The sequence below is a fragment of the Thunnus maccoyii genome, chromosome 4, assembly GCF_910596095.1.
Source record: "Thunnus maccoyii chromosome 4, fThuMac1.1, whole genome shotgun sequence".
NCBI lineage: Eukaryota > Metazoa > Chordata > Actinopteri > Scombriformes > Scombridae > Thunnus > Thunnus maccoyii.
The window spans coordinates 8,594,195-8,716,844 of NC_056536.1; the positions used below are offsets into that span (position 1 = coordinate 8,594,195).

General features: G+C 39.9%; 2 protein-coding genes across 5 annotated transcripts; one reads left to right on the top strand and one right to left on the bottom strand.

Annotated features, from left to right (window-relative positions):
* Nucleotides 1-253: 253 nt before the first annotated feature.
* Nucleotides 254-89,848, top strand: mtor (mechanistic target of rapamycin kinase). Of its 4 annotated transcripts, none has more exons than XM_042408413.1 (59): nucleotides 254-436; nucleotides 878-1,020; nucleotides 1,318-1,426; nucleotides 1,597-1,829; nucleotides 2,478-2,678; nucleotides 2,818-2,952; nucleotides 3,031-3,306; nucleotides 4,166-4,274; nucleotides 4,578-4,761; nucleotides 5,125-5,253; nucleotides 5,493-5,737; nucleotides 7,439-7,648; nucleotides 7,786-7,991; nucleotides 8,818-8,940; nucleotides 9,176-9,259; nucleotides 9,414-9,641; nucleotides 10,088-10,180; nucleotides 10,712-10,846; nucleotides 11,777-11,906; nucleotides 17,779-18,029; nucleotides 18,163-18,249; nucleotides 20,474-20,641; nucleotides 24,494-24,606; nucleotides 24,994-25,156; nucleotides 25,634-25,726; nucleotides 26,216-26,359; nucleotides 26,931-27,073; nucleotides 27,510-27,672; nucleotides 29,236-29,381; nucleotides 51,833-51,908; nucleotides 55,898-56,037; nucleotides 59,277-59,377; nucleotides 60,120-60,235; nucleotides 63,056-63,133; nucleotides 63,717-63,824; nucleotides 67,908-68,033; nucleotides 69,121-69,252; nucleotides 70,924-71,039; nucleotides 74,178-74,295; nucleotides 74,861-75,058; nucleotides 75,574-75,674; nucleotides 75,882-75,978; nucleotides 76,278-76,376; nucleotides 76,500-76,622; nucleotides 76,844-77,026; nucleotides 77,649-77,783; nucleotides 80,050-80,224; nucleotides 82,119-82,254; nucleotides 82,452-82,599; nucleotides 85,042-85,164; nucleotides 85,723-85,805; nucleotides 85,908-85,980; nucleotides 86,069-86,143; nucleotides 86,771-86,906; nucleotides 87,938-88,003; nucleotides 88,099-88,179; nucleotides 88,449-88,529; nucleotides 88,864-88,969; nucleotides 89,284-89,848. In XM_042408413.1, exons 2-59 carry the CDS (start codon nucleotides 892-894, stop codon nucleotides 89,297-89,299), a joined length of 7,776 nt encoding a protein of 2,591 aa, XP_042264347.1. In that variant the 5' UTR covers nucleotides 254-436; nucleotides 878-891; the 3' UTR covers nucleotides 89,300-89,848. The 4 variants fall into 4 exon arrangements, with proteins under 4 accessions (XP_042264347.1, XP_042264349.1, XP_042264350.1 ...); XM_042408415.1 differs by having other exon boundaries at nucleotides 9,465-9,641; XM_042408414.1 differs by lacking the exon at nucleotides 254-436 and adding an exon at nucleotides 505-749.
* On the bottom strand, nucleotides 33,122-36,687 carry angptl7 (angiopoietin-like 7). Its single transcript, XM_042408417.1, has 5 exons — nucleotides 36,167-36,687; nucleotides 34,751-34,851; nucleotides 34,439-34,633; nucleotides 33,990-34,185; nucleotides 33,122-33,882 (listed from the first exon to the last, which is right to left on the bottom strand). The coding sequence occupies exons 1-5, from the start codon at nucleotides 36,525-36,527 to the stop codon at nucleotides 33,713-33,715; spliced, it is 1,023 nt and encodes a 340-aa protein (XP_042264351.1). The 5' UTR covers nucleotides 36,528-36,687; the 3' UTR covers nucleotides 33,122-33,712.
* Nucleotides 89,849-122,650: the final 32,802 nt, after the last annotated feature.

Genomic DNA, 122,650 nt, shown 5'->3' on the forward strand with positions numbered 1-122,650 from the left:
ACTTGAATACTTTATATGCAGTCGATAGTAATGACCATTGACTGTATATAAATATACAGTCTATGGTAATGACACGTTCAGATGGTGTGGTAACTCATTTATATACACTACAACCTCCAGGAAAATGTAGTGGAATAAAAAGAACCATATTTCTGTGAATATGTGAATAAAAGTATAAAGTCATACAAGTACAAGTCATACAAATATTCAAGTAAAGTGTCACCACAATTGAATCTGTTCTCAGCTGCTCTGCGCAGGCTGCGCAACTTCACGCTTGTGAAGTTTGTTGTCGTGCTGGAGTCGGTCCAACTCATCAGAAGAGATACATACATACAGCTAGCTCACCTTGCCCTGTACTGGCCGTGTAGTCGTACAATGAGAGATATTCCGCAAGAGTCGAATAGCAAATAAGTGGCCGGCATATTACTGTGAACACGTAAGTGATACAAAATGGTTACACGACTTTACCACGTAGCTAACGGTTTGCTATATCAGGTAGCTTAACGTCAGTGCTAGCTAACGTTAGCTAAACAAAACCAGCATGATACACTCACCAGGCTCTGAAATAGCCTGCGCCAAACCTGTACTCCTTGGACGTGCTAGGGTGTGGAGGATGCTATCTTTCCAGTTTAGCGTAATGTCTCTGTTTGGTGTAAATTATGTGTTACCTTACAAGCTTGATAATATGTTTTACTAGCTAACCAGACTTGCTAGCTAACGTTAGCTGTAGCGTCTACAACATTGACCTGGTATGTTACCAACTCAGGACATATATTCTGTCTCTCTCAAGTGTAGCAAATTTATACTTGTCATTCCTTGTTTTGGCAGCCTAGCACGTTGTAGTGAAAGCATATCCATTTTATTTGTCTTCTTGCAGATAAAGTCGTCCAAATGGTGATCATGTCAGGCACAGCCACTGTGCTGCAACAGTTTGTCAGTGGCCTGAAGAGTCGAAATGAAGACACCAGAGCAAAATCTGCCAAAGATCTGCAGCACTATGTGACTACAGAGCTCAGAGAGGTATGAGCAAAAACATACGTGGACATAACATAAATCTGTCGTGAAGTATCATTTCAGTAGGACTGCACTTCCCCACTGGAGCTGGACAATGATCAGCTGTTTACACTGTGTTTCAGGAGTGGATGTGACTCCAGCTTTCCTTTTGTTATAAATATTACATAAAGTGCAGGGATAATAAGACATGTTTTTCCTTTCCCAGATATTCTAGACTTTTTAGATATCCTTTTGTTGCAATCAACAATTTTGGTTTCCTCTTTACTGGTTTTTGTAACACTGGTTTGTTTGTGCCATCCACAGTTAAGCCAAGATGAAGCCACTACATTCTATGATGAGTTAAACCACCACATATTTGAGCTGGTATCCAGCTCTGATGTGAATGAGAAGAAAGGAGGGATTCTCGCCATAGGTAAGCCTAGAATAAGTAAATAAGTTTTCTTTTATCTTTTATGAGCTTGAGATAAATTACTGCACTTTGGGAACTGTTTAGCTTTTAAGCATTAAATGGTATATAACAATATACACACAATGAACCTATTACAGTATATACAGTAACAGTGAATTGATTATTTCTTCCAGTGAGTCTGATAGGAGTTGAGGGAGGCAATGCCACCAGGATCAGCCGCTTTGCCAACTACCTGCGCAACCTGCTCCCCTCCAGTGACCCTGTGGTGATGGAGATGGCCTCTAAAGCCATGGGCCACCTGTCTATGGCAGGGGACACCTTCACTGCTGAGTATGTAGAGTTTGAGGTGAAGAGGGCTCTGGAGTGGCTGGGAGCAGACAGGAATGAAGGCAGACGCCACGCTGCAGTAAGTGACTAGCAGAAAGCGAGGACTGTGTTGTTTGTTGTTGAAATACCACCACTTCTCAGTGGTGTTTATGTGTGGTGGAGATGAGGGTAGAGGACAGCCTTACTCAGGACTGTCCCTTTGCATTGTTGCTTTTTTTCTCTTTTTTTCACTTTATAAAGCTGCACTAGGCATGTGACTCATGGCGGATTTAATTTTCCCTGGATGGAGAACTCATTGCCATTCAGGAGACAGTGTTGGATTTTCCTTGTAATACCAGTGTCGTTTGGAGTTAAGGCACTATTACTACTCCCTGTTATTCTCTTTCCTTAAGTATTTGTAAATGCATGATTTTTGTAGAAAGATTTTGTCATACAAACCTTAAAGTTTATAAAAACTTGCTTGAAATGAGCTACTATTCCAGCTAACAAACTCACACTTTTTTCTTTGTTGTAAAAATAGTCTCTATTACTTAAAGGTGAAGCAGTGAACACCTGTTGTACAGTTGTACACTTTATAAAGGGTTGAACTTAAGAACACTCTTATGATATGATTACTATACAGAGAGGTCTGAAAAGCACAATGTTAGCATTTATTTACACTGTAAAAGAGTAAACCTAAGAAATGCAATTAATGACCAGTTACAAAACGATATTCTGTCTGTTCCAGGTGTTGGTGTTGAGGGAGCTGGCTGTGAGTGCGCCCACCTTCTTCTTTCAGCAAGTGCAACCCTTCTTCGACAACATCTTCTATGCAGTATGGGACCCCAAGCAGGCTATCCGAGAGGGGGCTGTGTCTGCCCTGCGAGCCTGTCTCATCCTCACTACACAGAGGGAGACCAAGGAAATGCAGAAACCACAGTGGTACAAAGTATGGCATTCCACTGTATCCCGTCAAATCACATTTTTTGTCCTCGATGAAGTATTTTTCATCAGTATATGTTGTATTTGCCAGGGGGAAACCAATGTCCTTGTAATAGGTGACATGGGTGTTTATTTTTCTGTGACAGCAAACCTTTGAGGAGGCAGAAAAGGGATTTGATGAGACTTTGGCCAAAGAGAAAGGGATGAACCGCGATGACAGGGTCCACGGTGCTCTTCTTATCCTGAACGAGTTGGTTCGCATCAGCAGCATGGAAGGAGAGGTGAGGGTTGACCTCACTGTAGAAACACTCTCACATCCAAAAGCAAAACATCACACTCACTGTCTTGTCTCTCACTAGCGCATGCGTGAAGAGATGGAGGAGATCACACAGCAGCAGCTCGTCCACGATAAGTACTGCAAGGAGCTGATGGGATTTGGAACCAAGCCCCGCCACATCACACCGTTCACCAGCTTCCAGTCAGTGCAGCCACCGCAGTCCAATGCTCTTCTGGGCCTGCTGGGCTACAGCACACCTCAGGGCTTCCTCAGCTTCGGGGCCACACCAGTGCCTGCCAAGAGCTCGCTGGTGGAGAGCAGATACTGCCGAGAGCTGATGGAGGAGCGATTTGACCAGGTAGATTATACAGCATGGGTCTGGCTTCAATAACTGGTCAATCTGACAGTTATTGTGTTCAGATTTGATTATTTCGCTCAAGAAAAATGCATATCTTGTGATAGAAACTGAAAGTCTTGTTATTGTTGTGTTACTTCAGTGATAAAGTTAACTCTATACTACTATACTGCAGTGTTCTTTGAATAATGCAGCAATAGTTTAGTTTATAGTGTTCAATTTTTTTGTACTGCAAGGGAGTAAATTGAATTGAACTTGGGTTTCAAGGGTGTAGTTTGTGGTGGTGTCAGACTGGAACGTGTTACTTCGTAAGGTGGTGATTTGTCCACTTCTTGTTTGCGTGGGGGTTGATTGCTGAATGTTTGCTTCAACAGGTGTGGAACGGGCTTTCAAAACTCTCTCTGGCTTTTATTTTTATCGGAAACAGTGCTCTATTTTTGAGTTGCCAATACAGGCTACAAAGTTGTTTATTACCCACTTAATGCAAAAATGATGTGCAGTCTCCTGCACAAGATGTTTTTATATACAAGATACTTGCAATAATCCTCAAATTTTTTCATCCCAAATTGGTTCAAGACTTCAGTTCACCCAATAGCCGATGAAGATGGCCAAGAACAAACTAGGTCATGGGACAAACTATAAGTTATTGTACAATTAAGTAGCACGTTTTGAATATAAATATAATTTTCGACTGTCAAGGACTGTCAAGAAATAGAAACTTATATTCAATATCATAAATTAGGCAGAGTAGCTCTCATAGTATAACAGGGACCATGAAGAGATTTAAGACACAAGGTCAGATCTGTTTTGAGCACCTAATAAATCATAGTTGACATAATCTTTCATGCTGTGATTTGTTTAGGTGTGTCGGTGGGTGCTGAAATACAAAACCAGTAAGAACCCTCTGATCCAGATGACCATCCTCAACCTGCTCCCACGCCTTGCTGCCTTCCAGCCACATACCTTTACAGGTGGGACTAGTAAATGTTTGGACGTAATCCAAGATCTAGTTGAATCCATCTTTGATAGAGTAACTTGCAGTCATGCATTCTTTCCAATCATTATATCAACTGGGCTATTTTGGTAGTAATGGACAAGAAATGTAAAGAGATCATGAACACTTTTTGGTCTTGTCTGTCCAAATGTCTGTGGGCTTTGCCATAATAAATTGCATATAATATCTCCTAGTCAGTTGATTTATGTGTTGCAGCATGTATGAACCCCTACATATGTGTCTAATCATTTGCACTGTGGTTCTTCCATCCACTGTGCAGACCAATACCTGTCAGACACTATGGGCTACCTGCTGGGCTGTCTGAAGAAGGAGAAGGAGAGGACTGCAGCTTTCCAGGCTCTGGGGCTGCTGGTAGTGGCTGTCAGGGCAGAAATCCAGCCGTACCTCTCCAAGATCCTTGAGATCATCAAGGCTGCCCTGCCACCCAAAGACTTTGCACACAAGTCAGTAATTACAAACATGAAATTGGTTCTAGCTATATGTTGTATCTATATATACTATACATTGTATTTCTTCAGATTCAGACATACTGAGATATGTTTTGATTTGCTTCATATGTTTTAAGAGTTATTTTAGTTTTGTAGGTTTTGGTTGTGTTACTTTTGAGATCATCCTCAATCTAATTTCAAATCTGTTTATAAAAAATCTTGAGTCCAATTTTGTATCCAGTTTTGGCCATATTTTGGGAAGTTCTGTTTTATGTATCTACTTGTAAAAATAATTTTGGGATACAGTCTATTCTATGAAAGGAAATTTAAAATTGCCTAATGCATGATTTTTCACCTTCCTGTCTTCCATGTGAACAGGAGGCAGAAGACCATGCAGGTAGACGCCACAGTGTTCACCTGTATCAGCATGCTTTCCAGAGCCATGGGTCCCAGCATCCAACCAGACATCAAGGAGCTGCTGGAGCCCATGCTCGCTGTGGGCCTCAGGTAGGACACCATAACTCAGTCTAATGTATTTTTTTAACTTCTGTCAATTTAAACAAGTAGCAGTATCTAAATATAGAGTTTGATCTACACTATATCGCCTTTAAAGTTATGTCTTCGTTTGTAGATTTAAAAAAAAAAAAAAAGACTTCACACTTGTATGTCATTATCTAAAGATGATGATATTGTGTCTATCCATTGTGTCGGGCCAACATTTTCTAAATGTGTCCCTGTCTGCTCAGTCCTGCATTGACAGCGGTGCTGTACGACCTGAGCCGTCAGATCCCCCAGCTGAAGAAGGACATCCAGGACGGTCTGCTGAAGATGCTTTCCCTGGTGTTGATGCACAAGCCACTGCGTCACCCCGGCATGCCTAAAGGCCTGGCTCACCAGCTGGCCTCACCAAGCCTCACCAACATTCCAGAAGCCAGCGACGTAGGAAGCATCACACTGGCCCTACGCACGTTGGGAAGCTTTGAATTTGAGGGTAAGAATGTTGAAATACAGCTGAAGAAAATAAAAAATATTGCAGGACTTTCTCTTAATTTATTTCGTAGGAAACACAGGAAGAGAAAACCGACAGAATGAAAAACATGCACAGACCCCATGCACCAAACTCCACTCATTAATTTTACCTTAAAAAGGCCATATTATACCCCTTTTCCACAAGTTAACACAGTTCCCTGGCATTATAATAAAATGTATCTGACATGCTTTGGTCAAAATACGCGAAGGATCAATTATCACAGCAGCCCTCTCATCCTGTCTGACCAGCCCCCTTCAGAACGGCCAGTTTGAGTGTAAATAAACTTAGATTTTGCTGTGATTTCATTGCAATAAAAGGACGCCAAAGTAACTACATGATGATGTCAATTTGTAAAAAGCCTGAATTCATCCGTTGTCAGGTCTGTCCGCATGACAACAAGCAAACAACTGTTAAAATGCTTGTTCTCTGAATGGTGTTTGGATCGATCAGAGCTATGCTAACATTGTAGTTGCTTCATCTGCACTCAAAATAACGTAATCTAAAGGCATAAATACGGCAGCAACGTTATTGTTTATACATATAGATATCTACATACTGTGTAACTTTAAATTATATAAACTCACTGGCATTAAGATGTTTATTACTGATGACAGCAGTGGAAAATTATAATTTTCAGGTATGGGTAGTGGCACAACAGCCCTAGAAAATCATAAAACATGAAAAGACATAACTGATATAGGTAATGTGTTGGTGTCTGAATGAAATGTTGTGGTTTTAAATTAAAGGCATAAACCATCAGGCATAAGATTGGAGCCATAGAAGGTGAAGAGAACACGTCCATAATACATGATTAAGTAACTAACAAGAACGGCAGAAGTGTTTGAAGAGGTTGTGGTCATGTGTTCTCTGGACTGGACCTATAGAGTTTTAAACAGCATGCCATTGAATCACAATAATAGATAGCTCAGATACTTGGAGTGAAATGTAGACTTTTGTGCACTCCATGTTACCTTTTCAAATGTTATCAATATTTTCCTTATAATTTAGGAGAGGAATGTTCTTGAAGAAGTAATGGTCAAAGGAAATTAAATCATCAGTTCAGTTCTGTCGAACAGAATCTGGGCACAGTGGTTTTAGTATTTCTGTCCACTACAGTGGTTGTCCATATGTAATACGTTAGCAATAATAAGGACAGCAGTGCATCGGGAATTGGGCAGTCCACATTGGAAGAAAAATGTGGAAAAATTAACATCCACTTCTTTGATGTTTTCCAACTGTTGGCTGTAAACAGCAGACCATGGTAAAGTAATTACATCTCAAAGTCTGTTGTCTTCCTGTAGGTGATGGAACGGCTGGCTTTTGTTTTGGGTTATTGGTAATGGCTTATTTATAGTCTTTTAAATATGACTCATTCCTAATTGACTTATAAGTCAAATTGTAGTACAACACTAGACTTATTCAGAATTTAGTTGTGAAATCCAAAAATTGTGTGAAATAAACCAGATGGTCCTCTCTGGATCAAGAGAAAAAAATACAGGAAGAGTCATGAGTCAAGTTCTGCTGGCAGCACAGAGTCCAAAAATGTCCAGACACCTATAAAAGATTATGTGTGCCCTCATTTACCATAAACCACACCTATCTAAACAATTATTTGCCAAATAGTTCAGGAATTATTCTTTTAACTCTCTGTTCTTTCATCAGGACACTCCCTCACCCAGTTTGTGCGCCATTGTGCTGACCACTTCTTGAACAGTGAGCACAAGGAGATCCGGATGGAGGCAGCTCGGACCTGCTCACGCCTCCTCACCCCCTCCATCCACCTGATCAGTGGCCATGTTGTCAGTCAGACAGCAGTGCAGGTTGTTGCGGATGTGCTAAGCAAGCTGCTGGTTGTTGGCATCACTGACCCAGGTAACGCATGAAAGAAGAAGAAAAGGAGGAGGAGAGGGAACACAACTGTTGACAGCTGTGATGACCATGATGATGAGGGTTATACGTGTGATAAGAGTTTTAATGTCTGACTCCTCCTTGTCCCTGTTGTCCTGTAGATCCAGACATTCGATACTGTGTGCTGGCGTCTCTTGATGAACGCTTTGATGCTCACCTTGCCCAGGCTGAGAATTTGCAGGCGCTGTTTGTGGCACTGAATGATGAGGTGTTTGAGATCAGAGAGCTAGCCATCTGCACAATCGGACGCCTCAGCAGCATGAACCCCGCCTTTGTCATGCCCTTCCTACGCAAGATGCTCATTCAGGTAGGAGAGGCACACAGATCATCAACATCAGTAGTTTAATGAGTTCTTTAATTGTAGCTTTTTTCCCTTTTTAAAGGGGAGTTTGTTGAATTGTTGAATGAAAAAAATTAAACAATCTGAGCTTAATTCTTTTAAACATTCAATTTGGCACACTGACATAGCTGGAAAGGGCAACGACAAATGTTTACCAGCTGCAGAAAGAGTGATGTATTGTCAGTATTAAGGGTCATGTCGGGATTACAGTCCATCTAGTCAGGTTAGTTGCAGGCATGATGATGTACCAACATGGGCATGAAGAATAAGGCTGTCTTGGCTAAAATCGGCCAAAATGTTACCAAATTATTATGTAGGATATTTTGAAAGATGCTGTACTAATAAAATATCTTCACACAAGGCCTTAAATGAAACTATAAATATAGCACTTGTGTTTCTGATGATGCTACTTTTTAGCCTGCCTTGGAAATTAAATTGAAGAACAAATTTCAAACACATTAGTTACATTTTTAAATTCATAAATTAACATGGTTTTGAGTGTGTATTTTAGATAATTATTGATTATATTCCCTGAGTGGATAATGTCATCATGCACATTTATCGTTACATATATAAGATCACTTGTTGTCTGCTATTTCCATTGGATGCCTTTAGAGGGCAGCAAAGGCCACAATATCCTGCACAGCTTAAGACTCCAAAGTATACTATAACACCTAGTAAATGTTTCCTTTTATGAGACCCTGCTCCCATAACACCACGATGTACATTATAAATTAATCTCATTAAGTTGTCTACTTTGTTATGCTTAACTCTGTTTTGAATTTTGTTGCAGATCTTAACAGAGTTGGAGCACAGTGGTGTTGGCAGGAACAAAGAGCAGAGCGCCCGTATGCTTGGTCATCTGGTCTCCAATGCCCCCCGCCTCATACGGCCATATATGGAGCCCATCCTTAAGGTACAACTCTGCTAATTGTCCATTGCGAAGGTGTATAAGTTTATGAATGTAACCAGAGTTTTACCTGAGAGGAGCATGTGTACTCTCTGAAGAAAAAAAGTTCATGTCCATTCCAACCTCATTTCCTGAAGCTCTTCAAATATTTTTTTTTCCTGACTGTGAAACTAAAGCCAAGACTAATGGAAGCGCTTTGATTCACTGGGTTAAGTAACCTCTTTACCTTTTACTTTTGCAGGCTCTCATACTCAAGCTAAAAGACCCAGACCCCAACCCTGGAGTAGTCATCAGTGTCCTTGCAACCATCGGCGAGTTGGCTCAGGTAAGGGCAGACTTAATGTTTCACTTCCTTAATGTTTTGTGGGACAGTATTAGCCTGTGTTTTCCATGTTGATTCATTATTACATTATTTTAACATTTATCAACAATTTTAATGCAAGCATTCTGAGCTTGTCCTTTTCTAAGGTCAAATGTAGAGGGTAGAGCACCACCCATGGATGTGTGCCTTGCTCCAACCTGTTGTCCAGGTGGTTCGATGGTCCCCACTGAAGAGTCAGGGAAGCAGATTTAGAAGCAGGCAGACCCTGCAGTGCAGACAGAGTGCAGGAGATGCGCAGGTAGATCAAGTGTTCTTGGTTGAATCAGTGCAGGAAGAGGCAGAAGCCCAGCTGTTCAGGAACCAACTCAGGAAGATGCAAGAAAACGTAGGGAATAAATTAAATACATTTAAAATGCCATTAAATGCCATGTCGACTTGCATGTTCTGTAAAAAAAATATGTTTACAAGCTAAAAGCCCCTATGTGTAGTGAAGATTTCTAATTTTGGTCACTCGCAGTATCAAAAAAAGACACTATAGTAAACATTGCAAGCAGCAAAGCATCCCCCCTTATTTTTCCTCAAACAAACAAAAAAAAAAGACATCAGAAAAATATGGAAAATGCTTAAAAACAAATGTTCTTCACATAAGGGCTGTGGTTTGATCTTGTCAGTTTGAAACTGATGTGGGATCACCAGTCGTTTTAATGTCAAACTGTGTACCAAGTAATAATTCAGTCCTTTGTAGATTTCAGAACATCCTATTCACAGAACGTTGGACAGATTATAAGGATTCTTCTGTTTTGATTGTTTCTCCTGTGCCTGTCCTGTCAGGTGAGTGGCCTGGAGATGAGGAAGTGGATGGATGAGCTTTTTCCAATCATTATGGACATGCTGCAGGACTCCTCCTCATTGGCCAAGCGACAGGTATGTGAAGAAAATTAGTGTCTACTTCATCTGGTTCTAATCTTCTTGTCACATCTCTTCCCAGCACTACTTCAAGCTCTGAAAAATATTTGTTTCTCGGGTACAGTAAATACACATCACTTTCAGTAAACATAACAGGACATCAGATCTGGAAACATTTAAAGCCACTCAGAAAGCATTTTGAGACGATTGTGTTTCTGGTATTTCCTGTTTAAACAGGATTTTGTGCCAGGAACTAACACAGGGAGGGTTTATTGAAAAGCATTAACCAATGATGCATCAATATGGAACTGAAAAGCTGTTTGAATCGATGGCAGGGGCAGGCAGGCAGGCAGGATTACTGGTTGGGATTTATATTTAAGACTTTTTAATACGGTAGATGAATAACACAATTTACTAACTTTTTAGCGTTGTTTGTTGAATAGGTATTACATGGATGGTTAGCTAACATTGTAAAGAAAAGTGCATCCTAAACATGCTTAATGCTCCAACGGCATTGTTCATGAGAATCTGCCTCTGACTTTCCACCAGGTGGCGTTGTGGACCTTGGGCCAACAGGTGGCCAGTACAGGCTATGTGGTAGAGCCCTACCGCAAGTATCCTTCCCTTCTGGAGGTGCTGCTCAACTTCCTGAAGACAGAGCAAAACCAGGGCATCAGGAGAGAGGTATGCATGGTTGCCTCCATCTCGGGTCCTTACCTTTTGTTTCCCCCACAGTTTTCTTGACAGCAACGTGAACACAACTCTATGGCTCAGCGAGTCATAATGAAGCCAGAAACCCTGCCTGTCAACATATACTAAACAACCGAAGGTTTGTTTAGATGTATGGACTTTGACTAGTGAATTATAATCACATGAATACATACAGTACAACTCTATGCACATTTTCCACAATTATGTGGAATTTTTTCCTAAGTCATTTGCTGTGATGTAATTCATATTTTTTTCTTTCCTAGCCTATTACATTATGTGAGGCTCAGAGAGCACATTGTCGCTGTGTATGGTCTGTGGCACAAATCCTGGCAGGCCAATTATCCAATGACAGTTGTGTACTTTGTGTTGTTTGACTATTTACTCTATTCTGCAGCATCTATGCTTCTTGAGGGAACTAACTACAAACTTTTTACAGCAACTATTCATATCTAGAAGGGCTGAGTGTTTGGTACTAAAAAGATTTATTAGGAGTGTACGTTGTAAATTTTTATTAAAGGCATACTTCACCAAAATCAATTCACCAAATCTGTTTTTTTGAGTATCAAATACTCACCGTCTGTAGTCTTGAAAGGTGGCTCTGCATCCTTTTTTACGGAGAGCAGCAGCTGCAGTCAGCTTGGATTTACAGCACTTTCATTGATTCCACCGGGGACCCAGAGTCATGGAAAAAAGTATCAAAACATAGAAACTGCTCAAACTACTGATGCAGTGTACTCCACTTCTCTGTTGTTGATGACCATACTTATGTTTCAAACAATCACTTTGCTCAATATTTTGAAAAAGTCGAAATTTTCTAACTATTCATAAATAGTGGAGTGACAAATTGTTTCCACTTCTTCCACTGAAAGATTGCTAACTGTCCTTGTTGTGTATCTCCAACAGGCCATCCGTGTACTGGGTCTTCTCGGAGCTCTTGACCCCTACAAGCACAAGGTGAACATTGGCATGATTGACCAGTCACGAGACGCCTCCGCCGTCAGCCTCTCTGAATCCAAGTCGAGTCAGGACTCAGGTACGCCTGTGATCACTATTACTAATCCCAGTTTTGGGAGCAATTTTAGTTGTACATTTTCACAAAGAGTCAGCGTACCAATTAGTTAAACTTTTTATTTGTGTTCCTCAAAGTAATAGCAGTATTGAATTCTCAGTACAACAGCTGGAAAGTCTCTAAATCAACATGGACCCCTCTTGAAATCTCACTGTGTGGTCTTCACACACTCTTACACTGGGTCTATCCACTGGGAACCTTGTTGTTGCTGTGATTTCAGTGTGTCTGTGTGAACCTGATGGATAGTATTGTAAAGAGGTAGTATTTGTGGTGTTTCTTAAATCAGATTGATTTTAAGGGGCAAGCAAACCACAAGGCAGAATTTGCAGTGTATTATATTTTCACATTTTTAGCCATTGTAGTTTGTGTTTTGATAGTAATTAAAAATATATATATTTCCACTAAGGCATGGAGGATATACTGTATTAGCAGATCTGAAACCCTTTCAGCATATGGTCAGATGCATCTGGAAACATTTATAGGATGTCTCTATATAAATATAAACACCCAGATCCAACCAGGACGTGCAGAAATCTGGCAGCAGGCAGCCTGGACAGTAGAACACTAAGTAAAGGTTGACAAAAGTAACTTATGGAAAAAATAATGTTGGTTTTAAAGGTTGCAAAACTTATGAAGGTGCAGTTTGCATTTTAGGAGATGCATGTAAATGTCATTCTGAAAAGGCATCTGAGGTGTAAAATAAAGCATTTTGAGTTGATCAGGAATGGTTTCATCAGTTCATCTGCAGTGTTTGGATTGATTAAATGTCAGCTTAAGATTGAGTTTCATGCATTTTTTTGTCACACTCATGAATGATTTAATGATGCAAAATAGCTGATGTGAATAGAAAAGGGGGTGATAGTTAATAAAATTTCATGAGGTACCTGTTCACAGGGATTTGATACATTTTCTGCTTCCCTGAATTGAACAATATTTAATTGTGAAAATAATTGGGAAATTGAATTGAGATATTAAACCATTTGTGCAGGTGTGTTCTTTACACATGGTTGCATGTTGAAACATGAATACGCTAACAGAATCTTCTCAGTTAATCAGTGCTATGGAAAGAGCTGTAAGTAAAACACACCTTTCCAGTTTTGTAGCACAGTTTTTCTGGGTCAGAATATAATCACTCTAGAGAGGAACTGATTTCATCTTCAATTATCTGAATTGCTGAATGTGTCTCACATAACTCATTGAAATCCTGTCTGGCCAAAAACATTTAGGATTATCCTTTACAGCTTGGCTGTCTTATATTTCATAAATCTACAGTTCATTAGAAGGAGAACACAGTGAAGTGATATGTCTACACAGTCAAGACAAAACACAATTTTTAGAGGTCTTGCCCCTGAATTTGAAAAGTCAACATCAAATGTGGCTTTGGTTTGCGATTTGCGTGAGCCTTCGATCTTCGGGATCTAATTCCTGGGTTCTGTCTGATCAGGGGGAAATTTGACCGGCACAGCTGCAGTGGGATCTTTTTAGAGTGGACATATTTCATTTAAGGTGACCCACTTTGGGCAGATGTCTCTTCAAGCGTCTGTTTAAATGACTAAGAAGTGTAAATGATTTACATTACTATTTTTATGAGAGAGAATTGATTACTGATATGGTCCATAATGTTTAAATGTATTACTGTATCAGCTGAATCATTCATTGTCCTAACACACATTGAAGAGCATTTTTCTATTTCTGTCTTAGTGTATTTTTAGCCATGCTAGTGTATGGCCATAGAGATGGAATGTCGGTCCGTCGGTCTACCACTGTGGTCCAGACTGAAATATCTCAACAGCTATTAGATGGATTGCCATGAAATCTTGTACAGACGTTCATGGTCCCCAGAGGATGAGATCTACTGACTTTGGTGTTGCCTCTAGCAACATCAGGAGGTTGACATTTTGGGATTGAAATATCTCAACAACAGTTGGATGGATTGCCATTAAATGTGGTACACTCAATCATGGTACCCAGAGGATGAACTTTTGGTGATTCCCTGACTTTTCATCTAGTGGCATCATCAGGTTCAAATTGTTATTGTCCAGTACTTTGGTTAATGACCATATATTTGTGAAACTAATGACATTCCCAGCAGCCTTTGCTCTGTGTTAAGGGCTAATTACCAAATGTTAGCGTGCTAACATGCTAAACTAAGATGGTGAACATGGTAAACACTATACATGCTTAACATCAACATGTTAGTGTTGTCATTGTGAGCATGTCAGCATACTGTACTACTGTATAAAACATTAGCATTTAGCTCAAAGCACCGCTGCACCTAAGTACAACCTCTTTTAGCTACTTGCATGACTATAGACTCAGTTTTGTTTCAGTATGTTTGTCATCACAAACTTAGAGAAGCATTTTCATGCCTTGGCAATGTCTGTATATAAAGATAAATATGTGTCAAAATCATACCAGGTTTCACATCTGGGTCATATTATTTTCCACCAATCTCCTTCTCTCCCCGCTGTGCTGACTTTCACCCCCTTGAATTACTGTTAGACAGTAATGGATAAAAACACTGAGGTCAGGTAGTCTTGACTCTTAATGTAAGCAAAGGTATCCATAAGAAGTAGTAACAGTCTTAAACTCATCTAAGAGAAATAACCTGATACTGATGACGTGTTTGTCATGAGAATGACACTAGAGGAAAGAATACTGTGTCACCAAAACATTAGAATTCATTCTCTGTTGACCATGAAAATTCTCTTTGTAATCTGGTTTTTGACCAGATCTAGATGAGATCAAGCTGTCCCTAAAAAGACACCATCTCCTGGAGATTTTGAAAATTCACAACAATGACAATAAAACTGCACATCTGTATTGAGTCATGTACATTGCATATGGAGAATGTAGGTCTCCACTTGTCTGCTCCAGTCATATGTCTCAGAATATGACCTTGTACAATACTGTAATAGTTTTACCAGTTTGTTCCCCAGCTAAATGGACTGCAACGAGAATTGGAGGCTGTATATCTGTTGGCAGATTTGTCAGGGTCATTGTCTGGCATTGTCTAGCCTTTCTGATGACATTTATTTTGTAATGTGGGAGGTCACTGGTGAGGCCCATCTCCTCACCTGACTTCAAACTAGACCAATCACAGAACTTCAGGGTCATAAAACTGATGAAATAATGCATATTCCTTATTGGTTAGTTGCTTTATTTGCATCTGTTATTATGGCTAGGAAAGTTTTTTTTTCCTGCACAGCTGAAACCTGAATTACTACAGCACTGCTGCCTCACTTAGCTACACTGATGCCTGTTTGTGGGCTGTAAAGATACAGATGTGTAGCCATCTATCACCGTCATTAATCTGGACTTGGTGAAGGCCAGAATACTAAAAGATCCAACAGCAGAGCTACCCTCTTTAGCCTACAGGCTCTGTGCCAGTCTGTTATGTCTACAGTCCAGTCTGAAGGGAGACAACTGGAGCAGCTGAAACTGTACTCCTGCAGAAGGCCAGTGAAACGCTGAATACCAGACGTCTGTATTCTCAGCTCGCCTTTAAAACTCAATAGCTCTTCACAGATATATGGACAGACTGACCCCATATGCATTGCCTGTCACAAAAACATTAATAAAACTACTTGTTTAAAAATAAATATAGCCGCAAGCGGCAATAAACAGGGTCTAGGCTCAAATGGCAGTCTTTGACTTAATATGACCTTCAGAAGAATTTGAAAACATGCCACATGCATAAATTTCCACATGGTTGGCAAGTTTGAATTGGCCGCCTGGAGATTCAAACCCTGGACCTTTGTATACCCAGAAAAGGCGACTTACTGACTGTGCCACTGGGGAGACATGGTTTCCACACACCTTCTTACAACTTGAGCCAATGACATCACATGTGCCAGACGGGTATTTTTGTCTATTTTGGTAGCATATGAATGAAGACCTGTGGAGATATAGATGTTAATTGACTTTTCATATTTTGGAAAATATAGAGTGCTGCACTTTGGAATTGACCATAGGTTGCAGTGAGGCAAACTTTTGTCACAGTTCAGTGAATGTGCTGAAAAAAAAATCAGATCTGTAGGGTGATTTATTTTAACTTTTTTAAGTTTGGAATGTGAAATGTCTAGAAATGTAGATTTGTTGTAATAAGCCACGCCCACTTTAAATTGATCATCACCAGATTTTATGCATTGCCTGAGTCATCACTCTAGACTGTGCAAACCAAATTTTGTACGAATCTCTGCAGCCAATTATGAGGTATAAACTTCTCCCATTTGTGGTGCCCCCAAGTGACAGAATATTGCAGGATCATTTTCAGAGATCTTTTTTTTTTGTCTGAGTAGTGGGTGAGATTTCCAACCTATCTGCCAAGTTTGGGAAATGTAATTTTTATGGTTTCGAGACCCCGATACTTTTAGGGCACAAGGACAAGAAGAAAAATAAATAAATAAATAATCCTAACAAATACAGTTGGGTTCCAGCAGCTTTGCTTGGACCCCTAAATATGGATTATAAATGTTAAAAAGGCCACCACTGTTGCTTGGTTTATTTTAAGGAATACACAAAATTATGTTGTCTAACTCTGGGCATGAATGCTGAAACCCTTCTCAGATTTTTCTCTACTTTTTCTGTACCCACTAAGGTGATTCTGAAAGAGCTTATTACAGATGGCAGCAATTTCTTAAATTTGAGGGTAAAGGTAAGAATTACCAGACATTCAGAGCAAAAATAGCACTGTTTAGAAAAAATACAATGAGTTTGAAGGCTTATCAAACACAAAACACACCATAGCAAGTGTAGACTCTTCATGTTCCAACCTTAATCTATCAGGAATGTAAGCGTGGATGTATTTGATTGGCCAAGGGTGACACTTTGGATTGTGCTTTGGCAAAAGTTCAGCTTCTGCTTTTTAGCTGGATGGCCAGTTTTTTTCCTAGAGCCATTAACATCAGATTGCTGACTGTCCCAATGCAGAGGTCTCATTGAATTGAATGAGGGGGGTTTGATTTTTTTTTTCATGCAGTGTTATTGTTGGACTGAACTCAGCCTCAGCCCTGCAATTGATTGTAAATTTCGTGTAACATAGAACATGTTTGATCATGTGTTACCTCATTTGTAAACATGCAACGCCCATTATATGTACTATAGAATATTATTATTATTATAATTTGTGCTCTGCTGTGTGTCTGCCTGAAACTTGTATAACTGTGTGAACCCATATCAACGTGCATTACCTCATAGTGCTAGAACAAGAATGAAAAGTAGCCCAGAAGAGAAACAGTACTGTGTTGATGCTGGCAAACAGAGTTATTTTTCCATGGTTGTTCTTGGGGTCTGAACAAGACTAAACACACAGGACAAAGCCATCAACTACTGCAATCAAATTTAATCTCATTAGAAAAAAAGAAAAATCCCCATTTGATTTGTTGTGTAACACTATAATATAACACAGATTGGTGCCAGAACTGACAGACAGCCAGCAGCAACAGGCCAACAACATCAGCTCTCCCATCAGCCTCTTAATGTTGTCAATGACATACTCAAACTTGGACACTGGATAATTGTTGCCTGACTAAGGGTCTTTGAGAGTCATGACAGAAGAGCCCTCTATCATAATCACGAGGTTTGGACTGATGAAGTTATGGTAGGAATTCACTTAATAGTTGTTAAATAAGCTCCAATTTTTTCTATGCAGTGATTAAATTTGGAAAATCCAGAAATAGTTTAAACATTTCCAAATTGCTGGATATTACAGAAAACTGATTCATGTTTTTTATGTTTAGGTTTGTGACCCAAACAAGAATTTACTGAGGGTAAAACGGTTCAAGGTAAATATAGTCACAACTAAGTGAACCCCTCTATTTTTTCTTCCTCTCAGCGGACTACAGCACCAGTGAAATGCTAGTGAACATGGGCAACCTGCCCCTGGATGAGTTTTACCCTGCGGTGGCAATCGTCACTCTGATGCGCATCCTGAGGGACCCTTCACTCTCCAACCACCATACTATGGTGGTCCAGGCTGTCACCTTCATCTTTAAGTCTCTGGGCCTCAAGTGTGTCCAATTCCTGCCCCAGGTCATGCCCACTTTTCTCAACGTCATCCGTGTCTGTGATGCTAGTATCCGAGAGGTAGGTAGCACCACAGAATAAGAGGAAAGAGGCTGTCTGTCAGATTTGTTTGCTTTTATCCTCTGGTTAATAATGTGAGTTACTCACAAAGCAGGTGTAACTGTGTTTCCTGTCTTTCCTCTCTGTGTTCCAGTTCCTCTTCCAGCAGATGGGAATGGTTGTGTGCTTTGTCAAGATCCACATCCGCCCCTACATGGATGACATCTTCACCCTCATCAGAGTGAGTAATCGTGGGTGCTCTCCATTCTGCTAATTATGTTTCCTCCCATCCTCGCTCCTCTGTCCTCCAACCCGTGATTTGGACATTGATCATTGTCTGCCATCATCGAGGATGTTTCAAGTCCTTAAATGTGTCTTGGAGGAGATGTGGAGCAAGGAGAGAGGAATCAAAGTTGTATCCCATATGGAAGTTTCTTTACCGGATGGCAACACCCCTTCGTTCAGAATCTTTTTACTGATTGGTCAGCTGGCCTGATGGGACGGCTGCTGTGGACACAACAGCACATTTATATATAAATGCATCATTAAAACACTCTCGCAACACTTGACGTATGAAGAAGAATGCTGCAGTGTGTGTAGATGTCCCATTCGGTAAGTACAACTCTTCCGGCCTCGTGTTTTATTAGGGAATTAAGATGCAAGGAAGAGACGCAAGTGAAGGAAGAGGAGCCATGTTAGCCAAATGGAAAGCACCCTGTGTCAACACCCCCCCCCCCCCAACCCTTACCTCAATCCCTAAACACCGATCATCCAGTCCCTCTTATTTTCCTGTGAGTCAACCAAACAGCTGCAAACTCTTACTTGTGCTCCGTTGTGCTCTCCACTTTCCTCATTAGGAATAATGTGTTCAGTGCCCCTGGATGAAGTCTGGCCCCATGTCACAGCAGTACACATCATGTGTGGTGTGGTACTTAACGAGACTGTGGGACTGGGAGAATGAGAAAATCACATTATTTATATTTGAATAATATGCTTTTTACTCTCGCTTTTAGTGCGGGTCACTTGTTTAGAATTATACTTCGTAACAGCAGCGCTAGATGCAGTTTACGGCTCTCAGGTTTCCACTCACGTTGTCAAATTCATACCTAGGAGAAAACTGGTGATGACTCATGAAATTTATCCTTATCACATGATGTGGAACAACTGCTAAAGCCATAACCTCTGCACTTGCACAAACACACTTGTCTAGCACATGATTATATAGCAAGACACAAAATATCATATGACTGTCCTTGTATCGGAATCTTGGTAAAACTGTTACCAGCACTTTTGCAATGGCGGGTGACTCCTCCTGGAGAGGAGAAATTGAGAGAGCAGAATCACTGCCCCTCAAGTCCTTCTGAGTTAATAAATGGCAAGTGAAACAAAGAATCTATTCATTTTTTGCTGCAGCTTGGCTCCTGCATCCAGATGAGGGGGCTGGAATAGCCATTCAGGATGTACACTCACTTGCTCTCTAGTCAGCGGCCACAGGCAGGGAAAGCAGGAAGTTGGGGGCTGCTCGAGACCTCTGGTCACTGACAAAACACCTCCGCCAGATCTCACAGCTGAAGCCCATTGACTGATTGACGTATTGCGTGACTGCAAGTCCTCCACCTTCAGTCCAATTGCCATTATCTCTAACGTACACAGTAGCCATGCCCAGATTTTCCAAAATGGTGTCATAAGCCACACAGACACGATGTCAGTCCCAGTTGTCAGGAAACTGTCTCCATTTCTCTCCATCTAGTATCATGATGCTCTGTGTCTGCAACTGACACGTGAAAGCTTTGTACTTCATGAGGGAAATCTGTCCAAACGTCTCTCACACTCAGATCATTAATGGAAACACATTTTGACCCAATTCCTCAGACCCACACAAACCTTCAGCACTATACCAGAGTAAGGCCGTTGAAGTAATGCCCTCTGAATATTGTAAAAAATTTATATTCAGGAATTGGACTGGCATTAATGTAGGCCACTCTTATTTTGGACAAACATTCAACTTACTACGACAGTCACATCTGTCTGTTAGCTTAAGCGTGATTCATTTTATGCATTCTTTTAGATCATATGATACAGTTTGGAAGGATTTTGTCCACAAATTAAGAGCTGATTCTGAGGGAATTCTCTCCATAGTCTGAACTGCTAATGTTATTTAACAATTGTTGTTCAGTGAGATGGTGAACTAATTATCATTACATAATGTTAGAACTGGGAAACTGAATCCTAGCAACATGTGGGAGTGAATAATCATAATAAGAAATTCTGTAGTGTACATTTGGCTGATGATATTGCAATGCAATCCCTTTTTAGAGCTATATAGTAGCAGAATGTGTTCTGCTTGTGTGCTACACAAAATTGAACTTGATCAGGACTCCTCAGTCAAGGTTATTAGTATCAGAAGAAGTACTCCATATGATGTTATTCTAATTCATGCCAACATATCATTTTCTGTGCTGTAGGAGTACTGGACACCAAACAACCCCATGCAAAACACCATCATCCTTCTGATCGAGCAGATTGTTGTGGCTCTAGGTGGAGAGTTCAAGCTTTACCTTCCTCAGCTCATCCCACACATGTTGCGTGTCTTCATGCACGACAACAGCACTGGACGCAGTGTTACCATCAAGGTGAGTGCAAGTTGGTGCAGTTCAGGTGACAAAGACATCAATCCTGGTGTGAGATTGTAGACCCACACTGGGCGGAAGAGGTTTATCTTCCATTCTCCCATGAACTTAAAAGCACGATCTGTGATTGAAGTGTACAACCACTACAAAAAAGTTCGAATCAAACTATGAAGTTTATAAGATGAGATTAAATTTCATCGAGTTGAGTTGAATTTTAGTTATTGCAGCAGGAAAACTTACATAATTATTAAAAAAGGAACATAAACATAGAAATGTAATTGAAAAAATAAAAACAATGAAGATATATCAAATGTAGAGATTAAATAAATTAATTTAGTAAGGCTGGAATTGAAATTATGGTCACAGAGCTGGAAACAGCTAAAAAAAATTGCTTTCAGAACCCCGAGCAGAGGCTTGACAAATAACAAGTCTTGCTTGCAGACAGGTTAATGCCGCCACGAATGCTTACTCGGCAGCTATGTGCACTCTTTAATAATGGACTTCCTGCATATTGCATTATGTGCCAAGTCCCCAAGCAATGCAAGATTTTCCATTTTGTACAAATTGCTGTCAATTTCTGTGTCCCCCTTTACATAATTTAAATGTTGGCCTTTATTCAAAAACCTTATTTACAACCCTCTCTTTCTAATTGACTTGGATAGCAATTATTCAGTCCTGTTTATGATGCTCTGCACCCATAGTAGCTTAAGCATCTATATAAAAAGTAAAGAAAGAGACTGTCAGTACATTGCCATGCTCATTTCTTTACAGTTTATGAATTAGGTCCTTTATATCAATTCTTGCTTTATTTGGTGGGTCGTATTTATAATATATAGCTTTCCTTTTTGACTATAGAGGGCTGTATGTAATATGAAACTGATAAATCGCACACTTTGCTTAGAAAAACAGACTATGTTTCACCCATGTGTACATCAGTAGTTCAGATAGCATCAGGCTTTTCAAAACCGTTGGTTTAGAACAGGTAAATAACATTTCTAAAATATTTACAAAATCAGCCTTGCAAAGTTTTTATGAGGAAGGAAATCTATTCAAAATGATAGGCCTTGAGGATGATGAGTAACACTGAGTTTAAACCTAACTTTTTTTGCTTGTTTACAAGAAAACTCAGCAGGGTACCATTAAACACCAATGGAACAAATGAATATTTGAGAATTCTCCAAGCAGGACAAACTTTGTGTAAGCAAAGATGTAGAAGGGAAAGAAAGTTTTAAATACGCTTTTAGTTGTTATCTACAGATGTTACTTGTTGAGAACTTAATAAAATATGAATAACTAAACATGGAATATGTGCTATATATCTTCACACAAATATGGGATAGCTATAATGTAGAGAAAAGTTAAAGTTTGATGTCTGTAATTAATTATAGCAGTGAAACAGTAATTATCATGCAACATGATCTCAAATAACGTGTTATATAACAGTTTTTTTATGTCAGAGTTGACCGCTTAGCTCATTTTGACATTTGACATCTGCACTGATTAATGGCTTAAACGTGACACATTGTATGTCATAATTCAGGTGGAGAAAGCACACTAACTAGATTTAAGAGATCATATGTCAGATTTGAGTTGTTATTTGGGTAGATAACTTAACGTTGCTCTGCCAAGAGGAGTGTGTTTAGAAAGTAATATCGTCACTCCACACTCTTTCAGAAAGCACAGGAGCTCAGCCCACAGTTGACTTAATGGAGTGCTGTTTTCTGTTTGTGGTTTTTGTCAAGATCTATCAAGACCCATTCAGGTCTAAGCTATTCACTTGTAATACAGCAGTTCAAAGACAGCATAGACCTGTAGCTGACACACTCTCCTGTTTCAGCAGCTGCTGCCAGTAGTTGTTGGGGTTTTCCCTCAAGCCCTAAATCATGGTTTGGGCACAGACCACAAAGACAGAATCATAAGTAGCATGGTCATCTGCAGTGCTTTCTCCTCTGGTGCTGTTTTGTCTCAAAGTCTGTAGTATAAGATAACCCAGCAGCCCACAGTCTGGATAGTCTATAACTCAGGCCTGGGTCTGGAGCCTAATCCAGACTCAGGCCTGAGGATGGGGGTCATGAAATGGGGGAACTGGGAATCGGGTTACCCACTAGTCCACAGGAGAAGAAAAGAAAAACATACTTCCATCATTTCAAGGAGCTGTTAAGTCCAGCCACCACGACCACCCCCCCCTCCCCAGTACATGCACGCACACTTACACCTCCACCTCGGCTTCCTGCTGTCTCGCCGTGCGCAATTTAGACGTGGGGGTGGAGGTGCGGGGAGAGAGCGGTGGTCATGGTGTGTGTTGGGGGCCGGGCTGGGTTTGTTGGCTGCGACATACGTCATCCTTTAAGACCACCATCCATCCATCCACACTAGTCACACATGCTCCACACAACGTGATTGCGTACCATTACACCAAACTACAAAAATCTCTCTCAAGCAACAGCCACACATTTAATGTTAAAATTGTTATTTAAGACGTGGTGAAGACAGCTGTCTGGCTGTCTGGCTGGCTGGAATTGGCATTGAAAACACCCCGTGAGCCCTGCAAGCCCTGATACTGAATTTAGAACTTTATATTCAGATCATTGCGGCACAACAGCTTCCAAGTGCCTGTGCCACATTCAGATTTAGTGTCTATTAGAAATGGAAACTAGGAGATATATGACTACCTTAGTTGATAGAAATGTTTGTGCTCACTAATAATGAAACCATTGATTTAGAATCCCATTAACCTCATGATAATACAAGCCTCCATTTGTTTTACATCACAGCTTGCTTGCTACTAATTTTAATCATATTGATGACATGAATAAATTATGCATAATTTTAACTGGCTAGGACTACCTCTTAAATAAGTAATCATGTAATGAATGACTTAGGTTCCTTACACAATGTGAATGAACAGCAATCTTATACGTTCATTGCAGTGTCACACTTTGCAAATTGGGTTTACTGAGATCTTGGTTGTAAACTGTGTAAAACTGTACGATATCATTATAGTGCTAGGATGCAAATCAGTTTATATGCGAATGTGGTGTGCATCTACGTGTGTATATGTACTGTATTGGTGCATATAACGTCAGCATCAATTCATGCTGTATTCCAATTGGTTGGTTTATAGACATGGGTCGTGGCAGCAGTCATAAGTATCGGGCTGTACGTTTTTAAAACTGTCATGGGACCACTACTGTTTTGGATTGACAACCACGCCACGTTTTTTTCTTGTGATTGCCAAATTTGGTCTTTGCAAGCCCAAATTCACAGAGTACAGAGGTGTTAATGTAAAACTATATGTTCAATACGCTAAAGCTTTGTTGTCTGTCCCTCACAACATCTTTGAAGTGGATCTCAGAAATTCTGTTTGTTTCAGATGAATGTGACCATATGTGTTTTTTTTCCCCTTGTCTTTATATTTTTAATTTAATTAATTGTTTTAATTTTTACAATTTCTTTGTTTTTTCATTTTGAAGCCACAGTAGGAATCTACAGTCTAGGTTAAATAGTATACATCTTATTATGCTGGCCTCCCAGCAGCCCCACATTCTGTGTCTCTGTGGATTTTTGTACTTGAATGATGTCATATTTGTAGCTCTACTGTACTTTGTATTGTATTTTATGGTCTGTGTGCTGGGAAGTAACATACAAGTAAGATATTCAGTCATTCATTCACTCACTCAAAATAATGCAGAATTTTCCTGGAAGGCCAGCATGTGTGCCAGCACCTTGCTAAAATAAAACACCATCTGGCTTCTTTTTTTTTTTGAGGATTCCCAAAGAAACCCCTTTAGCCATAAGAAGCTCATTAAAATGTTGTGGTATGTGTGACTGAGCCGTGTGTGCTCTCCTTTGCAGCTACTGAACGCCATCCAGCTGTTTGGTGCCAACCTAGACGACTACCTCCACTTGTTGTTGCCTCCCATTGTCAAACTCTTTGATGCCCCTGATGTGCCCCTGCAGGCCCGCAAGTCAGTACTATACTTGGCTGTCTAGTTAAAATCCATTCTCATTGGATTCCACCATAAACTTTATTGATTTATTTGTTGTATTTCCTGAATCCCACTTCAGTTGTTTATACACTTGCACCAAAGAAATGGAAACATAAAACTACACCAGCCCTATGATACCAAAGAGAAAAGCTAGTATCGCAGGGCTGCTAGAAATTTTAACAGCATAATATTTTTTGGTGCACTTTCTTTGATATAGAAGAATCTGACTGACACATACTTTTTTCACATGTCCTCTTGGCTATCTTAAAAGGTCTGTCAGAGCAGGCCGTGACTCTTTGTGTCTGTGATCTACTACTGTTCAAGTAAAGCTGTGTTTTGTATTTGTTTTTCTTCTGCCTGGCTCAGGGTTGCCTTGGAGACACTGGACCGTTTGACAGAATCCCTGGACTTCACCGACTATGCTTCACGTATTATCCACCCAATTGTTCGGACACTTGACAGTACGCCTGAGCTGCGCTCCACCTCTATGGACACCCTGTCCTCGCTAGTGTTCCAGCTGGGCAAGAAGGTAGCCGTAGCTGTCCCCCAGGCTCCTTTTAGATGTAGCTATTATTCAGTAGACTGTTTCCAGCCTTCCTGCTGCTGGCTACACATGAACAGCATTTCGGTAACCCCCACCCCCCTCAGTCTTTATTACTTCCTGCCAGACTGCTGATGTCATTTGCCGTTTGGCGGCAGGGGGTGGTGTTTATGAGAGTGGATGAGGTCACATTTACCTCTCCCTGTCCTTCCGAGCCTTCCCCTCCCTTATCCCTCAACCCTCCTATCGTTTTCAGGCCTAACCACCAACCGAAGTAGCAGCAGCTACGTCTGGCAACAATGTGACGGGGAAGCTTTTGATCTGAGACTTAGTGGTTAGATACAAGTGCAGGGTACTCAGTTATTTGGCTTATGGTGAGGGGAAAGAGGTAGCGAGACTAGACCACATAATTAAGCACACACACACCCTTTTATTTACTCTCCTTCCCTTTCCTCTCATTTGCAGTACCAGATCTTCATCCCCATGGTCAATAAAGTGATGCTGAAGCACAGGATCAACCACCAGCGTTATGACATACTTATATGTCGTATTGTTAAGGTATGTCCCCCCCAATAAATAAAGCTTTTCTCAAAAACATATTAAACTATGCACATTTCCAACTTTTCTTTTGAATTAATTGCTCATTGATTTTGTGGCCAACTTTTCATTATTCATTGTCTCTTGCTCAGTCAGACCCAAACATTAAAACCCATCATGATCAGCTGCACATGATCAGGCAATAAATTACATAACCATAAATAAACAGAACTTTTTTTTTTATCTACAGTGCACCATGAGTAAGTCATTACCATGCTGTGTTTATCAACAGTTATCCCTCAGGAAGGAAGTGCACTTGTACATTCATAAAACATGTTTTGTGGCCTGACTCAACAGTTGTGTCTGACTCAACAGTCTGTGTGTGGGCTGTATGTGTGTGTGTGTGTGTGTGTGTGGGTGGGTTCTGTGTATGTGTGTGTGTGTGTGTGTGTGTGTGTGTGTGTGGGCTGTGTGTGTGTGTGTGTGTGTGTGTGTCTGTGGTTATAACAGGGCTACACTCTGGCAGAGGAGGAAGAGGACCCTCTAATCTTCCAACATCGCCAACTTCGTGGTAATGGCGATGCCCTGGTCAGCGGGCCGGTAGAAGCGGGGCCTATGAAGAAGCTTCATGTCAGCACAACAGCACTTCAGAAGGTTAGAAGGGATCATTTTACTTTTAAAACTTCAATAAAGTAACACTTAACAAATCCAGTGTTTTTTTTCAAGGGTGTAGTTGTTGACTGAAGGTATTATGATTGTGTACAATAAACAGTTCTGTGTAAAAGCCCATAGTTTACTTGTGGTATGTTGACCAACAGACCAGTGACAAATTAAAGGAAAAACCGGAATAAATAAATGAAGAAACATAATGAATGCAGATGCTTCAATACAGGGCACAAGGGGTCACTGAATGACTTGATGAATTGACTCATGATGATGTGAATCATATGCTATGACTCTCACAGTTCTGAACCCAGTTGAACATCCATTGTAGATTTTGGACTAACGCACTCTCCAGCACCATCATCAAAATAGCTAATGAGTGACTATCTTTTTGGAAGAATGGTGTTCCATTCTTTGTAATATTTGATGACTATGCACCTGCGTTCACCTCAGCCAGATCTTCCCACACACATCATCAGTGACTGTCAAGTCTGGAGAAACTGTGTTGTTCCCACGTAGTTCTCAGTGACCTCTGAAATGGACGATCCCTCTCTCCTCACAGGCTTGGGGTGCTGCCAGGAAGGTGTCCAAAGATGACTGGCTGGAGTGGCTGAGGCGCCTGAGTGTTGTCCTGCTGAAGGAGTCCTCCTCCCCGGCCCTACGATCGTGCTGGTCACTGGCCCAAACCTATATCCCTCTGGCCAGGTACACCACTCCTGTCATGTGTACTCTAGCTCACTTCCTCCTGCTTCTATTCCTCCTTTATTATTCCATGATAGACCACTACGGCTAAAATTATTTACATAATTCCCCATATTAATACAGATGCAGAACACAATTTGAAGCTTTTTCCTTACTTTTTCCATACTTTGTACCCCTAGTGTTTGGAAAGCCGGGGGGTTTGGATAGCCACCATTGAGCAAAGCAGTGAAGCATCATTATTATTGTTATTACATAATATATTGTTGTGGAGCTGCTTAATGCAGAGCTGTTCAGTGACCAGCAGTACAAGTCTGGTCGCACTAGCTACTAGTTTCTAGATGTGACTATGTGCATCTTTAAATGTGAAGCAGACTGTGACTGAAAAATACTATGAATTGCATTTGTTATGCAATGATACAATGATTAATGTGCTCCACAGGGATCTGTTCAACGCGGCATTTCTGTCTTGTTGGTCCGAGCTGAGTGAGGACCAGCAGGATGAGCTCATCCGCAGCATTGAGTTAGCTCTCACCTCGCAGGACATTGCTGAGGTCACACAGACTCTGCTCAACTTGGCAGAGTTCATGGAGCACAGTGACAAGGTTAGCATTGAACTGCAGCTACTATATTAAATCACAGAATCACTGTCATACATTTTAGTATTGCACACATCATGTTTTATTATGGTGCTTATAGGTTAATATCTCATGTTGCATTTTCTAAACTAGAGTCTTTTCCAGGTTTTGTTATTAGCTATTTTAAAGGGGTGATAAGGGAGCCTCTTCCTGCGTCATAGAATTTTCTCTCAAACCGCCTGTCATAAATCTACAAGAGTTTATTCATTACTTCCAGTGACTCAACTTTAGTTTGTTTAAGTTTTGAGATTTTTGGCTTTTTATTTATCCCCTTTGTGAAACAAAAATGACATGCCCACTAGATTAGTATGACATTGCATGCACTGTATGACAGAAATGGGATGTACTTACATGGGTCTCCAGCTGGCAAAGCAGCAGCATTAAAACCTCATCTGTTTTAATGTTGTGGAAATGATGATGATGGTTCACTAGGCTCAGTTAATTTTATGTGTTCCATTGTCATCAAGGTATCTTCAAACTAAGTTGTGTGTGAAAGCATTCACTGTTTTCAATTTATGCATCTGTCAATCAAGTCAAGCGTCGAACCAGATGCAAAGCAAAGTTTGTGACAGCAAATAGCAGAACCTGCTTATAATAAATGTCTTAATCAAAAAGCAGATATCAACAAAGTCCCTTCATTTTTCCTGTTACTTTGTAGAGCCACCAATGCCACATTTCCATAAAGTTGGTTTAACTGTCCTGCACTGTGCCATGAACAACTGTGATGTGGACACAGTGCAAGTGGTTTTCCATGTAATAAAAATGACACTATACCTTTTACACAGTATCAGTTGATTGCTAAACTCTGACTTGTCAACACTTTCTACAGCTGCTTCAAAATAAAATCCAGCCGCAGGAAGTATTAACAACGGACTTCAATTGGATAGCAGACCAGAAATCATTGATTATTGATGAAAATATAAACAGGAAACTAAGAGAAAAAACTTGAAACCACAGCACCTCCTACTTTATGCAGGTGTTGCAGGACTACTAAAAGATTGCCAGAGCAACGTGTTTGAAGATTGCACTTTCTCTCAAGTCCACTGTTTGACCACATATGTTGAGCTCATTAGTGACGATACTGCAACGTTGAGGGTAGAGATAGTTATAGTTGGCCCATAATATAGCATGTCGACAAGGTTACCCCTATCTGTGAAGCTGCAGTAGAAACACACAGAGGGTGTCCTATTCCGAGCCAGTGAAAAAAAGAGTGTAAGATGTTTTCTTGTAGACTACCACAGATTGTTTTGCATATTAACTCAGTTACAAAGGCACATTACTAAAATCATGAAAATGCTACATCAAACTACTGTATTTCAGTCCTTCACAGTAATTGAGCTGTAGTTTACGTATAAACAGTGAGTGAGACACAAATAATATGTTTTATTGATGGTGCAAACCCTACTAATTGCCAATAGAGGACCGTAAAGGTTGCAGATGACTCTTCATTCAAGTTCCATTTTATTTAGGAAAAACATTTTACCACCAGACCCCTGATGGTTGTTTTATACAATTTATTTCCCTTTCTAGGGCCCTTTGCCTCTGAGAGATGATAATGGCATTGTGCTGCTCGGCGAGAGGGCTGCCAAGTGTCGTGCCTATGCCAAAGCTCTGCATTACAAAGAGCTGGAGTTTCAGAAGGGTCCTTCTCCTCTCATCCTGGAGTCTCTTATCAGGTAGGAGGTCTGAACATCAGAAGTTAACATTTTTTAAAATGAAAAACAACTACAGCCTTTATTAACTGTGAGAAGTTGAATTCAGTTTTTCTTTATCACAGTATTTGACTGAGAACAGTTCTTTTTATGAACTAGGTAAATAAGAAGTGACTTTTTCATGGTCCACCTAATTTATTGGTTGCTTGTAATATAACAAAACTCACACAAGCCCCATGAAATGACTCGTTTCACTATCAGATTTTGATCTATTCGGTCCGATAACATTTGGAAAGTCTAGAAGAGCTGCACTATTAAATGATTTCATCCCCATTCAAGTTAGCAGAGGGCAAACCGGAAGTTAGCTGGTTCGGTTGGCGTAAGTCTGGTGTGGACTAGCATAATTACTGGTAATGCAGTAGCAAAAATTTAACAGAGCAAACGGAAGCAGATCAAAAAACAAGGAGGCTTCGTACTAAAATATGAGCAAATATACTTATCAAACAGAGGGAATTATAAATATAGGCTCTCTCTAATATAAGCCTTCTTCCAATAAAGGCCTGGTACCCTCTGCAGTTGAGGTAAATAAAGGCCCCAGCCGATATTAGAGGAAATACAGTAATTTTGTTTACTTAGTTACTCTTTAGTGTTCTTGATATTCCAAAGTGTAGTCGATTTAATAAAACCCAGAAATTTATTTCCACATTGTTTCTTATTAAAGGTATGAACTGAAGCGTGGCTCAAAAATCGTGGTCTGAACTGAACTGAACTGAACTGTGGATTTGAACAATCGTTACACCCCTAATATGTCGGGTCATACACAGCTGTATTATAATTTCTTGAAAATTAGGACTTGCTGATGACAAATAATCACTTGGTAACTTTGAGATCACACCATAATTTAGTGTCAGTGGGAAGTAAATAATAACATTTGTTTATAGTTCTTTTTTCGTCTTCCAGTTGGTGTAAATTAATCATTGTAACAAAAATTAGGTTTGACAAATGTCTCCATGATTAACAAGTTTTGCATTGCGGGTTAAGACAAACATTAAACTGCTCTCTCAAAGTCAATTTTTAATCTAATAAATACACAAAGAAATGATATACACATCCTCATGTCCCATAACCCTTTGATATCTTCTGTCATCTTTTCCATCCACTTTTCTCATCCTTTTTTATTCCTCTGTCTTGGCATGGCGTGGAGAAATCTGTTTTCCAGGCATCTAATTGGACGCTTGCCCCCTTTTCATCTATGAGTGTCTGGACTCGTGTTTCTCAGGGGCCTGTTTTCAATTTCTTAGGAGCCTTGATGATGATGAATGATGGGAGCCGGCACTCTGGTGTTTTCAATATCCCCATCTGGTTCTCACCTCTCCAGGATTTCCCATAAAAGATCTAGGGGCTGGTGTGCAAAAAACACTATGTAAACCTGGCTCTACAGAGTTTTGGCTGTATTAGAAAAAAATTGCTTTCTTATCTGATTCACGCTTTTTGATGACGAGAAGGCATCGTCACTGTTATTTTAGTACCTGATGAGTCATTGTGTTTATAGATGGGTTTGTGAGATTATTGCAGGAATTGTTCTTTATATTCTCTCATATGGATCTTCCGCTACAAGTCAGGGTATTAAGTCGGAATAAGTGAAATAATAGTACAAATTTTATGAGTTGTAGCTGGTATGAATAATGTGTGAGGGATTTTAAGAAAATCAAAAGAATTAGTTTGTGGTTTCAGGCGCCATAGCTTTGGATACAGCCAGGAAATAGGTCACACTTTCCCCATTATCCCCAACAACAGAGGAACACTGTTAATTGAGCTTGAACCTAGGGTGTTATTGGTACATCAAGCAATGTCTGTAAATGGATTTGGATGATAGTCATTTGTTTCTGTTTTATTAATTTTCTCTTGGAAATTTTGTTTCCAAAAGAAAGTACATTTGACACTACCAGGTAGAATTTAATGATGGGGTGAAAGCTATGTTATAGGTATTATGAAGGTCTGTAAAAGTAGAGTGCTCCTTCATTTACAGAGTAACCGTGAATTTGGTGGTTCCATCACCACTGCAACGACTGGAGACGGGTATTGTTGCATCTGGACCATAGACTGTATGATCTGGACCATGTGTTAATAATAAATGTGTAGCCATAATGTTACCAGGCATCCATGGAAATGCTTGGAAATGGAATTTTAAATTAAGTTTAGTATGTTCAGATGTACAGGCGGCTGCAAACTGTTCTCTTATGCGAGCCATCCAGTGTGGCTTTTGTAAATTATTTTATTTCACCTCTCAACTGCTTAAATGGACTAAATGTATGAGTTGAAGGGGGGTGGACACAACTGCAGAAACACTTGTACAGTGTAATGCAATCCAGTAGCCCTGTGATGTACTACCTTTGTTGACCTTGGGACATTCTATTTTTTGGAATGACAGGTGTGGATTTCACCTGTCTGTGAAAAATGACAGATGGAACACCTCACACAGTATTAGTTTTTGTAGCTTAAACATACAAAAATATAAGTAGGTTTATATCAATATAAATAGCAGGGAGACAATATAAAGCAATTCAGTTCAACAACATCACAAACTGTGGCCTCAGACACAGTCCCAAGAAAATTTAAACCCTATAAATTTCTAAAAGGTAGTTTTTATTACAGGGATGTTTGGATTGCATTACAGTTATTATATTTAACAATTATATTACAGGGTCAGGTTGCTTAGGCTTAACATAAAATCTGCACTCCAGGTAAAAATTAGGTGAATATTAGATAAATTAATCACATGGACAAATTTATAAAGACATGTTTTTGCTAGTGTCAAACCAAGCCCATTAAGGTAATTTGATACCCTTTTACATAGCACAATCTATTTCCACAACATAGTTTCTATGATTCTTTGGGTTTGGTACGGAGCCCAGCAGTCAAGCTGCACGCACCTTCACACATTATCTTCATCAAATATGAACTGTGACTTTTGCCAGCTCTAGTCACTAAAGTTTAATTCCCTTGAAAAATTCCGTCTGCAGCATTTGGGTTTCCTAAATTAAGCATGCTAGCAATTAGACCTGTGTTGTACCTTCTATGGAGACAGAAGGGTTAATGTCAGTAGTAACTGACCCCTTATTGTTGCTTACTTACACTGTCCACACTGTTCAAGGTCTGCTTTTGTAGTTGGGGGCAACACGTTTGAATACTTTTAGACCTTAGAATAGAAAGACTTGGTCATTTGTCACCTTCCAAAGGTCTTTTTAAAGTGCCCTTTACTCCACTGTGGTAATTCTTCCAAAGGGAAGAGATAGATGTCCAGCTTTAATTAGATGTTTGCAATGACTGAATGTGTCACCTTGTAAAAGGAAAAGAATCTGACTCAGCCTACCACTGAGCTTGTATAGGCAGTGCTCCCTCTCTTTAGGTATTTGAATGCTCTAAGGAATTCTTTGTTGGTTCAAAGCATAGCAAAATGCTGTTATTGTTTTCAAGGTAGTAAAGCTAGAGGCATTTACTAGCTGGCAGAATAGAGTGTGTGTGGTCTTCATTCCTGCATTTGGCTTAGGTGCCCTTGGACCTTTGGCCAGAATGTCAGGAGATGACCTAAGAGTCAGAGGTCAGTGGCTAATATGTTGCCATTATTGGACATGCATGAAGACCTTGATTTGTGTTTAGATGCCCTTTGAGTTGGTCACATTTATAATATGCTATTTACCCAGTAAAGTATTGAAAACAATGTATAATTGTCTGTTTGAGACAGATGATGCACATTGTTTCTTTTAAAAAATATGTTTATTTTCTATCACATAAAACAACAACATTACAGAGCTGTACACATTTTACAAATTAGACATTCCCGTCATCAATGATTAGGGTTTTACAATAAAATGCAACGTAATTCATAAGAAATACCATTGGTGGTTGGTCCCATTCCAGCAACTCACAAAGATCCTTTTTAATTAGTTCCTACCAGTCCTTAATGACTCATGCCTGCACCAGATTATACCAGTTTGGACTGACTCATAAATGGCTTGTGTTAACTGAAAAATACTTCCTAGTGCTTTCAAGTCAAATGAGAGAAGGATTCAAAATAAAGTTACCCATATGGGACAGTGGTGAAAGAGCGTCTATCAAAGCTTTTGAAAAATAAAATATTTTACTGATAAATACACAAAATTAACTACAATTTACAATCAAACACGGTAAAAACATTACACATTCATTTGACTTAAACTTAACCAGACCATTACAAACAACATTTTCATTCCTTTCCCAGTCAAGGGAAAATCACAATTTGGTTGAACAGGTATTAATGAGATCTCTCCACATTCACGCATATGATCTTGATCCAGGACACACAGCTGACGCACTTATGGTGCAAAACCCACTGGCCGCACCTTCATCTCCACTTTCTTGAGGGAGTAGTTGGACCCATGCCAGCCATACCAAGTGATCCCATCTGAGTTCTTCGTGTGCTTACCGTAGCGGTAAAAAACGCCATTCAAATTTGAGTCAGTGCAGCAGTTGTACCAGTAACCACCTGTAAGGAGGTGAGGAAAACAAAGTTAGAAATACACTTGATAGAAGGCAAATATCTCCCTGTAGCAACTAATGTAAATGACAACATGGATTGCTTTGATAATTTACCTTTGCGCAAAGAAGCACAGTCATCCACACATTTGTCATTGTCCTTGTTGTTGGTGCTGAAGTTGGTGTTGTTGTGGTAGCGCAGGGAGTCTCCAGCATTCCCACTGTAGTTTGCAAGGAAGAGCTTGTAGCTGTTGAGCTCATTACCCACAGTGAAAAAGCCATACTCAGCATAGCGTGTCTCTCCTTCCCAGTCCTGCACAGGAAAACACATATAACATGATATAGAGAGGGACAGTTATAGAGACTGAGAATAATGGCTCTCTTGGTCTGCCTAATGTCTGTAAAAGTTAGTCTGAATTATTATTCATTTTCTTACTCTTACTACCCATAGGAATAAATTGGCTCTGTATTTATGCCTATGTTCCCTCTTTTGGCTATTAAATGGTTTATGCACGGTTACGTATTCTTGCTCTTTAGTGTCTAGCGTTATGTTTGCCAACACGTACCTCCATCTCAATCCTGAGCGTACTGGGCTGCCTTGTTAGACGGAAGATGTGGTCATTGCCTATCCAGAAGTCTCCACGAATGGATCCAAATCCATTTTTGTACTGCTTCCAGTCTCGGTTGAATGATGTAAGGCCGACCTTGCGCCTTTGGATCACAGTCCAGCCACCTCCGTTTGTCTCCATGTCACAGAACACCTAAAAGCATTTATCAAAGTTCAATATAATGGACTGGAGGGAGAAGAGGGAGGCTAACCACCAAAAAATACACACAAAAAACCCCCATGATACACACAAGACTCATCTATAACTCACATTCAGCTCGGGTGTGCCCAGGAACTCATCTTTTGGCAGTTTGTACTCTCCAGAGATCTTGTAGTTCTTGCTGTAGAGTGATGCACAGTCATATATGGCATCTGGAGAAAAAAAAAAGATCTCTTTAGTTATGCTTAAACCATATGCAGTTTCAATAGATATATATTTTTTGAATGTCATAAATTCTAACAGCTTTATGGATATCTGAGTGATTGGACAGATGAAAAAACGGCCTTTACCTCAACAAAATGATCAAAACATGGGGGAATATGCACTGCATGGCTCAGATTTTTGTATTGTTCTTTCTTTTACTCCACAGTATGGTGATGCCATTAATAGGGCTTTTAAATCTCCAAGGGCATGAGCCCAATACTTGAAAGAGTCTGTGTAAAACAAAAAAGAGATGGAAACCCTCCACTTCTTCTAATCTTTGCGTGTCTTCCTGCTCTGCTCTCCTGTCTTGAATTTTCTCAAGTCATACAGAGGTCTCTGTGTTCCCTTTGCCAGTGACATAAATGTGGCCCTGTTAGACCACACAGTTAAGGTATTGAAATAATAAACTACGTCATGCCTGGTTAAGCTCTCTGCAGAAGCCAGTGCTGATTAGTGGTGTGCTAATGTTGAGATGAATGGTGGAGATGATTTGGCTTTGATGCAGCTCTTTATTGACAGCCCCGCAGATGGGACTCAACAGTTCCAAATTAATAGTTTTGACTCCTGGAGGGCAGCTCAGAAGAGTGTGTGCGCTGTAATCTCACAGCCTCACAACCATTTCAAAGCAGTTGTCTGGATGCCACAAAGCAACGGATCAGGCTGATTACAGTTCTTCACATCAAATAAATATACAGCATAGTGTTGCATGTACATAATAATTGTCTTATTTCAGAACTGCAATGAAAATGGAGGAACTCAAATTCTTGTGAAATGATGGCTTATGATTCTCTCTGCGTGTTTACTAGAGTTTATAAATTAAACAAAACAAGAAGGCCGTTTTTCATTGAAAACAAAAGTGAGACAAGCTGAGCAGGTTGGTAGACAAATGGTTCATTTCATTCAATGGTTCAACTTTTTCATTTCAAAAAGTTCATTCATATCTTTTTGATTTGTAAAATCTGTGTCCATTTGTGAACATAATTGTAACTCCTGGAGCATGAATCTGTAGCTGCTCAACAGTCTTAGAGAAAGACAGGAGCAGGTACTTCAGATTTTACCATGTGTTCTTTCACAAATTCTCCATGACTGTTGTGTTTATGTGAATTGCTTTCACATAAATTAAATTGAGCAAAAATAATTGTTGAGCTAAAATTTCTTCCTGCCGTTTTTGAGATGTTATCACCAACCTGCAGCACACAAAACTAGTTATGTCATTTAATTCCTACTCAGTTAACAGCTGTTACAGTTACTGTTAATGCTCACCTGATGTAGTCTGAGTAGCAGATTGCAGGGTTTGAAGCTGCATGATCTCCACACGGTTGTTAATCTCTGAGTACTTGCTCTCTGCCTCCGTGACCCGGGCTTCATGCTGACGGTTCTGCGTGTCCAGCTCCATGATTTGCCTCACAACGCTCATCAAGTCTGTCTCCTGCTTGCGACTCAGCTCCTCGAGGAGACTGGTCAGATTTGCCACCTGTACCTTGAGAGAGCGCACCTCATCGCAGCACTGACCCTTGGGAGGCTTTGGAGGTGCCAGTCTCTTCTTGGGATTCTGGGCCCACGTCTCTGCTAACAGGAGCAGTGTGATCCCCAAAGCCACTACGCTCAAATTTACTTTTGCCATTTTCTATAGAAAAATTCTAGATTTTCACACAATCTCAGGTGTGTCTGCTTGCTTTCAATGCTCGAACGCAGTTGATCCCTATGGATATCTGGAAATATCAGACTCAGGCTTTGATTGACCAGTCGAGTTGGAACTCTTCTTTGACAAACAGCTCACCCAGGCTCTGTCTTATTTCCTCTGTGAAGCTTGAGCTCTGCCTGAGCATCTTAAATATTTTGCATGTGGGTCCTCCCCCTCTCTCCCAGTGCGCACCAGTTACCGCACTGACCCTCTCCAACCTCCTGGGTGGAGGACCTTTCCCATCCCTCCTCCCCCTGCCCCCCTCTACTTCTCCCCCCATCTTACTTTCACTCATTCCATAGAACATGTGCCCACGTTTGTCCTCTCTTTGTCAGGTGTTGAAGGCTTCTCGGCAGTAATGTTTTTTTGGGGTTTTTTTGCTTCTGTCTGGAGGACAGAGGCAAAAAAAAAAGAGTAGAGGAAACAAAACAAAGTCTCCTGTCTGAAGTCATTGCATTTCCAGTTACGAGTCACTTGTTACTCTGTGGGAATGTCAATACTTATGCTGTATTTCATTTAAAGTTATTTAGCTTAGAAACATTGTTAAAAGATTTAAATACTTGTTTAAGACTTCACAGCAGTTATATGTAATTTTCCTTCCCTGTTTTCACACTTTAATTAGCCTGTTAATGACAGATTTTACTACATCCTTGGGGCTGACCGTTTCTTCTGTCTTCTCATGCCAGGAGATGTGTGAAGTCACTAAGTACCCTTAATTGTAGGTTAAGTGTGCTATTGATGCTACTCTTTTTTTGGGAGATGTTGAGGCAGGCATGTTTTCCGCAGAGCTTTTCGGCATCATGTTTCAAAGGGTGTTGATACAAGGAGAAAGGCTTAGTGAAACCTTCAGGATAAAATTAGACCAAAAAACACGTTTTGCATTAACCAGAAAGAATTTGTCCGGGAGAAGACTGGCAAAGTCTCATTATGCTGTCTACATGAGTAAGGGATTAACATTTTGCCATCACACATGTATTGCATTTTTTAAAATAGGTAAAACGGTATACTGTTACCTACTAGAGAACCACAGGGCAACAAAATGAAGTGATTTTCTTGTGGCTTTTATGAATAGCAGAAGGAAATCAGCTGCTTGTATTTTTTCTTACATGTTACAGAAGGCAACACTGATATCAGCTTTCATGTTGTGTTAGCGCTGCAAAATCTACAGTTTGGGAATTATTTCTTGGAAACAGTAAGCGTTGGCAAGCAAATATACTAACATCTCATTTTCTTCTTATGATATGACTACTAGAGCTAAAATGATGAATCAGTCGGCAGAAGATTAATCAGTAACTGTTTCTTGACCTTACAGTTATTCAGCGAAACTCCTGCTCCAGATTCGCTGCTGATAAACTGAAAAATAATGCATAAATAATCTTTTATATGAATTTTTTTTTGACAGAGGGAAGTGCCGAGAGACAGGAAACTTGGGTAGAGAGATGGGAATGACATGTGACAAAGGACAGAATGTGAAAGACGACATGGCCAGAATCAAACTATGGACATATTAGTTATGTGGCATGTGCCTCAGCCAGCAGGCCACCCCACAAAAGAAAATAAAAAAAGTTGTTGGGTAACATTAGATAAATATTCCAGCAGAATATCGCCACAGGAAAAGACTCCGCATTAGACTCATTCATATGAGACAGCTGTCACAGGTTATTCTCTGGCTGTCGCTGTAAGCAGACTTCTGTCCATACACCTCACTGATTAACCACAGTAACATCGAGTTTCATCTCTCTTCCTCTGTCCATAGACACACACTCTCGCTCTCTCTGTCTCACTCGCCCACACGTACAATCTTTCTTTCCTTCCTTCCTTCTCTCTCTCTCTTTTCAGGGAGTTGACCACATTTTATTTAAACATCTGTATCATTACATTCATTTCCCTGATAGCAACACCAGTTCACCATAGCTGGGTAGTGTATGACTCATGGCCTGTCTGAATTGGGTATTAGGAAGCTTGTACGCTGATCTAAAACATGTTAAAACAGTAATAGGATTTATTGTGATACTGATGAATTTGTAGGAGTAACATTGTTGAAAGGACACTCTTACAGACACTTAATATGATCATTGCAGTCAGCAGTTGGAGCCAGTTTTTTGACACCTGCATTTATGGAGGATGCAACGCAGCCTTGGACCAGTCAAAGTAGTCTCCTTGCGGTGTTTGTGGTGGTTTTGAACTACAATCTGCTGCTGATTGCGGTGTATTGGCACAGCTTAATGACAATGTTTTCAAAATTCCTGCTCCTGGACTGTCTTCTCTATTAAAAGGTATAACATGCCAATCACTGGCAGAGGGTGAAAATAATGCCTTTATAATATCAGACATCAGAGAGGCTTTCTTGAATTTCCACTCTGTGGAATTTCTATCTCATCCCAACTTCCCTGAGGACCTGCCAGCCCTGCCAGAAGATGCCTTTGGAGAGCAAGCCAAAGGAGGGGTTTGGGGGTGGGTGAGTGTCAGACAATGCCTTGGACATTGAGACAACAGATCACACATGACGTCTATGATACTTGGTTATGTATGATCATTGCTGAGAAAAATAGATAGAAGTGCCATGATGGAATGCTGTAAATACAGGGAGTTGTGCTAACTGAGACACAGCAGAACCAGGACATTCCTGTCAATTTTTACTTGAATTTTATGGCTTTCCCTTCTCCACATGGACAGGAATGAGCTGTCTGGAAAAGGCAGGGATGGAGGTGTTCATAGAAGATAAATACAGTAGTGGATTTAACAACTTACCGTTAAGCCTGTGGAGTTTTTGAAGAGAGAAATGTTTTGATGAGTTGGTCTGTATCTCGTGTTCGTGCATATCAGTGATGCAAGACACATTTCTGCTTAACTAAAAATCTTAAAGTCAGGATATCTCGGGCTCAGCTGCACACAGTTTGATCACTGACCATCCTTTTTTCTTTCCTGTTCATCTTACTTTATGGAAGTGCAACACTATTTCCAATTTGAGACACATGATGATGCCATATGTGTCCATATTTATGCCAAGACTTACTTTTAAATTTCTTGTCTATGAATATACACTTTCATATACTGCACAGGACATGCATCGAGATATTAGTGTTACTACATATTAGTATTATTATTCAGTTACATGAGTTTATGTAACCCATGGAAACCCATGGAAAACTGGGAGCAGAGGGGCAGACGGGGTTGAAAGATTATAACAGATGTGCAGCAAAAACAACACTTGACACTTTACCCTCCTCTACCATCTGATTACATAATCTCACATCAACAACGCAGCCTTGTTTTTAAAAAAACCTCAGGCTCTTTGTGTCTCTCCTGCCAAATGTTTGGCAGGCGTCCCTCACTTAACCTCACTTATTCAGTCAGGCAAATGAGGAAACATTTTCGAATGTCCTGCTCAGCATCATCTTTGTGTCATGGCAACTGCGGTTCAGAACGCAAATAAAAAGTACGACTTTCCTCCAATTCCAAATTATTACATAACTATAAAACGGTCTGTTACTGCTTTGATGTGTCAAAGTGTCCAAGCTAAATATTTAAATGTGTGTAGTTCTTCCTCTTCCTGGGCATTTCACTCACTGAATGTTACTGGCTACTTTTTACAACAGGTCACCACTTTGCAATTTCCTTTTTATTCATTGCATTGTATTGTTTTGTTGAATGTTGACATGTGCTTTTAGTTTTATGTATTTGTTTGCTTTGTCATACACATATGGGAGTAATAAGCCATTTATTCTCTTTATATAACATAATTGAAAGATATTCTCTTCGTGCTGAGTTTGCTGCAAGGTTTTCATTTTCTGACAAGCCTAAATTTGACCTTCCTCTTGATTTCCCCAGTTTTTCAAACTATTAAACTTAAACAAATTTTCATATTTTTATGGTCAGCCGTAACATTTATATGGCTCAGTCACATATATACATATACATACACATACTGGTGCTTTTAGCATAGAACAGCTACCAAATGTGATGATTGTAACATTCAGTTACCACATAATGTTCTCCTAAATGTTCAGTCTTACCTTTCAATTTTATTTTAAAGTATTAAGATTATATCTACCAGAGAGAAACTATTTAAAGTTTAATTTTCAATTCAATTTCAATTTTATTTTGAACATGTTAAAAGAAAAAAAAAGTATATAAGCAAGAAAACAAGACAAACAAACAAAATCATCAGCAAACATATATATCAAAATCCCAGTTAACAATTAAAATATTCCATGTTCAGAAAGTAAAGTTTAATTCATTTAAGTATCTTTGCTATGATTAAATCAGCTTTCAAAATAATCAGAATGTTTGCCTAAATAATAACTGTACAGTTGGCGGATGTTTAATGTGATATGTGATGGTGTTTGGTTCTTAATGACCTCCCCATAAATCTTAACCTTAAGTCATTGATGTGCGTCAGTCTTTTTCGGAAAAATACAGATAATTTGCCTTCCTGGATTTTCTCATTGTCCTAACTGCCCTGTGAGTCACATTTCACTCTCCAGCAGTGCATACCAGTGGCATCACTTTCCTCTGTCCCTGGACTCTGTCATTCAGAGCTAGTACAGGAAAGTCCAGCTGGATGCTGTTTTATACGTTAAGCATCACGCTGTTTTGCCCTTAGAAACAGCTTCTTTAAACACCGTTTACCCTCTAACTATGTCTCACCAGCCTCTGTGTAAAGAATGCACATCTCCTGTCAACATTAGAGGTATTCACTAAGCTTTAACTAAAGCCCCCTTCTTTATATGACTTCCTCAGGAACCCTACAACAGATTTTTTCCTTTGCCTTTTGAGAAAAGTTGGACACCCTGCTATGCTAATTGCATCTGTCATCTATCTTTGATAAGTGTGAGCTGACAAAGCAAAGTTTTTAGTTAGAACGTACTCACAGACGGATTTTGTGTCCCTAAATACACTGGAAAATGTTTTGTAATCACAACAGTGACCACCGGGGCCAAGCTGTCAGCAGAGAACTCATGGGTTCAATTACAGGAAAGGCAGGAGGTGAAAGCAGGAGCCAGTAGATTCCAGGGCTTCTAGCTAAAAACTTGGAATTACATAATCTTTATTAACAGAAACCTCTTCCACCTGTTCGCTCTTTGTGCACAGAAGATCCTCTGTTTGAACTATATAAATTCTGCTATCAGTTTTAATCAATTTGAAGGCATCTTTTAAGGTGCTTACGCTCAATATTTCCTTCATTAATGTGTTTCGATTAACAAAACACATCAAAGCTTAAGGTAACATTTCATTTTTTTTTATCTTGGATTATCATAGTAGCAATATGGTTTTGATTAGTCTTTGAAGTTCGAAATAATGTAAGGCAGATCTTTGTCATCTAAATGAGATATGAAAAGATATGAAAAATAATGTTGATGCTGTTGGACAGTGGGTTTGATTTTAAACACAGTCTTACATTACTTTTTATTATTTACGGCACCTGGGGAAAGCAACTGACTTACCATTGATTTAAATTTCAAAATAATACAACGGATAATGATCTGCAACTCAGTTAAACCTGGTCACGTACAGGGGTTAAATAAACTGTTCCATATTTTCCATAATGAGGGAGACGGTATGCACCGGGGTATCCTCCAGCTCTGAAAGTGGCAGACTTCATGCCCTGGCAGACCATCAAGAGGTCTGGTGGCTTAGGCTGGTGATGGCTACCAGGTGGCGTCTGTTGTCATGTAGCCGAAGTAGGCCAGGCATCAGGCGTCTGCTCGCCACCCTACCAACCAGTAGCTGGGACAAATAGTACTGGAGGGAAGGAGGATGGATTAGCCACTATCCCCTTTAGAGTAGTTTCCCCTGCTTCGTGTAAGCACAGTTGGCCATGTGGCACTGCTTCAGAGGGACGTTTCGTGACATCGGGATATAAAAAAGATTGTGTCACAGGACAGAAAACAAAAAACACTTGTGCCAACATTTCGGGATTCCATTGTTTTTCGCTAACCATTAAAGGTATTTAGCTTTGTTGGTATGAAAAATGATCACATGCTTTTAAGTTGGTTTTATTATTAATTTAAGCAAGTGGAAATGCAAAAACTGCCACTTTGTCTTTATCATATAGCTGTATAAGCTTTAACTAATATCATATCTATCTTCATGCAATTAGAATAGATTCCTCAATGATTTCGAATACAGTGTGTAACCAAACAAGTATGAATGCTACAAATATAGATACTTTTGCCTTTTTGACCAATAGCTAGCGTTTTGCTACTTTATGATTCTGATTAAATCTTTTTGTTAAATGAGTCAACTACACTCGTTGTTTGTTTCCATTGTTTAGAAGAAAAATCAATTTTAGCCTGAGTCACTGTCAGTTAAACTAAAAAAAAATCAATGTATCAAAGAACTGGCGTCTTTCATTGGAAATATGTAACAGATAATATTACTGAAAATGTAGTCAATATGTTGCCCGCGGAAACTCATGTCCCTCCAAAAACACTGGATACGGATCTCTTTGTTCACATAGCAACAGCAGCATTCCAATGAGGTAACTTTTTTTTTTTTTTTTTTTTTCTGGACGGCCAGAGATGCTTTGTTCTGTTGGCCTCTTGACCTGAAGGTGAGGAACCCAGGAGACACATTCTGCAGTGGTATCCCAAATGTGGTCATAGTGTGTTGTAAACGTGGGTGGAATGGTTTCTCCGGCTGATGTCTCCGTGGTCCCCTAACATGCCTAACTTACTTCAGGGAGAAGAAAAACAGAAAAATGTCATGTAAAATTATGCAATAGATGAGCGGCCTGTTTTCTCTATATAAATCATTTCAGCAGAGAGGTATTACCTGCAAAACCTCTCTTAAAAATACATGGTAATGTCTTATTTTCACTATACCTGTTTACACGACGACATTCCAGAGCACTAAGCTATATAATAAGATTCTCTGTGAGAGAGGTGGTTTTGGTCATTTCGAAGAAACTGCATTAAAGTCAAAGGGTGCTAAGTGTTTCCCCATGCAGTGGCATCTGCTTGGTGATGAAACAGCCAACTTTTTGTCTTGACGGTTTTAGAGAAACGAGAGACAATGGGCTAGTCATATGGTGTCTGAGATGAGTTCAGCCCTCCTTTAGCCACATGCATCCCAGGACAATCTGGAAGGAAGTGAGTGACTAACTGAGGGTTACCGCTTCCTATGCCTCCATGCTTGTCTCACACAGTGATGCATTGCTGTCTCTAAAGACACATAGAGGCCAAGGTCTGTGTTTGATAATGACAAGATGTAACTCATTATTTCCATAAGGGTGTGTTCATGCCAAACTTGAAGACGGATGTTGTGTTCCTGTATTACAAGTTCAAGACATGGGTCCATAGTTTTAGATGGTGTTGACTGACGCTGTTCAGATATGGTATAGTTTGTTAGGATGTTATCTAAATGAAAGATAGTGTGTTGGTTATGTCACAACATCTATCAGAGTGCCATATCTCTTCACCTCAATCTATTTGAGATCATTATTTTATTGTATGCCCTTTAAAGTAATTGCTTTTCATAACTAGATTCTTAAAAGCAAGAGGTGAGATGTCAGTATCCAACAGTGGTCTTTAGATAACTAATTTCTACAATGTACTTAAGGTTCCTGTTAGATAATCAGGTGAGATTGCAATGTAACAATTTGCTTCATTCTTCAATATGCTTCTGGTGAGTTATAGATTACATTTTAAAGTGCAGCTGCTTGTTTATAATTTATTCAGTGGCTAAAGCCCAGAATATATTTCTGATATGCTTGAAGAATGTAAACCCATTACAGTTGGAGTACAGTTTCTGTGTAAAACTACACCGGAACCGCACATTGATTTGTTGAAAGGGGTTATACAAATAAACCTGCCATGCCTTGCCCTGCGTTCATTCATCCTCTGATTCGTGTGTCAACAGTCAGAAGTACAGTATCATTTTCTTTCAAAGCTCAGTCAAGCAGTTAGAAAATATCCAGCTGAAAAAATAGGAATGGTTTGGACCCATTAATGTCAATCATTCTCTAATTGCCCCTGACTGATGTCTGAATGGGATTGTTGATGCAACTTTTTCTGGAGAAAGAAGGAAAACAAAGCTGGTCTTGGTTCTCCATGCTACATTGCTCACTATGATGCAAAATGTGGATATTTTGATATTGTCCATTTAGAAAAAAAGAAGGGTTTTAGAAAAAGTAAAAGTCTTATATTTATATTTTAGTTTTTGAAGGACCATCAATCTTCCAATGCTTTCAAGAGCTTCTATTTAATGTAAGTCTCAATTCAGACCAAAGATTCACGATGAGACAAAATCGTTTTAGAGCATTGCAGGGGGAAGTTGCAGTGGTGTGAACTGGTCTGTCTCGGCTCAACTGAAGCTGGCTGATGATCTCACCTGCGACTCAGCTTGTCAAGTCGCCAGTGGCTGGTTTTAGAACGTAAGGCACATCACCTGTTTCAACAGCCAATCAACTCATAGCGAAGTCAGCTGATCAAGTCAGCAAACTTTCATCTGATCGAAATGGAAGAGTTTTGGACGAAAGAAAAGAGAGCCTCAACCTTCCTGTTTTTTTCCTGTTTTCGCCATTCATGCAACACTACAAATGCAACTGTAGCAAATAACTCACTATCACTATCTTCATTCATATTTTAAGATGCTACAAACTATATCCTGCTACAAAAAAAAGCCTGAAAAGCCGTCAGTTAGAATGGAAGTACAGAAAGTCTAGTCGTGTTGGTGTAAACTGGCAGGTTTTGCAGACCGGCACATTGCAAGTAGTTGCAAGTTTCAACTCATGTCGTTGTGAATCTTTGGTCTGAACTGGGCCTAAGGCTTAACCGGTTGTGAATTCTCAGTCTAGAGAAAAAGGCAGATGTTGCTTTAGTTCCAATATTTCATAAACGGTGTTATTTTTAAATTACACAGAGTTTTGCATTTCTTAGAAAATGAATGTCTCCACCTCAATGAAAACAGCAGCTGTTTACCAGTTGTGCCATGTACAGGATTAAAGTGTGTTTTCCTCTTTTATAGCTGCTGTTTTTGTGTGCATATTGTACCACCTGTTAGCCAGGATTAAATAACTGTTGTTTTGTAAAACAGTTTCTCCATTTTAATTTCTCCAAATGCCCTTCTCATGGCCTGTTGCCTGGGGAAGTGTTTGTTTCTTAGACAATGGTTCATTGAAGCAGTGTAGGGACTGTTGTCAAGAAAGTCATAAAGCCCTAATCCCACCCATTCCTCATCTGTAGTCAGCCAGGACAAGGCGTGCGCAATGGAAAGAGCTCCCACAAGGTGCTAGATAGATTGGTTAATTCTGCCTAGGAATCTTGTTGATTGTACTTTGGCTGCCCCACGAATCAACAGTTCTTCAGACACAAAGTCCCGAGATTTGTCAGACAGCCATTGTCATTTTTCCACTCTGCATGTCGTAGAGCAAAATGTAATGGTCAGTGGTGTGAAGGATCTGCCACTTTAATGGACCAGCTAAGCAGTTGCTGTTTCAGTTGGTCTCAATCACATGTAAGGATCCAGCCCAATTTATAGTGTCCATATTCATGCCTCCAACAACCCTCAACCAAACCGTCAACGAAAAATATAAATTTATATCAGCAGCTTTTTCTCTCTTATAAAGTGACTAAACACTTTGCTCAGCCCCATTAGTTGATCAGCTAGAGCTCCAAACTTCCTTCGTGTCCATTTCAACAACTTACTCCTCGCGTACAGCTCTTCCTCATGTTGTCTTCATGCATGATTTCCTCATATTAATCATCTTCATAAGGTTAAACTCAGTTTTCTAGATTCTTTTCTTTGTTTGTACCTTGACAATACAACACCCTTGGGTTTGGCAGTTTTCTGAGAACCCCTGCGCTTAAATGATCTGCAGGAATCATAATGCCTCCTTTGAGTGATGAATCATTGTACCTCTATTGTAGGCCTGTTCATAACCTCTGCCAATATTATATAAGATGTTTTTAAGAAATATCCAAACTTACAAATATATTTCCAGCATTAAAAGTGAGAAAGAGAATGCATTAACTGGACCTTGAGTCAGCCTTTCCTTGAACAGTGTTTAGATAGCCATTCCCATTTTGAAGTTATTATGTTCAACATTAAGAATGGAGCCAGCATTTGGCAAGCAAAAGGCCCTAAAAATCAGCAAGGATCAAGTAGATATCTTCCTAATTAGATTAGATTAGGTCCAGTAGTGAGGCCCGATTTTTCCTCTGTCTGAGCTTTACATGCATCTTACCCGCGGTGGGGGGAAATATCTCCAATTTCCTCAGGGATCAGCTCTCTCCTCTCAATGAAAAGCCAAGCCACTTTAGAATAGCTAAGATGGGGATTGAGAATTATTTTATTGGACTGGAGGGGATTTTCTTTCTATCCTGCATTTTTAGTTCTCATTTGTGATCAAGAGCGTAACATTTGAAAAGAAAATGTATATGTCTACTAGGTTCTTTCTGACCCAAACTAATCGTGTCTAAATGTATTATATGAATCAAAATTTTGTGTATTCTGGTTTAGAGTTTGCAATGTTATAAATCATTTATGTTGCACTCTGGAGACATTCGAGTAGAAAGTGATTTGTTTCTGACTGTGTTAATAATTTAACAGCATGACACTACCATGGCCCTAAATGAAAGATTCATTCTACTTTTGGATTAAGCCAAATACAAGATATTAGTTTATTTACGGTGATAAATTATTTTTGATTTTAACCTACTGTACATAGTTTTTTTCTCCCCTAGTCATAGATACTTCAACAGCAATGGTGGAGCAGAGTTCTGTTTTTACAATAGAAGGGCAATAAAAATTCCCAGTCATAAAGTAAGCTGAACGGCAAAACTATTTATTCTGTATGTGGGAACCAACTGCAGGATATGGCCAATGTAGGTATATGATCTGAATTTGTCCTGTAAAATATGTTATTTCATTCCAGCTCAGGTATTTGTGTTTTGTTTTCATCATAAAGTCTACAGACTGGCCCCAAACTTTTAAAAGTAGTATCAAGGATTTTCCCTTCTGGACTTATGTGGGAAAGAGTTGCATGCAAATCTCATTGAGGGTCTAGAATTTAACATCAAAGAAATCTGATTCAGGATACACGGCACATTTTTTAAAATTTCATGGCAACATACAATAAATCATGTTGTTTTACAGTTGACATAACCTAAGCTTGAGCTCTTTTCAGTGACTTCCCAATTTTTCAAAGGAACAAATCAGAGAAAAGTTCTAGGTAGGAAGTGATGCTTGTGGCCCTGAACAAGAAAGAGGCTTGACAGTGGTCTCAAGAAGTTTTCTGCTTGCTAATAGTATGATGGAATTTTTACTTTAGGAGAACAGTACGTGAGCCTTGTCATCTGGATGTGTTTAGACTGCATGTGCTCGGAGCTGGCAGCCAGATGGCTTCAGCTGAGGGACAATGAAATCTCCAGGGTAAGCAGAGAGAAGGCTCCTATTCTGATTTGTCTCCTCAGATGAAACCACATCTGGGCAGCTTTAGCATACCTCAGCAGCTTGTGTGTGGTGGGACATGGAGGCCTTGCAATGCTATGTTCATTTGATGCTTGATAGTTGATTATTTGACAACAAGTGGTAATTTGTAGGTCCAATCTAAATGAACAAATATACACAACATACCTGTGTGATATTGTCAGGGTTAGTCAGAGTACTGGATGATAGTTGTATTTGTTGAAGACTGTGAGATAGTCATTTAATTCTTTGCTGAAACAGTGCATGGCACTCTGTCAAGCCCCGTGAGAGTTTCAGACAAATGCTTATTCACTAAAATGAGCTCACTTTCTCATGTTATGCAATCACACCGTCTGGTTCGATTTCTGTCTTTCTGTCACGTTCTTAAGTCTTGCACACCCCGTCATGTGTTAACACCAGGCTCTTTTGAAAAATCACCTCATATGCACAAGTGTGTGAAAGGACATAATCGATTATCACAATACATCAAAATATGTTAAGGCCTGTTTTGTTTAATTTGTGATAAATCTTAGAATTTATTTTTCACTTCTTATTATCTTGTTGTAACATAAGAGTTAAACCAGTTAAACAGCACTATGATTGGTCAAAACCTTTAATTTAATAAAACAATAATCCATGTGTTATGCACATAAGTCAGTTTAAAAATGGTTTATAAGACATTGGGCTTTGCCGTTATGACACTCAATTCTGTCTTGATGGTCTTGACAACTTTTTAGGGTTAGTATCAAACATGAACCTATCTGTAAACATTGTTTATCATTAAAAGTGTCCCGCTTATGGAATGTTGGAGTATGAACGCTTGTAGGCAAAAAATTATATATTGTTACACATAGGGGAGTATTTTTGACAATTTTAGGTTTTTCAGAATATTTACATATATCAAACAATAGATCTTCCTACCCATTCTGCCCCAAAACAAAAAAATACAACAAAAAAAATAAAAACAAATGAAAAGCCAGACAGCAGTCAAATAAACACTTTTGCCTGTGATATTCACAGTCAGAACAAGTACAGAATACGGTGAGATACAGGAATGACTATTGGATCAGGATTTGTTGTCAGTCAGAATTTAGGTGTCAGTATCAGGAGACAAAAAGTGTAATCAGAATTGTAAGTTGCGTTAAGTCTTTCTTGAAGACAGGACACTGCAAAAATGTGAAACTTATCACACAAATCTTACTTTATTGGCACATGATTAGCAACTCAGTTCATTGAGTCCCTCAAATCAGGGAGAGGAAGATTACTTACAGTGGTCAGATTGTCTTCTGTTTCCAATTATGTACAAGATAGCTCCTGATGTGAATATTTGTTATTTTATCTGTCAAGTATTCAGGTCTGTACAAGCAGCTTCTTGTGCTTTGTGGTGACCACTTGCTGTGTCATTTCATCACATTTTTTGGCCTTTACCCTGTGTCAAACCAGGTTTCTGACATATATGCTCAAGTATCCTTCATCAACTTTTGCCTGCTGTCCTCAGGAACTCCACTGCATACCAGCACTCTTCAAACGCTACATTTTACAGATGTATTGGCCGTGGCTGCATGGGTTTTGCAGTTGAGGAAATATAATAGACTTGCGTTTCACAGGAGTGTTTCCAGATGTGGTGGCGGTGCGGGTGAGTGGAGGGTGTACAAACGGGAATTGTGGTGTCTTGAGGCATCATTTTTCAAACAACTGTGACAAATGTCAATATGTGCATTTACTTTTCACAATAAACACGTGTGATGAAAGAGGAAACATTCATTTTACATTGCCAAAAATGCATTTAGGCATGTTTCTTACTTGACTAGTAATGATAAGAATGCCTCATTGTCGGATAAATGACTTTTCGGAAAGCACATAGATGATGTAGGGGCCAATTTCTTACCCACCACAAGAGAAACACAGGGTTCAATGTCAATTAGTGGTTCTTCTGGCTTGATTGTGCATTCTTATCATCTTAGTTTGCAGTGTTTGTGGGTTTGAAGCTGGTGAGGGATCACCACCTTGTCTCCTTGCCCCACTGGGTCCTATTGGTGGGCTGAGGTGCCTGCACCCAGAGGAGTAGGATTTGGGAGGGATATCCTAAACCTCCTGGTGAAGCTGGCATGTGAAATGAAGTGCCTGATGTCTCGCATGTAGCACATGTCTGTCTTTACTTTCCCAGGTCAACGGCAGAGTTAGCAGTGTGTGCATTACAGGGCATTACAAATTGTTCTTGGAAATAATGTTAGCTTTAGCTATGTCAAGACGGTAAAGGTGTCAAAAGTTTCTTCCTAGAAACCACAAGGAGGATATACAGTTCCAGTTTCAGTTCCAGAAAGAGAGCTAACATAAACTCGGGGTCAGTTACCACGGTTACTGACTCTGTGAACCTAACCAGTTCGCTGGCAGGTTTTCTTCAACAAAGCCTGTGTTTCTCTCTGTCTCCTCCCTCTGACAGAGTCAGACACACTGTTTAATTTCCTCATTCATTCAGTCCGTATCATAGCGCGTATCGAAGAACATTCATTAGTGGAGGTTTACAGTCTGTCAGAATCAATTAGTTTAGTTACTCAGGACTCAGTTTAGTTACCGCTTTTATGTGCATCAGTTATTTCTTTGAATGGTGGTTTTTGCCTTCACATTCAAATATTACGCAGCATGAATTGATCTGCAGCTCAGAATAAAACCTCTGCATGTCCTTCTGTTTTAACACTGTGACTCTGTCAGTTTGTTAGAGCAGCTCCTGCACTGAAATGTTTATTAAACATAATGTGTCATCTCAGTATAAATCTAAAATAAATTGGTATGAAGCTTTAGACATGTGGGATCAATGAATAATTATCTCATGATGTGATGTATCACTCATGATGTGATTGGTCGCACTTACGGAACATCATTCTTATAATGTTGGTGATCATATGTTAATATTTCTGAGTGAGCAGGATTGAACAACATCACTGAATGCTGTTGAGCCAAGATACAAATATGTCTGTATTACTCTACTGTATTTTAACCTTGACACCTTTTCAAGTGCAAATCACCAAACACATTATTACCGGATCAGACTGTGTCATGTCTCTATGTCTTTGATCTATATAATTTTAAATCTTTAACTATATTTTATTTATTTATTTATCTTTTATTTATATTTTGTCCCCAGTCAGATTAAAGCTGAACAAATATATTTAAAATATAAAAAAAGAAAAATGAAGGCTACAGCCTGATACACAGCCTGCTTCCACTTTATCATCATTAAGGAAATGGACAACACTGAATAAAACTTTATTGTGTTAACTTACTGACACTTTATCCTGCTCTCACTCAGGCTCTTCTTTTTAAAGATAAATGTACACCGTCCACATACACATGCATTAATATCTTTATGTCCACTGGATTAAAAATGGAGGCTCTGCCTTTTATTTACCTGTTGCCATGGTGAATCATTAGTATTAGAGTTCCATTGATGATGGCTTTTTTCATACATCCAGCACGCGCTTAACTCAGAATTGATTGAACTGACTCTGATCAGTTGTTCTGGAACCAAAAAGAGTTTCCCATCTTGCGGTTCATCAACTCAGAGTTCAGTGTTCAGGCTCAGAGTTTGTTAAGCCTGCTTTCTGAAACAGCCTCCTGAACTTATTGTTCTGTTTATTTCCCTCACACACATATCTTAACTTTCCAAATGGTTTCTCTTTGCTTTAACAGTGTGCCGTCAGTTTTGATGACATTATTAACTGCATGTACATATTGTCCACATATTGAAACAGAAATCTCCGAGTGTAGTTTGCCCCTGGTTTTGTGTTCAGAATGGCCTAAAAGCTCAGCTTTGTGTTTGTCATTTCTTGCAGTATCAACAATAAATTGCAGCAGCCAGAAGCCGCATCTGGAGTGCTGGAGTACGCCATGAAACATTTTGGTGAGCTGGTGAGTACTTTTTTTTTTTTTCTTGGGTAATTTTTTTTATCTCCAAATAAAACGTGCAACTTTTCTTAGGCTGCATTCATTTCGGCAATAGCACTGGAAAAGAAAACTGCAGCCTCCTCTTTCCTTCCAATGCTACCATTGCGTTTGCACAGCAAGGGCGCTGCTGAACAGGGCTGGGGGTTTTTCATAAAAAATATTTAAACTGGCTCAATTGTTGCAGCAGGCCAACATCACCCAGGACTGCATTACATTGGCCAATAAAATACATGCAAGTGCACATTCCAGATACAGTACCTTGTACCATGTTCTCTATGTGCAACATGTGTTAAATGACTGATGTAATAACTTTCTAAAGTTGTAAAATCATACATCATACAAGTACAAACTACATTTCAGTGTCTTTGCATCTGGTACTTCTTCAAACTCTTCCTGGATTTTCAAACTGGACTTATTGGTTTGTATTTCATGTTCTCACCAGTACCTGTAGCAACAGCCCACACCAAGGCAGAGGTTTGCATTTTGGGTGCATTCTCAGTTGAAATACAGCCTTAGTGGACTGAATTATACGCTTTTTCCTGGGGTATCCTTCACCCACACATAGAGTTTAACATGGGGATGAGGGTCATTTAAGACACCTACCCCCAGAACACCCTGTTCTTAATGTGCAGCACGTGGAAAAACCATCTGCTCCTCTGAACAATTGTTAAGAGCACGCAGCAAAAATAGACTTTCTCATCCAATTCACAGGATGTCTGAATTTACTTGTGACTACTTTGTGTTCTTTTCCAGTGGTAAAAGAATGTAATGTTTCATACCAAAAAATACAAATAGTGATTATTTGTTAACAGTGAGGTTTTTTTAGGGGGCCTAAATGGCTTCATTTACTGTAATTCCTCTACGTGACTTCTGACGGGCCAAGTTGAAAGCCACAAAATACGTCACTCCTGTATGTCAGTATTAATATTTATATTGAGCCAATGCTTGAATTAGCCTGTATTAATTATGTTAGTTACATTGAAAAACTTTATCTTTTGTATTTTCTTTCTGTTATTATGGAACTATATATTTATCTCTGGATTGTTTTTTTCTGTTTGTGTAAAGGAGTGTTGCTCCCTGTGTTTCATGTTCTTTGTAGATGGACCTGATCCAGATATGAAATAACTTTTAAAATTTGGACTTGCATTAGACACCATCACAGATTTTCTTCATCAATTACCTAAGAGGAAAATACATGTTTTTGTTCTAAACCTTCGCCTTCCCTGTTAACAAAATTGCACAATTTAGTTACTGTGGTTTTTGTTTGTTTGTTGTATGGATGTACTTTTTTCCATTATCCACAGCTGCCACAGATCCAAATTCAAGGTTTCAGCTGGTGTTGATGACATACTTAATTAATGCGGTCAGTGTAGCAATAAAGCAGTACTTTGTTTTAGAGATAGCCTAAACATAGTATTTCTATGTGGTTAATTTAAGCCCAAAGCCAATGTGTTTTCTCACTCCCGTGGAAAAGGTCTTTCCTTCTGCCTTTGTGAACTGCGTTTATGTTTCCCTTTAAAAGCACAGTAAAAGTGAAAAGACTTGGTAAAAAAACGGTTTAACTGTGCACTCCCTTGTTTATGAGGTGACCATTTGGAAAGCTTAACTGTGGGAGGATGCAAGGTTTCCCTGTTTTGTATACTAGTAAGCAATCATCGGTTAAACAAAGGTTGAAAGAAATCTATGTACTTTATCAATGGTTGATGTCACCAGAGAGAAGTATATACCTACATAGAAGTCACTTTGTTGCATCTTTGCAAAGACTTGAACTTCTCACAGACTGGTAATTCTGATGCTGCACTCATTGTTGCTGGAGACTTCATTCAAGCTAACCTTAAGAAGGTTATGTCTGAATTCCATCAACATATTGAATGCACCACAAGGGGAATAAACACTCTGGATCACTGCTACATGCCATTCAAAAATGGCCACAGAGCAGAATGCTACCCGCGTTCGGGAAGAGCGACCATGCGGCCATCTTGCTGAGGTCAAAGTATGTAAAGTGATGTGAGGATTACATTTGATCTCCACTACCCAGCACACTGGACCCACTACAGTTTGCCTAGCATCCAAACTGATCAACGGAAGATGCCATAGCGCACATCCTCTACACCACCCTATCTTACCTGGACAAGAAAGGGAGTGATGTGAGATTACTGTTCATTGACTACAGTTCAGAGTTTAACCCCATAGTTTCCTCCAGGCTCATCAGAGCTCAAGGACCTCGAATTAAACACCTCACTGTGCATGTGGATCCTTGACTTCCTGATGGGAGATCAAAGGTGGTGAGGGTAGGTAGACACACCTCTTCTACCCTCATACTTAACACCAGAGCACCCCAGGGCTGTGTTTTGAGCCCCCTGCTGTACTCCCTGTACACACACGACTGTGTAGCAACTTTTGACTCCGACAGCATCATCAAGTTTTCTGATGACACAGCTGTGGTGGGCCTGATCACAGATAACAATGAAAAGGCCTACCTGAAGGAAGTAGAGGACCTGACCCACAGTTGTCAGGACAACAACCTAAAGGCAAGGAAGAAACTGTTTCACCTCAGATGCCCGGGTATCCCCTCAAATACTGAGGAATTTCTACTGCTGCACCTTGTTCAGCTGAACATAAAATTGGTGGTGCTCTACCTTTCCCAAAGGATGTTTACACCAGGCACTGCAAGAATAATAGTCTTTGCACACCAATTTGTTTTCTTCGTATGCGTTTTTTTAATCTGTTATCCGACAAAAATCGTTACGCACAGAAACCTTGCACACTGAGTCCAATGCGTTTTATTACTATATTCTTTGCGAAAATTTGCAATACGAGGCATAATGGAGTTGTCAAGCAGTGAGGATGATTTTGTGGTCCTCTAAATTCTTGAAAGAAAAAGAAAGAACCACACAGTAAAGAAGACCACCAATTTCCACGATCCAATTGATCCTGAACAGCGGCTGGCAGCACACACACACACCTGATCACAGATGATCACAGGTGATCAGCCTTTCGACTGGATCTGCAGATATTTAGGGCACAGCCTCAAAACGCTGCAACATACAGACAAGATCATGGTCAGTAGTTGTCCTGTGATCAGTCTGTGTATAACTTCTCTGCTGGAGCTGATAGTATCAGTGTTTCAAGGCTGTGTTGTTTGTGTGTACGGTGGCTCTGAGTGGTCAAACAACTCTGTAAAGGCTTTTGACGGATGCAAAAAAACGCAGAAAATCGAACCTGCTCCGAAAACTTTAATGAGAGATGAAACTTTCGGAGTTGATGTATAAACATTATTGACACAACGTGGCATCATATTTATTTAACGTGCGACAATTTCGGACAAAAAAAACGGACTTGGTGTGCAAAGACCTTAAGGATCCCAACCACCCGGATATTGACCTTTTCTCTCTGCTGTGGTCTGGAAGAAGGTACCAGATACACCAGGCTAGCACTGAGAGGCCCTGGAAGAGTTTCTACCCTCTGGTGACTAGGATCCTCAATGACGTCACTGCCAAAGACTTTCCCCCCCATCATACACATATATTTATTACTATTCCTGTTCTATTAAAACTCTTTTGAATGCACAAATTGAAGGGACTGGCAGGATTACATTTCACTGTGATTGTACCTTATGTGATTACATGTGACAAATAAACTTCATTGATTGATGATTGACAGGAGGTAAACATTAAGGTGGGAATCTCCAATGATCCATATGATATTATAATGAAAGTTAGTTGTGGAAGTCTGTCTGACTGTAAATGGACAAGGAGCTTAGTTTCAAAACTATTTGCTTAAACTAAAAAACTATCTATAAAAATTTTCAATTTGTCAAGGCCACGTGATGAAACAAAGTATTCATGGCAGAGAAATAGTTCAAGTTAAATGTGTGGATTTTATAGTTACATAGTTGAAGTTTTTCTGTGACACTCTTCTACTCTCTATTTTTTTTTATTTTTTTTTTTTAGGAAATTCAAGCCACCTGGTACGAGAAGCTGCATGAGTGGGAAGATGCCCTGGTGGCATATGACAAGAAGATCGACATGAACAAAGAGGATCCAGAGCTCATCCTCGGCAGAATGCGCTGCTTAGAGGCCTTGGGAGAATGGTATGTCATTAGTCATATCTGTTGTGAGCTCAGTAGGTGCTGCTACAGTTTGTTCAAATTATCTCAGATTCATAAATACTTATATATTCATATATAAACCCTTACAGTAGAGTCCGTTTTTGTAATATTTGCTGACTGTATTCCTTTTACCATTACTTTGTTTTTTTTGAACACACAGCCCTGGTCTTCTTGGTATAGATATATTGTGTGATTCACTGAAGTGATAAAATAAAGGGTGCATTGGGTTCTTCAATTTTCCACTTTAGCTCTAATGGATAAAGACAGCGTCTGAGGTAGTAGTTTTACTGTGAGTGCTTTAATCTCCAACTTTGTATTTGCTCACTGTGCGTAGGAAGCCCATTCCTAATGAGTCCTGACATTAGACCTTTGATGACTGGTTGAAAAGAGAGAGAAAACAGGTCTTACCAGTTGACCAGAGTATTTTTTACCGGTAAATGCATGAACAGACATCCAACGCCACTTAGAGGTGCCGCCAATCCAATGAAACTTCACCACAGCCGAGGCTTAACTTCATAACGACCGCCCACTTTCTAAGAGCATTTTTAGGGAAAAAGAAAGTCACAAGATGTCAGAGGGATCCAACTATGTGGATCGTCACAGAACTCATGACACTAAGCAGATGTTAATTTGCTTATGTAACCTGCCATCCTTGTGCCATTGTTGTATACACTGTTATTCATTTCTCAAGAGAATGATTCAATCAATTTTACAAGAACATTACTCAGCTGAAGTGAAGCTTCTGGTTTATATTTGTGTATTTGTGGATTGGTAAGGCTTGGAGATGATATAACAGTTGACTGGATCATTAGTCAAATGAGATCAGACTTATAAGAACGTGTTTTTCTCTGTCGAGGTAAGGGGTATTGTATATGTCTTGTCTAATCCAAAACTGGTGAGAGAGAGATTGTTAAGGTGAAGTTAATGTTTTTGACTGTCAAACGGAGGCCTTATGTTGGACACTTTTTAAGGAAACTTTAACACTAGAATGTCCATCTTAAGGTTTTTAAGTATAACATTAAGGCGATTGACAAAAAAATTTAAATATTTCATGAAAAAGGACTCAGGAAGAACTGAATTAATGCTGCAGCCATTGTTGGTCATATTAGGCTCCATGCCAGTTTGAGGTATGAATCCACACCCTTAATTATGTATCTGTCCAGCATACTGTGTACAGTACGTGTTGCTTACTTTCAATTATGACTGCTAATCCTCTCTGTCAGCAGCGTTTGTCAGTATATGGTAATTATTATTTTGAGATATTTATATTTTGACATAAGAAATAATTGTGATATTTAAAATGTTTTGCATGTGTGTTCTCAGCTCAGATGATTTGACCTGTTGGTCCTGTTAAATTTTATTTATTTATTTATTTATTTATTTATTTACAGGTTTTGCACTCCACTTTATTCACACATACTTTAAAATGTATTTTGCCACGTAATTGAATTAGCATAGTTAACAGTATTTCAAGATTGGAATTTTGAGAAGCCAAAGGCACACGGACTCACATGCATAGATGCAAAAAACAGTGGGATGATTCAGGTATTTTTTCTGGGAAGAGGGATTAGATTTTACAAAGAATTTACCACAAAATACCGGGATGTCATATTCCTGGTGTTCAGCCCTAGTAGTGTTCTGTTATAGTATGATGCTAACGTGTTGCTTTGTGCCCTGCACACCTATGTAGGTGTTTTCACATATTTTGGCTAATTAGGCTTCTGTAGGTATTAATGGGTACAACAAAACTAACGAGAGTGAGGAAGATATCAATCAAACACCCACACTGTCCTGAGGGCTCTGAGCAAATGACAATACCTGTTAGTGTGGGTGGACCAAATGTACCGTAGAGCCTTAAAATAAATAAACAAACAGAAATCATGTTTAACTACGGTTAGCCCGGGAGACAAAACTGTTTTTAAAGTTTTCTATTACTAGATTAAGGACTCTTTTTAAGCTGACAGGGTTTATTTTAGGGTTTATTTTTGAAATTCTGAAGATGGGAACGATGATCTGCTGAGTCAAACTGTAACTCAAGATCTTCCTTCCGCTGGACTTTTTGTTTGTTGTAGACACGCATACACCCAGTGTACCGGAGCTTTTCCTACTTGTTGCTTTCATGTTATACAATAGCCAGGCAGCTGGAGAACGGCTTCACTTCAGTGACCCCCATCCAAACCTGTCTCTCTTTTTTTCTCTGGCGGTTCCTCCCTCTGTTTCTCTTCTCATCCAAGCTTGCATGCGGTCGGTTTGATCTCATGCTGGACAATGCAGAACTGATTATTGTTAATGAGGAATTAGTCTTGGGTAGATGCACCTGACCCCAACAGGAACATTCATCTGTCTGCTGGGATACTTGATATTATCAGACTGTTGTGGGACAGACAGTACACCGTGTTCATCTTTGAGAACAAATGAAGAAATAAATAATGGCAGATGTAATAGGAACCAAAGCTCACCTTACCTTCAGTTTCTTTCTCATCGTTGGCCAAAAGTGCTTGGCTGTTCTGGTAAATTATTTCTTCAATTGTTGTTTGGCACAGGAAAATGGAAATAATAAAATATAGTGTCTTAATATTATTTGTAATATCATAATGACTTGGATTTTAGAGGAGCCTTTTTTCCATTGAGGATAACATTGTCCATTGTCATTTTTTGTTTTTTTAACAGTATTATGAAGGCCCTTGTAAACATGTTGTAAAAGTTATTTTTAAGTCAGAACACGCTATGTTGTAGGGTTGCTTTGGTCTGTGAAGCACAATGACACAACTAATGTGTGTCAAGAATGAGCACTTCAGTCCAACTTCACGTTCTACAGAGGAAAATCCTACCATTTACTGTATGTATGTTCTTCATTTAGCTGCAAAATCACATAGCTATCAGACACCAGGTAATATGCAAATCATTTCATATGCATCACTCAATGACACACCGTAATTCTGGGTCGTTGAAAACCCTTTTTTGCTCTTTTTTATATCCAGTGTCTTGTTGGCAGTCCATGTCACTATACTGCAATGCATATAATAATACTCTGCACCTGATTTCCTGATCAACTAGGTAGCCAGATGATGGCACAGATCAATTTCTGAAACTTAGCTGCAAACTGCATCACTGTGAACATGCAGTAGAATTTAACTAATGTCAACACTTATAACAGGGGACTGAACAGAATCTGGATTTGTTTTTTCTACCATCTGAAGCCTGTGGTTCATGTTTTCTAGGGGCCAGTTGCACCAGCAGTGCTGTGAGGAGTGGACATTGGTCAGTGAGGAAACCCAGGCCAAGATGGCTCGTATGGCTGCCGCTGCTGCCTGGGGTCTAGGTAACCACTCAGATACTTCATATCATATATGCTGAAAAAGATAAATTTGAAAAAAGATTCAAGATATTTATTGTCACTTCGGTTGTACAGTTACACTTGTGTGAAATTAATATAAATCAGTAATCATCATTAATACAAATATAACCATCATTCATCATTAATATAAAATATTAATGATGAACAGTATAATAGCAGTCAGTGAAACCTGAAGCCTGACTCAACAATGCAATCGAACCGAGCAGCAATGAAATCAGCAACAGTTCTTGCCAAGCCCCCCTCGTATAACCAGATGGGAATGGCATCCAGTCATAACATTGACATATCGTAACGTGCAATGATGGGGAAAAGCCGGGACCAGAGTGCAGAAGCAACGCCTAAGGTTTGCGGTCTGTGGCTTTGACTTTCCAAAGTCAGTCGTAAACTCTGAGACGATACACAACCAGCTGGCCCTTCTATCTGAAAAGTCAGACAATCTTTTATTGGTGCCGTTGGGAAGCAAAACACTGGGTTGCAATTTTATATTTATAATATAAATTTAATATAAATTTTCATTTATATTATAGCAAGCAGAGGTGGAGTGTGGTTCAAAGCGGCAGTGATAGGCTTCTGAACTTCAATCGGCTCCAGTCTTCAGTTGTTAGGTTATAAGACGTCCATGATTAGATGTTGCACTCTTTTTCAAACACTTCCTGCTTAGGGCTGCCTTTGTGAATTTCTTCACTTGATTTGGTTTTTTCTGCAGGGCACTGGGACAGCATGGAGGAGTACACGTGTATGATCCCAAGAGACACACATGATGGTGCTTTCTATAGAGCAGTGCTAGCGCTGCATCAGGACCTCTTCTCATTGGCCCAGCAGGTGGGATACATCATTACTCAAAAAAACACCCGATGGAGTAGACCCTCCCCCCTCTATTCAATATACAGTAAAGTAGACCTTCCCCCCTCTATTCAGTATACAGTAAAGTAGACCCTCCCCCCTCTATTCAGTATACAGTAAAGTCTATATTTTTAGAAAACATCTCATAAAGACATACCACATGGGAATTTGCCTAGTCTCATGGCTTCTGGAATTTTCATTAGTTTTTATAGCAAGATATGAAAAGCTAAAACACTGGAAACAAACACTGTAAAAAACATGAAAATGTCTTTACAGCTATTCCAGACAGGATCGAATTCCCCCATCAACTCGGGGTTTTCATTAAATGTAATAAAATGTGTAAGGTTTTTCTTTTTCTCTTTGCTTTTACAATGTTGTACATCCTTGGTGTGGAAACGTTATGTAACTCTTGAAATTGTAAATCATCACAACATTCAGCTTCAAACAAATAAGAAGCCCTTTACCCCTCCTGTCTGCCTGTCAGCAGGGTCTGGTGGAGGTCAGGGTGGTATTTCCCTTGTTTGATGAAGGTTGGGGATAGTAGATGAGCTCATGTTCCCTAGAGATGGATTTGTTCAAGCTGGATGCCAGCACGACTAACGAACACAAGCTCCAGCACTGAGACCAATAAACACCTGTTCCTCTAATTTCCCTGAACTCATCCTCCAAGTTCCCTTTTTACCACAAAGCCTTTGAGACTTGCTCTCCGTGCCCCCCTCTTCTAATTCTGAGATTAGGTCCAGGTGTGGCCTCTAGGATTCTGCATCAGCTGAATAGGGAAAGCAGACTTTTGACTCTTACTGACAATGAGGCCACTCACAATGAATGATGAAGAATGAGAAGCAGATGGAGCAAGGGTGAAAGCTTAAATGTCAACATGAGCTCAGGCTAGTCTTCCGGATGTGGTTGGTAATCCTTGCACTTAAGTCCTTTTGATTCCATAGGGCTGGGTCTTTCCTCTCTCTATACCTCCAATAACCAGACATGTGCTCCACGAGTCTCCGCGTGCATCTGTGCGAAAGGTTTCAGGTTGCTTTGTAAATCTCTGCATTTGGTTTGTTCCAACAATGATGTGTAGACACACCAGTCATGTTCCCCTCCAGAAAAGTAGTCTCATGGAACCAGTTTCATGATATATGATACCCAGTCCACTGTGTGTCTGATTTGTAAATTGTCTCTTGGTTTTTACAGCAAGAGCCATCTTTTTGACTTCGATAAGACGGACTTCTCAGTCATGTTTGGGTCTTATTTTGAGTTTGTGTTGATTTGGCCCAAACCATTCAGATAGCGGCTTACATACCACACTCTAATGATAAAGTAGTATCACTGGACTTAAACCTGTGTAAGTGCATATAGGTGTAACCTTTATATAAGAGAATGAAAAATTGGGTCACGGTTTGTTTGTGCTGCCAGGAGCCAGACACTGCATTTATCAGGAGGCGTCTGGACTGCACATTTACAGTGAGGCCCCACCGCAGTAATTCAGGAGTAAACAGAACCATAACTGAGTTGAGGCTGTAAAGAAGCAGCCTCATTGTCACCTCATCCCAACCACTGTCCCACAATCCCTCCTCTTGTTGTGCGTGCCTGAAGAGGTCTTTTGGCATGCCATTCCTCCTTTCCCTCCCTGCGAAAAAAATAATTGGTAGGAATCGGTCTGAAACAGCTGTGTGTCCTAGCCTCAGAGAACTTCCTTAGTCATCCTCCCTCATTTTACCCTCCCATTAATAACAGTTGTCAAAAACATTGGCTGTAGTAGCCCGAGAAATCAGCAGGCTTTCAACCGCAATACATGTGTCCTTGTTTGTCCCTTTTGCTGCTCTGGATCAGGTCTTTCTCTCTTTCCATCGCTCAGTGTTCTCACTGGTGATGAAATACATGCAGTATCCTTGAATATAGAGATGTGTAGTCTGGTGAGGAAAAGTCAGGAAACTTTTACAATAGTAAAAGTCAGTAACATACATTAATACACTCAGAAAACAGGAAACGAGGCATGAATGTGCTCTGAAAGTTATGAACATCATGGAAGAAAGGTTTCAAAAATTGCAACATAGTCATGACTGACAGCCCTTATTTTGAATCCTTCTTTATCACTTTTCAATTCTTCCCCTTTTCGCTGAATGTGCATGGAAATTTAGGCTGTTTTTTGATGATACATTTGATATCCACAACATTAGTTACATAACTTTCACACTCTTACTCTTAACAGCTCATTAACCTCTCCTCATAAAACACTTGGCACTCAGCAGTGCATCAAACCATTTTACTATACAAGCAGGCTTACTAGTCCTAGTCGCATTAATATGTCACTGTTGGCAGGAATTAAGGAGGTAAGAAGGGTGTAAGCAGTAAGCAATAACATGCATTCTCTCATTTGTACAAAGTGTTTTTATAGTCTGGGTTTAGTCCAATATAAGCTGGTCCTGATGTAAGGAGCTTTTAGGAGAGTGTGATATTATGTTATTGTACATTCTGTGGTCATGCTAACATTACATTATTGAGGAAATGCCATTATCGCCATTATTAGTCATGGATTAAACCAGTGTTTGCACTGTTGAGGATTTACAGTGAATTGAGAAGCCAACTTATAATTGCACATCGGTGCACTATTCAGGCAGACCTTTCAATAAAATCTGTAGTTTCAACTGCACATTTTAAGAAAAAATGTAATAGACTAAGGAACAAAAGGGGCAAATGTATGTTGGTGAGTGAGAGAATGATTGTCATCGTAATCTTTATGTATAATAATGCATCTACAGTTAAAATGTCAGATCTCACTGTAAATGTTTTTTTATGTAGTGTATTGACAAAGCAAGAGACCTCCTGGATGCTGAGCTGACAGCCATGGCTGGAGAGAGCTACAGTCGAGCCTACGGGGTAAGTGTTCCTCTGAGACAGCCAAAATATTCAGCGCCTGGCCTCGGTCGACCATCTCATTTTTCATAGCATTCATGTGCAGAAGGATAATGCCACTGCAACAAAATTTTATTGAAGCAATGATTTGTAAAGTGTAAGTCTCTGATCTACGTTCTTTAGAAGTCAAATGATTCATGTTTACTGTTTCTCCGCAGCTGGAGGAACTGCTGTTATTTTACTGTCTATATAAGTGGAATTATCTGGTCAACATTTCAAATCTGTTGTTGCAACCTGAAAACAGCCGTGTTTCTCTCATACCGATGTTGTCAGGTAACATTATCATGAAAGCCATTTGATCCTAGTTGATTTAGATGTGCGTACTGTAGCTGTTCTCTATGAAGACTGACAGCAGACAAAAAGCAGGCATATCAGTTCTGGATGTTGTTGCAAACGGCAGATGTAAACAAATCTTTTCTGACAGATGCCACACAAGAAGGTTCACACAGGAGGAGCTTTTTCCCTATCTGTGCAATATACATTTGCAACTATAATGCTGAGTGTGTGGATAAGAATGAATGTGCGTATGTGCTTGTTTGTTTCCCAGGCCATGGTCTCTTGCCAGATGCTGTCAGAGTTGGAGGAGGTGATCCAGTACAAGCTGGTGCCAGAGAGGAGGGACATCATCAGGGAAACATGGTGGGAGAGGCTTCAGGTGACTACAGCACATGATATATGGAAACACACACACACTCACGTGTGCAACTAAAAATGCAAGATAAAGCAGATGTTTGAAAGGCTACTGTTACTAATGGGAAACATTACCAGCCAGACACCAAACGTGCAAACAAAGACCCACACTAATACCTCAGTGACTAAGACTATTTTGTAGATATGTTTTTCAAAAAAGTAGAATCATTTTGTGCTCTCGTAAGTAAAACTTATGTTCTTTGCAACCAACTTCAGATGATGGTCAGTAAAATAATAATAATTTATCTGGACTAGTCCATTGGTCTACAGAAATTCAGTCACAACCATAGAACTGCATCAACAAAAAAATTAATCCATCACAGTCTGAAAGCAGGAAAATCTAGTTTCTCTTATAAATCTGATGTTTTTTGCTTACTGTCAACTCAGTGCAGCTTTACTATCGTACTTCTCTTTGGTATTGTTATTTCAAAGGGTGTATGAAATAATACTGGAGGTGGTTTTTTCATGTTGCTCACTGAATGCCATAAGCAGTACCAAGTAAGCTAGCCTTTCACCTTTGGTCTTGATTATAGGTGAGCGAACATAAAGTATATTGATTTGGAAACCATGAGCTTAAGTTTGTTGCCACTTTGGTTAATAGTTTGATCCTTACAAACACACATTTATACATTTAAAAAGAAAATAAGATAATTGGTGCCCTTGCTTGCCATTCCCAGCATGCGATGACCCTTGTTGTTGATGACAACTGGGAATATTCAGAAAAAAAAGAGCAGCTCGTTTCGCGTAACTCACACTGTAACTGATCCAAACTCTTCCTCCTTCCTGAAACTGATTATTATTACTATTATTATCATTACTAATCATGAGTTACAGAGTTGTACATGCTGTTAAATGAGACAGGAAGACGTGTGGAAGAACCACAAATCCACAAGTGGTTTGGAAAAATTCAGCCACCTGCCAGTTCTTTGGAATTTGAGACAAATGCCATCCGATGTAAGACGATACTATTCAAGTTCATCTTTTCCATGTCTGCCTTTTTACAGCTGAATCAAATGAACTTATTTGAGAGGCTTCTGCCTTGTATGTGCATGTCGAGAGAAGTCAGTCAGGCAGCCAAACTGATAAGCCGTTGTGTGATGTACCATTCCTGACCCTTGATACCATTGCATCCAAGCTGCTCAGTTTAATGCGGCATGTATAATACTGCTTACTCTCAGTCCCTGTTGGCATACCTGTCACTCTTCTCCTGCTCAAGTGTTACTGACATTTTGGAAAATCCTCTTCACCAAAGAAACAAAAACCCCCTTCATCCTGTACCCTGACTGCAGCCCAGCAAGATTGTATTTGTCTGAAGGCTGCATGTGCCTGCCCAGAGGGCTCTGGTGTACTTTTTTCAAAACCAGATTTGACGTATTCTAAAATGCTGTCAATAACGTCGCTGCGTGCGGGGACTTATTGCGTCCAGAAGTCTGTTCTTCCACAGCCAAAGGTCACTGTGAAGGAGTTTTTGCTGGAAATAATCCAAAACAAACACAACATGCATTTTGACTGCACAAACATTTCATTTAATAATACAGGGCCATTATTTAGAACTGGCCCTCGCTCAATTGTACAGCCTCAGAAAAACAGGTAATGAGATGGTACGTTTGTTCCTAAAGCCAAACAAGGAAGTCAAATGGAGAAATTACAGTTTTCTAGAAGAGGCGATGAGTATGAATGTGGATGTGAATTTATGTCAGCCAATGTGATGATCGTGAGAAATTGGTGACTGTCCATCATGTGCAGCAAGCAGTTAATTACATTGAAAAGACATCAGTCACAAAATAATTGGGCGGCAGTGAAAGAGACTTTGCAAAAATTTTGTGAAAGTTTAACCATTAGCATTATAGTCTTACAATGTATATTTTTGTGTTTAGCTTTAGATAAAGGCACCAAGAACATGTCAAAGACAAAAAATACTCTTTGTTTCCGTCCAAACAAAAAAAATGTATTACTTATCTCTTAGAATTGCACCTAACTAATTTCCTTGTGACTTTTCAAAGGTTTCTATAAAATTAGCTTGACAGTTGAATGGAAACAGTTACACACTCAAACCCTTGTGTAGTAAAATGAAGATACTCTTGATCATCTTGACTTTTTCCATTCATAAAAGATGAAGGCTGCTTGGAGGTGGTATTTGGGTTCAGGAGGGGTCTTCTGTTGAGCAAACAGACAAGGTCCATAATGCCAGCGCCAGACCTGGGGCTGCGATGCCTGACAGGTTTCTTCTCTCAATAGTGATTTATTTGAGGCTGACCTCCCACATCTGTCAAGGAGTCACTGTCCCACGCCTTTACACTTTCTTTTTTCCTCTATCAGTCTCTCCCTCATCAAAGGATTAGAGATACAGCTGAGGTTGTATGAAAACACTGCTCACCGGTTATGTGTAAATGTATCAGTGAGTTCTTGCACTTCTGTCCTTGTGAGAACCAGTCTGAATATTGAACTCTTTGCCCTAGATTGCAGTTGGAAAGTATTGATCTTCTTTTGATCCCAGCTCTTTCTGCTGTCTCAGCATCACTAATGAAGATCATGTGACATTTTTTTCACTTTCCTCTCAGAAATAGTTGAGAATATCTCCTTCTATTTTTCTCTCACTAATGTTTTCTGCTCTCCTCTACACACATGGTCTCATTTTAAAATATTTCACCATATGCCTAAGCCATATATTAACCATTCCCTTTTGACAATATAACAGTCAAATTCATTTTGGCTAATTTACACTTTATGGGTCCAAGCTTTATGGGTCCAAGCTTTTTGTTGTTTAGTTGTGCTTTAAATTATAGACAGCTAGCTGTTCATCATCCTCTAAAAAGGGGGGAAAAGAAAATGGTATTCACGCTCAAAAATCAATGAAAAAACGGCGGAAACTTATTTAAATGTTAAAGAGAGAACCCACATCGACTTCCTCGTTTCATAGACTTCTCCTAATTCACACCGCATTATGCTGAATCAAAGCCTGACTTATGCCTTCATCAGTGGCCAAACACCATTAGTTGGATTGCAAACCACTTACTGGTAATATGCATTTTCAAACATCACACAACTGTTACTTGTAGACGAAGGCAGTGGGTTTGGTGTATTTGTGGTTTCCCTCACCGGGGTGAGAGGTGAGGAAGAACATGCAACAAGGTCCGCTATTGGAATCAAACCACTAACACTGCTGTTATGTGGCATTGGTCTTAACCAGTAGGCTACCGGGCGTGCCAAAATTTCTTTTCACTTCCAATGTGACGCACACAAGTTTACAGTGAGGCCCCAGCGCAGTAATTCAGGAGTAAACAGAACCATAACTAATGCACTCAGTTGCTTACAGTTGTTCATTTGTTTTTTTTCAGTCCAGTTGAATAAATTGAGTAAATTGAGCCTTCCTAATGATTTCAGTAATTTTTTGCTGTTAAATCCAGACTAAACTGTAGTAGTCACTGTAATCACTGAGCATAGCTGCTTCCATTCAACCTGCACTCGGCCCCTCATCCCATCATGTTAAGCCTGCTTCAGAAACGTAGGTGTAGTATTTAATTCTAGCCTTATCGTTCAACAGCTTACTAAAAGCCTTGTACAGACCTGCTCTTGCCATCTAAGGAATACAGTAAAAAATGGGTTGGATGAGAAAAGGTCAACTATTCATTGAAAAGGACTTTGACTATTAAGGAACTAAATAACTGTTTTAGACATAAAGAAGGATTGTATTATCTTTGAAACTTGTTATGTTGCTTCATTTGTTGCTGCCATGCAGTCAAATAGGACCCCTTCTTGTAGCAATGTTTGTAATTACATATCACATTCCTTTTTCATGAAATGATTATATTATTTTGTCTAGCTCATGTAGATGTGTGTGTTTTCTCCTGGCACGTGAACCTGCACGTGTGGGGGTGTTGAAGACAGGGACCACTGGTAGTAATAGTGGCCCCCAGGGGTTTTAAACGTACCCCCCCTCTCACATGTGTTCATTCTCTTGATTGTAACGAGTAGGTGCCTCTCTTTGAAAGGAGCAACTGAATGGTAATACGTCTGTCCCTTGTTATTTTTGCGTTTTTCCCTCCAGGGTTGTCAGCGTATCGTAGAAGACTGGCAAAGGATCCTGATGGTCAGATCCCTGGTGATCAGCCCACACGAGGACATGAGGACTTGGTTGAAGTACGCCAGTCTCTGTGGCAAGAGTGGACGCCTGGTCAGTACATTCAATGAAAGCAGCCCTTTTAATTAATAAATAATCCACATATCATGGACATCATTGGTTCATCAAATTGGGTGTTTAATTCATTATGTATAAAACGAAAGGATCCAGATTGTGTGTATAAATGAATAAATTGTGATATTGAGTTAACCAATAAGAAATGAGATGAATTCATGCACATTTTTTGACTTAAAGATTGGAAAACCTACTTTGACAAATCTAGATCTGTTATGCAGATGTAAGCCTTGTACTGTAGATACTCTACCCCTCCCCAAGTGCATACATAGTTGAAATGTCAGAATTTACACAATGATTTGGCCACTAATTTAAAGGCCCTATGTGTTCGATTTGGAAATTTCTGACTTCGCCGACTCCCGTTGGTGGTAGTATAAAAGAAGATACTGTGGAAATTTCTACAAAGCTCTCTCAGTATTCTCTGACCCCGGATCATGCATAATTAATTATAGTCCTATAACATTCAGGAGGAATAAATCAGAATTGATTTAATCAGTCTTGTCAAACGGAAAAGGGAAGTCAGGCTTCGACAGAGTTAAGTGCAACCATGAACCCCAGCCATGAAATTAAACTGCATTTCAACCTGTTTTAAGTTGGCGCTGATGAAAGTTGCAAAGAACTCTCAATCACACTGTTTAGAAACCTGAAACCACATATCTGCTCAATTAAAGTGCTGCAATTTTCCATCCTTTACCTCACTGTTATTCTAATTGATTGCAAGGGGTGGCAGACAATGGGCCAATTTTTCTGTCTACACACACTATTCAAGCGCCCACGTACACACACAACGCCAGAAACTTCAACTATGATGTTATCGAAAAAAAAGAGATGTGATTGGCTAATGGCAAACATGACAGGGAATGTGATTATGAAGTGTTGGAAAAAATGACCCCTCTAAGACTTTTACCTCATGGAGTGGTGTGGTTTAAGTTTGTTGCACCTCTCTTTGTGTCTCTCTTCGTCTTTTAAATATGTCTTTATTTATATAATCTTAATTACTTACTTGTGCTCAGACCAGTTTGTTTGTTTTTTCCTTTTTCCTCTGTTGCCCTCTTCATCCCTCCAGGCATTGGCCCATAAGACTCTGGTGCTGCTTCTGGGTGTTGACCCCTCCAAGCAACTCGATCACCCACTGCCCACAGCCCACCCACACGTCACCTATGCTTATATGAAGTACATGTGGAAGAGTGCCCGCAAGGTAAGCGCAAACAACTTTGTTGTGTTAAGGTGATGGTTTGCAAATTGCAGTTTGTAAATGTTTGCTTCCTATCAGACATCATACTTCTTTTAGGCCAAATGGAAAAGGGAAACATTTCGACCTGGTTACGATCTTCATATGCAAGCTTTTAAAGCAACACCAGGCAACAATCTGTTTCAAAAAGGCCAGATAGGCAGCCTAAGAAACACTTTATCAACAAACTACATCTCCAAGAAGGAAATTGAAGTCATAACCTGCTTGATAGGATGACTTAATAGGTCAGTTTCTTCACTTATAAACATCTGAGTAGATCAGTAAAACTGACTGCCACTGCCACTGATGTCATTAGTCCATTATATCCATGGCAACGGTGAATGAAGTAAGCCCCACTTTGTAGATAACCATCAAATGTCAGAATTTGTTCAGAAAGATGTATACTTTGAGGCTGAACATCCAGCACAGGAAAACCCACCAGACCTCCCAACTATCAGCAGTAGTGACTAAACATTATACAATACCGTACATTTCATACTACATGTCATCATCACCATCAGCATGGGACTGCACTGCTCTATCCTTTGTCATTTGTCTACTGCACACACACATACATGCATTCACATATTGTATATGTACCCCCAAGCACACATAAACACACCCACATTTATTGCCAGGTGTTGAATAGTGTTTGAGGTTACAGAGTGCAGGTCTCATTAGAGGGCTTAGGTAAGTGTGAGCGTAAGCATTGCTGTTGCCAGGGCCAGCTGCACTGCTAACCAGACATCTCACAATATAAAAATACACACACACACACACACAGCTGGAAAGGATCTATTCCCTGTCTTCAATGTTTTGTAACAGTAGGGAACATCAGCTCAGACTGTCACTCATCAGACTTGTCACGACTTGGGTGTTACTGAGTAGAAACCACGTAAGAGAGGGTCATCTACCAGGGATAGCCGCTCAGTAGTAAATGCAAATCACATGTGGAGCCTTAACTTTAATGAACAGGGTCTGATTCAGTCAAATTCTTCTGTCATTTTTTTGGAAGTCATTTCGACATAAATGATTTTAAAGTTCATGTGAACTTTTCTAGAAGTTCCCATGTAAAAGATACAAAACCAGGCCATAGTAAATATGGCAGTCTGGATTTCAGTATATCTGTCCCCCATTTTCTGCAGTGTGGTCAACATCTCATCTCACGGTGGAAGCTGCAGGGTGTGTAGTACGAGGCTGCCACGCTATGTCACCGGGGTCTGAACTAAAATTTAAGTTCATGTAACAAAAACAGTGTATCCATGACAGCAGATGTGGCCTTTACAGATGGAGTAGCAGGATTGTCCCAATGGGACGATGAGAAGTCCAGCAACACTGATATGAATAGAAAAGAATGTTTTTGACAGTCCTGCAAATGACTGGTCACTTGGCTCTGTAGATGCAGTGAGATGATGACAACAGGTAGCATGCCAAATATGTAAAAAGTGATAAATAAATAAATAAAATTGTGAACACAGTTGTTAATTTAGCACCGTCTGTTCTCTGTTTATCACAAATCACATGTTTATGTATACAGTAATTTAGAATGATGTCAGAAAGGTCTAAAGCCCCCAAACAAACACATTTCTCTCACGCAGTCTTAAACTAAACGTGTGTATTTGTTTTCTGTCTCTCCAGATCGATGCCTTCCAGCATATGCAGCATTTTGTGCAAGGAATGCAACAGCAAGCCCAGCACGCCATCGCTGCCGAGGACCAACAGCACAAGCAGGAGCTCCACAAACTGATGGCCAGGTCTGTTGCTATATTGTGGTGCAGCAGCCACCTAATACTGGATATTAAGTGCATACATACAGCACCCTTCCAGACCTTTTCGGTGTTATTGCTGGAGGGTCTGAAATTCAGACATTAATCCAGAAAATGCTCACAATCATTTCATTAAAATAAGCAGCAAAGTAAGAGCAAGTACCTTAGTTTTGACATAACAATTTCTGAGTTATTTTAACGATTGCACATCTTTATCCAGGCAAGCCAGACACTGATCAGAACAATCTGCACATCCTTGTGCTCAAATACTCACAGGCACAGTGAAATTTCTAAATGATGTTGCTATAAAGTAAAATTATTGGACTTGCTTAGTTCAGAAGCAGCGTGTATAAAGGGAGTAAGTGAATGTAGACAAATAATAGAGAAACAACATGATCCTCTTGAGAGTTGTAGTACTTTATGAGATTGTGAACAGTGTTCAGCACCTGCCGTTTCCAATTGTTAATATCACATAGAAATTTCACCAGTGAAAGGAAGGTTTTAATAGTTACATCACTATACAGTTCCAGCAAATTACAATAATTTGAGTGTGGAACTAAGTTTATAATTGCCATTAAGTGCAGTTTATTTTTCAACATAAAAAATGAAGTGCTGAAACTCAAGTGATGTACAGTAGATTTACATGTAAATATTTGGTTCCACATCGCATGTAACTATTAATCAAGCTCATAATTTCATTGATGAGCCTATGCCAAGATAGCATAGGTGCACTCGGGTACCTGAGTTTGTCACATATCTTAGTGCTTTGAAGAAAACTCCTATTTTATTCCTTCAGATAGAAGCACAGATAAGCTTGACTAAATGACTTTGGTTTTTTGGCACATATCACAAGCTGAAACTCCTGTGGGAAAGTTAAAGTAATTCTCAGTTAGTCAAAATCACCAGAATTAATGCCAATGTGTCATTATCATTTAGATGTGATTCAGTATTTTTAAACGTCGTGCCAGCCTCCGTACACCCACAATGGAGAAAGCACAAAGCAAGGAAAAAGTAGCCTCATGTATTTTCTGCCCTAACGTTGTAAACACAAAGGGTCATGTACAGTTTGTTCTGCCTCTTTTCCATGTGCATAACCCAATCTGGCATGGCACCTTTTACAAGTCCATTGGCATCCTGTGGTCCTTTTCAAGACTGGCCAGATTCAGTGAATGTTTCACCTCAAACTTCTAAATAAAGTTATCCCCTTCGGCAGTTTGTCCCAGACAGCTACTTATCACAAACCAAACATGGCACCATGCTGATAGATACTGTATCACAGACCAGGTGTGTCTCCTCCAAGCTTTTCCTATTGGTTGCTGGGTTCCTCATCTGATTATTCTGGCACAGCCTTAGCACCTTTCCACTGTCATCACCTCACCTCACTGTGGGAAGAGAAGCAGTAAGGAGTCGGTTTCAAACAGCTGTCAACACAACACCAGATATTTGAAAACCTGACATTCAAATAACTATCATATGTTCTCAGACACTGATTTTGGAGATTATAAAATGGAAAGTTTTGCATATCCAATAATTGTTGGGAATGACTTCAAAGCCTTAAAGAAGTTGTTTGTATTCTCTGCAGGCTCATCAAAATATTTTTGAATTATATCTAAAACTCTCTCATTACGGGAATTTGACCGCACTGCATTGTGTGTCTGGTTGGTCAAACAACTCAAAACAAGCAAGAGGTGCAACCTGAGAGTAGACAGGTATAATCCTACATACAGTAAATCATACAGTAGTCTCATCTGGCCTCGTGCACAAACACACAACAGTCATATGTCCCTTCCCATCTCATAAATCATACATGACAACACAGAAGCGTGACAACAGGCAAAAGGGGCTTTTTTCATTTTTGCATCTTCCAGACAGTGACTCTGGCTGTCTGAGGAATGCATGTTAGGGGGAAAAACACCTGTATAGCGTCAGTCTGGACGGGTTTTCTCCAGACGTGCTGACACACTTTCATGAATGCAGGTCGGCTGTGTGGTATGGAGCACACCTGGACTGCTCAGTCAGAGCACACAATCACATGGACGTCACTGCTGTTTTACTTAAGATCAGTAACTCTGGCGTCTCCTGTCTAAATAAACACGTTGTTCCAACGTTGCCAAACACCTCGTCCTCCTCCTGCTTCTTTCCCAAAAGTCCAACCTGTTAACAGTTCCCCGCAGTTTAAGGAAACTGTTCAACACGCGTTGTACCCAAACTGTACAGTCACATGGAAAAGCACTCACAAGAAATTACGTAATCCCAAAGACAATTTATGGGAGGTGCTCTGCATGTAGTCTTCAGACTGCTGATGGATGGGTCAACAATACAGTGCTTGTCAGTTGCTCAGTTTAGTTGTTCTGTATGTGAATTATATGTCTTGGCTCTGCCAAACAAAACTAGATCGACTATTTGCCTGTAAGCATCTGTGCTTCTGAGGGTGATGGATGAAGCTGAGTCCCCGTCAGGCACACCACAGAGCTCACTGTCAGGTTACATTATAGGAAAAGTGGTTTGGATAATTAAAAACCTCCAGATGTGATCCCAGAACCTTTCAGCAGATAAATGCACTGCTGCCTTAAGTAGTGATACTTTAAATGTCTTATATCATTATCAAGCTATTTTATAATAAACTGCTCTTGGGTATATTGACTGTCACTACCAGCTCTTTATAAGCAATGACAACATAAGCATGTTCAAAGACTTCTTTGTGACTTGTCCCAGAAGTGGATTTAATTCCTTGTTGCTAATGTAGTCATGGAATTATTTAAATTGTCACTGTAGAGCTTCAATAACAATATTGACCTCTGACATCAGTGGCTTTTATGGTCTCAAAAAAGTTTAGATGATGTTTTTATCTGCTGAATGGTATAAAATATCAGTTAGTGAATTTATTATTTGCAGAATAAAATTCAAAGCCTTTTCATAAGAGCCTGATTGGTCAGATACCACTTCATTATCAGTGGGTAGTATTAATGTTTATGGACACAACAGAATTGCACCAGGTTGGTTAGGGTTTCTGTAAATAAAGTAGAATGTACAAGTTTTGATGAAAAGAGAAGTATTTTTTTTAAGTAATAATCTTAGATGAAATATCCCCCTCTGTCTTTTTGTCTCTCTCTTTCCTCCATGTAGATGTTTCCTGAAGCTGGGTGAGTGGCAGCTCAGTCTGCAGGGCATCAACGAAAGCACCATCCCCAAGGTTCTGCAGTATTACAGCCATTCCACGGAACATGACCGAAACTGGTACAAGGTCAGTCCCTCCCTTTCAACTCTAACCTTTCACTTTTGACCTCTCTCTGTCCACAGTAAAATCCCAGCTGTCTTGGCAGGAGGTTGCCTTGACACCGATGTGTCACAAGGAAAACCTTAGACCCCATTTTATCACCCTTTAGCCAAAAATGTCACAACATCATTGTTTGTTTAGGTTTTCTGTCGGTGTAAAGCTCATTTGTTCTGCTTATTCGTGCCTCTTCTGAAGCATCAAAGATTTAAGGAGATGGAAGAGCTCAGAACATCTCTGCTTTTTCTTGTTCATGCATGTGCTGCAGGCTACAAAAATGTCACTATACAGTACTCACATACCCAACTCCCCATCCATCCTCACCAACTCCTTTCAGCTTTCAACCTTTTAATAGCTGGTTGCATAACCCAGCAACCATCAAACACATATGTTTGGATCACAAAAAATAAAGCCCCCTGGGAGATATCTGTCCTCAATAAACTGGAAAATTACACCATGAACAAACATGAAAGTCATTTCCAGTAATAAGCTCTTAGAAACCCAGTCTCATCCAGTTTGTACCATCTTTGGACAGGCCTGGCATGCCTGGGCCGTGATGAATTTCGAGGCGGTGCTGCACTACAAACACCAGAACCAGGGACGCGATGAGAAGAAGAAACTGCGACATGCCAGTGGTGCCAGTGCTAACAGTGAAGCCAGCAACAGTGACAGCGAGGTTGACAGCACCGACCACAGTCCTGTGCCTTCACCTGGCCAGAAAAAGGTTAATGAGGTGAGAGTCACAGAAACAGACATGTCCAAAATTACAGTAAGCCTTTTTTACACTTGTCCACATCAGACACTCAGTGCTCTCCTCTTCTGTCAAACCAAGGCAAACATCTTTAGTTAAGATACTCATAACTGCACTGTCTGAATCGTCCATGCAGTTTTTCAGCTGGTCACATTTCTGTCACACCATTTTTGAGATATGACACAGTCCCTGCTTCTTGTACAGTTTAAAACAACACAACTTGAAAACAGACAAATTTAGAATTAATTTTTACCTGACAAGATATTACTGCGGTAATGCTCTTCTCTTGTGACTGTTCGTAGAAAGAGCTTTGAAACTTTCATTTCACTTTAATAAATGCTGTCCCTAGTAATGATAAAATAATACATTTTCTTTAGATTATAGTGACTCTTCAGAGCTTGACATCCCCAGTCAGCACCTACAGCATGTTCTTCAGTGTAGCTTGTTTCTTCTTGTCATGCATGAAAAAGCATCTGTTGTGTGTTCCCCCTTCACAGGACCTCTCGAAGACGTTGCTCCTGTACACAGTTCCTGCTGTTCAAGGTTTCTTCCGCTCCATTTCCCTGTCCAGAGGCAATAACCTGCAGGACACACTCAGGTGAGTGAAATGACTATAACTCATGCTGCTCAAGTGGTCCAAGCAAACAAACAGCACCCATATTCAGGGATAACCAGCAGACGTGTTAATGTGGGGATAGGACGACCTCTAGTGGTTGGTTGCAATCACACTGTCATCATGATCCTTTATAATTACGCAAAAAATAATCTGTTTTCAATGTTTTCTTTTATTGTTTGTACTCTTCAGGGTTCTGACACTGTGGTTTGACTATGGTCACTGGCCTGAAGTGAATGAAGCTCTGGTGGAGGGCATCAAGACCATTCAAATAGACACCTGGCTACAGGTAATGTATGCATACTTACACAAATACACATATGAAATGGAGGTAGACTCGAGATAAAGAAGTGTGATAAATAAATTGCCATGAATGTGAGAAGGTTTTGGCAGGGAAAAAGCTTTATGCTGGTCTATAAGAAAGTTCCATTAGGCATTGCACCCTAATCCATATAAAACAGATATTAAAAATTCTGTACTGTCCGTTCATGCTGAGTTTAGCACACATTGTGTCTGTGCTGTATTTTTTGTTTTGCATTTAAATCCTGTTTACTGAGTTATTATTCCCTTTTCCATTTTCCTGTGCAGGTGATCCCTCAGCTCATAGCTCGAATCGACACCCCTCGAGCCCTGGTGGGTCGCCTCATCCACCAGCTGCTAACAGACATTGGACGCTATCATCCCCAAGTAAGTCTGCAAACACTACGACTGAATTTGTTTCACAAATTAAAACAGAACCAAGAACACATTTCCTATGGTAATCAGTGACCAGTAATTAATTGCTGAACTCTGTTCTTTGTTCACCTCCAGGCTTTGATCTACCCACTGACTGTGGCGTCCAAGTCCACCACCACCGCCCGCCACAATGCTGCTAACAAAATCCTCAAGAACATGTGTGAACACTGCAACACTCTGGTTCAGCAGGCCATCATGGTACAGAAATTTAATGCTAGTGAAAAAAAAATCATCTTCATCCTTTAAAGAAAATTGTAGCAAAATTGTAAACTTCTTTTTTGTCATCTGCTGTAGGAAACTAATCTAAAATGTAAATATTATCAAACAAGACCAGACATCTGATGTTGTATACCTCTGAGTTTTTAGAGGTAACGTGAGAGAAAAGTCCAACCTTTTCAACTTCATTTTCCTTCATTCAGGTGAGCGAGGAGCTTATCCGAGTAGCCATCTTGTGGCATGAGATGTGGCACGAAGGCCTTGAAGAGGCTTCACGTCTTTACTTTGGTGAGCGCAACGTCAAGGGCATGTTTGCTGTGCTGGAGCCTCTACATGCTATGATGGAAAGGGGACCACAGACCCTCAAAGAGACCTCTTTTAATCAGGTGTGTGTCGTCTCAGATTGGGGTTGAATTCAGATTGAAGCTGTTGTTGTTGTTGACAGTCAGTGGAAACTCAAATACAAATGCACATACAGAACATTTAATGGTTTAGTTTCTAAATTTAGTTCTTGAGAGGCGAAGACAAAACATATATAATGTGCTTTATATTTGTATTTAAATCAGATCAGTTTGTAGGGATTTGTTTTCACTTTGACGTCAGTTGTTAATGTTGATTCGTGTCAAAAAAGCTTCATTAATCCATTGTAATTAAAAGTTGTAAAACAATACAACATAAAAAAGTTTAAGAGAGGGGTGAATATTTGTCCATAGACATTGTAAAATTGACTACATATATTTCACCACCACAAAATAAATGCAAGGTTATTTACCACATAGCCGTAAGTTATACAAGTGACCCAGACTCTCTGCACAAGCATCATCAGATGGTTCCATTCAGCCTGTTTTTGCAGATGTGCACTATTAAAAACAACATACTTGTTAAAGTCCTGGATTATCCAAGTTGGAACTTTGAGTTTTATAGTCCCCATTTTGGTAATCCATGTTCATTTAACTGAATGAGTCATCGTACAAGGACTGAGTATGTCTGTCTTATTTCATTTGACAGGCTTATGGCAGGGACTTGATGGAGGCTCAAGACTGGTGCAGGAAGTACATGCGCTCTGGAAACGTAAAAGACTTGACTCAGGCCTGGGACCTCTACTACCACGTGTTTAGACGCATCTCCAAACAGTTACCACAGGTGAGTAAAACTATGGAGTCTCTGCACTAACTCTGCTGTACTAGTGTTCCTTATAAAACACCTTCTAATGACTACTGCAGTCTGCCTCAGGTGACAATATGTACATACATGTAAATGTAGTTTTTATAAGCATTTTTGTAAGAATAGGAAAAACTAAGCATGCTTTATTAGCAAAGAACAAAGACGCTCCAACCTGAACCCAACTACACAAAATCATGTAAATCATAGAAATGTGGTTTCAAAAAGTGAAACAACAACTATAAGACTCCCTGGAAAATTAGAGCTGACATTCCAACACTTCTGCATTCCTCTCTCTCATCAGGTATGATGAGATATATTTTTCCTTCCTAATTCTTTGATCTCATGGCACATAAATTCAATATATTGTATCTTTGTCATGTTAAGTGGTATCAAGAAGGAGAGAGATTCCACAGAGATGGAAACTTTGTTTTTGGCAGGAAGATAACGAAAGAGGCACAAGGGACTTCTTTCATTCTTCCTTTTCTAGGTGTAGTCACTGAATAAGATGCCAAAACAGTGTTGAAAGATGTTGAAATATGGCGGGAAATGATGAGACTGAGGGTTGATAGAGGTCAGGGAAGGTATTTTAATAAACACTCAGCAGCCAGTTTATTCAGTAAATTATAAGGGAAAATTAAATAATACAAAGTTAAATGTTTTGTGACATTGATTGTTCAAGTTGTTACAAATTTTCCTCTGGGCGTTTGCGGTAATGATTTTTACTTATCTTTATTTTCTGGCTCAGCTATTAGCCCTCACAAGTTGTACTATTATCCTTCAGCCTTTTTTATTCATTGTGACCACAGCGCCTAGAACCTAATTTAACAGCCCAAACAAAGGGCAGCTGTTCTCTTAATAAAACAGAACTGCCTGTTCCTTCACCAATGATTACAATATACTCAGTTAGTAATTATATCTTTTTACGTATGCTTCTATTTTTTTACACCTTCCCATTCCCTTGAATGAGACAGTGTGTCCAAACGTTTGACTGGGACTGTACCAAATCCTGCATATGATCACATTTATATTCCCATAATGTTCTGTATACTCAAGTATTCTGTTTATGAGCTCGCACATGTAAACACTACATCCCACAAGCACAATAAGCTATTTTGGTTATGATGAACCTGTCTTAAGGTACAGTAAGTGATGCAGATACATGCAGGCTGTTTGCTATTTGCTTTGGTAACTTAACCCAAACTCAGTTTTCTACAGCGACATGGTTTGATGGCTTAAACTTTACTAACACCAGGTCCTGTCGCTCCTGGAGTGAATATGAAGTTGAACTGATAGATGTCATTTCTTGCGGCTATCATCATGTTGTTGAAGAATGACATTAAATATAGTTCTGTCAGGAGCACTCTCTCCACTTTGCAAATGGAGACAGCAATACTATTTGACATTGTGGCATGCTCCCCCTCTTGGGGATGCTCCCTGCTGCAACATTACAGTAAGCAGCATGAAATACACAGCAACATAATAACATGCGGAGAGCATTGCAAATATTCTCCCACAGGGCATTAACATAGAAATAAACCCCACTTCAGGGTGCATCCGAACAGCAGAGCCAAAGCAGTTTGAGGCTGTGATGAAATAACCTTACATCAGCATTCAAAATTGTACCGTAAAAGCCTCTAAATAGGCTGCGAAAGTCATTGCACAGAGATGTGATGCCATTTAAACCACTGATGGTTGAATGTAGACAAGTAAAGAACACATTTATTGATGGGCACGTAGAAAGTGAAATATTTCATAGCATGTGTATAAACAACTTACCTCGCGAGGCAGCTGGATTCGCAAGATCACAACATCACGAGATCATATGAGAACCCATCTTGTCAGGCTTCAAGTTAGGCGCTTGTGTCTGAACCATCAGTGGTTTTGGACCAATTAGCGTCCTATGAGGATTCTCGCATGATCTTGCAAATCCAGATGCCTCGCAAGGTAAGACAGTGATAGACAGATGGTTCATCCAATCACCTGCCAGGTATTTTTTTGAAAGTGCCTGCCCTTTTCGAAACAGTTTCCAAGGACGACTTCTCAGATGAATCTGTAACCAACCATCTGGTGCATAAACAACCTTTTACAGATAAGACATTAACTTGGATATGATCCAGTGTCTGTAAAACTGTGCATGTTAGTTTAGGCACTGTTGGCAGGAGCTGTTTTGTCACTGCAGTTTTTTTACACAACAGACTAAAAACTAATTGTTTTTTCCTGTGCTCCTCATCAACTCTCCACACAGCTGACCTCCTTGGAGCTGCAATATGTGTCTCCAAAGCTGCTGATGTGCCGGGACCTGGAGCTGGCTGTACCAGGCACTTATGACCCCAACCAGGCTATCATCCGCATCCAGTCCATCGCCCCCTCCCTGCAGGTCATCACCTCCAAGCAGCGCCCACGCAAACTCACCATCATGGGTAAGATAAGGCGAAAATTGCACAGGCCTTGTGCCTCTGAACTCGTTATATTAGGAAAACAGATTACGCAATATTTCTAGTCGGCATCATATGCTTTCAGCAGGTGTGGGCCATCGCGTTAGTGAAAATTCAATATTAATTGTATCTTTACCCAAACAACAAACAGCTGCAAGGCCACAATTTATTTTGAATTCATAAGTCACGGCAAAGTTCTGTGTGTGGATAATACACCCGAGTAAAAATTGTCTTTACAAACAGAAACAAGATCAAACTACTGATGAACTTAAACACCATTTTCATTTTCTGTTCTAGGAGAAATGGTGCATGCAGGCACAAATCAATTTGTCAGGAATCCTCCTAACACTGTTCATTGGCATTAATTTGAATACAGAAATAAATAATACTGACACCTCATCCCCTACTCTGCTGTGTGATATGAAAAACGACACTGAAATGCTTCTAAAATGGCACAGCACTATAAAGTCACCTTGTCTTGAGGCCAAATCCTAAGACTATCAATCACAAATGGTTCACTTTACTTAACACTCTTTCCACTGGACAATGTGATACCTTGTTCTGATGTATCCCATCAGTGTTACACATCATACTCTGCAAAAGATGATAGCCAGTAAATCAACTGACCTCTGGAGCAAGACTTCAGTTTAAGACCTATCACCTACTACAGGTCACATAGATCTACTGTCAGTGCTCTGTCCCCCTAGCGACAGACAACACATTGCTTACTGGGATTGTCATTAGGAGTAAACTCAGGGTAGACAAAGGACTATATAGATCCAGTGTCTTACTCATTTCACTGGGAGTCTCAGATAACTCCATTAAAGGTAGTCGGACAATTACGGTGTTGGTGAAGTCATTGTTATGTGGTCTGTTGAGAATACTGTGGACACTAAAAGAAACAGTTACATAACTGACATCTGCACCTAAGTTAAAAACTACTACTACTACATTTTCCTATCTGTCATGCTGCAGACTTCACTGTCCTTGAGAGGATTGAGTTGATGCCACAGTTCAAGCAGTACATAGGTACATTTTTCCACAAGAGATGGGAAAAATCATGCCTGACACTTTCAAGAAACTTAAAGGAACAGTGTGGCAATTTAGTGGCATCTAGCAGAGCGGACTTGGCAGAAATGGAATATAATATTCATAAGTATGTTTTAATTGATGTATAATCCCATGAAAATAAGAATTGTTGTGTTTTCATTACCTTAGAATGAGTCCTTTATATCTACATAGGGAGTAAGTCCTCTTCCACAGAGCCCGCCATGTTGCACCACCATGTTTCTACAGTAGTCCAGAACAGAAAACCAAACACTGGCTCTAGAGAGGACCTTTCACATTTTTCACCAGGTTCATGACCACCGTAGGTTCTCCTACATGCTTGGAAGGGGAGGGTGAGGGGAGGTATTCAGTTGGTTGCAGTCTGCAACTTCACCACTAGATGTCACTAAGTCCTACACACTGCACCTTTAAAATTAACTTTGAAAGGTACTTGCATTTTATTGTGAAGGTCTGTTAGTTCTGCTGTCAGCTTCTTATGGTTTTTACAAATCACAAGTGCAGTTCCTTTCCAGAGCAGCGTTATTTTACCACGACCCCTCATATACTTGCGATCTTTTTAGAGCGCCACTCTAAACTGAGGGTGACCTCAAAGCGAGGGGTTACTGAGTAAAAAGCCCACTGAATGAGTGATGTGGTTCATATGAAATCATTTATTGCCATCACTAGACATTGCTTCAGGCGAAGGTAATGGCAATGCAGCTGCTGGAGAAAACAGCCAGTACTGCCAAAAACCATGTAATAATTCTTACATAATACTTTTGTTTCCTTTTGAGCAGTGCATCACTGTTGTGTTTTGTGGCTCCCTCTGCAGGCAGTAATGGCCATGAGTTCATGTTCCTGTTGAAGGGCCACGAGGACCTGAGGCAGGATGAGAGAGTCATGCAGCTGTTTGGTCTGGTCAACACACTGCTGGCCAATGACCCCGCGTCCTTGCGCAAGAACCTCAGGTAGACACACACACACACACACACACACACACACTCACACACACACACACACACAGAGCAGTCTTTGGTACAGTGCAGTTCATAAAGATGGCTTGAGCACACACATTTGCAAAGTCTCACAGCTATGGACATAAAAAAATAGAAATCCTGAAAATGAGTTGTTCGTATGTTTGTGTTTCTCCCTGCGTGTTCATCAGCATCCAGCGCTATGCAGTAATCCCGCTGTCCACCAACTCAGGCCTGATTGGCTGGGTGCCCCACTGTGACACCCTGCATGCCCTCATCAGAGACTACAGAGAGAAGAAAAAGATTTTACTCAACATTGAACATCGCATCATGCTCAGGGTGAGGAACCACTAACGTCATTATTATTAGGCGTCTGACTGAAAACAACATGAGCATATGTTTCCTGCCTAGATACTGTTAGAGTGCTGTTTTCTCTGTTTCAGTCAGTTAACTTACAACCACATTCCCATGATGCACTTGCTATCTTATTAAATACAAGATGATATGTAAATGAGCATATGTGCCTGCATGGTATTCACTGTTCTGTGACAACTGTTGGTCCCATTCATGAACCGTTTGTAAATGTTTAGTTTTAATATAAAAACATTCATACTAAATACTAAATAGATTCATAAAAGCTGAGGAAGCATCTGTTTTCAGTGATTATATCAATGAATACCAATCACTCTCTAATGGAAACACATTCACAGGACCTTAATTGTCACAAATTAACTAAATATCCCTGCCTCAGATTAGGCAAAAGAGAACACACACACACACACACAAACATGCATAATCTTCCTCACTAAAATGTCACTGCAGAAAGTGAAAGTGCTGCTGATAAAAACAAAAAGACTGAGATGATATACATGTGAGGGAAGAGACCACAGAGCAGGTTAAGACTCGGGCTCGACTGATATAACGGCTTATTACAGATGCACCTGTATCTGTGTATATGTTGGCTTTGAGGAAATTAAGACACAGTGTGACCATGACGTGGTTTGTCCACCAGAGAGAACTGACAAGCTTATTCTTCAACTGTAAAATGTCTTGCTCAGTGTCTGTCACCGTTCTTTAATCAAATAAAATCTAGTGAATCCAGTATCTTTCATGTTGTATTTAAGAACGTGACTTGATTGAAAACTGTACACTGAAAAGACATCACACCCAAGCAAAGGAACATCAAGGCCATAGAAAAAGGGCAGGGCTGTTCAAATTTCATTAGTTCATGGTAAGATGAGGACATCATGTCCAACCATGATCTTATTCACTGGGCAACAGTATAAAAAAACAACAGACCTCATCAGACTGTGAGTAGACAAGCAGGAAACGTCTCTCGTCTCTCCCTCCCAGTTGTCCTTTAATCACAAAATAACATGTTTGTGTTATAAAGAATTGGCATTTTTTCAAGAAGCCTTATTAATAGTTTAATCTGCAACAGTGAAAACTGATACAAAACATGAACTGTAGAGCCAGCACACTTCACACATACAGGGTCTAATTTCATCCAGATTTGAGAATAAACTGAAGCAACTAAACATTTGATGGAAATTACCTTGTGCACAAATTTTCCTCTGTTGACATTCTTTGAATAAAACTCTGTGATGTTTTACATTTGCTAATGATGTTTGAGTTGCTAATGACGTATTCTGTTTAAGCCTCCAAAATGGCAACATATTAAGCTGACCAGTCAATCAGTCAAGCCATTAATCAATTTTAGATAAAATATGAGGGAGATGAGAGGGTGACAAAATGATAGATTATAGTATTTTGGAGTGTGTGTCACGGTGTTTCTTTCTAAAGCCAGACCTTCACAGTTAATTAAAGGTAAAGCATCATTCTGGTTATTTTCAGTGTGCAGGGAGCTCTGCTATCCAATACACACCTGTAGGGCAAACATAGTCTCTAATAATTGAACACCGACAACTATTAAAGCATTTTCTTTCAAATCAATTAACCCCCCTACTGTAATGGGACCTGCTTACACCCAGTTTCTGATTTACCATGACCTTAAAAACAGTTTAATATTTCAGCATTAACACAACACAACCTTCTAATTGTAATTACATAAACAACAACATAACATTAATCATATTAACTTGATTTCACTTGATTTCAGTAGATGGTTGTACAGATATAATCTAAAATAGACAGTAAACATTAATTATAAGGAAGTCCATCAACATAATTAATCCAATATTCATTAAATAAAACATTAACCTCCAAATGGCACATTATACAGTAGCTGCTGTAGTTAATTAGAGGCTAAAAGCAGCAGAAACTCAGCAGCCAGCAGAATGAAGGCAGACATGTATCAACGACGTTAAAAAAGTATTTTAATAACCTTTTGGAAATTGTGTTTGCCCTGTAGCTGTGTATTGCACAGCAGCACTCCTGGTAATTGAAATTCTTTGAAACATCAAACTCTGCAATGAAGTAAGTGATGACATTTTCACACAATCAGTTGTCATGGCGGTGGAGACGAGGAAATTGAGGCCTGTGTTGAAAATTAGAATTATTATCCTTTTTAAATACATTACATCAGCTCTTCTATTCACTTTTAGGTCTTTAAATATTGCTGTTTTTCAGTTCTCAGGCTGCTTGACAAATAAATGTCTAAATATGAAGTAGTAATAGTTTGAAATTCAATCTCATTCTTTTGTAACTGGTTTTAAATATGTTTAACGAGCCTTGAATTTAACTTTTCCTAGGTGTGCAACATAGCATTTATATTCATATCAAAGTGTGATTTAGTAACGTAATGGGCTTTGTATATTTCAGATGGCCCCGGACTACGACCACCTGACGCTGATGGAGAAGGTGGAGGTGTTTGAGCACGCTGTCAACAACACAGCCGGAGACGACCTGGCTAAGCTCTTGTGGCTCAAGAGCCCCAGCTCTGAGGTGAGATGCTCTGCTTCTTTACAATCTACAGCGCTGCTTGAGTGTACTTGATCTTTTCAACATCCGTCCTCACATTTTAATGGTTCAGGGGTAAAATGTCAAGAGCACGCCGTTACAGAAAAGATAACATACAGATGAATTTTTCTGTTTTTTTCAAGAAGCTGGTGTTTCATTGACAGACTGGCGGTTATTTTGGAAAGAAAAAAGGGAACACAGTAGGGAGGGAGAAACTTTCTGTTTGTAGTGTATCTAACGTCTCAATCCAGTCTCTCACTTTTCTAATAATTGAGAGAAAAACAGTAGTAGTGAAATAAAAGAGTTGTTTTCCCTGAAGAATCAGTTTTCTGGGTTGTGTGTCCTACTTTCAAACCACTGACTTAGCAGGACTTCACAAACAAACCTTCAAACTGAATCCATTTTTAGGACCATTAGTACCTTGTGTACATGATGTTCTGCAAAGATGTATCAAGCCAGTGATTTCTGTGCCATTTTCTGCTCTATACACTTACTCAGTGAAGCAGTAGAGCTTTCATAATCCAGATGTTATTTCTCCTCCAGGTGTGGTTTGACAGGAGGACCAATTACACGCGCTCCCTGGCTGTGATGTCAATGGTGGGCTACATCCTCGGATTGGGTGACAGGTGACAGCTGAAAATCTTGAAGTCTTGCATTATTTCAAACAGACTCTTAGAATAATGACAACATTGTAAGACATTAATGAGGAGATGATTCATTTTTTTCAGGCATCCTTCCAACTTGATGTTAGACCGTTTAAGCGGCAAGATCCTCCACATTGACTTTGGAGACTGTTTTGAGGTGAGAGAGAGTTATTCTGTCAATATATCATCCACAGATTATTCTCTTAATTTATCTGAGATTGAACTTCATTACAATCTTCCAACAGGTCGCCATGACCAGAGAGAAGTTCCCTGAAAAGATCCCGTTCAGACTGACGAGGATGCTGACCAACGCCATGGAGGTAACTCTGCAGTACCTCATGCTGTGATAAAGACATGTGTGTGTTGGTTAGCTCAAAGCAGCCAGAAGGCTGTTTGGTTTAGTCGGTAAAGTCAGAAATTCTGTTGGAGAAAAATCCTTTCAATAGCTTCTGACTTTTCAAGAGTTAGTCCCCAACCTTAAACCCCACAAGTACTCCTTTACTGACATTAAACTAAACCCTTTCTGACCAGCTTCTCCTGTGTCTTTATTTTAGTCAAAAATAATTAATCTTTTCCTAGTCTGCAGTGTTTTATCCAAAGTTCTGACTCACTGTGACATTTATTTAATGAGAAAAGAAGAAAAGGGATTAAAGATGAAAGCATTAAGAATAAAGTTAGATATTTTGAAGAGGTAAAGTTGTATCATCTCCTAAATTACTGGAAAAGTTTGTTAAAGTTAGAAATCTGTTCAAAAAAGCTTTTAAAAGCATAATTCAAGGAGTACTACTACCAAACTTCAAAACACCAGATTGGAACCGGCTGTTAAATACCAAATTGATTGAACTCTTTTACAAACACAAGATAAAAACTACAACCAAGTCATTATCTTGTGATGCTGGGAAAGGGTTTGGTTCCATCAGTAAAGTTTGTGTCTGATTGTCTGCCAGGTGACGGGCTTGGACGGAAACTACCGCATCACCTGCCACACAGTGATGGAGGTGCTGAGGGAGCACAGAGACAGCGTCATGGCTGTGCTGGAGGCCTTCGTCTACGACCCGTTGCTCAACTGGAGGCTCATGGACAGTAAGAGATCATCAGCTGTTCACATTCAGGACATTTTAGCACAATAATTAACCATGACACCATTAAATGACAGTAACAATGAACTGGATCTGGACAAGTTCAGCCCAGTGAAATCATTTTGTGAAGGTCAGCGCAGATTACTCCACTTACAGTAGAAACTCCTTTTCTGAGGAGGTTGAGAGTGTGAAGCATTAAATTTAATCAGATCAGGCTGACAAAGTAAAGTGTTGTCCCAGACGTATAATGGAAATCTATTTGGGAGAAATGACCTTATGGTTAAATAAGTGGTTTAGACATCTAAAGGTTGTATAAAGGTTAAATTTAGGTGAACAAAGTGAATGAATTTCTCTGCTACTCTCTCAACTAATAAGGTTCAGTATTGACAGTAAGCAAGCACATTTAATCCCTGACAGTAGAAGAAACTGCTTTTATAAATGAGAGTCATTATTTTAAAAATGTAAAAATAATTCAGGAACTTGTAGGTGTTTATATTGATTATTAAAATGTTTTTAAAACATTGACTAAAAAAATATTACAGAGGAATCTGCATGAAAATTGGATCTTAATAATAAAATTTGCAGCACAAACAGGAAGTTATTAAATTATTTCTGATTATGATTTCTGATTTACTTACAGGGTCTGCAGAGTGCTTTAGTTAGATTTTCATTGGTATTTTCTCCACATTTTTTCCTCACTTTGCATCACTGCAACCTTTTTCTGGATTGTCAATGTCACAGGAGGACCTTATGTAATGTTCAATGTGTTGAACATTTTCTTCTTGCAGCAGGAAACAACTTTTGGGTGCATGGAGACATAAAATCTGGGAGAGGATCAGTGAAAGCAGAACCTTAACTATGTGTAATGGTTAAAAAATAGCTTCATTTTCTGCATTTAAAAGGTTGAATAATGCTGCAGCTCTCTCTGTTGTATCAAAAATAGAATTTAGAGTACTTTATTGAAAAAATAACAGTAGCAATGTTGATGTCAGTAAGAAAAACTCTTCTCACACACCTTACCTTTGTCCCCTACAGCAAACACCAAAGGCAACAAGCGTTCCCGTACCAGGACTGACTCGTACACCGCTGGACAGTCAGTGGGTGAGTCTACAAACTGCAGCTATAAATGCTTCCAATTTTCAATTTAATGATGTAGCAAAGTACTCAAGTCTGTGACTGTGTGTTTTCCTCTGCAGAGGCTCTTGAGGGAATAGACCTTGGAGAGACCACACACAAGAAACCAGGGACCACAGTGCCTGAATCCATTCACTCTTTCAGTGAGTTGCCAGTCCTCTCTGTCATTTCATGGATTAGTTGTTGTTGTACAGCCCTTTAGTTTTTCTGTGCTTCTTCTACCACAACAATACCAAGCTCTCTGGCTGTCATAAATGATTGGTGCAACCGCTGTGCTATTGTAAGGCAGCACTTTAGTCCATTTTGATTTCCTTCAGCTGCAAAGAGGTTTGGTGCAGAGAGAGCACTTGAATTTGTGTCTTCATAAGTTGTTAGTAGTTGTTGATGCAGGGATTGTTTTTGTTTCTTTTAGTTGGAGATGGCTTGGTACAGCCTGAGGCACTCAACAAGAAAGCTATTCAGATTATTAACAGAGTGCGAGACAAGCTTACAGGTAAGTTCTGCACTACCAACCTTTATATAAAAAAAGGGTCAAAACTTGGATAGCTTTTGTTTTACTGTTTTATTTATGCAGGAATCAGATATCTTCTTAGAATTGTTAAAATTCAGTGTATAGAAAATGTCAGGTGGTCAGATGTTTGCTTCTTCAGCCACATTATCATACTGTTATGCTAACCCACCACATTTTCTGTAGAGCAAAGGTCGATCTTAAACAATTCTAAAAGGTCACTGGTTAAAGTCCTTGAAATCAAAAGAAAGTTAAGCCTTACCAGATTAAATTTTCCCGTCAAAGGTCACATGTTTTGATGAGAGTTTGTTGCTTCCAGGTCGAGACTTCTCTCATGATGAGACTCTGGATGTGCCAACACAAGTAGAGCTGCTCATCAAGCAAGCCACATCACATGAGAACCTGTGCCAGTGCTACATTGGATGGTCAGTATTGCTGTTCGGTGTTTGTACCTGATGTTTGCATTTGACATCGTCTATTTAGACCAGTGATGTAGCGCAGCAGAAATCCACCTAAAAACTCTTTGCACTGACTTAAGTCGACTGTACGTCACATGTGTGAAATCGCCTTTTTTTGAACGTGTATTTGGTTGGTGTTTATATGGTGGTTGTTGCAGATAATGCTGTAGTTTGTCCACATTTTTAAAGGATTACTACATCACTGGTATAGATGTAGCACAATGAGAAGGTTATCAAGCCTTTGCATGACTTTGGTGAATAATTAATTTTTCTATCTTTAGGTGTCCATTTTGGTGAAGGACGGTCTTTGGCAGCCAAGGTTACGCTTGACATTCTTTCTCACTGATAAACCAAGAAGAAGCACTCGATTCAAACAGCTGTCCACTGAACAATGTACTTAATTCACAGTGCACAGCATTTGAGAATATTTTTTTTTCTTGTTTTAGAATTATCTGACTTTTCAGTGGCATGTTTTAAATTTATGAGAAAGTTCCTTAAGAGCTCTATTTTTACCTGATTATCATAACTTAAGTCAACAAGCATTCATTTCTTAAAATGACTCTCCACAACTTGAACATTATAATATCCTGCTAAAAGCTTTCTACAGTGGCCATATTGTAATAAGTTATGATATTTCTTACTCCACACACTATATGCTTCATAGAAACCCACCAGTCAGTTGTATCATTGTTTATTAATGTGACAAATTTCAACAATATGGTATGCCTTTTAATAAATTAAACATTCTTTAAATGTTACCCATGACAAGGTATAAGTGAAATTTGATCTGAGATGATTATAATATACTGTATGGGCATTTGTGTGCCATTAAACCTTGTACAGATACCACTGTGACTGTGCTGTTTTCATTTAATAGGTCATTCATTTGGCTGAACATGTCACACCCACTGTAATTAAAATAAGGGGCAAAACTAAGGCATAAAAATGAAAAATCTTACATTTTGGCAGCAGGCAGATTTTGTGCCTGTCTTCCCTTGTTTTTCATTTAGTGCCCACAGAGGGCACTCTGACTCCTAATAAGACTAATCTTCTCAGGAAACACTTTGGAAGAGGATGCACTCATCAGGCCAGAGATGATAAGACCAGACTATATTCTCATCTAAAACCAGAACAAAAAAACAGAAATATTTGTATTTTGAACATTTGCTCTTGAATTGAAATGAGACTGCTTGCTCTAACAGCAGCTACTCTATATTTATCTTCATCTTAAGACCACAGTGAGACGCAGTCATTTACAGCGAATGCAATCCCTGAAAGAAATAAAACTGAATCAGATGCAAATTGCAGAGGCAGCGGTGAAGACAACTATTAATTTGGTTTCCTGTGCTGTTATCTGTAATGCAAGGTAGCTTCTGTTTTACTTGTGCTCATTGTTATTCCTTCTCTTATTTCTCCATTTATTTCTTCCCTGCATTCTCCTCTGAAGGTTAATTACTTATAGATAGTTAAGGATTACAGATCAACAAAAAGCAGCCCATTGATCTCTTCCCTGCCGTGGCCACCTCTGCAATGTCACACTCTTTACACATTGGGACAGAGCCCTGGTGATTATCTGTTCATATCGATCGATTCCTCCTCTGTTTTCCCTCGCTTTTCCCCCCTCCCCTGCTTCCCTTACCTCCACTCTGTCACTTTCTTCCCTCCTGCCGCCAAAAGCTCATTATTGAAAATGTGACTTTTCATAGTCTGCACCACCATTTCTGTTGTTCTTTCTCACTCGTCTAATTTGTATTTTTTCAGCCTCTCAAGTCTGTTGAGGGGCAGGTGAGTCAATAGCTCAAGTTAAATAGGCTCCATTGATTGGGAGAGGGATTTAGCTGTTTACCAACTGTGGAAATGGGCTAGGGCCACAGAAAAACAGCACGGGTGTCTGCATGGAGCAAGTCAATGGTGACAAATGATACTCATTGGGAGACAATACCCCTAAATGACGGAGGGTGAAGGGCTTGGCGGCAAAGGCTGTGGATGTATCAGGCCACGCTCCATCAGGCTTTAAGGTTGTCACATGAAGCCGTCCAGGCCCGGCACCTTGAGCCAAAACATGAGAAATGATGGAATACAGCAAGACATTCACAAGTGTGCGTTCCCTGCTGGGAACCAAGCCTGGTTTTTGCCTGTTTGCATTTCCTCCATCCCTGAGTTTGTATTCCTCCACAAGAGCTTCCCTCTGGATGTTATTCCACTTCCTTGCACCCTCTTAAGCTCTTCATGACCTCTAGAGATTTCATAAGTGCTGTACTCAATGCTTGCCATGTTTGGAGTGTATTCACACAAACTAAAACTCTCCTGATAGAGGAGATTCTAATTTTCTTGTAAAAGCAGCTAATCTCATGAAAATTTTCAATGATTAATAAAGAACAATGAGAGTCAATCAGTTTACTTTCAACAGTAACATCCTTGAAGACTTAGACGGTCTCTACAAGATAAATGTACACTTGTACACATAGCCTACAATGTTTCTCAATGCCAACCAAGGCCTGAAAGAAAGAACCATGACTGAATCTGTAAAAAAGCTACTCATTCCCTTCCTTTCCACGAAGGCAGCAGTGATGTTCATGTAAAAGATCATTTTACTGAATTCATAAAATTGGGGAACTCCTAGGAGACAAATTTTATGGTTAAAAATGAAGCTGCAGAGGTCAAGATATCTTGACTTTCAGTGCCCGGCTCATCCAGAAAGCAACAAGAGGAAATGATTTTGCACTATAATGTGAGGTAGTTCTTGGTGCAAGTCTGGTAAAGTAGTGGATACGTGCACTTGCAGTCATTAACCGAACAATAAGTCAATGTGGTTAAATCAAACGATGTATTTCTACCATCCAGTCCTGTCTATAACTGACATCAAACCATGTATATCTCTTTTGAGGAACAGGTTATATAAGGGTTATATAAATTCCTCCATTTTAGACTCTCAAGTTCTGTCCTACCGCTTGCAATAGCGAACCGGAATTAAACCGGAGCAGTCATTCACAATCGCATTGATAATAGCAGCAGGACAGGGAGGACTGAACGGTGTGGACATTTTTAGACTGCAGAGGTTACAGCTAAAACGTTGGAAAATTACATTTGAAGAGAGTTTTGGTGGGAATCACTGATATGGGAGAAACCACATCATGATAAAATCACAAAGGGCTAAAATTCTATTATCAAGTGCTGTAGTAGTACTAATTTGCCATAGAATATACTGTAGGTAGTAAACTGCAGGAACAGCTTATCTTTTCAGAAAGGCTGATGAAAGAAACCACATGAGCTAACCAGCTACCCTGGTAGCTGGTAAGCTACCAGGGTAGCTGGTAAGCTAGCCTGGTGATGGCACCAGGACTTTGGCTCTCTGTTGGACAAATTTACAAAGTTGAACCCCAAGAACCCCAAAGCATTGTGTAAATGTTCTTCACCTAAGCAAGAGGATTCACTGATTGCTGTGATTCTATTGTAAAGAATAAGTTTGAGATTTCTGTTATAAACGCTGCTGTTAGCGGCTCAAGTGATGGGACATTAGTTATTCTCTCAAGCTTGATATAAAGCTCTTCCAGAGCCATAGAGGATATTAGTCTAGACATGCCGAGGAGTACTCTTCGAAACTAGCAAATAGATGTGTAAAATTAGTGAAGTTTGTTGTTTTCCTTCAAGTCTGAGGGCTTGAGGAAGATAATAGAAGGATTAAAGTACGAACAGTGAGTGCGAACTCTGAATAAAGGGCACAAATCATCTTCCCTTCAGGGATCACAGGCGATGTGGGATGGAGCATAGGTCTTTGCTTCAGCTTGACGGCTGCACACCGGATCTAATTAAGGTGTCACGAAAATGTATAGCTCTTGTAGATCAGGTGTGAAGAAGTCGGGGCTGGAGGAGAAACTTGCAGTATTTAAGTTCAGTTGGAAAGAGTCCAGCACAAGTGAAGTAAATGTGCAGAATGCTAGCTGGGTGCTCTCTCCTTGACTTATCCACCAAGAATCTTTCTGAGGCTCACATTCTTCAGCTTCCCGTTGGTTACGAGAACACTTTGTTTCTGATACCACACAACCCCCCTCCAACTCTTTCTCTCTGGCATGGCTAACAGCTGTGAAGAGAAAGACAGAGACAGAGGCGATATTGACAGCCAACCAGAGGCGTTCGATAGCAGGCTCTGGAGTTGTTTAAAGCAGGAGCCTGCAGCAAGGACTCGGGCTGTCTTTGTGCACTGTGGCGTATAGCCGGTATCGATGAACTTGACAGCAGTTTAGCCCGCCCGAGTTCTGCTGCCCTCTGAGGACACTTGAAACACATTCTCCCGCCAGCTTTTTTGATTACGTAATCGGCCTTTTTTAAAATTTCAGCAGCAAAGTAGGGGGATAATTTAAGTTATATACAATGACTTAAACCTCCAGCTTAAAAAAAAAGTTATCTTCATGGGGAAAAAAGTGCAACTGTGCTGTAAACACAAATAGAAGCAGGCCAAGCAAGGACAAGACAAAAAACTGGGTCAGTTTCAACTGAAAGCAGCACTGTGCATCTTGCATGTTGGCGCCTCCAAATGGCACCAAGTGTTTGTTAGCTGTTTGAAAAATTACAAGTTTAATACCCAGTGACATCAGCAAATGGCACACAGTATGCTCATGTTTGCTCCGAGTGACTCCGCTAGTCTTATAACTTTCCACGAAAAAATACAAAAGGACAAGACAAGAAGCAGATCGAACTGGTGAGTAGAGTTTTGTGTTTTACTTCACCATTTACACCTGCACTCACCTGACAACAGAATTAAATTTGACTAAATAGCATGCTAAATCTGACAACTGTGTGTGAGGGGACACTCTACTGCCTTACTTTGTGTTTTTATGCAGAAAGATAGTTTTACTAGCTGTAAATACAGCTGAGGTGAAGGGAATTTTATTTGTGGTGCTCACAGCATTAAAAGAATTGATTTGACTCAACAGTAGTGTCTATGTCACAGTTAGTCTGGATAATCCACAGACCTCAGGGTCACCTTTTTTATTTGTTCTATTCCTTTGTTAAAAATAGTCCCAATGGAAACTGTTGGCATTCAGCTTAGGGACACTGACCTGTTTATGCTTTATGCCATTACTGTGTTTTCTTATTTAATGCTTTCGAAAGAGCATTTCAAAATGTTGTGTTTTCATAACCGTGCTACAATATGGTTGTACTTAATATCATTTCTGTTATTCTGGTTAAAGCCTCCTTGTCTAGTTTTGAACATTTCTGACTTTGGCATGAAATAAATACAAAACAAACAAAATACATGAACTGCTGGAACTGTTCATGTATTTTGTTTGTTTTATGTGTTTATTTTTTTGATAATAATAGAGTTCATTGACAAAGTTGATATTTTATTTCAGAATGCATCGACGCAGAGAATGCTCATCAGTAGGTCAAGTTTGTTGGGTTTAATCTTTTGTTGGATTTCTTACGAATAATAAAAAGATAACACCAAACGTATCCTTGAAATACTACTGCACATTTAGGCTTTTTTCATAAGTGATGAACAAAACACATTCCACAGTCTTTAGGTATGTGTACAGAAACAGACTGAAAATTCAAGCACAGCCTTTTAGGAGCTGAGTGAGACTCTACTATAATATGATTTACAGTTAAAAACTTCTTATTTATCTTATACTGACTTTCAGGGAGCGTTTTTTTACATACATTCTCAAGTTTTGGACCTTTGACCATGTTTAACATAGACATCCGACATCATAACAGAAAGTCATAAATAGCATGATATGACCCCTTTAAAGCTATCTCTGCATTGGTTCCAGTGTTTGGCCATGCTGGTGGAAACTTGGTGACAGCCAACATTTGCTCCCACCAGCATGTGTTACCACTGTGCAGACTAAACTCTCAGTGATGTGAGGCAGGTCATGGGGAGGTAAAGGTCTCCATTAGCCGAGAGCCTGGACAGTTGAGTCATCCGTGTATTCAACACTGTGGTAACAAAGCGTACGGCAGAGACACAAACAGAGGCTGTGTTATTGTTTAGCAGTCAAAGGACAGCACTGTGAGGCTGATAATATTATTCCACACTTGATGCAGTTATTGGGCTGTCTGACCAAAAGCGACCTTACCATTGTATTTGCTTCAGCTGAGCTGCTCGGTGGCTCGCAGTACAGCGTGAGTGGCTGTCTGCAGTTGTATGTGACAGCTCCCAGGTGTGAGTGTATGGGACTGTATGAATGTGCTCAAAGAGGCTGCACGCTCAGCGAAATCCTTCCCTGGATAAATAAAGATTGTTAAAACGTTGTTTGTCTCAGTGCTTACTGTAGATTCAGTTGCAGCACCGCTCGCAGTGACTGACGCTATTCAATTTGACATTTCTATTGCATTTCGGCTTTATTGGATTGCAGAGAGAGATAGGAGACAGACAGATGCCTTAACTGACTCTTTTCAAACACATTTTCACACACAGTCTAAAAAGCAAAAAATCAGCAGCAAAGACAAAGATTAGATTGGAAAGCTCTGTGGCAGCATTTCAGCCACTCACTGCATTTATACATACAGTACAACGTATTCACAGCTTAACAGATTATTGACTTTAACTGTGATGCTCTTAATCATGTGCCTGCTTGTGTTTGTGTGTGTGCAGGTGGGTCCAATCTCCGTAATTTTCTTAATTTTCAGGTACAAGGAGCAGAATCATCAAGCAGAGACACAACAAACTTGAATTCAAGCCGACCTTGAATTCAGGTTTTGAAACCATAATATTTAAGCTGAAACATAAATACTGTATATCTTAGATACAGCGTCTTTAGTATGACATGAAGTCTTAAAAACGTCATTACTGCAGATTGTTCTCGTTTCAGCTCATTCCAGTGGCGCCTCTATGAGGTTGGTGTCAGGAGATTGTGCAGGTCAACAGAATGAACAAAAGTTATTCTTTCTGTTTCACAACCATCCTGAGTGGATAAATGCTGCCTGACCAGTTATCCTACTGGAACTGTTCATTTAAGAATGAACTTGGTGGACACCAAGTGAAGCACCTGATCAGCGGCGAGGCTTAGGTGCACTTTGGCATTCCAATGATGCTATTATGGACATCATGTGTGCCAAGAATGCACCGTCCACACCATTACACTCTGTTTACCAGCCTCTACCTCTGACACTGAGCCATCTGCTTGCTGCAACACAAATTTAGATTTCTCGGGCCAGGCAAAACATTTTATTTTTCATTTTTTAACATACTTTTATGAGGTATTTAATAGTTTCACTGAGACAAAGGCTCCTCTTCCCCACTGAGCAGCACCAGGATCAGCAGGGTGTTGAGTGCATTGCTCAGGGACACCTCACTGGCTGTAAAGAAGAAGGGACAAGCTCTGCTTTTGTTCTCCTCATGCACATTTATCCTGCCAGTTCAGAGAATTCAACCAGCAACACCAGAGTGTGGCACAGTTAAATTAATTCAGGCATTCTTGCAAAACAAGTGATGTTAAGAACTTGTGATGCCGTGGCTAATTTTGGTTGTTGCTTGATTTGTGTGTAGCAAAATGGATACACACAGGAAAACCCGGTTATATCAAATTGAATAGTGAGAAACAGGTAATATAATTCAGGAGAGAGAACCAAGAGAAAGAGCTGAAAGGTCGGCACTGTCAGGACAGTTCGCAGTTGGTCAACAGTGCGGATTCACATGTCAAACTACAGCAAAGTTGAACTCTTAAGTGACAGAATTGCACAAATGTATTTTTGCCTCAGCAAAGGAAACGGCACTCTCATCTTCTTGTTCCTTAGCTGGTTGGTCTTCTGCTGCTGTTGCTGAACGGTTTGACAAGTTTATTATTTACAGATATCCTCTTGCTGATCACCATTGTAATGAGCTGTTTGTAACAGGCCCTCATGTTGGCTTGAACAAGTTTGTGTTCATCCTCTGACCTGTCTCATTGATAAGGTGTTTTCTCCTGCACAGCTGCCGGTGTATGTGCCTTTTTGTTCACACCGTTTTGTGAGAATGTGTGAAAATCTCTGGAGGATGACCAACAATACCAGCTGGCACGCACGCGATTCGATCTCGTGTCTTGTCCACGTGTAGTCAAATACCTCTGAATGCTCTACTGTGTGTATTAGAGTTGCGGTCACGTGATTGGCTGTGTGGAAGCTGCTTGCAGTGCGGAGGTTTACCTGATAAACTGAGACCTGAGTGCAGATTAGTAGAAGGCCACTCTGCAGTATTAAAACGTTGGACATTGTTGTCACTTTAAGAACTGAAAGCTTAGATTGGATGCCAGTGATCTCAGAAACAGCCTTCACGTCTGATTGTTGAATTGCCTGAAGCCCTTCAGAGCCATGTACCCAATCATTCAGCCTAAGTAACTTGTTGACGTGGGACTGTCCTCCAGCTGTCTGGGCGGCCCATCCTCTTGTCTCCCTGCTCAGATTTACTCACCAGGGGGAATAGCTATTACATCTCCTGTTATTATTTGCCATAAAAATGCGCTGAATGGCGACCAACTCTGAGGTGCTATAAAAAGCAGCGGGGTGTGAGATGGCGTCTGCGCGTCATCAATCAGACACAGTGGTGAAACATTGGGCCTCTCCACTGGGTAGTGGAAATTGATTTTTCTGTAAGTCTCAACGATTAGGGTGTGAAAAAAGGAGCGAGGGGGGATGGGAATGGGAGGAGAGGAGCTGGGAGGAATGGGATGAGATGGGACGGGGTACTGTGAGAAAATGGAGGAAAAGCTAATGGTTTCAACTGGGTTCATAACTGTTGGTCTGCCCTTTGCTCTGTTTCTCTTAAATGTTAAATCAAGGTCGACTTGCTCCAGGGGGTTTTTGCAGCCTGTCCCAATCACTGTTTCTCAAAAGCAGGACTCAAAAACTTCAAACGTGAACTAAAACATTCAATACCCAAGATCGAAGTCAATGAAAAGACCTTTCTCACAGCAGACACTTTTACGTTCTAGCAGGAAAAGCACAGGTGTAATTAATAACCTCAATAAAAGCTGCATTTCAGGTAGGTGTTTCATTTCCAGGGCCTTGGTATTGTGCAAGCTGGATTACTGACATGACTTTACTTCACTAGAACTAGTTACACCTGCGATTTTGCTGCTATGACAAGTGAGAATGTCTGCTGCCATTACAAAGATCTATCATTGCCTTCAGAGCAGCATCCTACAAGAAATGTCTTTTAGTGCTGAATCAATTTTTTTGATTGACAGAAACTTAATCGCCTAAAGATTTGATAATTATGTAATTTAAAGAATAAGGCTGTTGATATTATATATTTATCTTAATTTCAATGAAAAAACAAAACCAATGATGAATTGATCCTGCTAACAAGTGTTGTCTGTGTAGCTAAAGCATAAGATATATATCTTACTGCTCTCTTCCATGGACTTCCATTTTTGTCCAATCAAAAACACAAGTTAACAATACAGTTTCACTGAGTCACCATGAACACTCCCACTGTAGTTTATTTTTGTGCTGCTTCCGTAAAAACACACTAGCAAACCATATTTGTATTCATCCGAGGCTTAAAGTAGTCCCCAACAAAAGTCCCCAGCTTTCTAAGGAAATTACTGAGCCTTTTATGAAATAAAACTACATTATAACCTGTTTTTAAAAATGTACATCTTCAGTAGGAATCTATGGGCTTTGGTCTGAGTGCTACAGACTAGTAGGGAAGTCAGAAAATACTGAGAGGTGGACTAACACATTGTAGATTTTCGGCTGTGTCTGAAATCACACCATCGTGCACATATTCACTATTCCCTCAACAACAAACACGAAACAGTTTGCTCTTCTGAGCAGTAAATTGAGATATCGGACACTCATGAATCATCATCATTTCGTGTCATCACTGACAGGTGTGGTGTCACATAAGTGTAATTATCACATCTATCAAACTGTGTTTGGTAGTGCATTAAAAATGTAGTGTACATGCCGTGTACACAACCTTTTTCATTGCACTGTGGGATTTTTTAGGGCACAATATAGTTTATAAATTCCACACTGTGAATTCTATCATTTAAATAAAACAGCAAACAGGGAGAACAGATTTTAAACACAGCCTCTCTTTGCTGACAGCAAGAGAAATAGAGAACAATGCCATCCTCATCCTTTAAAAGCATTTATGAAGCAAAACTTAGCCAAAAATGTGAAAATCCTCATATGTCTCTCTGTCTGTTTCTTATGTGAGTTGAGTATCTTTGGGTTTTGGATTGTTGGGTGGACAGAAAAAAAAGCTATGTGAAGATATGACTCTGTGCTCTGGGAACTGGTAATGGGTATTTTTCATTCACATATCTGACATTTCATAGACCAATTGTAGTAGCATTAGCATCTTTTTGACTCCCTCATCCTTATCCGTTCACATTTAACCAGAAAGCTTTGGAAACATTTTTGACTGTGCACTATTTTACTCCAGAAGACATTAAATCTTGAACAGGAGAAATGAGGAGCGGAAGAAAATAAAGGAAACCTAAACCCCTCTTATGTGTAATTCAGCCTTCCGAGGATCCTTGAGCCTTGGAAATTGTGATTCACAAGCCGAATGGATCCACGCACACATACACACATACACACACACACCCGGCGTCGTTGAGAAGTGTAGCCGTGTCCACACCATCCAGCTCCCTGGCCTTATCTTCAATTCATTCACCATGCATCATCCATACACATAACTGCACTGTAAGCTATGATTCAGTGCACTATTCTTATCATAACCCAGGCACGGTGATGTTCTGAGGCATGCTGGTGCAGTGACCCCCCCTCGCCTGTGTCTCCAATAAGCATAACCATATCTGACAAGGCCAGAGCTATTGAAGGAGGGGGAATTCTCGCCTCCTTTAGATAGCTTTCCACCCTTCTGTTCTCTTGGCTTATTTCCACCGGCGCTCTACGGCCTAAACCTTCCTTCTTCTTCTCCTCCTCCTTGAAATGTAGCTGATTTCTTTTTCCATATTGTTTGCTCAACCGTTTCTTTTTGCATCCCTGGGCATTTAGCATCAACAGGCAGATGAGTAAACAATAACTCCTCCAGTAGCTTCAGACAAGAGGAGACTGGATCCAGCAGAGATGAGTAGAGATATGGAGTCGTAGTGTGAAGCAATTGGATGCATGTTACAGGATATAAGCCCACCAATCATTCCCTACAGTCCTGTGAGAATACTTAAGAATGATAGGAGGGTTGGATACAGGAGCCACACACACATACACACGAATGAATTTCATTTACTACCCACACACTGCCTTTTTTTTTTTTTTTTAAGTTGATCTTGTGTCTACAGAAATAATGTGCATGCGCCCATTATCTCAAGAAGAGGCCGCCAGAGCGTGAGGGGCATCTTTCGCCTGACTGACTTTCATTTACAAAGTGGCGATGTTACTTTTGTGTGGGGAAATGAGATAGCACTGCAGCAGACAGTAGGCTACATTATCCCAAGCCATGCGCACATCCTGCTCTTTCTTTTTTTCCCCCTTTATCAGCGGCTTTTTCTCACATTGTTCATCAGCCCCCCTGTCCCCGAGACACAAAAAAGCCTGTCTCCCAGGATCAATTAGTCACTTCCAGGGAGTTGTGGAGCAGAGAGGGAGCTGAGGAGACAAAAGCCACGGCCATGTTGGCGTATCAGTGAGGTGATAAAGTGACATGGTCTTCCTTCCAGGCCATTAACGTGACAAGTAGTCCTTGTCCAGTGAAGGTGGACCTGACAGCGGAGTGGTGCCCCGCCAGGTCATGAAGAGAGCTCTCAAAAGAGCAGCCTCTTCCTTTGACACCCTCCCAGCCCCCTGCATCTTTACTCCTCTCTCTCTCTCTCTCTCTTTCTCTCTCCAGCTGTTTTCAGTTTGCCTGCTCTCTCTCTCTCTCTCTCTCTCTCTCTCTCTCTCTCTCTCTCTCTCTCTGTCTTTTTTTCAAACTCCATCTCTGTCCTCCCCCTGGAGCTTTTTTCCCCTCTCAGACTCTCCCTCCATCCCCCTCACTTTCTTAAAAGCTGTCTCTTTCTAAAGCTCCAAAGTCCTCTCCTCGCCCCTCAAAATTTCTCCCCTTTTATCTTTGACTCCACTGCAGCCTCCCTCTAGCTTTTCCTTTCTTACCTCTTTTCTATTTTGAATATCACCCATCTCAAGTCTTTGTTCCGTGTCCACCTTTTCTTCTCCAGTAACTACTCGTCTGCCCGCTCTACTCTTAAGGCTATCGAAGTTGACACTGGCAATGCAAAACAGTGAGCTGGCACAGAGAGTCACAGCAGGACACAGGCCCAACAAAACACAGGAGGGTAAACAAGGATTATTTTTAGGATGCTGTCGCCCATCCTTAAGAAGCCAAAAGCAGCGTGGCCTCTGTGTACGACTGTTAAATCAAGGACCAGATTTGTTATGCTGGGGTTGTTAATGAGACATAGAATGGATAAGATGCAAGCTTTTTCTGCTGGGAGCCAATTTTCACAATGTATAATGATATGTCAGGTGGTGTTATGACCAGCAATGTAACTCCACATAAGAAAGAAGGTAAACTAGCCCCCAGCCACTGACTGAATTAATTAGAATGAAGGAACCGATTTACTTTAAACCTCAATACTTTACGTGTCGGGCAACTTTCCTGAAAAATGTGATCATTACTTATCACTCATTTAAAATATAGTAACATTATGTTTCAGAACTTTTGGTGTATTTTGTTTGTTGTTTCAGGCATCCACTCATTTCCATACGGTACGATATGAAAATGTATTATTTCTCATATTATGTAATCCATCACAGTAAATATAAAGCCTGCATTCATCTGTGTCCAATTTTCATTGTTTTGAAGTAATGCAGTGCAGACTTTTACAATTAATCTCTCCTTAAACTGCATTACCACTCACCTATAATGAAATATGACAAAAAAAAAAAAGTCCAGACTTGAAGTTCAAATCCACATTTGCATAACAGGAACACCTTTCAAACTGTGGCTTTCTGGACCCACAGTCATTAGTTTTACCCTCTGTGTGTTTTTAGTTTGAGCTGTTAAAATTGTGCGGATACAATGTGATGTCTACGCATCACTCTGTGAGTTTGGCCACTGATACATCTTTTAAATCTTTTCTTCTTGGCTGTCATTTGCTCCTTATAGTAAATAAGGGGTATCCACCCTTTACAATGTGCTGTAAGTGTGTTGCATCAATCAGTGTGAAATGTCTAAGGATGTGAAGAATGTGTGTATGCATGGACAGGCTTTATTTGCGATGGTCCATCACACTCTTATTCCCAATTGGAGAAATTGGTTGAACAGGGAACAAATCTTGCATCTCGTTAATTCTGCTCGGCGTGTTCACCTCTGTGAATAAAAACTCTGTTATTTCTGCTTTTATGGGATTTATTCGGCGCGTAACTATGCTTCGCCCGCGGCGTTGGTCTTCACAATGTGTGAAGCGAGGGGAAGGAAGAAGGAATGACACACAAACGCTGCCCCCACCCTCTCTGTCTCCTCCTATCAGCCTCGCTTCCTGGACGGTTCCACCACTGAGTTTGACCCTGCCGCGCTTCCTCCTCTAAACAAGCCTGTGGCATGACCTGCTAAAGGTACAGTACATCACTGCTGCTGTGAGCTCTTTCTGGGAATATGGATGGAGGCTTGCAGTGTTTTTTTTTTCTTGGGTTTGTTTTGTGTGTGCTGTGGTTGATTTAGTCTCAGATGTGACTTAATTAACTTCATTAATCACAGACCAAGGCCAGAGATATACAATGTTCATACAACATTTCACTTTCGATTCGAAGTGGACCATTTAAAGCAAATTGTTCACTCAAATTACTAAAGAACATTTCCTCACTTACCAAAAATGATTAGTGAGAATATCACTAATCTCTTCTGGACAGTTTTCATTGGAACTACCTTTTACCCAAAAAATAGTAAAAGCTTGTTCTGTGGATTATTTAGAGTAACTGGGACACTGCTGCTGGTTTATTGTTTTTTCAATTCTGTTTTCCCATTTCATTTTTTTTCCCCACATTGTCTCTGAGAATCATGTTTTGTCCATCAGCTTGGCATCGCAGGACAGGTGTAAATAGTACAACACCCATGAGCCTCGGCCTCCATTGCTATGGAGAATAAGCAGGCAAAACAATTTTGTGCCGTAGTTGCTGAATTCATCCAAAAATGGACCCAAAATCTGAAAGTGAATTGATTTCAGCTGCAGATTGTATTGTCAGTACACTTTAGTTTAGTGCTGTTTAGCATGCTAATGCTAAAGAAAATTTCCAAAGCTGTGAGCACCACAAACAAAATTCCATCCACCTCCATGGTATAGGGATGGAGGCAGACATCAGAGACAGATATCTCAGAACTTGGGTAAATAAAATTCAAACTATCCATATAATAATGTGTCACAATGTTTAAGTGAGAAAATATTTTTTTGCCATTTGGATGAACTCACCCTTTAATGAGCAGCTCAACTCAGCCATATGAAGCTTTGAGTCTCGAGGCGCTGATGTCAAGCTGTTCAGCTGCAGTAGAAATGAACACAGAGTGTAGATGCCGACAATTTCTGACACTTTTTCTCCAAACTACTCCACAGGGCAACCCAAGCGTCTGTAAGCTGCTTACATTTGTAGCTGTAAAAAAAAAAAAAAAATCACATTTCATTGTTGGTAATGTCAAACTCATGAGATGGAATGTCACACTTTTTACTGGCAGCAAATTCAAAGCTAAAGGTGGTCATCACACCGGCACACTACTGCATACAACAATACTGACGGCAAATTCCTCTGCTAACTTCTTTTCACCATTCCCCAATACAGTATACACACACACACACACACACACATATACACACTGTCTCCTCCGCCCCTTTTACGCTGCCGTGACAGCTTTGTCACAAAGATGAATTCATCGTCAGCACTGCAGCCAAAACAAGTAATTTGATTGCCCCGACCACAAATTAAGTTAGTGTGATTCAATTTTCGATTTGGGCTTCTCCTGCAGCCATACATCAAGGGAGACATATTTCATTACACAGCGAAACCACAGGCGAGCAGGCAGCGGTGGCCCACTCCCTCCATAGGAAGACATCATGGGAGCATTATGGCATTTGCTCGATACTGCTGCAAGTCCAGTGAGGCCGGTGGTGGCATTGGTGCCATTGGTGGGCTTGTTATCCACAGGGCAACACAGCCGCGAACTCTACAGCCAACAACATTTAGCTTGTTTGGATCGCTGAAAGCCAAGCTGTGACAACGTACTGGCAAGGCCTGGCTGCACGAGAAATCACAGGACACTGGTGCAGAGTTTGAGATTTTCATTTCGCCGGAAGACTGATGTCACCAAGAAGCTCCTCAACCTCCTGAAGTAGGTATGCTAATGAGTGCAATCACCTGGTTGAATGAAGACCTACAGCTTTGAAGGAAGTGCGTGCTCTCATCCTCTCCCTTTTTAGGATTCTGATACAATCACACAATCTCCCACTTTCTCACCCTCCTCCGCCTTTCCTTCGCCTCCTCCTTAAGGTTTCTTCCTGGGTTCGCGTCTACTAAATGGGTTTGAAGACAGAGTGCTCAATCAGTGACTGTTACCACCACCACCTCCTCCTCCTCGTCCTCCTCCTCCTCCTCCTCTTTCCTCCCCCCCCTTCACAATGGAGCCAAGAGATTTCTAATTAAACTGCAGGCAGTTCTTCTGGGTAACCAGAGTTTGAAAGCTGTGAAGTGAATATGCACCACTTGGCCATTAATTCAAATGAATATCACTGATGTGGTGCTGAAACGTGCCCCTGCTTTAGCTTCTTTCTTTTTTTTTTAAATGATATCGACAGCAGACTTTGTCCTTGTGTAGATTGTTGTGGTACTTTACAAATTACCTTGCTGTTATATTCATGAACTACAAGAGAAAAATGTCTTTGAAGTAATGGGCCGTGATCAAACGCTCAGCCAGATTAAAACTGAAAGCATTTGATGATTGTGGTATTGTCCAATACAAGAGTTTGCTCAGTAAGAAGTTGTGATGCAAGAGAAAGTTTCTTGGCACATAACTTTGCCGTGTGAAGCTCTGCCTCTTCTAATTTAATTTGCAGCTGTAAAAGGAAAACAGTGACTGATTTTTGTTTTTCTGTTCTGTTGCAGCAATGTGACAAGCCAGTCAGAACCTGACATGAAACAAAACAGTATACAAAAGATCGTCAATGATTGTGGAACTTGTTGCAGCTGCACATGCAGTGTTGTAAGGCCTGTTTATGTGTTCTTTTGTGATTCATCAAAAAACTACAAGTTTTTAAGCCTACATGTTCACAGATGACACTGATGGATTGTGATGTAACCCAGTCCATCTGAAGTTTATAGAATTTCAAGATGCTGCTGAAGATTGGAAAGCATCCAGATTGTTGACCTCTGGATTGAATCTCTTTGTTTTTTGCTGATGGTGGACTTCCTCTGACCTCATCAAGTCGTGACCTGGTCAGCACCTCAAACTTGGTTCACTGTCACTGAAAAATGCGGATAACCCTCCTCAAGGTTTTAAGCTAATTGTTGCCCCAGGTGAAGGATTTAAAGTATCTCGAGGTCTTGCTTGCAGGGGAGGCTACAAGAGACCATGAGAAGGGAGCTACGCCTGAAGACAAATTTCTCGATTAACCAGTCTACCAGTCTACTTTCAAAACTTATGTTGACCATACATTTTATATTGCAGCTTTAGACTCTCAAAACGTGTTTCCATCACAGGGTGGGTGTCTGGACACAAGCTGCTGGGATGTGTTTCAGCTGTTTTTCTGTTGTTCATCTCACCATTATTTTAAGGAACAGATACACTTCAGCTCTAATCTAGTATTTTATAATCTTTCGAGCCTTTTCAACTGTGATGATTGTGCACTGGGCTCTAAGCAGTGCCAAAACGTGACTGACCACACGACAGTACTGTAGCTGAACATGTCCAGTGTAGACACCTATGCAATACAGAAGCTGCTGCTAATGTGCTAGATAGAGATAGAGAGATAGAGACACATGTAAGAGACATTCAAAGGAGCCCAGATAACAATCGAGATTTCAGAGTAGAATTGCTGTTCCTTCATGTTGAAAGGAGCTGAGATGAGTTAGGCATCTGCAGGTGCTCCATGGGAACCCTCCAGTTAGAGGTATTCTAGGAATATCCTACTGGGAGGGGAGCCCAGGTGCAAGCAGAACTCACTTGAGGAATCCATATATTCTGTCTGACCTGGAAACCCTTCACGATGCCCCCTGGAGGACCTACTTAAAAATGTATGGATGGATAATTTTGGCGGAGTGCACGTAAATGTCATCGGCTGAGAGAGTTCATTAGCCAATTAAATTTGTAAATACCTGTACAGTAGATGGACTTTATCTCTTTTGGGTTGTGCAACGCTCTTCTGGGAAATTAAATAGAAGAAAAAATTTCCACTGTGGTCTCTGCCTTTCTCAGCCTTGTGGTCTTTTCCCACAGGGATGCTGCTACAGAGTGTGGACCCCATGGAAACTGCTCTCCTGGGGCCCTGAAACAGCGCCTATCTATAATCCCTGGAAACCCCATTCACATGTAGGGCCCCTTTAAATGGATAAAAATATTCCCCGGAGAAACTTTGTGTGGTGGATTTGAAGATGTTGCCTATTGTTACTTTAAAGGAAATCCAAAACAGCGCTGCAGTTTGGAAGGGGATTGACATGCCCTAAAAGAAAAGTGTCCTTCCTTTTGTCTGCTCAGTCTATCAATTCACATTTTCCTTTTTGCCCTCCACAATTGAAATGATCCCTCACGGCGGTGTGTCTTCAAGGCTGGCTGCTCAGGTATAGTGGAGATATGGTGCCTGTCTTGTGACGCAAGTTTCATTTGTGCACGGTGCAGGATGGAGAGGCACTCCAGAGACACAGAGGGAGCAGAGAGGGAGGAGGGAGAGGGAAGCGTCCACCAAGCATAGACTGTTTCTGGCAAATGAGAATCTGTTGTGCTTCCCTCTTCATCCAGATGCCAGGGCTGTGGGATTCCAAATTACGGCTGTAAATTTTGCACAACTGCCTCATGCTTGATTACCCCTGATCTGAGTTTTCGCTCTCCCTTTTTCATTGCTTCTCTTTGTGCCTCCTTTCATTTTGTCTGTTTTATTTTTTTTCTCTCTATCTCTTCTGGCTGCTCTTTCACATTCTTTGCCTGTGCATGTATGTCCTTGTTTTCAGCCTTTCTCATTTTCTACCTACTTTTATTTGTTTGGTCTTTCAGTTTTTTTCTGAATATTGTAATTATTTTTTGCACTGCTATGTAGCATCTCGCTTCCATGAACCACCAAAACTGTTTCTTCACTTTCTGGAGTTTTATATATCGCCTCCGATGTGGGAGGAGGGCCAGACATTTCTCGCAATGTCACCAACACACCAGTCTAGACACTGGTGAGATTTTGTGGCTTACTTCCTCATCTTTTCTTAATGCTTTAATATTTCATGCAGTTCAAGGCCTTCTTTGTAATCTGCAGGCACAGCACTTTTCTGGACAGTATTTGAATTATGTGCCCGCCGGCCATTCTCTGATTCAAGCAGGAGGCAGTCGTTTCCATGAAAAGAAATAGGGGTCACTTGTCATAATGGTGGAACACTTCTTTGCTAAATGGATGCTAAGATTAGCTCTTCTGTAAGAGGATGAGTCATTATAATCACTATGCAAAGTAAAGGGAGCTGCCATTCGACATTTAAGTGGACCGTGCTGTGAATTCGGTAACAATAGAGCAGAAGCTCATGAGGGAGGTGAAATGAACATGAATGGCAAAAATGAGGGCGGTGAAAATTTCCACCGCAAATTCCAATAATTTGTTTTTTCTCGTTTTTTTTTTTGGTAGACACATTGACTGCTCCTCCATAAAATGTTAATGTGCACCGCTGAGAGCTAGACAACATGATGGGAAGCTGCAGAGACAAGACTGCTGTTCCAGGACTGTAGAGTCACTTGGCCTCCGACTGCTTGACAAGCAAACACAAACTTCCTGCTGTGGTTGTGCATCGGCAGCTGGCTGCCACACTACAGTTTAGCCGCATGACTGAAAATAAACAAAATAATTACAGTGGGCAAGAAGTGCTCTTTTGGAGAACAATGTTTTGCTTTAGAAACACAACCTTCACATATCTGGCTGTGTAAAAAAAGGGTAGGTCTTCCCAAATAATGAACAAAATTAGATTTTCTCACTTACCCTTTGTGGTTAAGTTGACACAGTATAGTCATGCACATAGTTTGAGCTTTATTTGCTTGGGCTTTGAGATAGATGTCTCTGAAAATTCTGCCTCCATCCCAATACAGTTTGAATGTACAATTATAATGCAATCAAGTGAATGTAATTACCAAACATTTAAACACTTAAACACTAACATGCTCATAATGACAATGCTAACATGCAGATGTCTCCTAGATATAATGTTTACCATCTTCACCATTTAGCAAATTTGCATGCTAATATTTGTTAAATAAACACTAAATTACACTTATGGGAATGTCATTAGTTGATGATAATAATAAACCAAAGTACTGCTCAAATAAAAACTTTGAGAAGATAAAAAGTCAGGATCACCAGAGTATTAAGCTTTAACCATGAATGTCTGCACAAACTTTCATGGCAGTCCATCCAGTAGTTGTTGGGATATATTTCAGTCAGGACCGACCAACAGATCAACATTGCCCTGTAGAGCCACAGAGCAAGCATGGCTAAAAATTCAACAAAATTCAACCTGCAAGCAGAGGGTCCTGATGGGAGCAGCTGAGGTAGCAGGTAACTACTGTTAGTGAGTTTGTATGTTTACTGCCAGCTGACCACAAGCTGTTGTTTGGAAGACCACTCTGGCTGTGGCTTTGACAACGTTGTTTTTACAACGTTTTTATTTAAAAAATTGATACATTTGAGTTGGAACTGAAATAGCTGAAAATTATGTTTGTTGTCTTTTTACTATAATGGCATCGAGCTGTTTCCTCTTCTTTATTATTATTCATTTATATGTCTCCAACCAGAAATTCTGAACAGAGTTAGTGGAAATCTGGAATACCTCGAATAATCAAACCAAAACTACATACCACTGACATATAAGTGAGAGAATATGTTTTTTGTGGTTAACTGACCCTTTGTGGTTACATTGACATGTTCAACTGCAACTGTACTTGTGTGAAATGTTCAAATGTCTTCCTCCACAGTTTTTAGCACAAAGTGAAATGTTGCTGATCAGAGGTACTGATTGTAGTGCTGCAGGGTGTTGAACAGCACTGTGCAGATTCAGTCACTCTCATTTTATGATATTAATATTTGACTACAACAAACTAGAGTAGTGAGTTTGGCAGATTTGATTCAATTCATGTCAACCCAAGAAAGATGACACATGAGACATCTCGTTCTATAGTTCTCTCTGTCCCCCTCTCTGTCATTCTCAAAGTGCAATTTCAGGAGCGCAGATTAAATTACTGCCTATCATTTCAACAGCTCTTACATAGACAGATAGCTTTTAAATTGCTGTAGAAAATCAGAAAGATCATCAAAAACGTTCCTTGTAATTCACACTTTAACTGAAGAAATGATTCAGTGTAGCCAATAAATTTGACTTGTTATAAGAAGTCTGAGGGAGAGAGAGTTTACCTGCTGACTGCTCCTGCTGTGGAGGAAATATGGACTTGTCTTTGGCTGAAGGATATTAAAATTGAATTTCTGTGTGACAGAGGCGACTTTAGCATACTGAGTGACTTGTGGAGCAGTGATCACAGAAGTATTGTGATGATGACATTTTTGCTCATGACAAGGATAATTCTGGTTTATTACATCGTGCAACGTGAAAGTTCATTCTTGACTTTGGAAATAGACAAAATAATCTAAATTCAAGGTCCACTTATTGGCTTTTTCTTATTCAGATGAAACAATGCAGGAGATGTTAGAGGAGAAATGAACTTAGATAAGCTGCCCACAACTCATCGACATATTAAACCTGTTCAACCTGATGAGGGATCGCAAGTGTAAAAACTTTTTTGAAATATCAATTTAAAAAATTTGAATTTTTGGTGTTTCCACTCAGGGTTTTTAATATGCAAATTTAAAATGTGAATAAAAACAGGTGGATGGAAATTCACTTACTGCTTCATTTTTAGGTGTCACTGGCCAAAAACGTTGGGAACCAATAATCTGGATGAACTATTGGCTTTTTACGACTTTTACGGTGTCTGTAAAAGTCTTTTAGTGTCTTTTGCCATCTGGCTGCTCATGTTTTTTGTCCCATTGAACTTTGTTGTAGCGAGGTCACTGTGTTCCCAGAACTCAGCAATTACTTGATGAACTTGGTGAGCACAGTATTATTATGATAGAAATGATGGCCAAAGCTACAAGAATAAGACCCAAGAAGTTGTAATAAACCAGATTTATCCAATAATATTCTGACAGTTCACATTATGTTCACAGTCATGCAAATACCTCCTGTTTAAAGACGTCATAACTTCTAAATCCTCTGCAGAGAAAGTTCATTGATAGCTTTTGCAGCCGCAACTTAACCACCCAAGCTTCTTTTCCCGCCTGCCCTACATTCTGAAGCCATATTGTTTGCATTCAAAGGCTGTGCCCACACAGCTGGAGGATAAGCCAAGTCTCACGGCAGATAAAGTATGGCGCCATTGGCTGCTGCACCCTCTTTTCATTTCCCTCTGTCTGCTTGGGTGTCAGAGGCTCCTGGCCACAGCTGGAAGATGAATAGTGCTGCACTACTCCACTTTGTCATGGTGTCCAAGAAGGCTCTAAATGGCATTGAGAGACTCTGAGGCTCTCACAAATGGGATCTCTGCAGCCCTGCGTAACCTTGTACGTACAGAACAGCCTGAATCTTTAAAGTTGTCTGATACAAACATTCCCAAGAGATTTAAAATCTCTTGTGGGTACTGTTGCTTGCCTGGAATACAGACATATTGAAGCCACATTTGTTTGTAACACACCAGACTCAATTCTTCTTTTTTTTCATTTGACTTCTAAAACCATTTAGAGAAGGATATGATAATTCAGCGCAAATAATCTACATCAACACTATCCAGAACACAGCCTTGACATGCATTGTCATATTTTTCAGAGTGTGTATGCGTGTGATGGGATACATGTGTGCTGTGTTTATCTGTTTGTACATGTTCAAGGCCACATGTGTGTAGAAATGAAGCCTCGCTTTATGCCTCACTGTGCTTGGGCTGGAGAGACACAGATAACAAAAATCTTCTAGCACTGCATCCTCCCTGCTCAGTTTGGTTGTTTCTACACCAGGGGCAACAACACCTACCTGTTCTGTCTCGCTGTTCTCATGGAAACGCATCAAAGGAGCTGAAAGATAGACAGAAACTGGGAGAGAGGGGGAAAAAAACAAGCCTGAGATACTTTGTTACTGTACTGCTGCACTTTTGATTGTCCCTGTTGCTTCTCTCGGCAGTGACAGTAAGCCCTGTCACAAATCACTTTCCCCTTCTGTTGGAGGTGAAGACCAAAGTGGAGCACAGCGGGTAGGTGCTGTTGCGCTGTGTTGAAATCCAAAGGCACCCGAGTCACCCACTCAACCAACATAAACTGCACACATTTGTCAGTTTCAGGGTACGCCTATACATATTTCAGTGGTTTGAAGGTATTCCTCCATATTCAGTTTTCCCCGTGTGATGAAAGCGGGGCTGACACAGAAGAGAGCCCGGGGCTTGAGGAGTTTGGAACCAAGATTAAACCAGAGACGCCCGTAGGCCTACAGGCAGTGATTACAACAGCTCCCATTAAAAGCAGCCTTGATGGAAATCCAAAGCGGCGTGTCTCTATGGAGAAGAGACGGGCAGAGGATGCGTTCACAGCCGCCTTGTAGACATGAGGCAAGAAATGTTCTAGGCTTGAGCATTAGTGATTGCGGGGCATATTGTATGCAGTTTGTAGGATGAAGCGTTAAAGTGTAAATTATAGTCACTTTCTCGGTTGACGTTGTTCAGTCTATCTTGCAAATTTCAAGTAAACCTGCTGTTTCCAACATTTGCAAGAAAAATGTTGATGTGATGATACTTTGCCCCAGTGATATGACATTAAACTAAGTGTCCTCTGTCTTTATGAGCATGGCTTATTTTGTTACCTTAGAATAAGCCCTTTATATCTGTATAGGGAGCGGGTCCTCTTCCACAGAGCCCGCCATATTGCACTGCCATGTTTCTATAGTAGCCCAGAAAGGACAAACCAAACACTGGCAAGTTTCGCAGCCTCACTAATAGATTCCACTAAATCCTACACACTGGTTCTTCAACTGTAAAACATATATTTCTTATTTATGATGTTATGAACTCTCAAAAAAGCCTTTGCTCCAGCAGTGATACCTTAGGGTGCTTTGGGTCCTCTAGTCAGTCAGTATTGATTTCATCAACATGGTTTCTAAAGCTGCATCAGCTCTCCAACACTGCGGCAATGGCAGCAACTCACAATTGGAAATGTAATTTAACCCAACATGAAGCAAAATCTACTCAAGATGCAAGGCTAAACTGCATCTTACTAAACTGTAGAGTAACAGTTTAGGAAAACTCACACCTGAAAAGAAATCAAGAAAAACATCAGAAGAAATGTGTGGTCTCATGCCGTCTCTCAGCATTAGTTCCACACTATCACACTATACAGAGGTTACTAATCCACTGTTATAGAAAGTCAATGTGAACATTTTGAGCCTGAAGCTTTGCATAATAGGCTATTCAAAGTTAACTGGCAAGCATTAATTGTGGCTGTGTTAGCTAACTGTAGGCCTGGTAAATCATCATTCTTCTGGATCGGTTAGAGCAGAATTGACCACTATAGGTGTTCATACTGTACTGTACTAACAAATCAATAAAACCAAATCTTCCAAGCTGAACTGACTATAGTGAATCACTATTGGGCTTGTTGCAGATTAAATGCCTTGAAAGTGGACAAGATCAGTGATAATTATGATGGTATTCTGTAACCTCTTCTACCCAAACCACTGCACACCAGGCTTCTCCGATCACACCCTGAAGCTTTTGTTCTGAACTGAACGTAAAAGCTTGATAGAGAAACAGACTGAAGTTGCTCAAGGCAGTCAGAACCCACCCAGAATGTTGCAGCGATATGAATACTGATGATCACTTACTTACTGAGGCATCTTTGAATGGTGATGAGATTGCTTAGCTTTAACAAAAATAAGCAAACTACATAGTCAGGAAATATAACTTTTGAACTGAACTGAACAAAACCATTTGAATCAGCAAAGTGATTTATAATTTACACCTCTGTTGACCACTGCCGCAGGTCACGGCTCTTTTTCTGACTTGTTATTGGTGGACAGCTAAAATCCTCAAGGGAAAATGACGTGTTGATTGTCAAATGGCAAACGCTCTTTACTCCTGACACATGGTACTTGTTGCTCATTTTATTCTGTTCTTTTCTTGTATTTTTTGTTATTTCTGACATCTGAAACTTTACATAAACTTTGTTGCTGTTGGGCATCACAATGACAAGATTATTTGATCACTGATTAAGAGTCAACACTAAATGTCCGACAAGAAGTGATGAATGAAATGTAGCCAAGCATATGTGGCAAACGCTAACCTACATGTAGCTTGGCTGATGAAGCATGATGCTAACGATCAGTCATCTGTAATAATGTGTTCAACAGTCTTGGAGCTAAAGGTGGGCACAAAAATGATAAGATTATCATGAAGTAATGAGGGATTACTTAGCAACTTGTCAGCATAATGAACCATTTTACTTGAGGTTGCACAAAAATATTAGCTAATGTCTAAGAAATTAGTAACGAATGAGTTGTTACTAGGTCTGTCACTTTTTATTCGAAATTCAAACTTAAAATTCACTGTCAGCTTAACCTATTGCAGCTCTTTGTTCTATCAGTAAACTAAGCTAATAAATAAAAATAGAGAAGGACAGTAATGTGCAAAGCCAAGTTAATTGGATGATCATGACACCAAAGCATCTAAGAAGCAGTGTGAGGAAGTATTTTGGGGGCTACACTGTAGACGTCAAAATTATCAACAAAGATAAGGCTGTTTCCCAACTTTGTAAAAAGCAGCTGCCTTACTCTACAACGACAAACAATCTGAGTACTCACCAGCTAGTTTACCACAGACATGAGTCAGCGGAGGTATCAAATGAGAGGAATAATGTCAGCTCTACAACCTTGTCTGACACATAGTGCAGTTATATGACACCACACAGGAAAATGTAAAGACTATTCTGAATGGAAAGACGCTCTCTCTGACTGCTGATGGTTAGACATCGCTGGCCATATAGTATATGCTTATGACAATTACTGTAAAATATATCTCTGATACATTGCGATATGGCTTGTGTTCAAATTAATTTGAACGACTTACTTGTTAGTTTGAATCAGTTGTCAGGTTCTTACTGATTTGTTCCTTTCTTCTCCTGTACTTTAGTTATAATTCGCAATTTTGTGTACCATATTGTATACCAAATTAAGTGTCACCAACTTTTCAGCATTCATTCTTTGAACTTGAAGTATGAGCCTTTGTGGACCGGTTAATGTAACCTGCCAAGTCGGAGGCGTTTAGTGTGTGAGGGCGCTTGGTCACGAGGGGATAAAATGTGCTATATGAGACAGGAATTCTAAACTAACTTGTTTCCAGGGATTCAAATGTCAGTTGACAGCTGTTGACATTGACAATTTATGCAAACAATGTTCAGGATCTGCTGCTTTACACTGTATAACAGAGATAGATAATGGTTGATATGCACAGTAAAACTTTCCCTAGGGGCTCAGGGCTGTGCCACTGTGAAATTAGTCGGCGTTTGTTGGCCTTTTTGAGCCCTTATTCATGTTTTCTGTAAGTTTGCAACTCTGCAGACTTTTGCTCAAGGGAGTAACCCAAAATGCATAGTGGTGTGACAGTACAATGGTAAGTCTGCAATGTACACATATACTAACCCCTATTATGTATGTGTACTTGACTGTGACAGATATCTTGATATGGTCCAACAGTTCTGTTTTTCATATAAACAGGGAACAAACAACACTCCAATTAAACAAGTAACAATCAAACTGCATACAGTCTGTAATTTCAGCCTCACACTCTACTATCCACAGAAATTTGTTTGTCACAGTAATGTGATTTTACAAAGTGCTGTCCCATTCCTCAGACAGAGTTTGAAGCCCTCACACCCTCCTACATTCAGACACTAACAGAGATGTCACACGGGACGTCAATTAAAGTCTGTGAGGGTTCAGCGCTTAGGGCCATAGGAGGGTAATCGGAACATTGCTTTGGATTCAGCCTCGCTCTCAGTCTGGGCACCTACTGATGATGTCTTTAAGGAACCGACTCAACAGAATCTTTGGAAATGAAAGGAAATTCAATGTACCATTATTCTGTAATTGCCACTGGTGGACAATAGAGGCAGTTCCAAGAAAACCTCCAATCTATGTTCAGCAAAACATACTGTAAACAGAGAGATTATCCTGATTTACTTTTTTTTTTCTATTACAAACATTTAGAAAAGGATTGTGTTGTAAAAATGGAATACTTTATGTCTAAATCCAACAAAATATGAGAAAAATTCAGCATCCCTTAGATACCGTACCTCTCCACATATTTCCTCAGACAGAGGAGCTTTGACTCTTGGAAATAAGCGAGACAAAATGAACGAGCACAGAAAAATGAAGAGGGGAGGGAAAATGACCCAGGGAAAAATTCCTTTTATTGCTTGCCATAGTTGATGCTGTTGTGTCACAGCAGCAAGGCAAATTGACGTTGGGAGCCACTAGGTGCAAAAAAACCAAAAAACAAAAAAACCCCCCTGTTCATCACTGACATTTCCGGGAGCATTAATTCTGACAAAAAAACTTTGCACACACCCCCATGTGAATCCTCTCCTTCCAGTGCTGGTGAGAGAGCTTAAGCCCTGAGGCCCAGTACGGGAACAATAGGCCGTTGGCAGCATGCCTAGTTCAGCCTTTGAAAGTCTTTAACTGAACGGTTCCTCTCAGCGCTAACGATATGGTGCATAAGGATGTGAAGGCTATCATTTGATCCGAACTATAGAGGAAAGTGGTCCATCAAGAGGAGGTCCTTCAGCTTGTTTGGCAGCGACTTCATTAATTCCAGTTAGTGTCAAGAGAGAGAGGATCTGTGCAGCCTTGACTGCAAAAAGAGGCAGAAAATACTTTTCTAGCATTTATTTCTCCATGTTGTGTTCAACACAGAAAACAAACATAAACAGACAAAGGTTTTGACATGACATCAATATTTGTCTGAGATCTTTTGCTCCACAGGGCTACTATTCGAGCCGTGTTCCTCGATAGGAAGTCTTGGCAGCAGTGTGAAAGGTGTACTGTATATCTGAGGTAGATTAGATGTGTATGGCTGAATGATATAAAAAAAAACGGGCCAAAACAACATAACTTTCCAGTTCTATTAGCAGCAGCAACACAAACAACTATTAAGAAAATGAAGCTACAAAGAAATCCAGAAACATGTTTTTCACAGTCGCTGTTATTTTTAGGCATACTATCACTATAAGTGGTACTTAGTAAAATACTGGCAAAGTTTCTTGTGGGATTGAAAGTCCCACCTAGGAGGATTTAATTAGTGCTTTGAATAAATAACATTTCACCCATTTCTCTCTCTGTCCTTGGTAATCAGTTCTGGACCATTAATGAGAGGATGACTATCGACTGGCAGAGCAGGCTGCTGATAATTGAATGTGTAGAGGCCATTAAACATTCCTAATCAAGAACAAACACTCCAAAGCCACCGTTCCTGCAGAACAATAAGATGCAGCAACAGTGAGAGCGTGTTTGTTGAAAACTTAAAAAGGAGCTCAGTATCTATCCTGGTCTTAAGGGTAACTCTTTTTGTTTGGGCTATCAGCACCAACAGTTCAGAATTTGACAGGCCAGAAAATAGGCTGAAATATCTCAGGGCATGGTGCCTTATTGAATTTCCCAAGTTAGTGTTTTGATCCAAACAGCTGAGAGGGGACAGACAAGAAAAACACTTTGTAATTGAAACATTCTCAGAGGTTCCATTCCACATGCAAACAGGCCAATAAATCACTAATGGTGACTTTGGAGTGGTGTTGAAAATCACTGGCCCACCATTGACTCAGCACTATTGATCAGACTTCAGTATCTCTATAACTCTTATGAAGTTGATAGGTCAATATTAGTTAACAAAACCAACCCTGTATGGCCTCTGCTTGTAGACTGATGTTGTAATAAGCAGTGGTGGAAAGTAACATTTAATCAAGTACTGTACTTAAGTACCATTCTGAGGTACTTGTACTTTACTTGAGTATTTCCATCTGACACTACTTTATACTTCCACTCACTACATTTAAGAGGGACATATTGTACTTTCTACTCCACTACATTTATTTGACAGCTTTAGTTACTTTTCAGATGAAGATTTAACACAGTGGATAATATAACAAGCTTTTAAAATACAACACAATGTTAAAGATGAAACCAGTGGTTTCCAACCTTTTGGGCTTTTTACGTCTTACAAAAAGCAGTGTGTAGTCGGGGTCACATTTCACATGTCTATGAGTTGTTAACAGCTCCACCAAAACCTCTCACATGGTTTCATTTCAATAAATGTTCAAATGATCCAATGTTTCACCAAAAATCAAAGATTAGAGAAGAAGTCCAAAAACTGAAAACAGATTTGTGTATCTGAACTTTGTTTTTTCTTCTTTCCTCTCCCATTAATCATCTCATGACCCCTCAGATTTATCTGGTGTCCCTTTGGACCCTCCAAAGGGACACCAGATAAATCTGACCCCTAGGTTGGGAACCACTGGACTAAACTAGCTAACTGTACATAAAGTAGATCAAATTAGCTCCACCTCCAGCAGCTACAACAGTAACATGCTGCTCTAACACTGATGCTTCAGTATTAATAATCTAATGATGTCATATATAATAATATATCAGTCTGGGACCAAACCACTACTTTTACTGAAATACTTTAACTACATCAAACTCATAATACTTATCTACTTTTACTTAAGCAGGATTTTTCATGCAGGACTTTTACTTGTAATGGAGTATTTTTACATTGATGTATTGGTACTTTTACTTAAGTAAATGATCTGAATACTTCTTCCATCACTGGTAATAACATAGTTTATGTGACGTTGAAATTTAATCAGTTGGTCAAATTAAATGTGCATGATCAAGTCATAATCCTCAAAGATATTCAAATCACAAGATTTTAACTGTTCTTTACTGTTGTGTTTATCACCTGTCAATCAAGCTGTTTGGATATTGTTACATTATTTTGTTGATGAGCTGAGAGTCTCAGTAGTTGTCAGACAGCTGTTACATGATTTTATGTTGTTAACCATCATATCTGATTGACTCATCACGTGTGCATGTATAATTAATGAGCCAGTGTGCATTATTTTTTTATTCCCACATTACTCATGCCACAATAAATATTTTAATACATGCAAATGTTATTATATGCAAATCTACGGAGACCTATTAGGCTTTTTTATGGTGTGCTGAAAAGATTACTGGCCCTGGGTGTTTGGAACAGGAAATGTGAACGCCCTCACAAACTCGCTATGCTGAATCATTGTGCTCTATGTATCAGCATTTGAGAACAGCAAAGTAGACATATATTTATGCAAAAATACCAATGTTAATTTAGCCTTATTTCATTATGTACAGACATGTGAGTGCTGCTGCAGATTGCTGTTCTCTTGTGATGATCTGTAACAAGAAGCTATAAAGAAGGAAACATTTTTTAGTCTAAATCATTATGAGCAGCACGTTGCATCTCCAGTAATTGCGTAAGGGACCTTGCTGTTGCACTCGAATTTGTTTGTGTTGTTCTTTCAAGGTCCGCTGCGCCTCAAAAGGACAGACGCTCCTTTGCTTTTCTGCAGCGGCTTGTCAACATGACTCTCTGTCCAGCAGAGCAGAAAAAGGGGTCCTGTCCGTATCCCATTTGACTGGCATGTCGCTCACATTGTCCGGCTGAAGGGAGCGAGAAGGGAGTTACGCTTGTTAAAACCAAGCAGACATCAGTGTGGAACATGGAGAGTTATTTCAGGAGGCAGAGCCAGCAGCTGCCGTGACCGTCTGCAGATCAGGTATAATACTGCTGGGTCCTGAGGGCTCACCTGCTCTGCAACTTTTGATCATCTTGGGATGTGGAAAGCTCAGCTGGCCACTATGAGCACTGCAAAAAGGGACAGCCTTGACGCTGAATTTAGTCAGTATCCTGGTTTCCTCAGTCATATTTGACCTAAAGTAGCCTGGGCCAAGGATAGAAAATATGGTCTTTTGCCCAAATTACCATAATTTTGCAGAGTTTCATGTAGAAGTTTTGTTCAAAATCATGCTGTTGTGATAATGTTAAATTTTCATTTTAAATTTGCTTTAAAATCACCAAAAACATTCACCTCCTCAAAATGTCTTCAAATCATTACTACACTCTCGTCTATCTTTATGTTCAGTACTTTCCAAATACTCAGATTTTTACTAAAATGTTACAAAATACAGTTTTTTTTTTAGGCGAAGCCAGTGAACAGGATTGGGTCTGCATGGCTATGGCCTGTCTTTGATAGAGACTAAGAAATCACATTTCCAGGGTGTCTGCGTATCCAAATGTTCGTGCTCATAAATTTTGGGTTTCCTAATCTCCCTCCCCCCGGTGATTTAACAAATGTTGCAAATTAACTGTTACAAATTCTCCACCTGTTCCAGTAAAACCATATTAATGTGAAAACCTGTGAACATAAATGATTAACGAGACAAAAAGAAAATAGCTGCAATATGCAGTGGTAGGTTTGGGAAAGTGAAAATATGAATGCTTGATATCTCTGTTCTCATCAGCTTGAAGACCTACCTCCTCTGAGAGCAGTCACTCATGTATTATCACCTCTCTCTCTATATCCATCTCTACTTCTCTCTCTCTCTGTCTTAAAAAAAACCAAGAAAGAAATATCATTGGCTATACATGTATGTTACTGCAATGTTGTGGCACTGGTGTGAGATGGCGGCACTTAACCTTGAAGGCCTCTCCTTGATCTATTGTAGTTTGGATTGTTGTACTTTGCTTTGGACAAAAGTATCTGCCAAATGAATAAATGTAAATGTAATCAGGTTACAGAGACACTTAATCAACTATTGCTCCTGTTGTTGGTGTTTCTTTTGATTCACCTTCCAAGGTTTTTAGTCTCTTGTTGTCACACAAGAACTACCTCTGCACTGACGTCAGCAAACTTCAGTCTTTATTGTTCCAGCTGGAAGTGCTGCAACCTGAGCCTCTGCCTCATTTTGCTGAATTTATGTAGAAATCTGCTTTCTCCAAAATTTAAAAGCATTGACAGATATTTCAAAATGGCATCCCGGACAGGGATTTGATTTGATGTCAAAATTATTGGCACAACAGATACTATAATCAAACAAAATTATACATAATATAACTAAATTGCATAATAGTCACAAATGGACCTGCAAACGAACAGACTGTCATAAAAGCAAGACGGATAAATAAGCAACTGTACATCTGATAAATTGAACAAGCAAGTCACCAAATGTGTTCTTGTGAAATTTAAAGCTTCAACAACTGCACAGGCAGCTCATCCTACAAGCCAAAGAGCCCTGTGCACAACTCAAGAATAAAAGATCATTAGACAGAAAGAAAGATCCTTTACTAAAAGCGGCTATAATCGATATTTTTTATTATAACAATGTATCAAATGACCATGTAATGTGACAGGTGTCATTCATTGTGATGAACTTACAGAGAATTATCACCCGACTCTTCACTGTTGTCGCTCTCATAGTGTCATTTTCAGATGCTGTAGGCAGCTGTTTTCAGCATAAAAAAAAGCTCTAAACCCCCACTGTACACTACCTGCTCAGCACCCAACAGCAAACAGACACAGTTAGCTGTAGACTAGCTGGGGAACATAGTGGAGCATTTAACAGCTAAAGAGCCAGATATTTCCCTCAGGAGTTGATAGAGAGCAAAAACAGAGCTAAAAGAGAGAATATTGGACTTACATTCACCAGGTGGACAGAAACACGACTGCAAATTAATAATTATGTTGCTTCATAACTGCTGGATGTGGAAATAAGCAACTGTTTGCTAACAAGTTCACCATACCAACTTAAAAGGTGATGATATGTCACTGTTGTGTTCACAACTTGTTTCTGCTGCCCCCAAGTGGCCAAAAATCAGTTAATGCAGGTTTAAGTAAAAATAGTAATACCTCAGTGTAAAATACTGCATTACAGGTAAACGTCCTACATTCATAATGTTACTTAAACTTGCATTAATTGATGTCTTGGCAGATTGGATCAATAGAAACAAGCTGTGAACAGAACATTGACATATTATTACCTTTTGTTAATATGTTAGCAAAGTTACACAACAAGCAAATATGGAGCAGCATTAGCATTCATTTGGAGTCATGTTTTTGACCACTTGGCAAATATAAGCCCTATATTCACTCTCCTTTTAGCTGTGTTTTAGACTCTAGCGAATCCCGAGGAAGCTGCTAAATGCTCAACTATCCAGCTAGCTGCTAACTTTGTCTGTCTGCTGTTTGCTTGGCAAGTAGTGTACAGCCCAAACCTGACCAATGAGCTGAAAGACACTCAAAAGCTCATGTTTCATCATGTGATCCAATGTTAATATCAAAATATTGATTGTAGCTGCTTTAAGTACAAGTACAGAAGTATTAGCAGCAAAATATACATGAAGTAGCAAAAAATAAAAGTGCTCATTATGCAGCAGAATGTCCCCTGTCAAAGTGATATATCGTAGCATTTCTGTTACTGATGTAAGCAACATTTTAATGTTGTAGCTGGTCAAGATGGGGCAAGATTTAAATACTTCATATACTGTAGGGGAGTTTTATCTATATCAATGTGTCATATTTTTATCATTGGTAACATTTATATATGTTTTGTATGTAAAAACTTGTTCTTCAAAGTAGGAACTAAACCGTCAGATAAGTAGTGGAACAGAATAATGAAGTAGCATATAGTCAAAATACTCAAGTGCCCCAAAATTTGAATAATACTGTAATTAATCGTAAACTGACAATCTTAGGTCTGACCAAAGATGGCAGCCAAATAACACAGTATAGCATTAATGATCATGTTTACTAAAGCATAATAATCACATATGTCATCATAATAATAATCACATGAATCATATGACAGTTATAAAGCATGTGTGTAAGCATCCAGCATGAATAAATTACTATTGTTATCTTTTTAAAATGTTTGTTGAGCACTTTTAAAGCGGCATAAAGTGTTGTCTGACTGGCAGCACTATTAACACAATCCACACATGCCTAAATGCAATTAAAAATACGTTTGTATATTATTGGTAAATATGAGGGGTAGAAATAAACTGGCAGAATTTTTACAACCCTGCCAGTCACAGTGATGGATTATGATTAATTACACTGCTGGGACTTCACTCTGACAGACTGAAGCTTGGTTCTTAACTCGGATAGCTGACTGAGCCGCGCTGCAGAAGAAAAGAGAGGAAAACAAACCTCGTCTCAGCCGAACTCTCCCTGTAGTAGCTGCTGCAGCTGGCCACGGAGATGCTCAAAACACCAGCAGGTTTAAAGGCATGTGGAAAATCAGCAAAGTATCTCTTTAATACTGAACAAATGCATAGTCTTTGCAGTGTGTCATTTTTCATGTATTACAGTCATGGTGTGACAGGCCAATACGTCATTATAAAAGCCATTCAGTGAG

Bases quoted from the DNA above. Each gene is read 5' to 3' on its own strand.
- angptl7 (XM_042408417.1), bottom strand. From the start codon at position 36,527: ATGGCAAAAGTAAATTTGAGCGTAGTGGCTTTGGGGATCACACTGCTC. The intron at 34,634-34,750 runs GTGAGTTATAGA...AAATGCTTTTAG, and splicing joins TGGGCACACCCGAGCTGAAT to GTGTTCTGTGACATGGAGAC. The intron at 33,883-33,989 runs GTAAATTATCAA...ACCTCCTTACAG, and splicing joins CTGTGCTTCTTTGCGCAAAG to GTGGTTACTGGTACAACTGC.
- mtor (XM_042408413.1), top strand. From the start codon at position 892: ATGGTGATCATGTCAGGCACAGCCACTGTGCTGCAACAGTTTGTCAGT. The intron at 63,134-63,716 runs GTAAGTGTTCCT...TTTGTTTCCCAG, and splicing joins GCTACAGTCGAGCCTACGGG to GCCATGGTCTCTTGCCAGAT. The intron at 85,806-85,907 runs GTGACAGCTGAA...CATTTTTTTCAG, and splicing joins ATCCTCGGATTGGGTGACAG to GCATCCTTCCAACTTGATGT.